At 45.2% G+C, this 125,145-nt stretch overlaps 1 protein-coding gene across 1 annotated transcript; it reads left to right on the forward strand.

Moving 5' to 3' along the window:
- The first annotated feature begins 782 nt into the window (after window positions 1-782).
- On the forward strand, window positions 783-111,748 carry PKN2 (protein kinase N2). Its single transcript, XM_044301530.1, has 23 exons — window positions 783-1,135; window positions 15,990-16,073; window positions 67,745-68,042; window positions 74,890-75,044; window positions 75,781-75,901; window positions 77,039-77,184; window positions 82,350-82,563; window positions 88,202-88,387; window positions 92,621-92,730; window positions 95,072-95,215; window positions 97,063-97,138; window positions 97,230-97,404; window positions 99,187-99,319; window positions 102,531-102,667; window positions 102,751-102,826; window positions 102,909-103,000; window positions 103,722-103,898; window positions 104,286-104,348; window positions 105,824-105,900; window positions 106,233-106,375; window positions 107,221-107,328; window positions 108,389-108,469; window positions 109,826-111,748. Exons 1-23 carry the CDS (start codon window positions 1,091-1,093, stop codon window positions 110,027-110,029), a joined length of 3,045 nt encoding a protein of 1,014 aa, XP_044157465.1. The 5' UTR covers window positions 783-1,090; the 3' UTR covers window positions 110,030-111,748.
- Window positions 111,749-125,145: the final 13,397 nt, after the last annotated feature.

Raw genomic sequence — 125,145 nt, forward strand, 5'->3', positions numbered from 1 at the left:
TTTACAAGGGCTTGTTTTTTGTGGGACAAGTTGTAGTTTTTAATGGCTCCATTTTTGGGGTACACATAACTTTCTGATTAACTTTTATTAACTCTTTCTGGGAGGGAGATGGGGAAAAAAGCAATACTGCCACTGCGTTTTTACATTATAAATTGTATTGCGTTCATTTTTAGGTAGAAATAACATAATATCTTTATTCTCTGGGTCAGTAGGATTACAGTGATACCAAATACATATATTTTTTTTTTTTACGTTTTACAACTTTTGCAATAAAACCACTTTTTTTAAGAATTTTTTTTTTTGCACTGCCGCTTCCCAAGAACCATAACTTTAAAAAAAAATATTCTATGGAGTTGTGGGAGGGCTTGATTTTTGCGGGACGACTTGTATTTTTTATTTTCGAATAAATGTTGCTTTTTGATCGCTTATAAAAAAAATGTCTATATCATCATCAATCATCGGTGTCCAATAGCACCCCGGACCCTCAGATCGTGACCCCTTCTTACGTGTAAACTTTTTTTTAAAGTAACAGAATTCATTCAGATAATCACACACTGTGATATATCCCCGTGCACGATCCTTTCATTCAGTAGAGATCACAGAAACGTGCGCCGAATTGCCTCCCGACAATAAAATGTCGCACAATTGTTTCGACCGGGGCAGAGCAGGAATATCTTCTACCAGGCGCAGTTCCGGGGGGCCGCCGCTAGAGGGAGCCGAGGTAAAGGCGGCACAAGGCATACCCTCCTCGGGTCGTTGTGTACTACCCTGTCCGGAGATCACGTGACGGTCGCAAAACGTCGTCCAGTGCGACAGTGTGACACGCAAACGGCGCGACAGGCGCGGTGTACGGGCGGCGGTAGTCGGAGAAGGGGTCGGAGAGGGCTGCGGGCTGGGGCAGGGTGAGGGCGGAGGAGGCGGTGCTGCCATTCCCTGCTGGTTTCCTGTATCCCCGCTTCCTCTCGGTTTCCCAGCGCTCTCTTCATGTGAGGAGGGGGGGAATAAGGGCGACTTCTTTCCCTCCCCCTGGTTGCGCTCGGAGCCTCCCTCCATTCCCCCAGGTGCTCGGACAAGAGCAGCCGGAACCGCAATGGCGTCCAACCCGGACAGGGCGATCATCCTGACCGACTACCAGGTGAGGGGGGCCCGGGGCTGGGGCGGGATCCGGACGGGGACCTGTTGTGGAGCCTCCGGGAGGGACTGCCAGCCCCTGTCCAGCCCGCTGCCGCCCGGACAGGAGGGGAAACTTTCTTTCTGGTAGTTGTGCTGCACTTGTGAGGGCTCCGTGTCCTGGGACTGCTCTCAATGAATGACAGGCCTGGCAGTGACGGCTCCTCTCTAACTACCAGTCCCCATAGACAGCTCTGATCGCCTCATCACTTACTACTAGTACCCATAGACAGCTCTGGCCGCCTCATCACTTACTACCAGTACCCATAGACAGCTCTGATCGCCTCATCACTTACTACCAGTCCCCATAGACAGCTCTGGTCGCCTCATCACTTACTACCAGTACCCATAGACAGCTCTGGTCGCCTCATCACTTACTACCAGTACCCATAGACAGCTCTGATCGCCTCATCACTTACTACCAGTACCCATAGACAGCTCTGATCGCCTCATCACTTACTACCAGTCCCCATAGACAGCTCTGGTCGCCTCATCACTTACTACCAGTCCCCATAGACAGCTCTGGTCGCCTCATCACTTACTACCAGTCCCCATAGACAGCTCTGGTCGCCTCATCACTTACTACCAGTACCCATAGACAGCTCTGGTCGCCTCATCACTTACTACCAGTACCCATAGACAGCTCTGGTCGCCTCATCACTTACTACTAGTACCCATAGACAGCTCTGGTCGCCTCATCACTTACTACCAGTACCCATAGACAGCTCTGGTCGCCTCATCACTTACTACTAGTACCCATAGACAGCTCTGGTCGCCTCATCACTTACTACCAGTACCCATAGACAGCTCTGATCGCTCCATCACTTACTACTAGTACCCATAGACAGCTCTGGTCGCCTCATCACTTACTACTAGTACCCATAGACAGCTCTGATCGCTGCGATCGCCTCATCCCTTACTACTAGTACCCATAGACAGCTCTGGTCGCCTCATCACTTACTACCAGTCCCCATAGACAGCTCTGGTCGCCTCATCACTTACTACCAGTACCCATAGACAGCTCTGGTCGCCTCATCACTTACTACCAGTACCCATAGACAGCTCTGATCGCCCCATCACTTACTACTAGTACCCATAGACAGCTCTGGTCGCCTCATCACTTACTACTAGTACCCATAGACAGCTCTGGTCGCCTCATCACTTACTACCAGTACCCATAGACAGCTCTGATCGCTCCATCACTTACTACTAGTACCCATAGACAGCTCTGGTCGCCTCATCACTTACTACTAGTACCCATAGACAGCTCTGATCGCCTCATCACTTACTACTAGTACCCATAGACGGCTCTGATCGCCCCATCACTTACTACTAGTACCCATAGACGGCTCTGGCCGCCTCATCACTTACTACCAGTACCCATAGACAGCTCTGATCGCCTCATCACTTACTACTAGTACCCATAGACAGCTCTGGCCGCCTCATCACTTACTACCAGTACCCATAGACAGCTCTGATCGCCTCATCACTTACTACCAGTCCCCATAGACAGCTCTGATCGCCTCATCACTTACTACTAGTACCCATAGACAGCTCTGATCGCCTCATCACTTACTACTAGTACCCATAGACGGCTCTGATCGCCCCATCACTTACTACTAGTACCCATAGACGGCTCTGGCCGCCTCATCACTTACTACCAGTACCCATAGACAGCTCTGATCGCCTCATCACTTACTACTAGTACCCATAGACAGCTCTGATCGCTGCGATCGCCTCATCACTTACTACTAGTACCCATAGACAGCTCTGGTCGCCTCATCACTTACTACCAGTCCCCATAGACAGCTCTGATCGCCTCATCACTTACTACCAGTCCCCATAGACAGCTCTGATCGCCTCATCACTTACTACTAGTACCCATAGACAGCTCTGATCGCCTCATCACTTACTACTAGTCCCCATAGACAGCTCTGATCGCCTCATCACTTACTACCAGTCCCCATAGACAGCTCTGATCGCCTCATCACTTACTACCAGTCCCCATAGACAGCTCTGATCGCCTCATCACTTACTACTAGTACCCATAGACAGCTCTGATCGCTGCGATCGCCTCATCACTTACTACTAGTACCCATAGACAGCTCTGATTGCTGCGATCGCCTCCCCTGTCAGCCCTCATCACCTCTATAAGTCCCCGTAACAGATCTCCACAATCCGATGTAACATACGCAACCTTCCTGCCCTAATTATTGCCAGGATTTTATGGCTATTTGCACGACCCCTTATTGCATTGTATCCGGTTATTTTAATAGGGGGTCGTTATTGGATTTCTGTAGTGGAATCTCATCTCCTTTACATTGATATCACGAACCGCGAACTTAAGGGCTGGTTCACATCACGGTTTGTGCCTCCGATTGACGTATAGGTTACAAAAACGCAGCACGCCACGTTCTTGTATCCTGCACAGTCCGGTAAAAAACTTTTTTTTTTTTTTTTTTTCATACAGTGTTACTCTATGGTGAACGGATGCCATGTATACGTTAAAAACGTGATGTGATGCCACCCTAAGAGGCACGGGGTCCAGGTTTTGGCTGTAATGAATTGCTTCAGTTAATACTGTGGTCGCCCAGGTCTTGTGGTCTAGATTGCGGCTGAACGGGCTTTGATGGTCCAGTACATACGCGGGGCTACGATGGGTTAATAGACTTCTTGATCCATTAATGAGTCCTAATGGAGATAATCTTGGCCTCCCTGGTGCCGGTACAGTCCGGATGCAATCGCTTGAAAGCCTGTAAATCATTAGGTGCAATTTATGGGATGTGTTTAGATTTACCTATTAGAAGTCCGACCTAATCTGGTAATCTAATAATGTACTGAAAGTGCGTCGTCCGTACGGGTCACGGATGATCAGGCGGATATGAAATTGTGCACGTTTTTGGTGTGGTTTTAGCTACTTTTACACTAGCGTTTTTCCCTGATCCATCAGGGCTCAGCAAAAACGCTTCCGTTACTGATAATACTCCCATCTGCATCCATTATGAACGGATCCGGTTGTATTATCTGTAACATTGCCAGGACGGATCCGTCATGAACTCCATTGAAAGTCAATGAGGGACACGTCCGTTTTCTGTTGTGTCAGAGAAAACGGATCCGTCCCTATTGTCTTGCTTCGCATCCCAGAATGGAAAGCAAACTACAACGTGTTGCGGTTTGTTCTCCAGTATGGGAGCGCAACTAAACGGAAGGGAATGCGTTTTGGAGCATTCCGTTCTCTTCAGTTTTGTCCCCATTGACAATGAATGGGGACAAAACTGAAGCATTTTTCTTCAGTTTTTTCAAAAATGAAACGCTAGCCTTAGACCTCTTTCACACGAGCGTGACGGATTAGCTCCGGATGCGTTCAGTGAAACTCGCACCATTTTGCAAGCAAGTTCAGTTTTGTCTGAAATTGCATTCAGTTTTGTCGGCGCGGGTGCAATGCGTTTTGATGCGTTTTTCATGCATGATAAAAAAACTGAAGGTTTACAAACAACATCTCTTAGCAACCATCAGTGAAAAACGCATCGCACCCGCACTTCCGGATGCAATGCGTTTTTCACTGAAGCCCCATTCACTTCTATTGGGCCAGGGCTGCGTGAAAAATGCAGAATATAGAACATGCGTTTTTTTTCATGCAACGCAGAACTGATGCGTGAAAAAAACCTCTCATGTACACAGATCCATTGAAATGAATGGGTCAGGATTCAGTGCGGACGCTATGCGTTCACGTCACGTTTTGCACCCACGCGGAAAACTCTCTGAAAGGGGCCTTAGGCTACAGGTTTACAAACAGAATTTCCACACAGGTCTTTGACATCAAATCGGCACCAAAATCCACGGGTTTTCACATGGATTTGCCCCCAGATCTCACCCTTTGGATCACAGAGAGGGAAATCTGCAGAAACAGGTGACGCGCAGCAGATTTCAAAATCCGTACATAACCCCCCCCCCCCCCCCCCCCCCAAAATGTATATGAGATTTCGGCAAAAAAAATTCCGCTGCTGTAACTGGGATTATGCACATGAACTTTTTTTTTTTTCTCCGCATCCGGTCCACATTTTTTTGCGGGTTGGATGCGGACCCATTCACTTCAGTGTAGATGCGGACAGTGTGCTGTCCGCACATCTGTTCTGTGGCACCTGCAAAAAAGAGCGATCACGTCCTATTCTTGTCCGCGTTACGGAGAAGGATAGGACAGTTCAATTATGGGCTGGACATTCTGTCCCACGGAATGCACGCTACTACGGCCATGTGCACGAGTTCTTATGTTGTGGTTTTTCCACACGAAAATCTATGCTGAAAAAAACCGCACATTAGTCTTCTTTCGACTGCCAGCAGAACTTCTGGCAGGCTGTTCTAGCAGAGAACCAGTGCCAACCCCATGGACTATAATGGGGTCCAGCCACTACACGGCAAACGTGCTGGGATTCGACCGGACAAATAATGCGGTGTGCACTGGTATTTGTCCGGCCGAATCATCCACATATTTGCCAGGTAGCGACCAGATCTCCACCAGACCCCATTATAGTCAATGGAACCGGCGGGCAGTCCGGAAACGTCCAGCAGTCCCAGATCCAGTGAGCTCTGGCCGGCTGTTCTCTGCCAGAACTATGCCGACAGTGTCAAACAGGCCTAATCTGCAACGTGTTAGGCCCCTTTCACACGAGCGAGTTTTCCTCACGGGTGCAATGCGTGACGTGAACGCATAGCACCCGCACTGAATCCTGACCCATTCATTTCAATGGGTCTGTGTACAGGAGCGTTTTTTCACGCATCAGTTCTGCGTTGTGTGAAAATCGCAGCATGTTCTATATTCTGCGTTTTTCACGCAGCCCTGGCCCCATAGAAGTGAATGGGGCTGCGTGAAAAATGCATTGCATCCGCAAGCAAGTGCGGGTGCGATGCGTTTTTCACTGATGGTTGCTAAGAGATGATGTTTGTAAACCTTCAGTTTTTTTATCACGCGCATGAAAAACGCATCAAAACGCATTGCACCCGCGCGGAAAAAACTGAACGCAATCGCAGACAAAACTGACTGAACTTGCTTGCAAAATAGTGCGAGTTTCACTGAACGCACCCGGACCTAATCCGTATCGTTCGTGTGAAAGAGGCCTTACGGTGCCATTAGGGCTCATGCACACGACTGTATGTATTATGCGGTCCGCAAAAAATACAGATTACGTCCGTGTGCATTCCGTAATTTACGGAACAGCTGGCCTCTAATAGAACAGTCCTATCCTTGTCCTTAAGCAGGACAATAGTAAGACATGCTCTATATATTTAAATTTTTTGTGGAACGGACATACGGAAACGGAATGGACACTGAGTAACTTCCATTTCTTTTGTATTTGCGGACCCGTGGAAATGAATGGTTCCGCAAAAAAACGGAATGGACACGTAAGGAAAACACGTTTGTGTGCACGAGTCCTCAGGCTTCCTTCAAACGCAAACTTGTGCTGGCTTTTTTTTTTCTTCCCACTCCGCGTGTTTTTGTAATCGTGGAACGCACAAAATCGCCACTAAGTTAGAAAAAATATATATTCTATAGACCTTCAGCTAATATCAACTGGGATGGGAAAGGTACAAAAAAACTATGGTGGAGATTTATCATCCTGATAACCCTGGGTTTGCCACTTTCCAAAAATGGGGTGTGGTGCGGGTGGGGTGATCAGCCCCGGCAGATTTCCCATTTCCTGCTGTAAAAGCTGGCGCAGCTTTCACTCTAGGCACACGGACTGCTGGAGGATGCCCATCATTCACGACAAGGTGTGCCCCTCTTTATAAATGATCAGCGCAGGGATATCGGGACTGTTGTTGAAAATGCCAGTCTTGATAAATGGGCCCCCACCCCTTCACACGGAGTCTTTTGCTGGCAGAACTTTGGCGTGGATACCATGGTGATACTTCAGGGATGGCCGGAAGCTGTACTGCCGTTTGCACATTCAGGAGTTTAAAGCTGCGACGGTTTCAAGAAGGTGCATGTCCCTTTTTTGGCGCTCTTTCTGTACAGACGCTGCTGAAAACCGCAGCGGAGGTCTATTAAATGGGGCTAAAACTGCGGCATTCAGAGTGAAAAACTGCAGCAATTCCCGCCCTGGAATACGTGGTGCCATTTACCTTTAGCAAAATCTGCTGTTGGAACATTACCTTGGAGGGGGTCCCGGATAACCTCTTTAATCAGCTGTTCGAGGCCATGTGACGTCACCGTAGATCGGTCACATGACCTAGCTGCTGCTTGGCCCCATTCAAGTCAATAGGACTGAGCTGCGATACCAAGCACAACCCAGTGCAGTTTGGTAAGAACCTGGGAGACCGCCGTGCTCACTAGGACTTCCCGAAACAGTGCTGGGACCATGTGATGGGTCATCAATATGATTTACCGGATAACTCCTTTAAGGTCCCCATTCATGAGTTTGGCCATGCTGTTTTTTTATTTTTTAAACACTAAGAAAGACGGTAGAATAACCGCTTGTGTTTCTTGCCGCCTTTTGTGGATTTTATTATAATCTTTTCTTGTTTTGCACACAGTTGGGGACATTTATCAAAGCTTTTAGGTGTGGCGTGATAAAATCGCTAATTATGGCATATTTCCCCAGTAATTTGTAACTTTTTATACTTTTTGCCACTTGTCGCAAAAAGGGGCAGAGTTTCGTGCAGCCCTCCGTTGATTTGCTATAACTTGCTGCACACGACCGTAGGTGTCCCCTTGCCGTAGTGCGGACCGCATTTGCAGTTCCACAATACACAGGCACCGTTTTGTGTGCATTCCGCATCACGGATGGGTCCGCAAATCCAGTGATGCGGAACGGAAGCACGGAACAGAACCTTACGGAGGCACTACGGAGTACTTCCTTGGGGTCTCGGCCCGTACTTCTGTTCTGCAAAAAGATAGAACATGTCCTATCTTTTTGCGGAACGGCAGGATCGCGGACCCATTAAAATGAATGGGTCCGCGATCCGCTGCGGCTGCCCCCAGCACGGCCATGGGGCGCACACATTTGTGTGCAGGAGGGCTAAGGCAGAAGCTGGCATGTTATAGCTCACGTCTACGCCAGCCCCTAGCTGCTATAGATTTGAGTTTCTGGTGCCCACAGATGCGCCTATTTTTTTTTATCAAGAAGTGCATCTCACTGGCACATAGGGCATCAAAACTGGCTGATGTGAACGCCAGTCCTGATACTTCTTCCCGATTGTGTCTTGGCGTTTTCTTCATGGTCTGTTCCCCTATAGAGAAGGCGTTGGCAAAACGCCTAATGACAAACATCCAAGTGCTCCAACCTGCCCCATTTTTGGGAAAGAAACCAAAAAGACTAAAATACGCCACCTAATTAATAAAAATGGCAGTAGGAAAAGAAACGTCTGTTCTGCTCTTAGACCTTTAGCTAATATCTAGAGTTGGCATTTTTACAGCAAAAAATAAAGTCAACTGTAAATGTATCTTTATGGAGATATTGGTCCTTTTTAAAACTATTCGAAGCCTATAAATAAAAATCCAGTTTATTATAGGAAAAAAATGGAGTCTCCGTTTTATTGTGGCTGTATTGATTCCAGTTTTGGACATGACCAATTTACGGTATATCATTTTAAGGCGTTGAGCATGCGACCCTATCTGTTCCATGGTCTCCAAGTTGCTCATCCGTGAAATACGGATAAGTTCTGTGTGCAAGTCCGCATTTGCCACAGTCCCATTTATAGAAATGGCCATGCTTGTAGGACGCGTTCTATAATTTCGAAAGGGACATACGGATGCGGACCCCCTTTTTGTGGATCTATAGAAATGAACGGGTCTGTGTGCAATCCGCAAAAGATTCGCATCTGAAATACGGATTTGTGCATGTAGCCTAAGTCCCGGCACCCTGGATATGGTTTGGCTGTACAGTGTGATCTCAGAGAACACAGATCATACTGTCCATGCATATAGTCCTCAGATGCTGACTGTACCGTATGTTACAGTGTGAGTCGTTCTATTAACCCTTTGGCGCTGCGTGTTGCTCACTCTTTACAGCGGAGGACGCCTTCTATATTTGCTCCTTTACTGGGCTCTGCTAAGCTTCTCGAAGAAGCGGGTGGCGGTGTTCACTTCCTTGTGTGCGCGCAGTTACAGCAGGTGTTTCTATTTCTTAGCTGGGAGATGTCACAAGAAGTAAGTCATGGTTTGTTTTCCTCAGTGTCCTGGTAACGTGGTTCATGGACCTCATAGTCGAGGTGGCCGGACTGCTTTTTAGGTTTTTACATGGTGCCCCCCCCCCCCCCCCCCTGCTGTTTTGTAGGTAATTCCTTGTACGACTCTATTGCTTTAGGAAAATGATAATCTGCTCTGAAAAGGAAGCCAATCGCCAGACCAAATTCCATTAACGGATGAGAGTAAAGCCGGTTGTGCTGCGCGCGCGCCTGTATAGGGACAGATCAGCTTACGTCATTACTACTTGTGCGGTATACACTGGAAATGTGTGTGTGTGTGTGTGTGTGTGTGTGCACGCCTGTGTGTGTATATATAACAGTCAAGCTGCAGCATGCTGGGAGTTGTGGTTTTCGGAACAGATTGCAAACGGCTGCCACCAGCACTAGGTTTAGTGTAAATTTGTTAGGTCCCTTTTACACAAAGGATTGGGACAATTATCGGGTTTTAACAAGCACCAGTCATTCATTCACTGGGTGATTGTATCTTTTCTGTGACATCTAAAATCACATTGCTCTGTGTGAACAGGAATCTGCTGGCCCCAGTGAATCTGTATGATCGCAGTAGCGATCGCTGATTTCCCCCCCCCCCCCCCCCCCCCGCAATCATACGGAGGATATGATTGCTGAATGAGCGAGCAGCGATCATAAACATACTGTTCATTCCCAGTCATTGTCCTGTGCAAAAGCTTATGTCGTCCACTTAGATTTGGACCTTTTTATATGATGCGTGTGGCAACTTAAAGGGGAGGTAGGGTATCCCAGGAAAGGTATTTGTGACTGATCTGCAGTCTTCTGTAGGTGGGAATCGGGTTCTAATGACCGGCACAGGGATCTGCCACCTCCGCCACTGCAGGTGTTCTGAAACTACAACTCCCAGAATGCCCTGTTCTGAAAAACTTCTTGCAACAGTCCATAAAGCCACTGACCAAACACGGACGGCATCCATGTTGTGTCCGGACCCATAGACTATAATGTGCGTGAAGGATCCGTAATCGCAGACACAATAGCGCATGTTTCTGTGATGTCAATGGACACGTGAGCGGTCTGTGGAGACCACGGACGGCACATGTCGTGATTCGTGAGAGGCCTAACTGTAGTTGTAGAATAAGTCCTTTATGGTCTTGTTCATACCTAGTGTATGGGCTGTAAAGGGGTTCCACACAGACCTGTAAGAGAAAGCTTCTGAGGAAGGATCAGCCGTCCAGTCACGTGAAGCTCCTCTTCTGAAAATCCACCTTCTGTTGACGTCCCGTCCTTTGCCAGGTTTCCGGCCTGGGCATTGGACTGGACGTCACATCCGCTTTGGAGGCTATGTTCACATATCTGTTCGCTAATTCCGGCAGAGAACAGACTGCCGGAGTTTACCGTATCTAGCATATAGCCGTATACGGCCGCACAACGCCAGATCCCTATAGACTATTATGGGATCTGTCTGCTTTCTGACATAAATGCCAGCTTTTGACTGGATAGTAAGTCCTGCATTCAAATGTGAGCTTAGCCTAAAGCCTTATGCACGCGGCCATTCCGTGCATTGAGGAACGCAATTTGTGGTCCACAATGCACGGGCAACGTCCGTGCGGCGGCCGGGACAGATCGAGACCCATTCAACTTGAATAGGTCTGTGATCCGTCCGCACCGCAAAAAAATAGAACGCGTTCTATTTTAATTTTTTTTTGAGGGGTGGCAGGCACTGACAGAAACACCACGGAAGTACTTTTAAGTGAATGGGTCCACATCCGTGATGCGGGGAGCACGCGGCCGGTGCCTGCATATGTTTGCAGGCTGCAATATGGCCACGGCTGGCCAACTGCCGTGTGCATGACGCCTAAAACTGTGCCCCATGAAAAGTATTAGGTGTAGCGCCATCCACTGTGGTAAAGGACATGATGTCGGCAGAGGCCGGATTATCGGTAGAGGAGTGAGCAGCCGATCCACGTAACTTCCGCTGAGTAGATTACAAACTTTCTCCTACAGGTGTGTGCTGTGTAACTGAGGTGGCTTTGTGGGACCCGCTGGGTCCCGGAAGACCCCTTATTATGTCCAGATATTACTTGTGACATAGTCTATAAGGCTGAAAAAAGACATCTGTCCGTCCAGTTCAGCCTGTTATCCTGAAAGTTGATCCAGAGGAAGGTAGAAGACAATTTTTTTGTAGGGGAATCAAAATTCCTTGCCGACTCCAATCAGGCAATCAGAATAACTCCCTGGATCAGCGACCCCTCTTTAGTAGCTATAGCCTGTAATATTATTACACTCCAGAAATACATCCAGGCCCCTCTTGAATTCCTTTATTGTACTCACCATCACCACCTCCTCAGGCAGAGAGTTCCATAGTCTCACTGCTCTTACCGTAAAGAATCCTCTTCTTTCCGCCAGACACAGAGCATGTCCCCTCGTCACAGTCCTGGGGATAAATAGATGATGGGAGAGATCTCTGTACTGACCCCTGATATATTTATACACAGTAATTAGATCTCCCCTCAGTCGTCTTTTTTTCTAAAGTGAATAACTATAACTTTGATAATCTTTCTGGGTCCTGTAGTCCATCCATTCCAGTTATTACTTTAGTTGCCCTCCTCTGGACCCTCTCCAGCTCTGCTATGTCTGCATTGTTCACAGGAGCCCAGAACTGTACACAGTCCTCCATGTGTGGTCTGACTAGTGATTTGTAAAGTGGTAGGACTATGTTCTCATCACGGGAATGTTTTTTATGTCAGTGCGGTAAAACTGCGGCCTTAGGTTCCATGGGATTAAATGGTCGTTCCCATCAGGATGATCTTCACTGCCAATGAAAAGCATCACTGTTGCCTACTCTCTTGGACGCCATGCGCTAGACAGCAGTGCCTGTGGTAAATGGGGACATGATAGCGCGCGATGATTGAAGATCGGTGATGATGATTTCCTCTTAGCTCTTCTCGGTACCAGCTGCCCAGTTATCATTACAGTCCCTTAGAAAGTGAAGACTAAGAATTGTGACTGAGCCCTAAGAATGATGGCGCTTCCTTCCAGCTTCTGGTCATCCAGCCTTGAAGTGTGACTGCAGTGTAGACTTTCTTCTGTCTTCCAGGATATTTACATTCTTGGTAGACAGCGCTTCCTGTTTATTGTGGATGTGCTTTATGATTTCCTTACTGTTTGCCTGTCCGTCTTGCTTGGTTCCTTTAGATGCCCGTAGTATTATCTTATTGCATTTCACATATCTTCCATTTGATTATCTTCTATTAAATGCGTGGTTCCATCTCGCACTACATTGTCGCCAATGTCTGATCGGTGGGCGTCTGTCCGGCATTGCAAAATGCAGTGGCTCTGCTTCGCTTGATTTATTTATTTTTCGGCTGACCACATGAATATAATGCAAGACCATATGACAAAGGTGAGGAGATGAACGGATGGTAGAGACTGCCTAGCGATCAGCCAGGATCTCGGTGGTCAGACCTGAAAATCGCTTGTGTGCACGAGCCCTAAGGCTAATTTCACATGGGCGTGCTCGATCTGAGAAACGCGTTTCGTGTGGCTGTACCTCCCGGATTAAACGCTGCTCCTCTGACCCCCAACTCCCAGCATCATCATGACTTGTGATGCTGTGAGTTCTGCCTCGCCATGGGTGTACGGTGCTGACCTAATGCCGTGAGCGTAGCTCAGTAGAGCCGTGGTCAGGCGTAAACTCGCAGCGTCATAAATCATTTGGATGCTGTGAGTTTGGGTTAAATGAGCCTTGTTCAGTCCGGGAAATCCTGCATGTAATAGCAATTCTGGAATGTGTAGTCTTATCTCTGTATTGTGCGGTTCTTATATTATTCCTGCTAGAAGTTTGCAGTGGAGGTCCAGATGGGTGTTAAGAGTTGGTGGGGGGGTCCCTGCTCACTGGTTGGTTAGTGTCAGACTGTGCAGTGAAAAGCCCCAGACTGTTAGTTCATTTATAAACTTCTAGTTGGGATATTAGAGGATCTGTTATAAAAAATAGATGATCTAAAATGATTACATGCAAGTGGTTACTAAAACGGGACACGTCAGACGAGGTGACAGCTTGCGTCTTGAAGTGTTCTATAAATGATACTTGGTTGCGCAGGGGATACATTGTATCGTGTGCATTTCCTGGTCTCCATCCTCTTGAGGTGACAGATGACTCCACAGCTGACTGCACAACATATGTCACCTTGTCATCTGCCCATCCTCCCACCAGGCTGAAAACCTATAGATTGCCAGTTCTTTACCTCCTGAGAAGAGGCCAGGCCGGGACGTGTGTAAAGATGGTCTCAGCACAACATTATTCTGTATTGTGTCATGCGGACATCTGCCTGCGTGCTAGGGACGTAGAGCCATGTCCTTAAAGGGAACCTGTCATCCACTTTAAGTTGCCTGTACTAATGGCAGTATAAAGTAGAGACAGGTGAGTTGATTTCAGCGGTCTGTCATTAAAAAGTAAGTGGTTGCCGAGAACAGACATCACAATCATTGCAGACTGAGCCTGGAAAAGAGTCGTGGCCAACTGAAGAGTCATGGTTATGGATTCCTGCTCTCCTGCCCACCTGCTGATGACTGACCGGCTTCTACCTAGTTTTCTCCCTTTCTCTCTAGGAGAGAACTGCCAATCGGCAGATGGGGGGAGGGCAGGAGATTATGAATAACCAGGACTCTTCTCAGGTAGATTGGACTCTTTTCAAGGCTTGGGCTACAATGATTATGATGCTGGTTCTCCGCAACCACTTACTTTTAGCTCATGAGTGACACACCGCTGACATCAGCATTTCTCTCACTAATTTATGCTGCCCTCAGTGGGATTAGCATAAAGTTGATGACGGGTTCCCTTTAAAGGGAAGAACCACAAGGCATTTGGCGGGACAGTAGTTTAAAAATCACTTGTTACATTTCAGCTTTTCCTCCACCAATTTTAAAGCATGACGAAATCTTAGAAAATTCCTCTTCTGTTAGTCATTGCAGCCAATGACTGTTCTGTGCAGATGACTTGGAGGAAAGTACGAGTATGAGCTGATCCCAGCCTTTTGGCAGATGGTGCTCGCATGTGCGGCAGTTGTACATTTTCCCAAATTTAGCGGGATCTACAAGTATACCGAGCCTCCCACTGGAGTCTTGTGGACGTCCAGCTCCATGAGAATGGTCCGCTTCTACGTCTACAGCGCGACGCATGGACTGGTGATTGGCTTTCTGTATGGAGGCAGTGGGCGCGCCGACTCATTCTGCATTAGACGCAGAAAACAATTACAAAAAGTTATATCCCCCTGCACTCCTGGAGGATGCGCTTAATTTTTGACGAGGCCCACATGTTGGGGGACATTTATCAATAATGGCGTAATTTGCGCCAAAAAATTGCAAATCAAATGTGATTTGTTTCACCTCATATCACATGCCAAGTTTAAATATAAACTTGATTATCCGCTTGTTTCTCACGATTTCCGAGATTTTTATGCCAATGGCACTAAAATGTGACTTTTTTTTTTAAAACTGAAATGCGCCATTTCAGCCAACCCCTGCCAGACTGCACGTGTGACTTTTGAAGCATATTTGCGACTTTTGTATCAGACTCCGGAGGTTTTTGTTGGATGTCAATTTACTGACAGAACCCTGAGTTTAGCTGATTTACATTAGATACAAGTAAACGCATCCTGTTTTAATACTTACCGACCACTTGTTCCCACGACGAGTTGGGTTTTCTCTTCATAAATGCGACTTTGTCAAAAAGTCACATCTTTCTGCCATGCATGCGATTATTATTTTATAACACAAAACACCACCACATAAGCTGGCTTCATTGTCTGCAACAATTTCAGCTATTTCTGCCCATAAGAGGATGATAAATGAGGCGTAATATGCGCCAATTTCATATCCCCGCCAGCTTTGACATTTATAACTATTTTCTGGTGTGATGCATTTATGTTGAAAATTCTGGAGAGGACAGTTGATTTAGTTGGTGCAAATCAAAACACCTTTTTTCTCGTATTGTACGCCATAATTCTGGCGCAACTTACTTGGGCTACTTTCACACTTGTGGCAGAGTGATCCGGCAAGCAGTTCCGTGGCCGGAACTGCCTGCCGGATCTGGCAAAACGTATGCTAACTGATGGCATTTGTAAGACTGATCAGTGTGAAAAAATGCCTGATCAGTCAGAAAAATGCTTTGCAATACCGGATCCGTCTTTCCGGTGTCTAGCATTCCGGTATTTTGAATTAATACTAATACATTCCTATGGGAAAAAATTCCGGATCCGGCATTCAGTGAAGTGTACAGTTTTTTTGGGCTGGAGATGAAACCGTAGCATGCTGCAGTCAAAAAGACTGAACTGAAGACATCCTGATGCATCCTGAACGGATTGCTCTTCATTCAGAATGCATGGGGATAAAACGGATCAGTTCTTTTCTGGTATTGAGCCCCTAGGACTTTTTTTTTTTTTTTTTTTTTTTTTTTACACTACTAGGCGTAATATTAGTGAAGAGGCAGTGCTGGGGGGCTAGGCTATATTTAAAGAGACCACTACTGGGGGCTTTATATGTCTAGAGGCCACTACTGAGGGGGGCATGTACATAGGGCACTACTACTGGGGAGTAAATGGAGATGATTACCAAGTAGGAGCATAAACTGAGGCATTAATACTAAATGGGTGTATTCAATTTTGCAGAAAGAAGTTGTCAACAGACGTGATCTGTGCAAGACTGAGGAAAGAAAGGAAAGAGAGCGACTCCAGTCAGAGGAGACGTCACCTGTAAGTCACTGGGATTATGGACTTTTTAAAGTGCTATTATTGGCAATATTGTATTTTGTTATCCTGACTAACCTCTGCTACATCACCCGTCCTGACATGTGTCCCCACCCTCCTACCCCCCAGTCCGCAGGAAAAATATCTTGCATGAAACCGGTCTCTGGTGCAAAAAAAAGGTTGGGGACCACTGCTTTAGGAGACCCTTTTTTTGGCCTCCTTTTAGATAAGATTTTCCCGGTGTGCATGTCAAACACACTGTGCGTCAGCCTCAGTAAGCAATGAAGGTTCTTCTTGACTGACAGCAAGCAGAGATCTTGACAACCATGAAGAATTGGCAGAGACATGTCCAGTAGAACATTCAGTGTTTTTTGTTTTTGTTTTTTTAACAATGATTTAGAATTGCTAAATCTTGTTAATGACTTGTCTTTGCTAGAACTGGACCCACTCCTTTTAATGAAGGAGAATTGTCATTGACCCGTTTGGGTCTGGTAAGGAAGCTTTCTATAACTACATCCTCATCGGAGTATTACGTTCTCTGGGAGGCTTTGGCTGACGTTTAATTTGGTCTCCGCAGAGCGCACGTTGGCTCGCGTTCGAGGCTCTGCATATGGAAGCTTTCTCCTGCACATTGTAGACTGGCTTGTATCCAGAGGGTACTGTTCACACCACGGTTTCTCAGCCTTTCTCATCTCGGGCCATAAGATGGGTTTGTATGTTCTGCGAGGCCTCCAGTAGAAATGGCAGACCCTCTACACCGACCCTATTCAGGCGGGGGATCTGATTCTGAGTGGTTAGTGCACATATGAGGACGACAGGAGTTGTGATAGGTTTTGATCACCTCTGAACCAAAAAAACTAGACCTCATTTGCTAACGAAGCGTATAAATGTTATTTTATTTTTATATTTTTTATTTCTTTATATAAGGCGCTCCTGATAATGGTAAGAAGACTGATCTAGTAGCAATCACTACCGACCATAAAAAAGTTTTGTTTTTCACTGTTTTATTGCGAGAGCTGTGACATTTTTCGAGCTGTAGTTTTCAATGGTGCGACTTTTGGGAACATATAAGATATTGATTTCATTTTACTCTTAATTATTATTTTATTAACTAACATAAAGGGGTCATTTATCAAAAGGCTTGCAACAATTTTTACCACTCAAATAGTCGCGAGTCCCCTTTTTGACCAGCTGTGTGAGTTGTGCAGGCCGTTGATATTAACGACCTATCCTCTGGATAGGCCATCAATATCTGATTGGCGGGGGTCTGAAACCCAGGCAATCAGCTGTTTGAAGAGGAGGCAGTGCTCCATGCGTGCACAGCTTCCTGTTCATTACACTGCCCGTTGTCTTGGAAGTTTCGGCGGTACAGTACAGTAAAATCCCTGAAAACCCCTTTAAGTTGCATGGTCCATGTTGAAAAGGTTTTTGACAGTTGGGCGGGGGCTGTGCCAATTTACTAACCTGCACTCCTTGAAACAGGCATACAGGTTGGCGAAAAATGACACCAGACCCTGCCTCAGATTGGCCTAATTTATGATGAGGCGCACGTCTAATCCTCCGGCAGCTCAAGGAGGAACAGACTGGTGTGAAAACGGCGGTCCCTGTAAATGTGCCCCAAAGCCTTTTGTAAGGAAAGACCTTCATGTTTTCATAATCCTTTATATAATTTGTTTTACGCTAGCATAATACAGTACACGGTGCTACTTGTATCGCACCTGTCATTACACACTGACGGCCTATTAGATCCTGCCTCTGCTAGGGCCTAATAGGCTTCCATAGATGGTAGACCAGGAGGCCATTCCAGCCACCAGCACCCCATGTTCGCATTAAGCTAAGGTCCCTTATTGCCCGCCTTGATAAGGAATGTGGGTGGTCACCAAGAGGTTAATTATTTAGACAGTCGGTTTACTTTTGCGCTAATTCCAGTTTACATGTGTTAGACCTTTCTGACTGCTGGTAGCTAAAACTCTGGTTCTATTATTCCATGCACGGTCTATGCATGCTACCCCACAGCTGTGGTGCCAGACAGTAGGGAGTAGATGAGAGTGCACCTGCCGGGAGACATGTGCCCCGTAACAAAGGCAAGATCTTGAAAATGCCTCTTCTGGGTCATCCCCATGGACTTCAGTTTTTCGTTCTTCTACTCCTGTCACGGAGCAGAATAATGGAAGTCAGTGCTGGTTACTCCTGAGAAGTTGTGGGATTTATATTGCATGATTTTTTTCCTTGCTGTTGACTGCCTGCGATGGATCGCGTGACCCCACAGAATCGGGAAGTGCAGCAGAACAGCTGCCGTATTGTGGAATCAAAATCTGGAGCCTGTCAATTTATACTGCAGTTTGCGCTGCAGATTTCACCCTTTTCAGTGGAAAGAATGAAACTGCGTCTAATCTGCAGCAAAATCTGCTCTAGCCTAAGGCTAAATTCACACCACCGTATGTGTTTTGCGGTGCGCAAATAAAAAAAGGCTTTTTTTTTTTTTTTTTTTTTTTTTTGCGGATCCATTGGAACAATGCCTTTCCTTGTCCGCAAAACGGACTAGAATAGGACATATTTTATATTTTTTGCAGGGCTACGGAACGGACATGCTGATAGCGCACGGTGTGCTGTCCGCATTTTTTGCGTGCCCACTAAAATTAATGGGTCTGCATCCTATCCGCAAAAAGAACGGACACGGAAGCTAAATACGTTCGTGTGAATGTAGCCTAATGCAACCTCTGGAAACCAGGATTACTCTGAATCGCATGCGTCTTTGCGCTCGGAGCAGGGTGCTGCTACATATACTGTGTGCTGTCTGACATTCGGCAGGATGATGTGCGACCTGTATATGAATGATCCCGTCGAAAATGATAAGATCTCTTCGAGCTCCAGTTTCCATGCAGCTATTTCTGCACCACACAGGAGGGGGAATAGAGCCAGAACGCCAGACATACGTGAAGGAGTCCTAAGCCCCCGTTTAGTATTTTGGAGGACCGTATAGTGGGGGTTATTATTCCCCCAGATGATCTGTTGAACATGGCACAAATCACAGCTGTGAACTTCTGATGGTTCTTCCTGACCAGGAGAAAATTTATGTAAAATAGGCCTTAGGCACATCCCACGTGAAGTTGGTTATTTCGTGTTGCACTTTGTTTAAGTGGATCCCCATCAAAGCTCCCAAACTGCTGCCATAGCGTTTTTAAGGATCGTAACGGGTTTGTGAAGATGTCTCTCTCGATCCTTTACAGCGCTGTGATGGCGGTTTAAAAGGGCTTTTCTCTGGATAGGTCATCAGCATCTGACTGTTGGGGGTCTGACACCCGGGACCCCCACCAATCAGCTGTTTGAGAAGGTGCCGGCGCTTGCAGTAGTGCTGCAGCCTTTCCTAGGTCATGTGACTTCAGATTCATCGGTCACATGGCCTAGGCGCACTTCAGCGCATTGAAGAGAAGGGGGTTTGAGCTGCGATACTAAGCACAGCCGCTATGCAATGTACGGCACGGTGAGCTGAGAAGGGCCGTGGCACTACCGTGAGCGCCGTGCTGTCTCGTACAGCTGATCGGCGGAGGTTTCGGATGTCGGCCCCCCCACCAATCAAATACTTGGAAATCCCCCTGCGTAGGTTCCCTTTAGTTTTCTGTTTAAGCTGCTGTTTCTGGATTCGCTCATGGTGTCTCAGATTTCTGTAGCGCTCCTGCTATGAAATGACTCAGACGTTGACCTCTCGTATAAGCGTTTGACTGTCGTGGACGTAGCCCTCGCTAATGTGTTGCGGAGATGTGTGTTGCACTTTGCTGCGCACAGTCCTAGGTTTTACTCCCTTTAACAGCCGGTGACTTTCACTCCTCCTCTCTGCAGAAGAGGAGCATATGGGTCGGTGTAGGTAGGAGTTAATGGACTGCCAGGGAGGAAGCATGAAACTTGCAGACAAGTCAAGAATTTACTTGGTTACTGGCCTTGCAATTCCCATCTGGCTTTTAGGAATCGGACTGGTGAAATTGCAGCTCTAATTGCTTCAAAGGAAGGAGTCAGCCCTGTCAATATCTGGCTCTTAGCTGCTCACGGGAAGCGAGCGTGTCCTCCGTTCTTCAGTGCACTTCTCCGGGCTGATGCTCCAGGGTCTTGACTGTGCTGCTCTGGTTATTCCCAGGTCTTTCTTCAAGGGCGAATCTAAGTGGAAGGAGCCGCAGAGTTAATAGCTGTAAGATGCCTGAAAATAATTGCGCAGAAACCAATAATTCATAGAGTGCGTTGTGTTAAAATCTTAAGGGGGTTTTCTACTGGCTGATTGGTGGAGGTCCAAGTCACAGCACCCCTGCTAATCTGATATGGATCACCTATCCCAGGGATCATCAACCTCCAGCAATCCATCTGTGGTGAAACTACGACTCCCATTATACACACTTGTCTGGCTGTTCTCCATTCATAGAAGTGAAGGGAGCCTTCTGGGAGTTGCGGTTTCACCACAGAAGGCGTTCCGGAGGTTGCTCACCCCAGACCTACCCAAAGGATATTATTGACTTAGGCCTCACTCGCATCTCTATTAGGAGATCTGGCAGGCTGTTTCGGCAGTTGCCAGATCCCCATTGACTGCCATGAGGTCCAGCGGTGACCCGGCCAATTTCCGGAATAAATGCCGGGTTTCGGGCTCCACAAAAATTGTTGCATGCAGCAGTTTTTTTTTTTTTTTTCATCAGACAGCCGTTTCTCCTAAACTGAGATGTGAACGTAGATTTAGATGTTGGTGTTGTGTTACACCTCTGTTATTCCTCCTGGTAGCGTATGAATAAATTGACTACAGGGAATAACCAATCCCCTTGTCTATAGGTCACTGACTGGATGTTGTCCACAAGACTTCTAGGGGACAATTCTTCAGTAATGAGACAGAAAAGGTTCTCATGGATTCCATGAGAGATGATCCCCTTCCAGAGGCCCAGTTTGGACCCATAGCAGTCTATGGGGAAGACGGGTTCACACCGGGGCTGTTATATTATTTTGATGCTTTCTGTGCAGGACCTATTTCTGAGGCTTCCTCTCTTATGTCTGCCGCTATCTTGTTCCCATGTGTGGTATGTTTCGGAGTGATAACGGCTGGTGGTGGCGGCTCTGCTGCTTTATCAGCTCAGGCTTCTGCACTTTATATTTTGACTCGTGTATTTGACTATTTTATGACCCAGTGACTATATTATTATTATTTTTTAAATACTTGCACAGCCGGTTCTTTTTAGAAAAAATACAGCCCCTTCTTCAGGCTCCATTCAGACGTCCGTAACTGACAGCGGCAATATACGGACCGCACATTGCCGGCACTAATATAATATGCCTATTCTTGTCTGCAATTTTTTATTTTTTATTTTTCCAGGAACGGAATTGCGGACCTGGAAGTGCATAGAAATGAATGAGTCCACAATTCCGTTCTGCAAAATGCGGAACGGAATTGCGGATGTGTGAACGGGGCCTTACCCTAAGTTCACACCTGAGCGTTTTACAGCGCGTTTAAACGCGCTGTAAAACGCTCAACACATGAAAACCAATGCTTCCCTATGGGAATGGTTCTCACCTGGGCGTTTTACAGCGCGTACGATCGCGCTGTAAAACGCCCGACGCATAATCAAGTTCTTGAGCTTCTTTGGGGCGTTTTGACGCGCGTTTGTGGCCATAGGACACTGCAGTCAATCACACAAACGCGCGTTTACTATTACAAAAAACGCGCGTAAAATGCGCGTTTGAGAAACGCTCAGGTGTGAAAGCAGGGTTAAGCTACATTCACAGTAGCGTTCGGAATCCGGTAGCCTGATCTGGCTTAGGAGCAGGCTACTGGAGCTGATCCGATCAGTCATTGCCTGGTATGACTGCATATTGCTGGATCCCTATTGACAGTGATGGGATCCGGTGGTGACCCAGCTGCTTTTCCGGCACAAATGCCTTGTTTCGGCCGAGCAAAAACCACTGCGTGCAATGGACGACTGATCCGGCATTTGTGCAGGATCGGCATGCCACAGATGTGACTCCGGTCTAAAATGGAGCTGGTGTTCACTGACCCTGATAAGAGGCCTAATAACCCATAACCGTGTTGTGACAGTGGTGCGGGCGCTGGACACCGAGCATACCATATTATGGCAGGATTACGTTTCCGGAAAGCCGTTGTACGTACTGCAGGCCTCTCGTTCTGTGGATGGGAAAGGTTTGAAATGAAACTGAACCTAAACCTCTTGTGTCAGCATTATGTGCTCGTCTGTTGTAATGGAAGCTTGCAGGGAAGGTAATGTTTGGCCCAGCGCCCACCGAGGTCATATTTCTGCTCGCTCTGAGCCGTGCACAATGCACCTGCTACATAACGTAACCTGCGAGGTTGCTTGGCTTTTGTCTCTCGTTCTGTAGGCGCTGCTCTGACTCAATGAAAAAAAAAAAGGCGTTCCTGCCTCCTGAGTTGTCACACAGGGGAGGGAGTGGGTCCTCGAAGGCTATATTCACACGCCTATGGCAGATCTGACATGGTGTGTGTGGTTTTTTTAAGAATCCATGGCAGAAATCCTAGTCTTGAGTTTCAAATTTGTGCCTTGCAAGTGGATCCACATGTGTGTTGGGGGCTGTTCACATCGTCTTTCTGCTGTCCGTTCAGTATATACCGTACATTTGAACGCAGTAAACCTTTATTGTAGGGTGTCCTTGATGTAACCCTAAATTGTAATTGCCCAGATGTAGTACAAATGTAGCATATAACATAACGTGCAAAAAAATAAATAAAAATTTTATATATATATATATATATATATATATATATATATATATATATATATATATATATATATATATATATATATATATATATATTGCAGTCTATGGGAGGCTGATGGGGAATGTAAAGCATGTGTTAGGCTACTTTCACACTGGCGTTTTTGAATTCCGTTTGAGATCTGTTTCAGGGATCTCACAGACGGTTCAAAACGGATCAGTTCAGCCCCAATGCATTCTGAATGGATAAGGATCCGTTCAGAATACATCAGTTTGGCTCTGTTCCGCTTCCATTCCGCTCTGGATGCGATCACCAAGTCAATGGGGACGGATCCGTTTTCACAATATGTGCAGTTGAAAACTGATCCGTCCCCCATTGACTTTCAATGTAAGTCAGGACAGATCAGTTTTGACTTATATTATTATTTTTTTATAAAGAATAATGTAAACGGATCCGTTCTGAAGGGATACAAGCATTTGCGTTATAAGTGCGGATCCGCACCTAACGCAGGTGTGAAAGTAGCCTTACTCATATCTGTTTTTTCAACTATTAATGTCTGGGAAATGGGGGGGGAAATGTCAGTCACCAAATCCTATTATGTTATATAAAAAATGGAAAAAAAGTGTCAAAACATATGCGGATATGCTCCAAAAAGGGGCAGGGCTTAACAGAAAGCAGGGTTAAGGCTACTCTCACACTAGCCTCGTGGATTCCGGCAATCTGTATGCAAACTGATACCATTTGTAGACTGATGCGGATCCGTCTCACAAATGTATTGCAAATGTATAGATAGCCCTGTAGTCGGCTGTCTCTTGCGCTGCCATAGAAATTAATGGAGTGGTGTACTGTCCGCATCCGTTGCTCCGTTCCCTGGTCCGCAAAAAAATATAACCTGTCCTATTCTTGTCTGCGCTTTGCGGACAAGAATAGGCAGTTATATCAAAGGCTGTCTGTGCTGTTCCACAAATTGAGGAACACACACGGCCGCCATCCGTGTTTTGCAGGGTAAATGTGCATGAGGCCAAAGGAAAAAAATAAAAACTCTGACTGAAGGATGGCAGCTATTTTTGATATTTAAAGGGGTTCACCACTTTCTGGCTACTTGTGACCAATGTGTGGGTAAGATAACACTATGGCACTTACTGATATAGCCTTTGTTGATATTTATTTTATAAGCCATGTCCCCTTGTTGGGGTAATCTGTGCTGTCCACAAGATGGCCGCTGATGGAGGGTCATGTGACCAGACGCATCACTCAGCCTCCTCTATTCTAACATACTGAACCCGCACTAAACTCCCAACTGTGCAAAAGAAAGGTGTGTTTGAATGGAGGAGTCTGAGTGATGTCTGGTCACATGACCCTCCATCAGCAGCCATTTTATGGACAAGACCTCTGTGTGGACAGCACAAAAGACTTGGTAAAGAAGTGAGCATACCTCATGAAATATAGAAGATGCCACAGAATGTCCCCGTGGCTATATTAGTAAGTGCTGTATAGTCATCTCACAAACACATTGGTCTGACTGGACTTGAAGTGCGATGTCCCGTCGGCATGCGCGTCGCCCCGGTGGTCGCGTGCTGCTCTTGTTGCATCACGTTGAGGCCAATGATTGGTGAAGACGGGAGCCAGACGTTGGTCCTGGAGCAGTTACTTTCACCATCGGACAACCCTTTTAATTCCTCAAAATATCCATTTAGTATACAGTTGCATCCTTATTTTTTGTTACTATTTTTTCTCTTGGACAAAATGTTGAGCGCGCCCTGCCCCCCTCGGTTGTGTGCATGATGTGCGTGTTCTTATTGTGGAAGCCAGTCCACTAAATCCACCTGTGAAGCTGGACTGCATCGTGTTACTATACAGGCTGGCCCTTTTTTATGACAGGATAATCTCCCCGACTTGTGTATTAGGTTTCATCTCTCGCATTGCGGTGTACGTCCATAAAATCTGAGCTCTGACTAACCTCAAAGAAAAGTAGTAGTTTTTGTTGTGGCTGAGCGGCGGGGGTGAAGCAGAGTTTATGTTGTGCTTTGTCTTTTTCCTGGTGTGTAGTACTGTACTGGTGTGATGACTACTGCATTTATATTGGTGACTGGCAGAAGGGCCCGGCTTCGCACGGGTAAATTTCATTTAATGTTTGTGTGTCGTTAAAAGATATCAACAGTATCCCCCATAACGGTGACCTCTACAGCACCCCGCCCCTTTAACAGTGACCTCCACAGCAGCCCATACCCTTAACTTTGACCTTCACAGCAGCCCACCCCTTTAACAGTGAGTGTCACTACACTCCACTCCTTTGACAGTGACCTCCACAGTACCCTGCTGCCCCCTTGACAGTGACCTCCACAGTACCCTGCTGCCCCCTTGACAGTGACCTCCACAGTACCCTGCTGCCCCCTTGACAGTGACCTCCACAGTACCCTGCTGCCCCCTTGACAGTGACCTCCACAGTACCCTGCTGCCCCCTTAACAGTGACCTCCACAGTACCCTGCTGCCCCCTTAACAGTGACCTCCACAGTACCCTGCTGCCCCCTTAACAGTGACCTCCACAGTACCCTGCTGCCTTAACAGTGACCTCCACAGCAGGCATTTTTTCGCGCAGCATTTTGTCTCAGCAATTTTTATAATGGATGGATTTTTCTGCGACTGTCGCGGCATGTCACATGTCGCAGTGCGACACTATAGCCTATCATTATAAAATTGATGTGCGACACATGTAGCAGTGTAGTTGTGCCCTATGTGTTGTGCAGCCCTAGCCTAAAGCTGAAGGGATGTGTATATCAAGTTTCGTTGAAATCGACGGTTGCGTTTTTGAGTGATCGCAGAACATACATACATACATATCTGCAAAACGCAGATACCGGCTGTGTACATCCAGCACTTTCCCCTTCTTCAGGCTCATTACAGATTCCTATTCTTGTCTGCAAAACAGACCAGAATAGGACATTTACCCTTTTTTTTTTTTTTTTTTTTTTTGCGGGGCAACGGAATGGACATACGAATGCGGACAATTATTTTTTTTTATTTGGTTGTGTGCATGAGGCCTTATATTGGGGATCAGCAACCTCCGGCGGTCCAGCTGTCCTGAAACTACAACTCCTTTTGGGTTAAGTCATTTTTTTTCAATTGGTCTTTATTTAAATATATTGAGCTATTCTGTCCCAAAGGGTTAACTCTTTGTCTAGCTGTGTGGATGGTACTTTCATTTTCACTTTGTGCTTGGGCATCTAATAAACCTTATCTTTTAATCATAACCGCTTAGTTCAGGGTACTTTCACACTGGCGTTTTTGTCACCAATACCATGGCCGCGCAGCGGCGGCTCCTGTGTCCCAGATCAGCGGTGGGGGCGGCGGCGGGTCCTGTGTCCCAGCTGATCGGCGTGGGGTTGGAACTTCTGTGCAGCAGCTCCCAAGTCCTGTGCAGTTGCCTAGCACTGGGAGGAGGTTAAAGCCACTTCCTCCCAGTACTCTGGTGCATCCGCCTGGGAAGGATTGCAGCAGGCCAGGTGGGTATGGTGCATGAAATGGAGGAGAAATTCAGTTAATTTCTCTCTTTCATGTTTAAACAGTGAATATAAAATAAGGTGGGGTGGGGGGGGGGGGGGGGGGGGAGAATGGGCATATAATAGTGATTCCCAACCAGTGTGCCTCCAGCTGTTGAAAGCTACACCTCCGTGCATGCTGGGAGTTGTAGTTTTGCAACAGCTGGAGGCACATTGGTTGGGAAACACTGTTATACGCCCATTCATTAATTTAATTAACCCTTGTACAAAGGAAAAGTAAAGCAGTTGTCCATAGCAACCAAATTCCAGCTTTAATTTTTTTTCATTGCCATCAGTAACTGCGCCGCTGTTTCTTTGTACAAGGTTTGATAAATCTGCCCTATGACAAAGTTTAATTGAAATTTGCTGTAAAAACATTACCACACCATAACTGATATCGGTGAGTACTTAAATAAAAGTATCGGTACTCTGTCTTAAAAAAAATGGTATCGGGACATCCCTAGAGAGTATTCCGTTCTGATGCATCAGTTCAGTCCCTGTTACGTTTTTTGGCCGGAGCAAAATACCGCAGCATGCTGCAGTTTTCTCTCAGGCCAAAAATCCTGAATGCCGGATCTGAACCCAAGTGTTCCGGCAAAACAGATCCGGTTTTGCGGTCTGTGCATGTGCAGACCTTTAAAAATGAGAAAAGAATAAATACCGGATCCGTTTTTCCAGATGACAACTAGAAAGACTGATCCGGTATTGCAATGCATTTGTGAGACTGATCCGCATCCGTTTGCGTCCGGAACTGCCTGCCGGAATTCTCTGCCGCAAGTGTCAAAGTACCCGAAGGCCTCTTTCACACGGGCGTCATATTTTTGGCCCGGATAAGAGGCGGGTGCGTTGCGGGAAAATGCGCGAGTGCAAAACATTGTAATGCGTTTTACACTCACGTGAGAAAAATCGCGCATGTTTGGTACCCAAACCTGAACTTCTTCACAGAAGTTCGGGCTTGGGATTGATGTTCTGAAGATTGTATTATTTTTCCCTTATAACATGGTTATAAGGGAAAATAATAGCATTCTGAATACAGAATGCATAGTATAATAGTGCTGGAGGGGTTAACTTTTTTTTTTAACTCACCTTCTCCTTTCGATCGCGTAGTTCCGGGTCTCTTTACTTCTTGAATGATGAGCTGTGGGCTAAGGCTGCGTTCACACCTGAGCGTTTTACAGCGCGTTCCTACGCGCTGTAAAACGCTCAACAAGGAGAAACCAATGATTCCCTATGGGAATGGTTCACACCTGGGCATTTTAAAGCGCGTACGATCGCGCTGTAAAACGCCCGACGCTCAAAAAAGTACATGAGCGACTTTGGGGCGTTTTGACGCGCGTTTGTGGCCATAGGACACTGTAGTCAATCACACAAACGCGCGTCAAACGCGCGTTTACTATTACAAAAAACGCGCATAAAAATGCGCGACAAAAACGCGCGTAAAACGCGCGTTTGCGCAACGCTCAGGTGTGAACCCAGCCTAAAGGACCTGTGGTGACGTCAGATCACATGCTCCAATCACATGGTCCATCACCGTGGTGATGGAGCATGTGATCTGACGTCACCACAGGTCCTTTAGCCCACAGCTCATCATTCAAGAAGTAAAGAGACCGGGAACTACGCGATCAAGAGGAAAAAGTGAGTTAACGCACGATTATACTATGCATTCTGTATTCAGAATGCTATTTTCCCTTATAACCATGTTATAAGGGAAAATAATGCAGTGAATGGACTGTCATCTTGGCAACCATGCGTGAAAATCGCACCGCATCCGCACTTTCTTGCGGATGCTATGTGATTTTCACGCACCTCATTCACTTCTATGGGGCCTACGTCGCGTGAAAATCGCAAAATATAGAGCATGCTGCGATTTTCACTCAACGCACAAGTGATGCGAGAAAATCACCGCTCATGTGCACAGCCCCATAGAAATGAATGGGTCAGGATTCAGTGCGGGTGCAATGCGTTCACCTCACGCATTGCACCCGCACGGAAAACTCGCCCGGGTGAAAGGGGCCTAAGCCTCCTTCTTATCAGTAAGATAAAAATTGAGCTATAATGAGTGTTTCTAAGGTCGGAGATAAGGAGCCATCAGATCCTGCTACTAGATAAACACAAGGCTGCACAAAGACAGTGGTTCAAACTTTTTAATAAAGACCCATTGAAAAAAAGATTTTTAGCTCAAAAAGAGTACAATGCAATTGTATTTTTCAAAAATTGCCCTCAAAGGTGTACATAGCCTTTAAGGAGAAATGGTATCCATTGAATCCAGATGAAGTTCCTGACACTTCCTTTTACTTTCAACAGTTGAGAAGTTTTGATAGCCGCCCTTAGAAGTTCTGAGTGGGATTTCCCTACCACAAAAGAAGGTGGGAGTGTAACTTTTGAACCGGTTTTGTAAACCTCTCTTGTTGGTGTATTGCAGTTTCGTTTTCGCCTTATTGCACACTGAACAAGGTGTCTGTAGTGAGGTTATTTTTACACCTTTTTAAGGCCATTTAAAGCCTCATGCACCCGACCGCTTTTTACATCCATGTGATGTCCGCATTTTTTGCTCACACCTGTATTTTTTTTGTGGATCTGTGTGGCCACAGATGATATTCCTGACCTTATTGTGGACGAGAATAGTCCTTTTTATTGATGAAATTCAGAAAAGATGTAGAATGGACACGAAAGATGTCCATATTTTGCAGGTCTGTGGTTTGCGATAAGGTTTTGTGTGTGAAACTGAAGGGTAAGTTCACACATTGCGTATTTTTATCTGAATCTCAGTTGCAGAATCTGTGCCTTCTAGTGTAAGGCTATTGAGCGGGGTTTAAAAAAAAAAATATATATATTTTCCTCCACAGATTCAAAGCAGGTGTAGGTCCCAGTGGTAGGACCCTCGCTTATAACACAGTGGGGGTATATCCTAGCGATTATACCCCTCTTCTCTGAGATGGGAATACCCCTTTTTATCTTTCTCTACATGATAAATGCCATTTGCAGAAGTGCGATGACCTAGGCAGCCATGTGCGTGTTGGCTTGCCAGTCCTACGTACAATAGAAAAACTATTTCCCATCTCCCTTTGTGTTGCTGTGTAATATTTTCCAGCCTTTGCATGCACTGATCTAATGTGTCATCCCCTCTTCACACCATGATTGAAGACCCTGGAACAATCGAGTACTTACAGTTTGTCTTCACAATAGTCTCTGTTGTAAGATCCAGAAGGATGTCCTGCAGAACGGAGAGCATGCGCTGCGCTGTAAGCAGAAGTGACCTTTTGTCTGGGAGAGTTTAGAAATGTTCATCGCTGTGGAGGCCATGCCTGACTTCAGGTTGTGTCCGGTACTGCTGCTGAGCTCGAATGTAGCTGGTATGCAATATCAGGCCCGGCCTATGAACAGGTGGAAGAAAGAAGCCATGTTTTCTTTAAAGGGGTAGGCCCACGTGGGATATTGATGGCAGGATATGCAATCAATATCAGCTGAGGGTCCCACACCTTTCACCCACTGTGCATGCGCCGCCACTCTCTGTTCACAGCTATGGTAGTTCAGAAAATAGCCAAGTGCTGGCTCAGCTATTTCCAGCAGTCCCATAACAGAGAACGGAGATGTGGCTGCGCTTGCGCGGTACACACACCATTCACCCCTGTGGGACTTCTAAGCATGCCCACTTGGCTTTTTTCAGAACTCCCATAACGTTCAATGGCCACGTCTCCATTAACCACTATGGCACTAACAGAGATGGCTGAGCCAGCGCTTGCTATTGTCTAAACTCCCATAACTGTGAACAGAGGGTGGCCGCGCTTGCGCAGCTGTTCTCCTTCACGCCAGGGCCGCCACTTTGGGTATAAGTGTGGGACTCTCTTCTGGCATTCGCTCCTGGCCTATTGCTAGGATATACCATCAATGTCCCACATGGGCCTACCCATTTTAAAGGGGTTGTCCAGTATTAGAAAATCATTGCTGCCTTCTTCCAGAAACAAGAACCCCTCTGTCCACCAGTTGTCTGGTATTGCAGCTCTGGCCCAGGGGTGATCTTGTTTTTTCGAAGAAAGCCGCAATGTTTTTCTAAGGGCTCATTCAGACAACTGTTTTGCAAAAACTGCAAAACACAGCTACCAGCCGTATGATGGAAATGCCTGCTCGCAATTGCGAACAAGAATAGGACATGTTCTATCTGTTTTGCAGGGACACGTATGGATGCGGACAGCGCATGGCGCTTTTGCAGTCCCTTTGAAATGACTGGATCTGCATCCGTTCCGCAAAATTGCAGAACGGATGCGAACACAAATATACGGTCGTCTGAATGAGCCCTAATCCTGCACAACCCCTTTAAATATTTGGAGGCTTGCACACTGCGGAAGTACCTGTGTGACTGGAGCTGGGGGTATACTTTCTCCCAGGAACACGATCTCCATTTCTCCTAACCAGTCAAACCTGTTTCCATTCATTGTAGTGAATAAGTGAAACTGTACTTTGTCCAACCAAGAACGTAAATCTACAGTGGAGCTCTAGGAAGTCCTAATAAAACTGCACATATAGATCTGGAAAATCGCAAAGGCAGACGGTTTTTTATTTATTATTTCCCAATGGTAATTTAATAGACGGACGCAAATGTGTCATGCTGGATTTGCTGGCGAGTATCATTTTAGGTAAAATGTGTCTAGAGTGCAAGCCTTTTAGCTTAGGCCTTGTTCAGATCATGTAAAAGACCTCACTTAAGCTACAGGCACATGGGTGCCAGCTGTCTTGTAGAAATGCCGCGCAAATGTCCATGCGGATTTCTGAGCATTTTCACACCATAAAAGTTGCGGTTTTGCCTCGGATCTCACCCATTGGATTAAAAAGGGTGAAATCCCCACAAAGAATTGACATGCTGAGGATTTCAAAATCCTCACGGAACGAAACAGCAAAGCGCACATGAGGTTTGTCTAACCTCGTACACTTTGCTGCTACGGTATTACGCTGCGGTTTTTCTGCACGTGAATCGACACTAAAAAAACGCATTTAATCTGCAACATATGCATATCGCCTTAGATTTTATACTGAGAAGTTTCACACAGTAATGAAAGTATACAGTGTGTTTTTATTATTATTATAAGGCCTCATGCACCGTTGCAATTTGCGGAACAGCGCGGACAGCCATTAATATAACTGCCTATTTTTCTCCACAAAACGGACAAGAATAGGACCGGATAGATATATATATATATATATATATATATATATATATATATATATATATATATATATATATAATATAATTTATTTATATATTTTTTTTTTGCGGACCATGGAATGGAGCAACGGATGCGGAAACACTGAGTGCTGTCCGCATCTTTTGCGACACCCCCCCCCCCCCCCCATTGAAGTGAGTGGGTCCGCATCCAAGCCGCAAATACTACGGCTCAGATGTGGACCAAAACGGTCGGGTGCATGAGGCCTAAAGGAAACCTATGGGCAATGTATCCAACTGTACAGAAGGATACGTGTCAGGTATTCACTATACATTAAATTGAACCCATTCTAGCGATGTTAACAGGGCCTAAGATGCATACCTGGTCTAAGTGTAGCAAACGCTCAGTTGTTGTATGTGTAAGGGCTCATGCACACAATCATATGTATTTTGCCGTGTGCAAAACACGGATCCGCAAAAAATACGGATGACGTCAGTGTGCATTCCGTATTTTGCTGAATGGAACAGCTGGCCCCTAAGGCCTCATGCACACGACCGTTGTGTGCATCCGTGGCCGTTGTGCCGTTTTCAGTTTTTTTTCACGGACCCATTGACTTTCAATGGGTCCGTGGAAAAATCAGAAAATGCACCGTTTGGCAGCCGCATCCGTGATCCGTGTTTCCTGGCCGTGAAAAAAATATGACCTGTCCTATTTTTTTCACGGCCAACGGTTCACGGACCCATTCAAGTCAATGGGTCCGTGAAAATTCACGGATGCACACAAGATTGTCGTCCGTGATCCGTGTCCGTTTTTTCCTATCATTTCAATGGCAAACTTGACTTAGATTTATTTTTATATTTTTTTCATGTCCGTGGATCCTCCAAAAATCAAGGAAGACCCACGGACGAAAAAACTGTCACGGACCAACGGAACCCAGTTTTGCGGACCGTGAAAAAATACTGTCGTGTGCATGAGGCCTAATAGAGCAGTCCTATCCTTGTCCGTAATGCAGACAATAATAGGACGTGTTCTATTTTTATTGTGGAACGGGCATACAGGAATGGAATGCACACGGAGTAACTTCCGTTTTTTTTTCTCTCTGACCCATTGAAGTGAATAGGAAAAAAAATGCGTTCGTGTGCATGAGCCCTATGGGTTTCTACCTGCAATCATGTTAAAAATGGAAACACAATAGGTATGTTAGAAAATTAATAAAGTTCTTTTGGATGCACCATCCCGGGGGGCACTGAGGGCTAGGGGTTCATTATATGGGCATGTAATGGCGGTTTGCTGCTTTGCTGGAATACAACTGTGTGTGTGTGTGTGTGTGTGTATGCAGCGTCTGATTCTCGTGAAACCGGATGATGAGGAGAAGGTGACAAAGGTTGAATGCTAGTCGCTTCAGAATTGCTGCTAGAGCTGTCGAGCGATAAGTCTGTCGCCTATGGCGCTGTTCACACGTGGTATTTTGCTGTAGCTTTTGTTGTGTTTCGAAATAATGTCCCGAATTTTTTTTTCTTGCCATTTTGGAAACGATTGCTGCAGATAAAGCGTGAGCACAGGCCTAGCCTCTGAATGGTGGGGACGTCATAGAGGTCTGTGTCCCAGCAGTGATCTGCACTAGTAACATGGTGCCACGTGTGGGTACAGTGTGGCACCTTATGTGTTTTTAAGTCCCTGTTGTATTTGTAAAGCTGCAGCGTATGATCTGTGTGTGCTCAGTAAGACCTCGTACACGTGGTCATCTAAGGGCTCTATGCATCCTGTGTGTTGAACGAGGTGGTAATGCACCTCTCCAATTTTAGATCTGGTTGATCTTTGGGGTCCTCCTGACAATCCCATGACTTCTGCTGTTGCCTTGTATCGTAAGTCCATTGCTTTCTCTAGGGATAAGCATTGCCTAAAGGCGCATGGCAGCGATGTGTCCCCTGCTCTAGTGAGAGACACCTCATTGTGGGGGTGCTATTACTGTCGGCTGACTGGTTGTTTGGTCGATGGACATGACCAAAGTGTGAATAAACCCCAATGGTGTTTTTTTCCATCCCACAAAAAGATAGAACATGTCCTGTACTTGGCTGTAAAGTGCAGACTACGGACCCTTTGAAGTCAATGGGTCGGCAAAAAAAAGTGCAGCTGCAACACGGATGGTATCAGTATTTTACGGATCCGCAATTTGCCCACCACAAAACGCATACAATCGTGTGCATGAGGCCTTTACCAAAATATGAGAAAAACCAAAACGTAATGAAACTAGTCTGTCCTCATAGTATAGATCTGACTGTGCCCCTAGAATAGTTCAGAGGTCAGAATACGGCTCCTCTCCCGGCCGATCTGCTCCCATGAAGAGAAGCTTGGGGTACTTTCACACTAGCGTTATTGTTTTCCGGTATTGAGTTCCGTCATAGGGGCTCAATACCGGGGGGAAAAAAACGCTTCAGTTTTATCCTAATGCATTCTGAATGGGGAGCATTCCGTTCAGTATGTATCAGGATGTCTTCAGTTCAGTCCCTATACGGTATTTTGCAGGAGAAAATACGACATGCTGCGGTATTTTTCTCCGGCCAAAATTCCGGAACACCCATTGAAATGTTTTAATGCCGGATCCAGTACCAAGTGTTCCGGAAAACCGGATCCGGTTTCCCAGTCTGCGCATGTGCAGACCTTTTAAAAATGCGACAAATACCGGATACGTTTTTTCCGGATGACACCGAATGGACGGGTCCGGAATTTCATACCATTTTTGTCAGCCGGATCCATCTACAAATGATATCCGTTTGCATACGGATTTCCGGATCCGGCAGGCAGTTCCAGATCCGGAACTGCCTGCCGGATCCTCACAACGCAAGTGTGAAAGTAGCCTTAGTATGGATGGGCCGTGCTCAGTACTAAATATAGAAGCTGCACCCATCCCAACCAGTTCTTCTCTGCTCAGCCTTGCACGGGCTGCCTGTTGAAATCACGAGAGAGCAAACACAAAAGTGAGCTGGAAAGGCAGATTTGCATTCAGGTCCTAATAGTTCGCTCAAGTGTCACCCAATGTTTGTTTTCTTACGTAAACTTCCCAAAACCTGGGAGACATTCTCATGTTTATCATGACCAAATTCCGCATGTTAGGATATGTTCACGCGTGTTGGACTCGCCATAGACCTAGGTAACCCTACACATGGCCGTATTACACCCAGATTTCCATGCGAAAAAGCCGCAGCATTTATGCTGGAACCCAGCCTTAACCGGATTGCCAGTGCATCTGTGAGCGAAGCCTAATCTGCGTGGGAAAAATCGGTCAGCTTTTCCGTGACGGATCCGCAAGCCTATGAACAGTGTTACGGAAACTTCACTCACATGCTTTGGGTGCGGATTGTTAGCAGATTTGAGTATTTCAATTCAGAATCAACCCTGAAGTCCTCTTCAGATACTGAACCTGTGAATGAGCCCTAACATGCAGATTTTACGTCTCCCATTTTACATGGGGCGTTTGAACCCAGGATGGCATCATTCGGAAATGGTCTGGTCTGGTACTCTCCCCCTGCTGTTTGTGTTTTCCATAGACCTGTTTGTTACATCTGTGGTGGGATATAATATTATAGATGAACAGAGTCTTCCATCCTGCAGTGAATTCTTTTTAATCAGTGCCCGCTGTATTTGCCTAGGACAGGGGTAGGCAACCTCCGACCCTCCAGCTGTTGTGAAACTACAACTCCCAGCACCGCATACTTGCTGTGCTCTTCTCGGAACTCCCACAGAAATGTAGTTTCACAACAGCTTGAGTGGAGGAGATTGCTGACCTCTGGCCTAGGACAATAGGGTTCTTTACCTCGCCCTTCTCCTGTTTAATTGCTACAAAATATACTCTGGAGCTGAAATCACATCCTCAAAATAACCTGCCAGCGTTAGCCAGAATCCAGTAAGCGCTAAGCTATGCCGCGTGCTTGCCATACATCAGCGCTCACCTTGCCCTGTAAATATAGCAAAGCAATGGTCTTGTCATTATTGGTCTAGAACTGGGACTGTGTGTGTATATATAATATATATCGTGGTCCTGCTCACGGGAACGCTGCAGTCTACTGTGGGTCCCATAAGTCTTTAACTTCTGCTATAGCATTCTTGAATGGCTGCCCAGTGTTACGAGTGCTTGTCATGCCCTTTAATGGACACACGGTCTCTGTAATACTGAAGTCTCTAGCTCATCACTTTAGAAGTAGTTTGCAAGCAATTTGTCTGCCGGCTGGTACTGCTTAAATATGACCCTTGCCTAATTCCTTTCCCTCGGTAATAGACCAGTCACAGTCCAGCACAGTCAGCGGTTCTTGTAATGAAAAGCAAACTGTCCAGTAATCCGAATAACATAGAGCAGGTGCACGGGCCGCATACCAGCCTGACCAGGTGGGTGGCACAGCCTAGATGGGCAGGTATACCCTGCCGGTTAGGCTAGCCCTCAGGTTAATGATTTATCCTGCCCCTGTCTTGTGACATTCTGCTCCACAGATCAGTTTCCACCCAAGTTTTTTCACATAAGATGGATGAGATTTGCTAAAATCTTGTTTGCTTTAGCTTTTTTTTATTTTATTTTATTTTATTTTTTTTGCATGAGTTTCAACTTGGATTCGGTGCTGACGACTGCACCAAAACCGCTTCCCACCGCTGCAGTTCATGCATCCGATTTTTTTTTTTTTTATTTTTTTTATTTTCCCTGTGCAGTTTTTCGGACCGCGCCAAGAATGTACATGTTTATGCTTTGCGCAGTTACAGCATGGAGCCCTTGCGGAGCCGGCGCGTGGTTTCACTCCCTTCAATGGAGCTGAACTAGGAGCAGAGTCCGCACCATTCAAAATGAAAACCTATGGCAGAAACCGCAGTGGGCATACCCTGGGGATTTTTACTGCTGTTGAAATCTATCATGTGAACCTACGCAGCTGAATTTTCACGTGGACTTAGGGCTCATGCACCTGAACATAAGGGCTCCGTGCCTGTATTATGGACCGTAAACGGGCGGTCTGCAATATACTGGCGCTTGAATGGGTCAGCAATCTGCAAGATATGACCACACCTATGGGGTACGGATTAGAAGCCCGCTACAGAGCGCTTTCGAATCCGTACCGTAAAAAGATGAACATGTTCTATCTTTGGCCATATCTTGCGGATCGCGGACCCGTTCAAGTCAGTGGGTCCGCACTGCAATGCGGAGAGCACACCACTGGTGCCCGTGCATTGCAGACCACTATTTAGGCACTGAGCCAGTACGGTTGTGTCTATGACCCAAATTCTGCATAAAATTCCACCACAAACCACTGTTGTCCGGCCAAAACCCAGCATTTATGCTGGAAAAGCGGCCAGATCATAGTCAATGGGGATCTGGTGGTACATGGTTGCAACCGGCAATGTCCGATATGGTGAGCTCCAGTAGCCTGATCCTCCGCCAGATGAGGCTAGCAGAATTCAAATGTAACTGTGAAAGGTTCGTTTTCCTTTACGCCAGTTTTGATAAGCGTCGCCGATCTGCAGCCTCTGACTACACATTTTGCATCAGTTTTTTCAGACTGAAAAATCGATGATATAAATGAGGCCTTCAGGACCCCATATGAATTATATTATTGCAGACAATCTAATTGGTATGGAGAGCTTCCGACTGTTGGGCAGAATTCCTTTTGTGCTCCCAGGAGATAAACTGCAAGCAGAGTCTTTCTTCTGTCTTCCTATGGAAAACACCTGCATGCTCAGCCGAACCCAGCGTACATGTGCGTGGAGCAGTCGGGAGAATAAACCTTTAGCTGACAGCTCCTGGTACAGTACTAGACTGGCTTTTTGCTGGAGCCTAGCGATCCTGGCTTCATACTGGTTTTGTCTTGACCCGATCACTATCCCGCTGCTTGTTTTCCGGAGTGGCGTGTCACTTTGATGGGATGCAGTTTACCCGTGGAGCCCTCCATGAGATCTACTGCAGACAACTCGACTAGCTCTGTTTGATGTCCACACACCTGCCATTGAGCGTCTTCCGCTTAAATTACCATCCATTACCTTGGCATTTACGTGGCCTCGATTCAAAACGCAAGCTGCAACATCCGACAGCATCCCATTACAGCGGATTAGCGTGTAAGCTCATTTGTGATTGCCAAGGTGGTCCTGGAAATAAAAAACCTGTTTGTAAAGCGTGCCTCCTGCTTTCAGTAAAGAGCCGCAGCCGGCCGCAGAGCCCTGGATATTACACGTGGCAGCAGGATCCATGCGGAACCTCTGTACAGATCTATTATGGTGTATGGGCATCTGTGCCAACCCTCTTGTTTCAGTAGGAGCTCTAAAACACAGGGTTTTTTCGAGGAAGAGAGCCCCCTCAATCCTCAACGCCTGTGCTTCGGCCTTTCCTTCCATAACGCTTGTGAGGGTGTTGGTTAAAGGCATCTGTCAGCAGTTTTGTCCCTATGACACTGGCTGACCTGTTACATGTGCGCTTGGCAGCTGAAGGAATCTGTGTTGGTCCCATGTTCCTATGTGCCCGCATTACTGAGAAATGTGATGGTTAAGGGTCCATTCACACGTCCGTTGTTTCTTTCCTGATCTGTTCCGTTTTTTGCGGAACAGATCTGGACCAGATCTGGACCCATTCATTTTCAATGGGTCCTGAAAAAAAACGGACAGCACAATGTCAGATTTTTTTTCAGGACCCATTGAAAATGAATGGGTCCAGATCTGGTCCAGATCTGTTCAGCAAAAAACGGAACAGATCAGGAAGGAAACAACGGACGTGTGAATAGACCCTTAATATATGCAAATGAGCCTCTAGGAGCAATGGGGGCGTTGTCATTACACCTAGAGGCTCTGCTCTCTCTGCAATGCCCCTGTTGCTCCTAGAAGCTAACTTGCGTATATGAAGACATTATTTTTTTTTCAGCAATGTGGACACCTATGGAAATAGAACCAACACAGATGTCTACAGCTGCCAAGTGCACAAGTAACAGGTCAGCCAGTGTCATAGGGACAAAACTGCTGACAGATGCCTTCTATTATTATTATGAAGCCTTGTATTGCGTCTGCACATGTTACATTCTGTGCACGGAGCGCTGAGCCCTGAGAAGGAGGGTGCAGGGGAAGCCTACAGGACCTTGAGTGGTCTTGTGAGCGCGCTGGCCGCCTTGGATGTTACCGTGTTTGTAACTATTGTTGCTGAACAGGTCTGGATGCCATGTAGCTGGAGAGCAGCCGAGATAAGTGGGTCGGATATCTCAGGCCTGGAATGTGGGGGGGGGGGGGGGGGGGGGCGCTCGTTGGCCCAGGGGGCGGCCTGTTCACTGTAAGGAAATGGGTGGTACAGTAAACAGCCCCCATCTCCTTGACAACCTGCCTTGTGTGGCAAACTAACATCATTCCTTTCTTTTTTTCTTTTTCTCTTCTACTTTTTGGCCTTGAGTTATTTTAGGGGATGTATCACTGAAGGGAGCTGTAAGCGAGCGAGCGGTCTGGTAAGTTTACGTGTCACCAGGAGAATCCTGACCAATCTGAATGAGATACATCCGGGTGAAAATGGCATGACAACAGGACCGTGATAACTTTTTCTGGAATTTTTTTATTTTACTTTTGTGTATTGTATAATAAGCAATCTTCGGTAGGGTGGCAGAGCGTGGCATGTCATCTGGCACGAAAGCAATGTGACACTGCAATGGATGCACATTGTGCGGATCATCCACGGTTTTTCAGTACCAGCAAAGTGTATAAGATTAGACGAATCTCATGTTCACTTTGTTCAATTTCCGTGCCTGAGAGGAAAAAAATAAAAAAATAAGTTACGGTATGACAGTTTTTTTAGCGGATTTTACCCTTTTCAATGCCAGGGTGAGATCTGCTACAAAACCTCATCAAATGCACACCAAAAACGGCATAAAAACCGTTCCAAGCCTGCAGTAAACAGTGTGGATTTATATGCGTTTTGTGTGCACTTCTGGCAGATTTCTTGTGGATTTTCTGCACCGTGTGCAGTTACCTTGATCGTCCATCTCCTCTACGGATGTGCGATACCCGTCTGCCATCACTGCCTTTTACCTGCAGGGCTTGTTTACTAGTACGTTCACATGTACCGCTTAATGGCGTACGGCTTCTGGCTATGGTATCAGCAGATATGTGAACGTGCAGTAATGTAAAGGTTTTTGGTTCCCCTGTTTGCACAAGATAGAAAGTTCTGCAAGTGTATGTTTAAGGGTACTTTCACAATAGCATTCAGGATGTCTGCAGTTCAGCCTTTCTGACTGTTCAGGACGGAGATAATACCGCAGCATGCTACGGTTTTATCTCCGGCCCCAAAAAACTGAATCTGGCATTTTTTTTTTTTTTCCCCCATAGGAATGTATTAGTGCTGGATCCGACATTCAAAATACCGCAATTCCGGATCCATCCTTCCGGTCTGCGCATGTGCAGACCGGTAAAAGGTAAAAATGTGAAAAAGACTATATAACGGATCAGTTTCTCCGGATGACAAATGGAGGGACGGATCAGTTCTTGCAATGCATTTGTAAGACTGATCCGGATCAGTCTACAAATGCTTTCCGTTTGCATGCAGATTGCACTCTGCCGCAAGTATGAAAGTACCCTGAGGTAGATGGCGAAATGGCGACAGAACAGTGTATGCATCCGTAATACAGTGTCCATACTATACAGCGGAAGACGGGCTTTATATCAGATTCCCGCAGTTTGGTGACAGGAGGTCAGTGCGTTGGCCGGCTGTAAGGAAATGCCATCTTCTACTGCACTGAAGACTGCACCAAATGCCATGTCACGCCAAATGGCTTAAACATGCCGTCAATAAAATGCAGAAACTTTTATTTTTATTTTTATCTACTCATGGAGCCAGCAAGTTTACTTCTCTTGACGGACAAAATTATTAATAGGCTCCTGGGGTTTGTCCAGTCGCATAAAGTGGAGAAACGAAGATTGTGTCCCAAACCTCAAGCTTATGTTTCTTTAGAATTATTCATTTCTGATTCAGTCTTTTTTTTTATTGAAGTTAAGATCATGAACACAGACAGAATACATACAGGGGTCCTTACTTTATTTCACTCAGTTTCTTAAAGGGGTTGTCCACTTTTTTTTTTATATTGGTGACCTATCCTCAGGGTTAAAGCCACAAACGTGCCGAGAAGGGACACGTCCCCTCTTATTGCGGTGTCCGGACAGCCGCTGCTGAAAGCAGATACGATTGTTCGCGGTTTAGCTCCATTCAATGGGGCTTAAACTGTGGGCGAGTCAATGGTATCCAAAGAGGCAAAATCCCTCGTGTGAACATAGACTCAAAAGTAGAAAAATAATATCGTGCCCCGCTCCTCTATTCAACAGTCAGGTCACTAGAACGCTTCTTAAAGGGGTTTCCCGACTCTAAGGGCTCATTTAGACGGCCGTATGAATGAGTCCGCATCCATTTCGCAATTTTGCGCAACGGGTGCGGACCCATTCATTTCAATGGGGCAGCAAAAGATGCGGACAGCACACTGTGTGCGGTCCGCATCCGTGGTTCTATTCCGCGGCCCCACGGAAAAGATAAAACTGTCCTATTCTTGTCCACAATCGCCGTCTGAATGTACGACACCTTACTGATGACCTATCCTTTGGATAGGTAATCAGTATCTGATCAGTGGTGGTCCGACACCCGGGACCCCTGACGTTCAGCTGTTTGAGAAGACACCGGTGGAGCACCGGCCTTCTCACAGCTGTCACTTTAATCGGTCACGTGGCCTAGGAGCAGCTTAGTCCCATTCATGTCGGACCCCCACTGATCAGATACTGATGACCTATCCAAAGGATATGTTATCACTTAGAGTTGGAAAACCCCTTTAAGAAGAGTTCTAGTAATGTGACGCTTGAATAGAGGAGCGAGGCGAGATATTTTCTACTTTTGCCTCTTTGGATACCACGGACTCGCACACGTTTAGCCTCATTGAGTGGAGCTAAACCGCGAACAGACAACCGTATCTGCTTTCAGCAGCGGATGTCCAAGAGGCATCGCGGCTTTAAACTACTGGCAATATAGACTGTCGTGCTGCCTCCTGTTGAATACAATGGGAGGTGGACACCACGTGGTATAAACGGGCAGATTTGTATTTATTTTTTCTTGAAAGGTTAGTAGTCGCTGGCAGTTCTGTGTATCCAGGTGTAACAGTTTAGTCAGAATCGTTTTGGAGGTGGCGCTGCCACTCGGTCTGAGGTGCCAGAAGTGAGCTGGCAGCTGTCCACCGCAGAGGTGAAGTATAATTGTTAAGAGCTTAAAATGATCATGCTTCCGAAAACTGCATGCTGCTGTGACTAATAGGGGTCAGGCCGAGGCTATGTTGGTGCTGGCTTCTGCTGACAGCTTGTGCTTTTTTTGTTTCGGCAGTGATTTACCAGCATTGGTGTGTTTTGTTGCTCATTGACCATAAGGCCTAATTCAGACAGCCAATCCAATATACATCTGAAAAAAAAACGGACATGTAATTCCCATGTGGACATTCGTGTGGTATTTGTCTCATATGAATGAGTAGAATAGGGAATGCGTAGGTCTGTGCTGCACCTGCCATAAGAGCGGCGTGAATCAGTGGCAGCCGGGACCGAAGGAGCCAGAACCCAGCGGCAGGGAGCAGGATAAGTATGTTTCCATCTGCTTGTTTGGCGATGTGGGGAGGGGTCTGGCAAAAAGACCCCTGTAGGTAAACAACCCCTTTTAAGAATGGAGGTCTAGCTTTAGAATGCATTTATGTTGGAGCAAGGTGGCCAACCTTCCAGCATTCCATTTCCGTATGTCCGTATTTCCGTTCCACAAAAAAAATACACTGAGCAAAAATATAAACACAACACTTTTTTTTTTTTTTCTCCCATTTTGCATGAGCTGAACTCAAAGATCTGAAACCTTCTCTACATACACAAAAGACCCATTACTCTCAAATATTGTTCACAAATCGGTTAGTGAGCACTTCTCCTTTGCCGAGATAATCAATGCCACCTCACAGGTGTGGCATATCAAGGTGCAGATTAGACAGCATGAATATTGCACAGGTGTGCCTTAGACTGCCCACAATAAAAGGCCACTCTGAAATGTGCAGTTTGATTGCATGGCACAATGGCACAGATGTTGCAACATTTGAGGGAGCGTGCAATTGGCATGCTGACTGCAGGAATATCTATTAGAGCTGTTTCCCGTGCAATGAATGTTCATTTATTAATTCGTCGTCGTAACCGACTTGAGTGGGCAAATGCTGACATTCAATGGCATCTGGCACGTTGGAGAGGCATTCTGTTTGTGGATGAGTCCTGGTTTTCACAGTTCAGCGCAGATGGCAGACAGCGTGTGTGGGTGAGTGGTTTGCGGACGGCAACGCTGTGGATCGAGTGGCCCATGGTGGTGGTGGGGTTATGGTATGGGCAGGCGTATGTTATGGACAACGAACACGGCTGCATTTTATTGATGGCATTTTGAATGCACAGAGATACCGCAACGAGATCCTGAGGCCCATTGTTGTGCCATTCATCCACGACCATCACCTCATGTTGCAGCATGATAATGCACAGCCCCATATTACAAGGATCTGTACACAATTCCTGGAAGCTAAAAGCATCCCAGTTCTTGGATGGCCAGCATACTCACCGGACAGGTCACCCATTGAGCATGTTTGGGATGCTCTGGATCGGTATATATGACAGCTTGTTCCAGTTCCTGACAATCTGCAAATTCGCACAGCTGTTGAAGAGGAGTGGACCAATATTCCACAGACCACATTCAACAACCAACTGCGTGAGGCAAATAGTGGCCACACCAGGTACTGACTGGTTTTCCCCCAGTAAGGCAAAACTGTGCACATTTCAGAGTGGTCTTTTATTGTGGGCAGTCTAAGGGCCCTTTCACACTTGCGTTGTCCGGATCCGGCGTGTACTCCACTTGCCGGAATTACACGCCGGATCCGGAAAAACGCAAGTGTACTGAAAGCATTTGAAGACGGAGCTGTCTTCAAAATGCGTTCAGTGTTACTATGGCACCCAGGACGCTATTAATGTCCTGGTTGCCATAGTAGGAGCGGGGAGCGGGGGAGCAGTATACTTACAGTCCGTGCGGCTCCCAGGGCGCTCCAGAATGACGTCAGAGCGCCCCGTGCGCATGGATGATGTGTTCCATGTGATCACGTGATCCATGCGCTTGGGGCGCCCTGACGTCACTCTGGAGCACCCGGGGAGCCGCATGGACGGTAAGTATGCTGCTCCCCGCTCCCCACTACACTTTACCATGGCTGCCAGGACTTTAGCGTCCCGGCAGCCATGGTAACCATTGAGAAAAAGCTAAACGTCGGATCCGGCAATGCGCCGAAACGACGTTTAGCTTAAGGCCCGATCCGGATCAATGCCTTACAATGGGCATTAATCCCGGATCCGGCCTTGCGGCAAGTCTTCAGGATTTTTGGCCGGAGCAAAAAGCGCAGCATGCTGCAGTATTTTCTCCGGCCAAAAAGCGTTCCGTTCCGGAACTGAAGACATCCTGATGCATCCTGAACGGATTTCTCTCCATTCAGAATGCATTAGGATAAGACTGATCAGGATTCTTCCGGCATAGAGACCCGACGAGGGAACTCTATGCCGGATCCGGACAATGCAAGTGTGAAAGGGCCCTAAGGCACACCTGTGCAATATTCCTGCTGTCTAATCTTCACTCTGATATGCCACACCTATGAGGTGAGATGGATTATCTCGGCAAAGGAGAAGTGCTCACTAACACAGATTCAGACAGATTTGTGAACAATATTTGAGTAATGGGTCTTTTGTGTATGTAGAGAAGGTTTCAGACCTTTAAGTTCAGCTCATACAAAATGGGAGCAAAACCGAAAGTGTTGCGTTTAATATTTTTGCTCAGTGTAGAACATGTCCTATTGTCCGCATTACGGATAAGGAGAGTACTGTTTTATTTATTATTATTATTATTAGGGGACAGCTGTTCCGTATAAATGCGCAGAATGCACTCAGATGTCGTCCGTATTTGTGGATCTGTTTTTTGCTGACCGCAAAATACATAGTCAAACACAGGGTTTGGGTGAAATCTGTTTAAGACATAATGCACACAATCGTATCCATATTGCGTTACGCTAACCACAGATCCGCAGAGTACAGATGCCTTCCATGTGCAGTCCGCAGTTTTCTATCTCCCATCAATAGAAATGTCTATTCTTGTAGGACCTGTTCTATGATTTGTGGAAATGTTGTACGGATGCGGACAGTACACTGATGATATTCGTGTGCTGCGTCTTTATCCCCCCCCCCCCCCCCCCCCCATTTGTAGACATGTTGAAGTCCTGAAGTCCTTGTCTGCAGTTGCAGAAAATCTGATTTTAGAAATCACTTTATTTAAAAATTGTCTGCATCCACCTGAAATAAAATCATGACGGCTGAGAGGTAGCGGGGGAGTGTCGGAGCTAGATGAGCTTGTGAGCCAGATAAAGCTGCTTCTGCACTGCTTCTGAACATCAGCAGGAGCCGCCTGCTTTTCTGTAATGGTGGATTTAGGCCTATTTCACATCTGCAGTGTAAGATCTGGCAGAGAACAGCCTGCAGATGGGAAACAGGCCTTACACGTGCCGAGGAGCAGCCGATTATCGGGAAGGAAGCGCTCCTTCCGGACAGTCCGATGCTTGTTAAGTGGGGCTGAAGCTCTGCATTTACATGCAGCGGTCACTTCCACAGTATGAAGACGAGCGATTTACAATAGCAGCTGCATGGTTTCTGAGCATAAACCAGCAATTATATACGCCGCACGGTAACCGTAAACCTCCTACAAAAATAAACCCGCGGATATAACCATATAGATCTTTATTGAACAAATATGCAAACATACAAAATGCATAAAACCCAGTAGGGAAATGCAGAGGAGTGTGGATAAAAAGCCCCCAAACCAGTACATATGTCAATTGCATATAGTTACTGCTGCATATATGATACACCAAGATGGAATGAAACAATCACTGTGCTAGATGTGAATCTGTTGATAACTGCATAAATATGCCACAGGCATGTGCAACTGGAGCCTGCGCAGAAACGGGAGACCAATCAGCATCAAGAATGTATAGGGTACCACTGACACCTGGTACTAACACATAGGCAGCGATAACAGCATAAATGCATAACAAATGACCAACCTGGTTGGAGGCACGGCCCAACGTCCGTTTCGCTCACTAGCTTTTTCAAAGGGCACCCAATTGTTTCTGAGCAGCAGACTGAACTTTAGACAGCACAATCTGCTGCCCAGACAATAATTTACTTGCCTCCTCGAACGACCTTTTCACCCGATGCCGGAGCGTTTTGTTAGTTCATCAGGTTATGGGCTGCACCTTTAGACGGGCAGATTGTTGGGAATGAGCGTTCAGAACAACGTTTAACCCCAATAATCTGCCCTACTATTGGGAGGGCCATTTGTGTGATGTATCCCTCCTTATCTGTTCTGTGACCTCCTAAAAACAAACAGTGGGAATGAAGGGAAAGGAGGTCAGAGCAGTACAGTGCTGACAGAAGCGAGAGGCCCCCTGCTCCTGAGTGAAATGCATCTAGCTGTGCAGCTGAAACTGAATAATATGGCTGAAAAAACCCATCAGGGAAGTCCAAACATAACTGTTCCTTTACATGTATGATTGTACAAAGAGCCATAGCAATTATGCAGATTGCACTTGTCATGTGTGGATGTACCCTTAGGCTACCTACACACGTTGCGGATTATGCACTGTTTTTGTGTGCAGGTTCTGGTGTGAAAGAAACGCAGCATAATACAGTACCAGCAAAGTAAGATATTGTAAGATATTTGACAAATTCTGCACCATGTTAATTCCTTCTGCTATTCTTTTGTTGGGATTTCATACTTTTCAATGCAAGGGAAAGATTTGCGGCGTGAGTATGCAGCAGCTCCTGTCCTGACCTCCCAAGACTGACGGGGTCGCATTGACAAAATGCTGTCAGTGTTATCCAATACACTCCAGAACTGTAAGGGTTACATGGCATCATAAATCAATATAATGCTATGCGACCCCATCAGTGCTGGGAGGTCAGGACGGGAGCTGCTGCATACTCTGAAAGAAGCCTTTGGGTGGGTTTTCTTTCTCAGCTGAGATTCAGTCCCATTTATTCTTCTTACCAAAGATTGAATAGAAGGCGAATCTGTTTTTTGTAATAGAAGTGACATTTAGGAGCGCAGGGATCCGGGCCGCACGTCCTCCCGAGTGGGTGTCTTCTCCAGGCTGGCGCTGCGGCTACAGGACTGTGCCGCTCTGCCTCGTGTTTAGCAGAGGAAAACCTTTGCGGGCTTTTCTCCTTGGGAATAATTAGAGAAGTGGTTTCTGCATGATTTTATTTGTGAATAATTTACTGTTCCAGTATTTAGTCGGCGTGCTTCAGAGTTTACACAAAGCAATGTTTTTTTTGTTTTTTTTTAGATGACTATTAAACCTGCAAGGAAAATGATTGTGAATAATAGCCTGGAAACCAGGGAGTTGTGCTTGTTATGTGCATTTTAATTATTTCCCACTGACATCCATTACTGATCTAAATAAATCTGCTAATGGCTCGGAGGTGTTCCTGCCTCGTCCTCCAGCAGCCGTTCCCTTTCATCTGAGGCCAGTGTCCGACCGCCGCTCTCTGCATTCTCATTTATGTATGTTTTATGGGCCAGCTTACATGGAACTTTTTTTTTTTTATTGCATTGGGGGGGGGGGGGCTGCAAATAATGACAATGTAGAACTTGCTACTCTAAGGCCAGGGTCACACATGACCGATTTGAAATCCAAAGCATGTCAATTTATCCAGCCAATTTTTCTTGTGGATTTCACCATTTCCGTCCAATGGCGTGTTTTTGTTTTGCATCTAAAACTGAACAAAAACCACTGTGGGTTTTTCTGCTGGGTTTTCTATCACATGTGCCTGGCCTAAGGATGGCTGCACATGATGTGGGTTATGCTCTGTTTTTCTGCGCGGATTCTGCGCCCTAAGGGGTGCTGAACCCTTAAAGGGCATCTGTCAGCAGATCTGTAGCTATGACACCGGCTGACCTGTTCCATGTGCACTTGGCAGATGAAGGCATCCGTGTTGGTCTCATGTTCATATGTGCCTGAATTACTGAGAAAAATGAGCATCTAAGAGCAACGGGGGCGTTACCGTTACACCTAGAGACTCTGCTCTCTCTGCAACTGCCGCGCCCTCTGGACGTTGGATGACGGGACCAGGTGTGATTACATTTGCACTGTGTGGCCCTGTCTCTCTCAATTGGAAAGGCTGCAACAGTTGCAGAGAGATCTAAGTCTCTAGGTGTAATGGTAACGTATGAACATGGGACCAATACAGATGCCTTCAGCTGCCAAGCGCACATGGAACAGGTCAGCCAGTGTCATAGGTACAAAACTGCTGACAGATGCCCTTTAACTTGGTGAAAGAGTAACCAGGTTTGTCTTGGAGAAATAATTTCTGTTTCTCCTTCGCATTCAGCTATGGGATTGGCAAGAGACATGTTCTTATCTGCTTTCATTTCAAAAGAGCAGCAGACGTGGTTGTGCGTCCAGCAAGCGGCCCCCATACAGAGAAAGGTGGAGGTGCTTAGGGGGCCATTATTTTATTTTTTTTGCATATACTAATGTGAAAGGGAAATGCAGTCCTGAGATCACAGGCTGCAGATTATTAACCTGACCTGCGGTGCAGAGTTTAAATCCGCAGCATGTCCAATTAGGCCTCATTCACATTTCTGTCCGTTCGACGTCCATGTTTTATCGGCATTCCTGTCTCTGCCATAGGTGTGCCATTCAGTGGGGATAATCCGGGCCCTTCTATGTGGGATCTGTTGTGCCCTTTGTTGCAGTGCAGGAACTATCCAGGCCTCTGATACTTTGCATCCAATGCAGAGGAACGTGGTTAGGCTTTTTGGGTGTGGAATCTGCACCAAAATCCTCTTTGAATCCCAGACGTGTGATCGTCACCTTCCGCAGTGTTGTAAGTTGGGTGGGGACGCCTCGACGTGTTTGCTCTTTTCACTTGGTCGGTAGTTCTCTTCCCACTCACTTGGCATCTTTGCTCCAATATTTGCATGAGGCTAATTCGGCCTCCTAATCAGTACCTTGGATATTCGTTCTCAGGACACACGGGCAATCGACAGAAGACGATCGTTGACTGATAGGTTGTTGAACTTGTTTTAGAGGTTTCATTAGATGGTGACCGTGTTATTACGCGTGACACATTCCCCTCGGCCCCTCACTAACTTGCACGTCCATATTGCACTGGTTTGTTTTACTCTCCCATTGAGGCTGTGAACCTTTGGCCAGATTCACACGCAGCAGATCTAGGCTTTCTTCACATGAACGTTTGGTCCCAGAAACCTGCTTGGTGTGACCTGCCACAATTCCCCGACCAAACGCTGCTCCTCGGAAACAAACTCGCAGCGTCTTAAATCATTATGATGATCGTGGGTCTATTGTACTGTACTTAAAGGGAAAGTGACCACGAAGTCCAATAATAGGCGTCACCTCTTGGTCTGTACAGATCATTTTACTGCAGTTACCCGCTTATCTGTCATTCTAATCCTGATTGTAATGATATCACCTCTTGGTATAGATAAGACTGGATCCACCATTCACAGTTGGTGATTGTCACATCTTCTCTAGTCTTTCCTTGTGCAATGACCTCTGCACAGGTCACAGAGCATGCCCAGAAAACTCCCCTCCTGACTATTGTGTCCATGGGGCTGCCGTAAAGCAATTTTCTTAATGCTGTCTAAAGGCTAAGAACAGCAGGTCATGGCCGCCCCCATAATAATCATGTTCAGGAAAAAAAAAAAATTGTGATCAGAAAAGACCTGTGGTTGGGATGAAACTCACAGCATCTAAAAGGGGTTGTCTGAGCTCAGCGCTAAACCCGGACATATCCCCATTTTCACCCATCAGAGCATGAACTGCTCCCATGCTCAAGTCGGGGCGGCTGCCTGGGTGAAATTATGGGTATGTCCGGGTTCCTCTCTGAGCTCGGACAACCCCTTTAAGGCATTATAATGCTGTGAGTTAGTGGGAGCAGTATTTGGTGTGGGAAATGCATAACGTGTTCCCTGGAGAGAACAAGCGCTCATGTGAAATTTGCTTATGTAAACTTCCATTGCAGGTTCCTCACCATTGAGGTTTCTTTTACGTTTGTGTCATTGACTCCATTAGGCTACTTTCACTCACACACACACACACACACACACACACACACACACACACACACACACACACACACTTTCTCGGGGTTGATTTTATACTTTTTCTAAATACAGTGGAATGGAAAAATGAAAACAAAAAAATCCACAGTGTCGTTTTCTGATGACTCAATCGCTTTAGGCCTCATGCCCACGACCGTAGTTTCGGTTGCCATCCAATCGGCATATTTTGCGGATCGGATGCAGACCCATTCATTTCAAGGGTGCTGTCTGCATCCATATGTCCGTTGCGCGGCCCTGCAAAAAAAAAAAACATGAGTAGAGCATGTCCTATTCTTGTCTGTTTTCCGGTAAAGGACATTTCTAACAAAGGGAGGGCGTGTAGATCCGTTTTTTTGCAGAACTGCGATTTGCGGACCGCAAAAACTGATACAGTTGAGGCTCCTTCTAGCGCGGGCGTCCTGTTCTGTCCTTGGTACTCCATGCTGGGAGTCCTCCCAGTGTATATATTGCATCTCTTGAATTGCTGTGCTGTTTGGTTTTCTAGCATTGCTGGTGTTAATGAGGAGAATATGTTTGGCTGCTTGTTTTAAGCACATCAGAAGAGCCTGCATTTGGTTTTTACTTGTTTCTTTCTTTCTTACATAAATTCCTTTTTAAGGGGCAATTGGTAACCGTCAAGCAGTTTTTTTCCCCTAAAGGCAGCGTGCATCGGATTCCCCGGCAGGTCAGCCGCCCACCATAGGGCAATGTGTCTTCTGGTTAGAGTTGGAGACCTTTAGTGATGGGAATCTAAAACCAGCACACTTTAGGCTACTTTCACACTTGCGGCAGAGTGATCCGGTGATGTAACTGCCTGCCGGATCCGGCAAAACGTATGCCAACTGATGGCATTTGTAAGACTGATCAGGATCCTGATCAGTCAGAAAAAAATGCATTGAAATGCCGGATCCGTCTTTCCGGTGTCATCTGGAAAAATGATTTCCGTCTTTTTTTTTTTTTTTTCACTTTTTTTCTTTTTTTTTTTTTTTTCGGTCTGCGCACATTCCGGTATTTTGAATAATACATTCCTATGGAAAAAATGCCAGATCGGGCATTCAGGCAAGTCTTCAGTTATTTTTTTTCTCCGTAGATAAAACCATTGCATGCTGCGGTTATATATTTTTCCAGTCAAAAAAAACTGAACTGAAGACATCCTGAGCGGATTGCTCTCCATTCAGAATGCATTAGGATAAAACTGATCAGTTCTTTTCCGGTATTGGGGCCCCCAGGACGGAACTCTATGCCGGAAAAGAAAAACGCTAGTGTGAAAGTACCCTTACTCCAGCATCTTCCATGTATTAGAAAAAGTGCTGTATGTTTCACAAGAACGCCATGTTTTATAGCAGAAAACTAGACCAATATTCATTACACCGTAGAAGTAATAAAATGGTGCTGTTCCTGGCGGCCTGTATGCTGTGGATGCAGGGACTAGTACAGCATGGCTTACACTGGCCATAGGAGACGGGGTCATTTTACATAAGGGCATCCTCTAAATGCCTATACATAGTTATAGGAAGCCTCTGACTGAAGGGGCCCGTCTCCTTTTCAGAAGGACCACAGCAATCGGTCAAGCTCTCAATGAGTCCTCTTGTGGTTCCACTGTTTTTAACTCTTTGTGGGCATCTTATGAATGGCCTTATTTAAAGAGCATCACAGCAGATTTGTACCTATGACACTGGCTAAGCTATTACATGAAAGAAAGAAAAAAAAATAATAGAGTAGGACAGCACCACTTACTTGAAAGCAATTCACTACTGGCGGCGGTGCTCGTGGCGTCGGGTCCCGGCCTCAGGGACCCCCCAAAAACGTAGACAGACTTTAGAAAGGTCACGGCACTCTCTAACTTCAATCCAAAAAACTGTGTTTTATTATTACACCCAAAAATTCAGCAATGAATTTTTTGGTGTAATAATAAAACACTGTTTTTTGGATTGAAGTTCGATAGTGCCGTGACCTTTCTAAAGTCTGCCTAAGCTATTACATGTGCACTTGGCAGCTGATGGCATCTGTCTTGGTCCCATGTTCATACGTGTCTGCATTGCTGAGAAAAATGAAGTTTTAATATATGCAAATGACCTTCTAGGAGCAACGGGGGCGTTGCCGTTACACCTGGAGGCTTTGGTGTTTCTGAAACTTCTGCACCCTCTGCACTTTGACAGGGCCAGGTAGTGAAAGCATCATCATGCCTGCCTGGTCCTGTCAATCAAAGTAGAGAAGGAACCGCAGTTGCAGACACTGGCGTTTTGACTTTCTGTTTGAGATCCGTCCTGGGCTCTCACCAGCGGTCCAAAATGGATCAGTTTTGCCCTAATGCATTCCGAATGGAAAGGATCCCCTCAGAATGCATCAGTTTTCCTCCGTTCCGTCTCCATTCCGATCTGGAGCCGGACACTAGAACGCTGCCTGCAGCGTTTTGCTGTCCGATTGACAAAACCGATCCGTCCTGGCACACAATGCAAGTCGATGGGGACGGATCCGTTTTCTCTGGCAAAATAGAATACTGATTCGTCTCCCATTGACTTTCATTGGAAACCAAGACGGATCCATCATGAACATGTTACAGATAATACAAATGGATCTGTTCATGACGGATGCATGCCGTTGTATTATTGTAACGGATCCGTTTTTGCCGTTCCATGACGGATCCGCCCAAAACGCGAGTGTGAAAGTAGCCTTAGACCTCCTGCACACGACCGTCCCCCCCCCCTGTTTACTGGCTGTTTTTTGAGTTCCGTATACGGAACCATTCATTTCAATGGTTCCGCAAAAAAAAAAAAAAACGGAATGTACTCCGTATGCATTCCGTTTCTGTATTTCCATTTTTTTCATTCCGTTTAAAGATAGAGCATGTCCTATTATTGCCCGCAAATCACGTTCCGTGGCTCCATTCAAGTCAATGGGTCCGCAAAAAAAACGGAACACATACGGAAATGCATCCGTATGTCTTCTGTTTCCATTCCATTTTTTGTGGAACCATCTATTGAAAATGTTATGCCCAGCCCAATTTTATCTATGTAATTACTGTATATGCCATACGGAAAAATGGAACAGAAACGGAAACACAACGGAAACCAAAAACGGAACAGCGGATCTATAAAAAACGGACCGCAAAACACTGAAAAAGCCATACGGTCGTGTGCAGGAGGCCTTAGGTGTAATGGCAAGGCCCCTTTGCTCCTACAGGCTCATTTGTATGTATTAAAACTTTTATTTTTCTCAGCAATGCAGGCGCATAAGAACATTGGACCAAACACGGATGCCTCAGCAGCAACAGGTCAGCCAGTTTCATAGGTACAAAACTGCTGACAGATGCCCTAAAGCAGTAGGACAGAGGGGTAGATGGGGGAATAAAACAACGGCAGATTGTATTCTGATGACCTCTGTGTGCTGATATGCCACGTGTAGAGAGATTCTCCCTATATCGTGGCGTATGCTGCCACTATTCAGAATCTGACAGGGGTCACAAAGCCCTGTATTCGTATGTTTGAAAGCAGTGGCCTACAGAGGGTACAGTAATGGCCCCATGTAGGTCCCCTGTTGCGGCTCTGTACTACTCGCAGATTGTGTATATATATTCGGAGGGCAGGAGCCTTTATTCCAAGTCTTCCTCAGCACATGGAGTGATTCAGATGGTGCATGTCATGGGGGGTTCCGGAAATCTCTGCACAGGATTCTGCAAATCTACATTCATATACATTTCCGTGGTAAATTAGGGCGTTCAGGCTGATCGCGAGGAATCTATGAATGACCTCTTCTGCTGGCTTTTTAATTGTATATTTTAATCTATTTTATCCCTTCTGGAATTGGATCGCTTTACCTAGCAGTAAATTTCTTCATCCGTATACATATGAAAAGGGCCATATTAATAAGGCAAGCCGGACAGCTGTTGTAAGGAGCTTTAAAAGGAAGCACTTCAGGGGAGAAGTAAAGGAGCAGCTGTCACCGGGTTGTGACAGGTGGCCATGGGGGGCCGCATTGTCTAGAGATAGGCACAAGGTATTGTGTGTGTGTGTATATACAGAATTTTAGAATTTGTATCCAATTATGGTAAAATTATAATAATCCCTGGCAGACACTAGATTTCAGGAGTAATACATATGGTGACAAAAGAAAATGACGCCCCAGGAAGGAGTTGTTGGAATTGAATGAAGCTTTCTTCTGATGTGTGAATGTAATGACCATGTAAGTAAGTGATTGCAATATTAGGGCGAAAGGATACGTTTATCGTGGGAAACTGTACAATGGAAAGGAGGCTGTAGGACCCTGTTGTGCTGCCTCTAGCCTTGACGCCAGATGAGATGGGGTTGGGCATGGAGGCATACCGGTACAGTATCCTGTGGCACATTTGCCCACAGATGATGCAGCGGGGCCTGTAGGTCTGCACACTTCGTAGGTTGACGAAGCTGGCGTCCCAGCTGGTGCCATAAATGCTCGATTGGCAATATATCTGGTGACCGGGCAGCCAAGGAAGTGTCGTGATCTGGCAGAGACAGTTGGAAGCCCTGCCATGTGAGGTATCACGTGGCCGCACGATGTCTTGCACATTATGCTATTGTGTTATTGTCCCTCATATCACTCCTAGCGGTGACCGACTGTCGTATGTGATGGCTCCTCAAATCACTACTCCAGCAGTTGGGGCAGTGTGCCCCTCCACAGCAAAGGCAGGATTGAAGTGCTCCCCACAAGGCCGCCATACTCTAACCCGGCCATCATCTGAGCGCAAACTGAACCTGATCACTAAAGATGATACGGTTCCGGTCCGTAACAGCGCAAGTTTATCGTTCACGACACCAAAGCAAACTAAGGCGGCGGTGGCTGTCTGTCGGTGGCAGGACAAGTAATGGACACCATGACATGAAATTTCCTTCTGCTGATTGCCTGGAAATGGTCCAGGCAGAGACAGAGGTGGGTAGCAAAGGTGCCACCTGTGTCTGGATTGAGGACATCAGAACAGTTGTGCTTGTTGGTGAATCAGACTATCCTCTCTTCTGGTGGTCTGTCTGGGCTGCCCGCAGACTGTTTGCTGTGTGTTTGTGCCCTCATGTAAACACAGCTCCCAACACCTCCTAAGGCTCCACACCACCATATTTTTGGTCCGCATCTGATCCGAAGTCAACAGTCTCTCATCCAGAAGTACACTACCCAAAAGTAGCCTCTGCAAGCCTGTATATAGGCCAGCAGGGGAAGCACTTACATGCTGAGTTTTGCAGAATTCCAACCCTTTTTTTTTTTTTTTTTTTTTTTTTTTTTACTAGCTGATCAACGGTCCACTGCTCACACCTCCATCGAGCATCACCCTAGTAAGAAGTCTCCCCCCACTACAAGGTTGACGGAGCTGTGTACTTTCAGTGCCGACTTCTGTTGATGGAGCTACACCTGAGTAGCTGATCAGAGGGGGTGTATGGTATTGGACCCCCGCGGATCAGCTAGTGATGGCTTATGCTAAGGGAAGGCAATCACTCAATCAAAAGGATGGACCATCCCCTTTAAAGGGGTTTTCCAATCTCAGACAATGGGGGCATATCGCTAGGATATGCCCCCCATTGTCTGAAAGGTGCGGGTCCAACCGCTGGCACCCACACCTACACTGAGAACGGAGCCAGGAAATGAACTGAGGTCTGCGCCTTAGAAATGAATGGGAGCATGGGCCGCGCGTGCGCGGTGCACTCCCATTCACTTCTATGGGAGCAGCGATTGGTGGTGGACGGACCCCAGGAAATCCGGGGTCCTCCAGCCACAGCACTCCCCGCTTTGTTGTAGTTGTAGCTGCGGGTCCCAGCGGTATGCCTCCATTGTCTGAAATGGGAATACCTCTTTAAAATTCCCCAAAATCCCACACTTGTCTATAAATGCAGATTGACTTTACAGTAAACTTTTTTTTTTTTAGTTATTTTTTTTCTTCCTCCATATGTAAGCTGACTTGTGTGGATCATTCGGCGTTATTCCCCGGTCGCTGGCCTTGGTGCATGCCGTTCCCCCAGCAGCGGTGCGGCACCGGGTCAGAGCTGCTCAGACAAACGTTGGACGTTCCTCATAATTAGCACTTTGTTCTGGGGTTTGATATTGGCCGTAGATGTCGAACAAATAGCTGGCAGCAGGAATCCCAGCCGCACCAGACTGACATTAGTCTGCTCCGCTCAAGCCAGAATCCCAGGATTTAAACGAAATCTGAATCACAGCCCATGTCTTTAGACATGAAAGCTATTCCAGTAACTGCAATCCAGAACGCTTTGGTTACTAACATTTCTGAATGTAAATTCTGCTTTTTTAACCTGCCTCCTACCAGAGCGCCGATTACTCAGCTGGGAAATATGCGCATTCTCATTTCACGCCACTGGCCCGTTGTCTGTGCGGGAGACTCATAGCTGTGTTCTTTTATTCTACACGTCTAGTAGGGGGTAGTCTATCATCCTGCTGTAGAGCTCCATGGGGTTGGCTATATGTGTGCATTTATAATGCCGTATAAAATGCTCTGATGACTAAGCAGGGCCCTGGTCATACATAAAATGGTCGTTTAGTTTTAGTCCACTGTTATAATAAGCCCCATTTGATGGCTCACCTGACAGATCTTTTGTATTCCCCATGAAATTGCAACTCTGGCGCTATGTATTGTGCTGTTCCTCAGTTATTTGTCCTGGAAATGTATGAATGGATTGGTAACTGAGTTACCATGCCCCTGTCAATACGATAGGTCCCTACACAGTGCGACTGTACTGATTGGATTCTGTCCGGAATAATAGAGGAAAAAAATGCTTCAGTATGTTTATTTAGTATTTTTTTTATTAAATATGTTTGGAGCTAAAAACCTTTTTATAATAGTGCAATTTTTTTTTAACAAAAACCTATTTGACTTCTGCAGCATTTGTTTCACTGTACATAGCAGCTGCAGAATACTGCTCTGTGATAAATCTGCCCGAGGACTCCATTGTCTCCAGCCCCCCCACTACCTTCTTTTAAGCTGATTTATGACCACTTCCAAGTTTAGCTTTATCCTGAGCATAAGTTTTCTTTTCACTGGACTGACCGTGCTCCGAAACCGCACACAGTTTTGTGGTTGCCACAGTTTTTTTTTTTTTTTTTTTTTTTTTTTTAATAGATTTTTGTCCGCAAGGCTTGTACAGGTAAAGCTCATGAAAACAGCGGGATCTAGGAGTAAAACTGTGTATAGTTTTGCTGTTCCGTAGCCCCGCAGTCCACATCAGCAGTATGTCCGTTCCGTAGCCCTGCAAAAAAAAAATAGAACGTCCTATACTTGTCTGTTTTCAGCATTGTTACAATGGATCCGCAAAACAAAAAAAAAAACGGATGTTATCCCTTATTCTTTTTTTTTGCGGCCCGCGAAACACATACGGTCGTGTACATGTAGCCTAAATCAGTTTAGAAGATCATTCAAGAGGTCCGAGAAGGACTGGAGAACGTGATGTCAGCCAGTCTGATTTACAGGAGAACAGCCTTCTGCTGCTGCTGCGTACTGTGAAGCCTAGAAACCGCAGAGGCCAAAATGAGGCAACATTTTTAATAGTCGCCTACCATGAAAATGTATTTTTAATTTTTTTTCAGGCCTATGACTGACTGTATCCGTTTTATGGTCTGCAAACCACGGATCTTGTCCACCAAGGCATTGTCCACATTTCTGTTTAACTGATGTGTGCTGACATTTCCAGAGACGGCTCACGTGCCCATTGATTTAAATGTGTCTGTTCGGTCAGTAAAATAATTACGGAGACATGCACTACTTTGATCCGTCAAAAATCACGGGCACAATGCGGTTGGCATCCGTTAACTGAAGACTAATGGGAGGTTCTATGGAAATAAATTTTCAGCTGAGCAACGTCAGTGAATTACAGATGACATACAGATGGTAAAAACGGACTCACGGATGACATGTACGTTTTTTGTTTTTTTTTTCACGGAAATGTGGACGAGGCCTAAGTGTCCATAAACACATGATTTCATTTGTGGAAAAAGCTGCTGTGGATTTGCAAATGAATCCATGATAGAAATCCGTGGCTGACCCTTTAATTCTCAACACTGATTTGCAGGTTTGCGATGCTGCAAATCTGCACACGAATTATCCATGTCTGACTAACCTGCCGTGGATACTGCGCCGAATCTGCAACCTATTCATCTCAAACTAACACCGGCGCAGATTTCCCATCAAACCCACGGGGAGTGGATTCCACGCTGAAATCTGCATGATGATGCTGGTGTGTGAACATAACCTAATATTGCTTGGAGAGCTCATTGCGATCCGACTACTTGTCGGCCCAGGGTCGTGTATGTATATGTGTGTGTGTGTATGTGTATGTATATGTGTGGTATGTATAGGTGTGTGTATGTATATTGTGTGTGTGTGTATGTATATTGTGTGTGTGTATGTATATGTGTGTTTGTGTATGTATATGTGTGTATATGTGTGTGTGGTGTACGTATATGTGTTGTGTGTGTGTGTGTGTGTGTGTATGTATATGTGTGTGTGTGTATGTGTATGTGTGTGTGTGTGTATGTATGTATGTATATGTGTGTGTGTGTGTGTGTGTATGTATATGTGTGTGTATCTATATATAAATAAATATTTCATACACGTCGTAGGCACTTTGTACAGTTGATCTTGAGTTTCCAGAGGCAAGTGAGGAGAGGATCCAGTAAAGGCCTATGGGGCTGCTTCCCATGATACAAACACCTTCCTGATTGGTTTCCTTAAAGATTAGACAGGAACAGGCAAGGAAATGATGTAGCCCTGAGGAGACACCTTCTAATTAATCTCACATCCTTCACATTACTCTGCTTACGTGGATGAGTCTCAGACGCCAGGGATAAGGAGCCTTTGTTTTTGAGATGTTGAGCCTTTGCAAGCTCCTTGTCATCCAGAGCAGTTTATATCGTCTTCAGCTATGTGATGATCAGAATCAGAGGGGGCCCGGCTCTTGGCTGCAGCAGCCGGGGATGGGTCTCAGTATCTGAGCCCCCACCAATCAAAACCTCTGACATGTCAAAAGTTTGGTGAGCGGCGGGCTGCATGCATCAGGTTGGAGGCTTCCTGGACGGCTCTGCATGCTTCTCCTGTGTACTGTGCCCGGGCTGACTAATGCCGGGATATGGTGTGCTGCCCATTTTACGGACAGCAGCCGTTTCTGAAGAGACTTGTCTTGCATTACGTCTGTTTGGTGAGGTGTCCTATAAAGTCTGTGACCCACGTGTTCCTCATGCCTGACGGCAGGTTATCTTTCAGACCAGGCACGTCCGTGTCCTATAAACTTAGGGAGTCATTTACTAAGACCATCATTGTTTTGATGGTGTTTTTAGTACCTTTTACGCCGGTTTTGCTGCTGGAAGACGCTCCCTGATTTATGACGAGGCGTGCGCCTCGTCATTAATTAGGCACGTCTTTGGTAGTCTTTGTGCCATAGGTTTTTGGCAGCTTTTACACCCCTTTCTTGGTGTAACATTAGTAAATTGGCCGGGGTGCTGGCACATCCCTGCTGCTCCCTCAACACTCCTTTGTGTCAAACACGGCGTAAAAAACTCCCACAAATATTGTCACATGGGTGTTTAAAAAGTCACAAAAACAGGCTTGTGTGACAGTTTTATGCCAAAGAGATGGTTGTTACTGCTGCATCACCATTATTCATAAAGCAATCTTTAGTTTCTTCACTTACCACAGTGTTTCTTGAGTTTCCCCCTTAGTTACGGCTGTTTTCAATCCTACATTATGAGGACCTTCTCAAGATGGCTCCTCTGCCAGTTCTCTGAGGCCATAACTGCTTTCCCTCACTTCCCATACACACTTGCTGTAGCCAGCAGCTTCCTGCCAGCCAATCAGATTGGATTACTGAGACACGCCTCCTCGCTCTGAAGCCTAATGCAGGCATGCAGTGTGGAGGACCGCCCCTCTGTCTTCCTTTCTTCTTAGGCTACTTTCACACTAGCGTTCGGGTCCGCTCGTGAGCTCCGTTTGAACGGAGCTCACGAGCGGACCCGAACGCCTCCGTCCAGCCCTGATGCAGTCTGAATGGATGCGGATCCGCTCAGACTGCATCAGTCTGGCGGCGTTCAGCCTCCGCTCCGCTCGCCTCCGCACGGACAGGCGGACAGCTGAACGCTGCTTGCAGCGTTCGGGTGTCCGCCTGGCCGTGCGGAGGCGTGCGGATCCGTTCAGACTTACAATGTAAGTCAATGGGAACGGATCCGCTTGAAGATGTCACCATATGGCTCAATCTTCAAGCGGATCCGTCCCCCATTGACTTTACATTGAAAGTCTGAACGGATCCGCGCAGGCTACTTGCGCACTTGCGAATTTTTTTAAAGTTATTAATGCAGACGGATCCGTACTGAACGGAGCCTCCGTCTGCATTAATATGATCGGATCCGTTCAGAACGGATCCGATCAAGCGCAAGTGTGAAAGTAGCCTTAGCCGGAGACAGATGACCCATAGCAACTGTCTTTTAAGGGAGCAGCGGATAGGGACAGGAGACATTAATAGTTATTATAAGGTAATTACAGATCTTTTGACACTCATTGACAGACTAACTCAGGTATACATCCCTCCCTAGCTCTAATAACCTAGCAAATCAAATAAAAAAATATGACAGTTACCCTTAAAGGGGTTGTCTCATCAAGGACAATGGGGGCATATCACTAGGATATGCCCCCATTGTTTTATAGGTGCGTGTCCCACCACAGGGACCCGCATCTATATCGAGATTGGAGCCCCACAAGTCAAGGAGGGCGCACTGTGCATGCGCAGCCGCCCTCTATTCATTTTCTATGGGGCTCGGCAATTTCCGTCGGCCCCATAGAAATGAATGGGAGCGGGGGCTGCGCATGAGCGGTACGCTCCCATTCACTTCTTCTATGGGGAGTCTGCTTGGTGGTGGCCGGACCGGAGTCCTCCAGCCACCACCGTTCTCGATATAGGTGCGGGCCCCAGCGGTGGGACCCGTACCTATAAGACAATGGGGACATATCTTAGCGATATGCCGCCGTTGTCTCACTTCAGGAAATTGCATTTATCATGTAGAGAAAGTTAATACAAGGCACTTACTAGTGTATTGTGATTCTCCATATTTCCTCCTTTGCTGGATTAATTCATTTTTCCATCACATTATACACCGCTCCTATCCACGGGTTATGACCACCCTGCAATCCAGCAGTGGTGGTCGTGCTTGTACACTGTAGGAAAAAGCCCTAGCCTCTCTGGTGGCTGTGACTGTGGAGGGGTGCTCTTAGGCACACATGTGCAGCATCTCCCAACCTGGCCACCTCGTATTTGCCATACGCAATATGGAAAATCACAATATAGACGCCTGTACAGGCAGTTTTACTCCCTTAAAAAAACGTCTGATGCGTATGAATACGCACGATGATTTCACTGCCATTCATGAGCGCACCGAGCGCTGTGACCGGCACAGACATCCAATCGCAAAGCTCCTCACAGAACAGAGCTTTGTTATTAGAGAGGAGGCTGCTGATTTGTCAGTATCATGTTAATAGTATCAAGGGTCTATAAAAACAGGTACCCTACTTTTATAGACCCTTGAGACTTAGGGCTCTTTCACACTTGCGTTCTTTTCTTCCGTCGTCGGGGCTCTGTGCCGGAAGAATCCTGATCAGTTTTATCCTAATGCATTCTGAATGGAGTGAAATCCGGAACGTTTTTTTGGCCGGAGAAAATACCGCAGCATGCTGCGCTTTTTGCTCCAGCCAAAAATCCTGAAGACTTGCCGCAAGGCCGGATCCGGAATTAATGCCCATTGAAAGGCATTAATCCGGATCCGGCCTTAAGCTAAACGTCGTTTCGGCGCATTGCCGGATCCGGCGTTTAGCTTTTTCTGAATGGTTACCATGGCTGCCGGGACTCTAAAGTCCTGGCAGCCATGGTAAAGTGTAGTGGGGAGCGGGGGAGCAGTATACTTACCGTCCGTGCGGCTCCCGGGGCGCTCCATAGTGACGTCAGGGCGCCCCACGCGCATGGGGCGCTCTGACGTCATTCTGGAGCGCCCCGGGAGCCGCACGGACTGTAAGCATACTGCTCCCCCGCTCCCCACTACTACTATGTCCTGGCTGCCATAGTAACACTGAACGCATTTTGAAGATGGATCCGTCTTCAAATGCCTGCAGTTCACTTGCGTTTTTCCGGATCCGGCGTGTAATTCCGGCAAGTGGAGAAAGTGGACAACGCAAGTGTGAAAGAGCCCTAACACTACTATCAACATAAGGTCGCCTAGAGAAACAGCAGGTTTTTAAAATTATTTTTTTCCTTTTGGTGTTTAGGTATCAGAGCAATCAGAAAGTTATGATTTAACATAAGGGTCAGAAGCAGGGTTTTCTTTAGCCTCTTGGCTATTAGTTTCTCTATGTACCAAGGACCAGAGGTCTATTTTCCTGTATGGCGCATCACAGAGAAGACGATGGGGTACATTATACTGTGCAACAGTCCGCTATATTGTGTATAAGACTGTCCTATAAATGCATTCGTCCCAGGCGGCTACTGCCCCCTGCCACAGCCGCCAGGCCGCTACTGCCCCCTGCCACAGCCGCCAGGCCACTACTGCCCCCTGCCACAGCCGCCAGGCCGCTACTGCCCCCTGCCACAGCCGCCAGGCCGCTACTGCCCCCTGCCACAGCCGCCAGGCCGCTACTGCCCCCTGCCACAGCCGCCAGGCCGCTACTGCCCCCTGCCACAGCCGCCAGGCCGCTACTGCCCCCTGCCACAGCCGCCAGGCCGCTACTGCCCCCTGCCACAGCCGCCAGGCCGCTACTGCCCCCTGCCACAGCCGCCAGGCCGCTACTGCCCCCTGCCACAGCCGCCAGGCCGCTACTGCCCCCTGCCACAGCCGCCAGGCCGCTACTGCCCCCTGCCACAGCCGCCAGGCCGCTACTGCCCCCTGCCACAGCCGCCAGGCCGCTACTGCCCCCTGCCACAGCCGCCAGGCCGCTACTGCCCCCTGCCACAGCCGCCAGGCCGCTACTGCCCCCTGCCACAGCCGCCAGGCCGCTACTGCCCCCTGCCACAGCCGCCAGGCCGCTACTGCCCCCTGCCACAGCCGCCAGGCCGCTACTGCCCCCTGCCACAGCCGCCAGGCCGCTACTGCCCCCTGCCACAGCCGCCAGGCCGCTACTGCCCCCTGCCACAGCCGCCAGGCCGCTACTGCCCCCTTTGGCACAGATTTGGTGCTTTAAAGAAAGGTAGGGATTCAATATTCTGAGAGAGAGAAATTTTAAATGGTCACAATTCTGCATGGAAGACGTTATAGGGAAGACTGGTAATGGTTTCCACTGCCCCCTGCCACAGCCGCCACTGCCCCCTGCCACAGCCGCCAGGCCGCTACTGCCCCCTGCCACAGCCGCCAGCCCGCTACTGCCCCCTTTGGCACAGATTTGGTGCTTTAAAGAAAGGTAGGGATTCAATCTTCTGAGAGAGAGAAATTTTAAATGGTCACAATTCTGCATGGAAGACGTTATAGGGAAGACTGGTAATGGTTTCCACTGCCCCCTGCCACAGCCGCCACTGCCCCCTGCCACTGCCCCCTGCCACAGCCGCCACTGCCCCCTGCCACAGCCGCCACTGCCCCCTGCCACAGCCGCATTGAGTTTTGCACAGTCTACTGCTCCGATCCCTACATGACAGATTTGGTGCTTTAAAGAAAGGTAGGGATTCAATCTTCTGAGAGATAGAAATTTTAAATGGTCACAATTTGCTAATTCTGCATGGAAGACGTTATAGGGAAGACTGGTAATGGTTTCCCTGCATGAATACCAACCCCTTAATGTTATATAAGCCTACGTAGTATATATATGAATAACTACAATTTTCCGTACTTCTCCTCGGCTAAAAATACTTCTCAAAAATGGTCCGAGGAGTATTTTTACTCTGGTGCTTTCAAATGCCATTTGCTGAGGTGAGAGATCCCCTTTAAGTCCCCGAAGGCTGTGTTCACATTAAGGCTTACTGTTTTGTCTGTATATGTAGCAGGCTGCTTTTAAAGGGGACCCTTCACCACTCCTGACATGTTTGCTTTAGTAAGTAATCTTTTGCCGTTCATCTATTATTCCTACTAGTAGTTTATGAATACGTTGACAACAGCGTGTCAGCAGTTCAGCGCATTTCCAGCCTATGCTAGACCGTATCGGAACGTGTAAGGACAGACCCCTATGACGAGGGAAATTGTATTCATAAATTTCTAGGAGGAATAATAGAGGAAAGTCACCCTGCAGCGTACTAAGAAAAGTTGCCCCATAATTATTTCATGGGAGTACAAGCATTTGCTGTAGCAGACATGTTGGGTGAGGTGACAGATCATTGGTAGGTGTTAAACCATAAAAACAAAATATATATATATGCTAAGGGTGCGGCCATACTGGGGCACAGTTTTGGCTGTGGATCAATTAATGATGAAGATTTTCCTTTGAATCTCATCCACTTTGCTGTAAAATGCTGCAGCGTATCTGTCCTGTATAGAGACGACCTAAAGGGATACCCCGTCCATCGGGCTCTATAGGACCCATCCAGTGCTTGTGCTGCACCCTGTGCTCAATGATGGAGACTTTCAGTATGCCCAGAAATCTGACCTGGCTGTGTTTCAGCAGTGGGTTAGACGTGGTATACCTGCCAGCAGTGGAACGCCGCAGCATCATCTCTGTACATCACCCTGTCCCTGATCGTTGTGTGCACTCTATAAAGGGGCATTCCTACTGCACTGCCATAAATGTCCGCTAGATGGGACCCCCAGCAATCGCACTATTTCCCAAAGTGGATTGCTAAAAAAAAAACGGTGGCAGTCCTTGCGCCTGGTGTAAAAACCGATATGCCAGGGGCTGGCATAGCTTTTCTCTAACATTTGCGCCTGTTTCCAGCCCTGGCATAGCCCACGACACACCCAACTGGCGGACACGGCGTAAAAACAGCTGTGTGACTACGTATTGTCGCATGGCCGGTTAAAAAAGGGGACGTGCGACTCTTTAATGCTTTAAATAGTGGCAAGTCGGTGAGTACATGTGCCCCACGGACTCTTCTATAGCAGGCAGTGGCAGGAGGCTCGGCAGCGGGCGGATTGTTCCCAGACGTGACTATTATTAGACGTTCTGTACATAAACCACTGGATCAGCCCCTATGGACTAGGTAATGGCAAAGGAATGTCTCCAATATAGCAACCTGCCTTCTGCATCTCTGCAATCTGACCGTTTTCTGCCTGGTACCAACCGACATGACATTGCCTGATATCGATGGCCTATCCTCTGTATCGGACCCCCGGAGATCATAGTAGTGACCGGCACCCTTAGCCTAGGCCAGGGATCAGCAACCTCCAGCTGTTCTGAAACTACAACCCCCAGAGTGCTCCATTCACTTCTGTGGGAGTTAGAAGCACAACAAAGCATGTTTGCGTGCTGGGAGGGCCAAAGGTTGCTGATCCCTGGGCTAGGGCTACATGGCGTCATTTTGCGCAACCTTTTTTAATATAATGATGGTCAATAGTGTCGCACTGCGACACGACAGTCCCATAAAATCCATCCAAGTTGGATTTTTTTTTTTTTGCGACGGTCACTGTCATGGGGTGACGTCATAGTCTATCATTACAAAAAAAATGTCGCAGTGTAGTTCCCGTTTTGTCACGTGACGCACGTTTCTGTGTATCCCTATCCTTACTGATTTTCTGTTTGCATTCTGGTCAAAGCTGTGGCCTCCTCGCAGCTCGCCAAGCACAGCGCCATACAATGTATAGTGGCTGTGCTTGATACTGCAGCCCAGGCCCATTCACTTGAATAGGGCTGAGCTGGGCCTAGGCCTGTGATGGCTAACCTCCGGCACTCCAGCTGGTGGTAAAACTACAACTCCCAAGATGCACACTTGCTTGGCTGTTCTCAGAACTCCACAGAAATGAATGGAGCATGCTGGGAGTCGTAGTTAAACCACAGCTGGAGTGCCAGAGGTTAGCCGTCACTGGTCTAGGCCATGGGACTGATGAACGTGACGTCCCTGGCCTAAGACGAGGCCGTTGGGCTCACTGAGTACAATGGCCACTTCAAACAGCTTATTGTCAAGGGTGGCAGGTGTCGGACCCCCATCGATCCTATACTGATGGCTTATCCTGGGGAAAGGTCATCTGTATTAAACACCTGGACATCCCCTTTAATATAGCCAGCAGACCGCACACTCGTATGCAATGCAAGGTTCATTCTTTGTTCCAAGACCGGACAATCCAACACTTGGTAGTTAACAGTTGTGATCATGCCCCTCATCAGACCGCCCGGTGTCCTCTACAGGTTGCAGGTGCTGAAGATATTATTGCCGCTTCCGTTTAGATGCGCCATTATATTGTAGTCGGCAGTTTGATGTTTCTGAGCCTGGAAGGTCCCACACCAAGCCTGCAGTAGATGTAGAAGACGTCCTCTGTGTGTTCTGCAGGCTTCCTTCTAAGCATCTTATATTTTTGGCTGCAGGCATCGGTGTTAGGAGCCGCCCCTCTACGACTACAGGTGGTTTCCTTCATGCATTTACGGTATGTTAGAGAGCATGAAATGTGACGCCCGGGATACCAGATCCTCGGCTATTAAATATTAATGGACGGTTTCGTCAAGTGTTCACAGCAGAAACTGGCCTGAAGTGAATGTTGAATAGAGGAGGCCGTTCTTCTGAACGAATTTTAATCCGATTGTGGCTGGAGTCACCCCGATACATATTCAGGGTATGAGCTCATTGGATTACAGCACCGTGTACCGTGAGAGCGCGTTTTCAGTGCTGAGAAGGTACGCCCGTGGTGATCTTCTGTGTGTGTGTGTATATGTATGTCATATGTCACTATACCAAAATTTTGATTCGATTTTAATACCATAAAAAAGTATTGCGATATTCGATACCACACAAAAAAATGCCAAAAAAGCAGCGTACATTACGCATTTTTATGGAATGTCTGGCCCATAATGGAACAGTCCTATCCTGTTTTTTGGGGGAATTGCGTGTGTTTTTATTTTATTTTTTCCCTCTTACAGCTTTCACCGCATAGGAGATATATATTTTTAAATATTTTAATAGTCCGGACTTTTTCGGGAGTAGCGATACATAATGTGTTGCAAAACACTCCCTTCCAGTTATGAACAGTGGCCATGGTTAGCCTGCCGAGTTGATTTATAAACTGCAACTTTTTAAAAAGTCGCTAAATTTGTTGCAAACTTCAATTAAAGAAACATCGTAGAAAGTGGAGTTAATATCTAAAGAGAAGTGTTACGAATGCTCCCTATGTATCAAATATTGTGCAAAATTTGATAAATGTGGCACAAATTACATCGGCTTTAAATTGTCACTGAGCTTAAAAAATACTTTCAATATGTCATAGCGACTGATCAGAGGTTTTAAACGGTGAGGGTCTGAATGCTGAGACCCCCACTGATCGTTAGAGCGAGGAGAGAGAAGCACTCGCATAGAGCGCTCTCTGTTCTCGCTGCTGGAGTCTATGGGCCCGTCTCAATTCCGTGTCCTATATGAGCGCATCTCTAATCATTCTAGCGATCGGGGGGGGGGGGGGTCTCTGCGCTCAGGCTCCCACCGATCAAAACCTTTGTCTCTCTCTGACATATCAAAAAGTTCTGTGACGCTTTAAATATCCACCTCCTGATAAATTGCCTTCTATGTATTTTAATGGCTCCTGAAATAGAAAAAGTAGTCGTCATTTCCTTTCTATAAAAGAAAAATGAATGAAACAATAAAACTGATCCATCAAACAGACGGCGACTAATGGATCCGTTTTACTGATACCAACTTTATGACTCCATCAAAAGAATCAATAAAAAAAAAAAATTTACATGCATGAAGCACCATTTCTGTGTTGTGTGGTGGTTACCGGGCATCTGAATCAATGAAGTTTTGACTGAATATTTGTGGTGGATCCCGAGGAGGACCTCCTGGATGCTGGAAATGACCGAGACCATTTGCGTTGCGTCAGGTTATGTTCACGTTGTGTACAGGAAATCTAGCCTAGAATCCTAGATGAAGCCGATGTACTAACCTGTGCCCTTTCCTCCTGTTTTTAAGGATTATCCCTCTGACACGGTTTTATTCTTATTTTATAGGACACCAGAACCCTCATGGCTCCCGAACCCATGGGTATTAATCAGAAACTAGATTTTTCCGATCCTCTCACACAGCCAAATTTGGATGAAATAAAAGACCAGATCAAGCGTGAAATTAGAAAAGAACTTAAAATTAAAGAAGGAGCCGAAAACCTGCGCAAGGTTACGACGGACAAAAAGAATTTGGCATATGTGGATAATATATTAAAAAAATCCAACAAAAAACTAGAAGAGCTCCATAACAGCCTGCAAGAAATAAATGCACACATCGTGGTGCGGGAAGCTGAGGATCTGCCAGGTATGTCCGCCATACAGTCGTCAACTGCTGATAATGACTTTAATGGGGTCATGACTGTCGGAGATCAGCAGCAGTTGTTAGGTCCCTTTTATGTGGGACCTGGACGGTTGTACAAACGCTCATTGCCAGTAATTGCCTGGTGTTAAGGTCCCATCGGTCACTCAACAAATGAGTGAATTGCTGTTAGCCCTGCGATTGCACCTGTCATGCGGCACGTAGCCCTGGGGGGGGGATTTATCGGGGTAATATTTGATGTCTGTTTTGCTTGAGTTTGAGTTATTGGATTTTGCTCCAAATTTATCAAATGTTGCACATTGTTTGTTATATTTGACACATCCATGAACCTAACACTTTTTTTTTTTTTTTTAAACTGATCTATCCTCTGGATAGATCATCTGATCAGTGGGGGTCTGACACCCGGGACCCCTGCCGATCAGCTGTTTGAGAAGGCAGCGGCGCTGGCAGTAGTGCTGTGGCCTTCTCACTGTTTACCGCGGGCCCCACTATTCAAGTGAACAGAGCTTAGCCCCGCCCAGGCCATTGATACTCTTTAAACAGATAACCACATCCACTTTCCCACCTACTTAAAAAAAACCTAAGTAAATTATATAAAAACGCAAAAAGGTGGCTAAACTTATGCAGCTAAGGGCTCATGCACACGACAGTATGTATTTTGCAGTGCGCAAAAATATGGATGACGTCCGTGTGCATTCCGTATTTTGTGGAATAGCTGGCCCCTGAAAAGAACAGTCCTATCCTTGTTCGTAATGCGGAAAAAAAATGGGACACTTTCTATGTTTTTGCAGAACGGATATATGAACACGGAATGCACACGGAGTAACTTCTGTTGGTTTTGCGGACCCATTGGAATAAATGGTTCCGCAAAAGAAACGAAACGGACACGGAGAGAAAGTACATTTGTGTGCATAAGCCCAGAAAGCCTTTTTTTTTTTTTTTTTTTATGCAATTTTGGAATGAACGCCTTGATATCTCCTCCCCCAGTGATTGTTTATCCCCCATACGGAGGAGATGATTGCTGTATGAAAATGTAGCTGAAAGAGCAGGCAATTATCGGGGTTGACTGGTTCATTGCCCTGAGGGTCGGCCCTTGTACGTACACCCTTGAGGCAGTTGCACAGGCACGAACCATTCATTCCCTAGATTTGCCTGATCTTTGGCCTGAGGTAGAGCTGCATTTACATGCCGCACTCATCCCTTCTGCATGGGAGATGAACTACAGCTACTGCAGTCTCCCGTCCCCACGAGGTGCTGCCCACGGACATCTGATGACTAAAAGATGCAGTCACCTGATGAACGAGGGATCGGCGGCGCCAGTGCTAACTCTCAGCCCCGATAATTTCCCCCGTCGTAGGCCCGCATAAAAGGGTCTTGTTCATCCTCCAAAACTACCAGTTACGATTGCTCAGTAACGAGCAACCAGTGCTGATAATTGGCCGGGGTGAACGAGCCTTTATGCTAAAGATACTTTTGTGGACATTTTGATCGGCCTTGAATGAAGCACCATCTGTACAAATGAGTCATTTGCGGTTTACGACGTGACTGTCCTTCATTTTAAGAGGAAATCAATGAGTGGATGCTTGGCTTTCTCTCCTGGGATTTCAGGATGAGACTGAACATGTTTTTTTTTTTCAGTTTTTTATTTCTGTTTATTGTGTTCTTTTATTAGTAATGCAGATTATTAGCGGCCTATTATGAAACAAGGATTAGGAGAACCTGTCGGCATGAAATGCAGTGCAATCTGCTGCCGGTGGCATGTTATAGAGCCGGAGGAGATGAGCAGATTGATATATAGTTTTAATATTTAAAGGGAACCTAAACCTTTTACTGAAATCACGGTTGGTGCACCTGTGCTTCTCAGGTCCGTGTGCGGAGCATGGATCCTATGTAGTTTCTGTGAATCCGTACTCCACATGCTGGAAAAGCTGAGCCGATGGAAGCTGTAGTGCTCCGAACAGCGCTGCTGGACCGTCCATGCTTTCAGCAAAGGTTTATGTCCCCTTTAAGCCTCTGCACTTTCTCTGCTTAGGTGTCGGGCAGTCCCATCATTCACTGACTGCTTACTCCGCTTGCCGAAGCATACAGAGAATGGCAGTGACGGAGTAGTACCGGCGCCCACATCACTCCTAAGCACAGAAATGTAAACGCACAAATTTTACTGATTTGGGGGGTACGATCTCTCCTTGGAGAGAGCGCCTTAATTGGCGTGAGAAGGCTTCTAGGTCATACATGCTCCTCATGAATTCTGGGAAGAAAGGAGTTCATTTGCATCCCTCCTAACAAGCTCGGCCTCAAATGTCACCAGATGTAAGGCAGCTATCCTAGAAGTCAATGTTTGACCCTTTTAAATAGGCCTTTAAACATGACTCGGCTATTAAATAAGACAGCATCTCATCTGCAGACAGCTGTTTTAGGCTGATTGCCCCTCATCGGTACATAGGACAGAGTACTGGCTTAAAGGGTTTCTGTCACCAGATTTAACCCTATTAAGCTAGCTGACATTGGCGATGTGCATGTTCCTGCTCCTAGAGGCTCTGTTCTCCCACCTTTTGTTGCCTCCCTCCAAGTCCTAATTGACAGGGCCAGGCAGCGCTTGCATCCGTCTGCCACCCCTGTGTTTTGGTGACATCTCGCGCCGTTCAGCATTAAGCGCAGGTGCGGTGAGAGAAAGATGCTCACAGTCTGCCAGCTTTCTCACCGCGCCTGCACCGAATACTGAACGGACTTGGAGGGAGGCGACAAAGGTGGGAAAACGGAGCCTCTAGGAGCAGGGGGACAACGCCCCCTCCCCACCCCGCATATTATAAAAGTTAGATTCCTGACGTAATGGGGGCATAGATAAAAGTAGGAATAGGCTAGTTAGGTTTAGCTGACATTAGCACATCGCTAATGTCAGCTAGCTTAATAGGGTTAATTCTGCTGACCCAATCCCTTTAAAATGGGTCGAACATTGGCTTATAGGATAGCTGCCTTATATCTGGTGGCATTAGAGGCCGAGCTTGTTAAGAGCTCATTTAGATCCATTTCTTCCAAGGTTTACTGAATCTTTTCCCATAAAACTATATATATCAATCCGCTCGGCTCCTCCTGCTCTATAAGTGGTGCTTTCAGATTGCATTGCATTTTTAGGTGACAGGTCCCCTTTGAAGTACACATCTACATATGACTGAGGCTCTAGAGACTCAAACTGATGTAAAGTAGAAATGACTTCATTACCCGTAGCAACCTATCGGAATCCACATTTTATATATATATATTTTTTCTGCTCCTTTAGGAAATGAAAGGTGGAATCTGATTGGTTGCTATAGGCAACTAAATCAGGTTTACTTTACACCAGTTTGATAAATGACCCCCATTGTATATAGAGATTTCCAAGTTTGAAGATTTCTTTTACGTATGAATGTTTTTCTTTGTGTGCTGTGGATTTTCTTTCCCTGATGCCGGCCGTGTATCTGTATGGATGAATATACGTAAACGATAATCTCTGTGTAATCCAGCATAAATCTTCATACACTCGAATTAAAATAAACCGAGAAAAGGTAGCTTCTTCCCACAAGAGTCCGAGCTGGGCATTGGATGATTTGGATTACACGGCCTTGTGTTTTTTTTTTTTTTTTTTTAAGTAGTTCACAAGGTTTGTTACATTCGTGCTTTTTTTTTTTTTTGCACGTAGGTTTTTAAGATTCAGTCCCATCCAAGTTTTTTTTACAGCATCTCTGCCTAATTTCGTTGAAAGGCCATCTGTCAGCAGTTTTGTACCTATGACACTGTCTGACCTGTTACATGTGCACTTGGCAGCTGAAGACATCTGTGCTGGTCCCATGTTCATATGTGTCCACATTGCTGAGAAAAACTATGTTTTAATATATGCAAATGACCCTCTAGGAGCAACGGGGGCGTTACCGTTACACCTAGAGGCTCTGCTCTCTCTGCAACTGCCGCTCCCTCTCCGCTTTAATTTTAGCAGAAGTCAGGGCCAGGCGTCATCACGTTTTAAACTGCCTGGATCTGTGGGTTAAAGTGTAGATGGCGCAACAGTTCCAGAGAGCAGAGCCTCGGTGTAACTGCAACGCCCCCGTTGCTCCTAGAGGCTCATTTACATACATTTTTCTCAGAAGTGCAACATGGGACCAACACCGATGCCTTCAGCTGCCAAGCGCACATGTAACAGGTCAGGCTACTTTCACACTCGCGTTTGGTGCAGGTCCGTCATTGAGCTGCACAGACGGATCCGTTCAGGTTATACAACCGTCTGCATCTGTACAGAACGGATCCGCTTGTATTATCTGTAACATAGCCAAGACCGATCCGTCTTGAACACCATTGAAAGTCGATGGGAGACTGATCTGTTTTCTATTGTCAGATCCGTCCCCAGTGACTTACATTGTGTGTCAGAACAGATCCTTTTGGCTCAGTTTCGCCAGACGGACACCAAAGCGGAATGGAGACTGATCGGAGGCAAACTGATGCATTCTGAGCGAATCCTTTTCCATTCAGAATGCATTAGGGCAAAACTGATCCCTTTTGGACCGCTTGTGAGAGCCCTGAACGGATCTCGGAAACAGAAAGCCAAAACGCCAGTGTGAAAGTAGCCTCAGCCAGTTTCAAAGGTACAAATCTGCTGACAGATGCCCTTCAAATCCTGAAATTTGGGTCTGACTAAACCCCTTCTTATGACTCCAACCTGGAATTTTGAGCCGTAGGATTCTAACTACTGAAGAACTACTTTAGCGGCCCCTATGCCATGTAGGGGACCAGTGTGTGGACTATACAGATGCTGTATGAGGCCTCCATTGGCTTAGTTTAAAGAAGCAAATGACTTGAACTTTCAGAAATTGGCACCAGTGCTTGGCTGTTTTTAGGGAGCCTGTTCTGGAGATGTGTGGGACCAACATCTGGGACCTGCTCTTATCCGACATCAGTCAGTTATTGGAAACAGTCCAAACTAGGGCTGCGACTATCGACCTATTTTTGTAATCGAGTACTCTAATAACAAAAAAACTAAGTAAGAGTTTTTTTTTTTTAAAGAAAAATAAGAAAAACTCATCCGCCCCCTCAGTGCCACCAGCTTGGGTGACACCCCCCCGCGCCCCCCCCCCCCTTCCTTACTAGCTATTTCTCCAGCGCCAGTGAAATAAAATACTTACCTCTCCTGTAGGGGCGCCACTCCACGGCTCCTTCATCTTCTCCGCGCGCTGCACGTCCTGACGTCACACACAGTCAGGTCAGAGTGCACCCTTATGTGACAGGAGGACAGTGCAGCGCGGGTGACGACGAAGCGGTGACTAATAGCAAGCGCTTCACTCCCAGTCTGTGGTCACATGATTGATTGATTGATTTATTTTTTTGTGTGTCAATCGAGTTATCGTTTCAGCCCTAGTCCAAACATTCCCGATAAATCCCAGATCGTTGTCAGAGGTGTGATATCTGGACTTACTTGCAGCAACTAGTAGTGAGTGAAACCGGTTCGAACTACTGTATCCGAACCTGATTAGTTTGAAAACTTCATTAACAATATAGCCGCCGTACTACCGTAAAATGAATGGGCTGCGCGGAGGCCTTTGCGATCTTGCTGCAAATATCAGGACACTTGCTTTGTCTCGCGTCTATGATGTGACACTTTGGTTATGTGCATAAATGACCGTGTCAAAAGCTGAACTGTGCTTCGATAATGCGTTCAGCTTCGGATTTTTGACTGTCCTTTATGCACATAACCGAAGTGTCACATCATAGACGCCAGACGAAGCAAGTGTCCTGATATTTGCAGCAAGATCGCAGACTATACATTTAGCGGAAGTTTGGAGGCTATATTGTAAATTAAGTTTTCAAACTGCTGTATCCGAAACCCATTTCGCTCAACACTAGCAGCAACCACTTCCTCTATATGGAGACAAATGATCACGACCGCGATCATTCCTCCTTGTGAAGATTCAGTGTTTGCTGGTGGCACATACCTGTTAAGGCTACTTTCACATCAGCGCTATTTTCCTATCCGGTATTGAGGTCCGTCAATGGGGACAAAACTGAACTGAACGGAGTGCACCAGAATGCGTTCAGTTTGGGTACGTTCCCATGCCGGACAGAAAAAATGCAGCAAGACTGATCCGACATGAAACACAATGTAAGTCAATGGTGCCGGATCCGTTTTTCTCAGACGCACAAGAAAACTGACCCGGCACCCATTGACTTACAATGATTTTAGTGCCGGATCCATCATGGCTATTTTAGAGATGCCACAACCGGATCCGTTCATAACGGATGCAGCCGCTTGTATCATCACGACAGAAGCTTTTTTTGCTGATCCATGACTGATCCAGCAAGAACACAGATGTGACAGTAGCCGCCTTCCACAGGACGATGTGCTGTCAGCGATGATTGTGTGTGCAGGAAAGATATGATCACTCCGATGAATGAGCGTTTATACTTCCCTGATTCATTGCTCCGATCCTCCGCCCATGTAAAAGGACCTTGAAGAGGCATTTTGACCTGACCTTACCCGTCTAGCAAGGTGAAGCTTTCCATGCTTGTGCAGCTTTCTTTTGGTTGCCCGGGGCACTTTCTGGTGTCTTGTATGGCTTAGAAGCCGTCCTTTCGGAGTCCAGCTCCTGTTTGTACTGCAAATCTTAACCGCTCATTGAGCATATTTACTTTCTACTTAGCTGTCTTTCTTTTTTATTTATATATATTTTTTTCCTTCTTTTGTTCCATGAGCTTGACACTTTTATTAACCTCTTCCGCTGGAAAACGAGTGACGTAAAATCCGTAATGTATGGGACCAGATCCTGTAAATGGAAAGTTTTATAATCATTGATACGTTTGACACTTGCAGATTGTCCCAAAACACCAGACACTCCAAAAAGCGACTCCGGCTCATCTGCAAGCAACGGAAGGCTGAGGGCTTTGCAGAAGCAGTTAGACATTGAGCTGAAAGTGAAGCAGGGAGCCGAAAATATGATTCAGACATACTCAAATGGGCCCTCAAAAGTAAGTCAAGATGTGATTGGGTGTATGATACCGAAAGTATAGGAAATATTTCATGTCAGTTTGGCAGCCAGTGGTTCAGTGATGTACACCTACAATAGGTCCCCGTCCCCCCCACCTCCTTACTGCCCAGCTTCCTGAAATTCCAGATACTTATATTATGGTCATGGAATATGGGTCACAGAAGAAGCAGCTGTCAGCAACTGTGTCATTAGTCTTTTAGGCGGACGCCGCGGGAGTGCTGCTATCTCTCACCATCGGCTCATGCCAGACCACATTCCTGTTAAAATGATAGCGATACAGATGGAACGTCATCGATGATCTGGGCATTGTGGAAGGATGGCTCTAGAGGTGTACATGCTCATGTTCCTTGTCACGAGGCATCGTATTTATCTGGAATGTGGTACCTGGTACATTGTAGGAAGGATGTTCTCTGATGTGAACACAATTTTTAATTAAAGGGAGTCCATGTGCAGTTTTGCTGATGCAAAACTGCTGACAGACATGGGCTGGGACTGGAGGTAATGCATGCCGCCTCTTCTTGCTTTTTAGTCAAGGGATTGCTGCAAAATGAACTGAGTGCCGCAGCGCTGCTCCTGTGGAGGCACTGGGGGCCGGGCTGCAGCGCTTCAGACTCAGAGACTATCGCTGTCTCTAGACGAAGGAAAGGTGATTTTTGCCTGTGATCGTTGTGTAAAATACTTCCGTAGTTCATTATCAAATGTCCTTCTCTCTGCAGGACAGAAAGATGCTTGGCACTGCCCAGCAAATGCTTCAAGACAGCAAAACAAAGATTGAAGTCATACGCATGCAGATCCTTCAAGCCATGCAGCAGACCAATGAAACCTCCTTTGACACTGGTAAAGCTTTAGAAAACTGTACATACTAGATGTTTGGCTGTCTAGTCGAGAGCAGTGTCTCTTCTGCAGTAATGGAGGTTTCTGTCCTCACACTGGAGAAATTATCAGTCATTAATGAATTAAATGATGAAAGTTTGCATGGGTTGATTACTCATGAGTAGTGTTGACCGAACTTAAAACACAAGTTTGCTCAACACTGCTCTTGAGTATCGGTGGCATTTTGCTGCGCGTGATTGGTGTTCGTTCTATTGCGGAGACCCACCATCATATCACAAGAACAAAGGGACAGAGTCAGGCTGGGCAAAACTGACACAGGGATTTAAAGCCGTTTTGGCATATCCCCAACGTGGCCACAACTGTGGAGGGAATCATACTTTCCTGATCCCAGCTGCTGGGCTTGGCAGCTCTGACGCTACTGCAGATATCTGTTCTCCACACATCATGATCCGGTTTGATGTCACTCGGTTGCTGCAGCGGTGACATATCTCCCATGCATCACACGACACATTGAGAGCGCATCTCCGCTGCAGTGGCCGTATGACCCACGTTAAACCGGATGTTGACGCGGGGAGAATAAGGATCTGCAGAGGCAGTGGGAGAGCAATGGAGCCAGAACACAGAGATTGGGATCAGAAATGTATGATCTCCCTCCACAGGTCCGACCACGCTAGGTGTTCTGCCCAAACTGCCTTCAGGGTGAACAACCTCATAAAAAAAATAATAATACCAAAGGGTTCCTGTGTGATCCTCTGCTCCCTTAGGACTTGCACTCAGCTTAACGTTTGAGGACTTGAGACACCTGTATGGAAATTCTTCCATAGGGGTGTTAGGTCATATTTGCTACCAACCTCTTGCAGTAACCGTGGTGTGGTTAACGTGGCTTGACAGCACATATCATACCAAAAGGGTTCACACGGAAGAACGGCCTAAATACCAAGGCATTCAAACTACAAAACCGCAGCAAAAGTCCGAGGGTCAACCTTTGGATTACTGCTCCGAATTCTGCAGATGATGCACAAGGAATTTATCCGACATGTATTTTCTGGGACGTAAACATACCCTAAATCTTCTCCTTTTGATTAATTTGAGCATAGGGCCATTTCTTATTTATCTAATGCTGTTTTTCAATGCTTTCAGCAAAACCTGTGATTAGTCCTCTTGAGCTCCGAATGGAAGAATTGCGGCATCATTTTAGGATAGAGTTTGCAGTGGCAGAAGGCGCTAAAAACGTTATGAAGCTGCTAGGATCTGGGAAGGTTACAGACAGGAAGGCCCTCACTGAAGTAAGTTCTGCGTCTTTGTGGAGGACATGGTAAGACGGTACAAGCTTGCAGCAGTCTTGATTTTTCCTGATATTGTTACACGCTCAGCACTGCGGCTTAGTCATGGTTAATACACAGTACGTCAGGATTTGACAGCTCAGGCACAGTTGGGTTTGGCGTTTTTCTTGGGTGGAGTAGTGTTTGATTTTTCAAGTTTATTTTAGGTGAGGTCCCTCCCACCGCTTGCAGACAGCTATATGATAAAGCACCTTTACTTTATAAGCAGCTTATGTGATCCTTTTAATGAAAATCATGTAGTGTGACACATGCATTTTTTATTTTTTTATTTTTTGTGAGCGATTTATATGTCTTTTGTTTGGCAATTATCCCGTGAGTAAATGTTACTGTGAATACCAGCATTAGATCCGGAGCACAATGTCCAGGAGCCCCAGGTAAGGTTTACACCCACCGCTGCGAATGCCGAGACCTTTTGTCAAATAAAAATAGTTCTAGGAATGTCTTTGAGCGCGTTTTGTGCACAGTGTCACCTGTAAAAGCCGCACACAGGTGGGCTTCTTTATTTTTCTTTCTGAGGGGGGTTATCTAGACTTTTCTGCAGTTTCACAAATTCTGCTCTTGGTCTAAATCTGTTGCAGTGTTCCACCTGCAGACTATCTTCAAAATCATCGCTCATATGAACGCTTGTTAGCGATGATCTGGCAGTGTAATACCGCCGCCAATTATTGGAGTCTTTCAACATGTTTAAAAATCCGCATTTGTCGGCGGAAGATCATGCCATGTAATCACAATCTGCTGCCGGCAAGTCGGTATGGGGACGAGCGATGCCATTAGTGATAGATAGCATTAGTCTGCATGTAATAGCAGTGGTCTCCCCCGCTAGCGAGCAGGTGATTGCCGGGAAGGAACACATCCATCCCAACAATCGCCTGCAGACTATGCCGGGAATCGGCTGGGCAAAAAAACGATGTGTGCAACTTTACGGCCAAGACTCAGCATATATTTGCCAGCTAGCGGCCGAATCTCTGCCCGGCCCCCATTATAGTCGAGGGGTATGGCTGGAAGGCGGTATTATCCAGCATTACCGGATCCGGAGTTCCCTGCCAAAAGTGTAAAACTATCCTGAGCAATTCACCAGTTTCACATACAGTTGCACTTCTAAATGCGTAGATAAGATAATGCATTGAAACTGCAATGCAAATTCCCAGTGTGAACCAGGGCAACATTTTTTATAAAATCCGCACCAAAAACTGCAAGTAACACATGCGGTTTTTGGTGCAGAAATCCACCCCCAAAAAAGTGTGGGTTTTCTGCACCTGTGGGCAGGTAGCTAAAAGGGTGGTTTCTATTATCAACATATATCCCCTAACCACGGTATAGTTGATCCCTGGGAGTCCATTCCAACCAGTCACAAGAACAGGGGTAGTCCTCCAAGTATCTTCTGTGATTGGAGTGGTGAGCGTTCATGCGTGACCACCGCTCCGTCCACTGCTAAGGGACTGCCTGCGATGGCAATGCCTTGTACTTTGCATCCCATAGAAGTGAATGGAGTGGTGGACATGCATGCACATTAGAGCCCCATTCACCCAGAGGCCCAGTTTTTGTGGTTTCAGGTTAGAAAAACATTACTCTTCCATTTACCTACAGCGATGAGAGCGGCGCAGTTTCTGGAAGCAAGGGGCCATATTTCTCCCACAATGTCCTTCAATGTTCTTATTGCTTATCCTACCACTAGAAATATCATCGTAATAATGACCATAGGTTTGCTTTTCAAGCTGCCCCAATATCGCTGGACATTGTGGATGTGTATAGAACACTGATGAATGTGGCATCCATGGGCATGTGGAGGACTAACGTCCTTTTACGTCTGTAGAGGGTATTGCTGCTTTTCTCTATGGACTGCAGAATGCCCCCAGCCACCAGTTGTAGTCAGTACTATGGATGTATATTTAGCTGGCTCCATATGGGGATGTAGAGATTAGAAACTGGTTAATGCAATTATGATAAAAAAAAAAAAGATATTTAGGACCTCATCAGGCTAGGTCATCAGTATCAGATTAGCAGGGGTGCAAAACCCGGGACCCCCGCCCATCAGCTGTTAGAAGTGGCCTTGAGCACTGCATCCTCTTCCTTGGCCAGTGACATCACTGTACATCGGCCACGTGGCCTAGTTGCAGCTCAGCCCTATTCACGTTAATGGGGCTGAGCTGCAATACCAAGCACTGCCACTATAAGATGTACGGCGCTGTCCTTGGAAAGCTGTCGGGAGAGACTGCATGGCTCACCATAGGTCCGGAGAGCACAGCTGATCCCTGTAACAGCTGGACCCCTGATGTGATAATGATGACCTATCCCGAGGATAAGTCCTCCTTTATCTTTTCCAGGATAATTCCTTTAAAGTCATCCCACGGGCAAAATGTTTGGTAAGGCTACTTTCACACTTGCCGCAGCGTTATCCAGCAAGCAGTTCCGTCGCGGGAACTGCCTGCCGGATCAGGCAATCTGATCTGTACTTCCTGATCCTGGTGTAACGTGCAGTCAATGCCAGGGAAGGCCCACTCAGCCGATCATTGGGTTAGATTGGACTCCACTGCAGCCAGTCATTGGCTGAGCCGCCTTTCCTGTCATTTCCTGCATGTTCAGACAGGACCAGGAAGGGAGAGGTCAGTGGAGGATCAGCATGCTAAAAGGATGCATAAGGCCTTATGTACATGACAGTGAATAATGGCCGTGTGATGGCCGTTTAAGGGTACTTTCACACTAGCGTTTTTCTTTTCCGCCACTGAGTTCTGTCCTAGAGGCTCTATACTGGAAAAGAACTGATCCGTTTTATCCCCATGCATTCTGAATGGAGAGTAATCCGTTTAGGATGCATCAGGATGTCTTCAGTTCAGTCTTTTTGACTGATTGGGACAAAGATAAAACCGCAGCATTCTACAGTTTTATCTCCGGCCCAAAAAAAACTGAACCCTTGCCTGAATGCAAGGGTTAGTTGGGAATGTATTCGTGCCGGATCCGGTATTCAAAATACCGGAATGCCGGATCCACATGCGCAGACCGAAAAAATCTAAAAAATAAATAAATGCCGGATGCGTTTTTGCGGATGACACTGGAAAGACGGATCCAGCATTTCAATGCATTTGTAAGACGGATCAGGCATTTTTCAGACTGATCAGGATCCTGATCAGTCTTACAAATGCCATCAGTTGGCATACGTTTTGCCGGATCTGGCAAGTGTGAAAGTAGCCTAAGTAACGTCCGTCACACGGCCATTTTTAGCACCAATAAAAGTCTATGGGGCTATTCACATGGCCGTTTTTTTTAATGGCCAGTGAATAGCATCCGTCCAAAAATAGGACATGTCCTATTTTTGGCAGTTTCCACGGCCAGACGGACCCCATTTAAATCAATGGGACCGTTTTTAACGGCCGATTGACTGGAGTGCAGCCGTCCTGTTCAGTGAAGAGAGAGACTGCTGCAGCGTGAGCAAGTTATTTTTTTTGTTTGTTTTTATTTATTTTTGTAAAATCAACAAAAAAACAGCGGTGGGCCATTATGGGGGCATTATTTAAACCATGGGGGAGATTATTTAACGGACATGAAAAATGGATGCAAAACAGACATTAAAAACGGACGCATGGCCAGAAAATAGATGCACGCACTGATGTAAAATGGCCATAAAAAACTGACAGTGTGTCCGTTTTTAACAGACGGGTTTTTTTTTTTTCACGGTCGTGTGCATGTAGCCGAACAGTTTGTTTAGATGCTTAAACATTTTTCTAGGTGTTAGACTTTTTTTTTTTTCTTTGTCATTTTGGATCCTGCAGTGTACATTCCAAAAATTTCCGTTTCTAAGAGCATTCGCTGTGTAATGCTGCAGTGCTTGCCAGAGCGCATTACTTCTCAGCGGAATAGCCCTGAAGGAAGCATTATGTAATTACTTGGGGAAATGTAGACGACATACATTAGGATTAAGATTCCTCAGCATTTCTTCAAGTCGTGCACATAAAAGCTGCAAGTTATGTCCTTCTAGTAAAAGTACTATTTATAGTAGTATCATTACCTTATAATGTGCAGTCCGCTGGGGGTTGTCTCTCCTACTGCATTGCTGATCTGCGAGTCATCAGGCGCTGTGCACCTTGCTATTCATCAGCTCCACGGGAGTGGTGACTTGTTTCTGTAGAAAGATCAGTCCAGATTTGTATGCCTCATGACTATGAATATGAAACCTAGCTGTACGGACACCGATGTCGTCCTACTCCTGTTCAACTTTACTCACATGAAGCATCATTTTGTGTGTGTGTCCCTTTGCCCCATCATAGTCACCTTTAAAGGGGTTATCCCACGATTAATGTAAAAAAATTAAAATCAGACATCATATAGGACATGACAGTCTCTTACTAACAAAGCTAGTACCAGCCCTGTACCTCACATGGATCCAGAGATCTCCCCATGTATAATTCCAATTGCTTTGCTGCATTTATATCTAGCTGGCAGCTCAGGGGACAAAGCTAAGGGTATGTGTCCTTTCTGCTGCAGCTATCCCTATCACAGCTCAGGGTATGTGTCCTTTCTGCTGCAGCTTTCTCCCTTTCACAGCTAAGGAGGTAGTCTAAGAATTTATCTGAGCATGTGCGTCCACCTGAGCAAGTTGGACAGAGAAATAAGAAAATGAACAAACAGCAGGTGGCGCTATACAGATACATTTTATTGACTAGCTCAGGGACTATACAATTTTTTTTTTATTACATGCAATTACAAAAGTATTCAGATCCAGGTGCTGGTTTGAAAACTGCTGAATGTTTTGTTTTTCGTGGGACAACCCCTTTAAGTTTGGAGCCACCATGGTGATCAACTAATTGCTTCAGATCCAGCGCCAAGACCCACCCCTTCCCCTCAAGCAAATAACTGGGGGAAGCCACAGCCAGCCAGACATTCACCCTGCAGAGAACATCTAGTTTAGTAGCATACGTCCGCCAGAACAATGGATGATTGATTATTTATAGTATTGTTTGCTTCAAAGATCTCGCAGAAGGTCTTTCAGGCCAATAGGTTCTAGGTCTTACTGACTTGAGAGGCTTGAACTGTCAGATGTCTTGGTTACATATATAATCTATATATATTTGCTCCATAAATGTTAATTCTAATGGGCTTTCTATGGTTTTCAGGCTCAGTCAAGATTTAATGAGTCTAGTCAGAAGCTGGACCTCCTGAAATATTCTCTAGAACAAAGGCTCAGTGAGCTCCCAAAAAATCACCCGAAAAGCAGTATCATCATAGAAGAGCTCTCAATGATTGCATCTCCAACGCTAAGCCCACGACAAAGTATGATCTCTACACAAAACAAGTACAGCACACTATCCAAGCCAGCCGCTCTAACAGGTAAACCTAAAAATCCTCATGGGTGGGAACGTATAACCTGCATAAGGGTACATTCACACGACCGTATTATTTTTTTTCCACATTTTGCGGAATAGAAGCGGACCCATTAATTCCTGTGGGTGAATAAAATGTGCGGACAAGATTCAGTATGTTGTCCGCATTTCTATTCCGCAAAAATATGAAGCATGTCCTACTATTGTCCATACAGATCGGTCCGCAGCACCATTCAAGTCAATGGATCTGTTTTTTGCGGATCCGTTTCCGTATGTTTGAAGGCCTTAGTAATTGTTTTTTTTTTTTACGGAAGACATAGGGAAGTAATTTTGTCTGCAAAATGCGGACACATTGTTCCGTTATTTGCGGACCGCAAATCGGAAAGGATTACACACATCGTGTGAATGTACCCTAACAAGGAGGAGATCTTCTAATGTGGCAATTATAGATTTTTCATTTTCATATTTTCAGACTGCTATGCATTTTTTTTTGGCAGAGGCAATTGGTTTTTGCCTAGGTGTAATGCAGCCTCCTGCCCCTAAGTGGTTCTTGTGATGCTTGGCATTTCTGAAATGAGCGGCTCAGAAACTAATTGGACCTCTGCTTTGTAGGGGCTGTCCACTTCTAATTTGGAATTCACTAATTGGGTGTATGAAAATGTTTTTTATATATATATATATATATAGAGGATCCTCACTACTTTGGCCAAAAGCGGAAGAGGCTATAAAGAGGCTCTGGAGGATCTGGTCTTTATTAAGCTGGCCATACACATTAGATGCATCTACACCTGCTGATTTTTCTAATATGTATGGGACTCTCCCTTCGTGGCAGATGTTGGGGACGATAAGGATTGAGCAACTGCCCAATCTCCTTGTTCTCTGGGAAATAAACTGCTTCTTCCACCTCTTCCTACTGAGGATACATGCATGCTCACCCGGCCTTACACAGACCAGTGTGAAAAAGACAAAAGTATATACAAATAAAGATATATATATATATATATTAGGGGTGTGCACCCTAGGTATATAAGGTGACGGGCGCCAAGAAAGTGGATTTAGAGGCCTGTTTGGAAGGAGGGTGATGAGGACAATAAACGGAAGGCAGCCAAATGGTCAAGGTATCGCCTATGCTAACCTACAGAAACACAAAAGACATTAAGACCTAAAAATGCTCAATAAGGGCACCCTAGAGAACAAGAGACCCCAAAAAGACTCATTCACTGGCGCCACTCCAAAGTTCTCAAATCCCTGATAAAAGGGGGGTGAAGAAAATAGGGGCTGTGTCCACAGTGGTAGTAGACAGGAGGATAGTCAGAAGTTTGACTGTCTTTACAGTGGCTTATCGCCACTTCTGACTATCCTCCTGTCTACTACCACTGTGGACACAGCTCCTATTTTCTTCACCCCCCTTTTATCAAGGATTTGAGGACTTTGGAGTGGTGCCAGTGAATGAGTCTTTTTGGGATCTCTTGTTCTCTAGGGTGCCCTTATTGAGCCTCTATTGAGCATTTTTAGGCCTTAATGTATTTTGTCTTACACAGACCAACCATTGATGTTGTGTAATGCTTTATTTCTCCTGTGGTGGCACTGTAGGGAAATTGAACACGTATTGGCAAGGTTAACTCACAGATTACAGCTGATTGCTTGGAGTCAAAGCACGAGGACACTTTTGACCAGCTTATTGTCAAGGTATCCTTCTCACAAGTGGGGAATGTCCAAAGCCGTGAACCCACTTGATTTATTTTATTTTTTTAACTGCTCTGCTAAAACGAAAGTTTTCTTTGGTTACTATAGACTACAAGGTCAACTTCTGCCTAATATGTTTCTTTATTCAGATTAGGGACCTGTTTTTGAGGTCTTTATCTTCAGTCTTACAGCCCAAGAAGACATGACAAGTTTGTTTTTCTGTCTTTTCCAGAGATTTGTCACCACTTATTGCTGATAATCCAAATCACAGCAGTAGTTATGTAATAAATGCCCTAGGTTGGTGGGCTGAAGAGCACCGCCATGAGCTGCAGACAGAAGTACATTATCTACTCACACTTGGTTTATTTTTATTTATTTTTTGCTTGAAAAGTAGTTTTTCTGTGGCTACGTTGTGGCCACATTAGTCATAATTGCCAAAATTGCAGTTGGTAAATTTGGGGCATGTAAGCTCCTCCTGAGAAACGCCACAAACCCCCCTGGGGCTCCCCAATTATGGGTTGGACTACTGAGCCCACCTATTCAGGGACAACCTGAAATTGTTGGGACCGTCTTTCAGTTTCAGTCCTGGTAACGTCAGGACTGTTGGCACCTATGACATTGGTGCTTTTGTCACTGGGGTCCAGATATTTGTTGTGAAGCAGCCACCTTGCTGCATGTCACTGTGTTGCCCTCTAAAAGCTGAACATCTCCAAACAAATGCAAAAATTATAGCTTGACCTCAATTAGAGTTCTCCTGTATAATGAATCCCCCCCCCCTTAAATTCCATCTTTGTTTTAACTGTTATTTTTGTTCAACAAGCACGTTTTCCATAGTTTTTTCTAACCCATCTGAGAAATATTCTGTACTTGTGCGCAGAGTGATCCTCGCTGCTCATCTTCCTTTTGAGACCTTCATGCAGTTTCTCCAGCAGAGTGTGTACACTGTGGGTTGTACATTTACAGACTATGTAGGTTAATTGGCTTCTGATTGGCATCTGACTAAATTAATCCTGCTGCATGGATTCATGTCCTAGCGGGGGGGCTTAGGTTGCAGCTGCGAGCACCATATACAGTCCTGATCTAAAGTTTAAGACCACTTGAAAAATGGCAAAAATATATATTTAGCCTGGCTGGATCTTAATAAGGTTCCAAGTAGAGCTTCAACAAGAAGATATGGGAGTGAGACAAAACATATTTTTGAGCATTTCAATTTAATGAAAACAATGAATAAACTGAAACAGGCTGTTTTTCCGCTGATCACCTCCCAAAAAAAACTAACCCCCCCCCCCCCCCCAAAAAAAAAAAAAAAAAAAAAAATGAAATCCAACTTCCAAACATGAACTCAGTAATGAGTAGCTCCGCCGTTATTTTTGTTTATCACTTCCAAAATTTGTTTCGGCATGCTTGATGCAAGCGTTTCCATGAGGTGAGTGGGAACATTTCTCCAAGTGGTGAAGACGGCCGCACGAAGGCCATCTACTGTCTGGAACTGTTGTCCATTTTTGTACTCTTCCCTTGCCATCCATCCCCAAAGGTTCTCAATTGGATTTAGATCAGGGGAACACACAGGATGGGCCAAAAGAGTGATATTATTCTCCTGAAAGAAGTCTCTTGTCCTGCGGGCATTGTGTACTGTAGCGTTGTCCTGTTGAAAAACCCAGTCGTTACCACACAGACGAGGGCCCTCAGTCATGAGGAATGCTCTCTGCAACATCTGGACATAGCCAGCGGCCGTTTGACGCCCCTGCACTTCCTGAAGCTCCATTGTTCCACTGAAGGAAAAAGCACCCCAGACCATTATGGCGTCCCCTCCACTGTGGCGCGTAGAAAACATCTCAGGTGGGATCTGCTTGTCATGCCAGTAACGTTGGAAACCATCAAGGTTACATTTTTTTCTCATCGGAGAATAAACGAGTCCAAACTAGCAGTTCTGTGGAGACTAGGTCTTTGAAGACTTTTTTGTTTGTTTTTTGAAGCCCTTCAGTCTCAGATGCCGTCTGATGGTTATTGGGCTGCAGTCAGCACCAGTAAGGGCCTTAATTTGGGTCGAGGATCGGCCAGTGTCTTGATGGACAGCCAATTGGATCCTCCGGCTCAGTGCTGATGAAGATGTTTTTGGGTCTTCTACTTGACCTTTTTTTGTTCCATAACCCTCAGGATCATTTAAGAAATTCCAAATGACTGTCTTACTGCGTCCCACCTCAGCAGCGATGGCGCGCTGTGAGAGACCCTGCTTATGCAGTTCAACAACCCGACCACGTTCAAAATGGGAGAGTTTTTTTGCCTTTGCCATCACAACGTGTGACTACCTGACAGAAAATGACAATGAATCCACATCTTTGCACAGATTTGGCCTTTTAAAGGCATGTGGTCCTAAACTTTGGATCAGCTGAAAAACAGCCTGAAACGTTTAATCGTTATTTTCAATTTATTGAATGTTCAAAAAATGTTTTGTCTCACTCCCATGTCTTCTTGTTGCATGTTGAAGCTCTACTTGGAACCTTGTTAAGCTCCAACAATGTAAAATAAGATTTTTTGCCATTTTTCAAGTGGTCTTAAACTTTTGATCAGGACTGTATGTAAATGATGCAGACTATTTGCTGTATGAAAGGGAGTCTGTCACCACTATATGACCATATACAGCACTTACATGGCGCTGTAGCACACCTATACATGATTCTAATGGTACCTTTTGTTATTTTCTTTAGACATCCAGAAGCAGGAAAAACTAAGTTTATTTCTCGCAAGTGCCCAGGGGCGGTGTTCCGTGTGTAGGTGCCCAGGCTGCCCTGCCTTTTTAACAGTTACTCCTCCCCACAGCCTCTGACTTTGCCCGCCCTCCTATTCCCTTGTATCATTGCTAGATCCGGCCGAGATCCCGCGCCTGCGCACTGCTTCGCCGGGGCATGCACACTGCAATGCCCATTTTGGGTACGGCATCAATTCAACTAGTGCGCATGCGCCAGCCGGCGAAGCAGTGCGCAGGCGCTGGATCTCGGCCAGACCTAGGGATGATGCAAAGGAAGAGGCTAGGGGAGGAGTAATGGTTAAAAAGGCAGAGCAGCCTGGGCACCTACACACGGAGCGCCGCCCCTGGGTACTTGCGAGTGCTTATTTGCATATGAAATGTCGTTTTTTTCCTGCTTCTGGATGTCTAAAGAAATAACAAAGGTACCATTAGAATCATGTGTAGGTGTGCTACAGCGCCAGGTAAGTGCTGTATATGATCATATAGTGGTGACAGACTTCCTTTAACATGTCAAATGTAACAAGTCTATGTCTTGCTAAAAGTTTTATATACAGTAATTAAAGGGGTTTTCTGAGATTTTGATACAGATCAGTATCTGATCAGTGGGGACCCCTGCATATCCACTGTATGAGAAGGCATTGGCGCTCGGCCTTCTCACACCTTATAAAGTACAGCGGCGTATGTTGTATATCGGCTGTGTTTGGTATCACGCTCAGCCCTAGTCGTTTGCCTTCTCAAACGGCAAATAGTCGGAGGTCCCTGGAGTCGGGAGATATTGATAACCTACCCAGAGAATAGGTAGTCAGTATAAACGTCTCAGAATACCCTTTTAAGCAACCTGCCAACGTGCCACTTACCAGTCAATTATGGCAGAAAACTGAACACACCAAGAGGGCGTCTGTATTCTTTTTCTTTAGACTATGTACATTTTATATGTTGTATTTAGCTCTTATGTGCCCATAATTGGCAAATGGGGGGATGCACTTTAGTGCCGAACATAGATCCTGTAGGTCTGATTTCCCAAACATTCTCGGACCAGTTTCATAGGAAGGCGATTGCTGGTATGTTTCATCATTTATCGATGGGGGTTCCAGGTATTGTATCCCCACCAATCTGATTTTGGGTAACCTGTCTTCCATTTGTAGAAACCAGAAAACCCTCTTATGAGAGTGTGTAGGCATCATTTCTTCTCATTGTTTGTATTCCTCAGGTACCCTGGAAGTCCGGCTCATGGGCTGCCAGGACATTCTTGAGAATGTCCCTGGTAGGTCGAAAGCAGCTACCGCAACCCTTCCAGGGTGGAGTCCAAGCGAGGCAAGATCCTCCTTCATGAGCAGGACAAGTAAAACTAAAAGTGTCAGCGGTCGGAATCTCCTGAAGACAGATGACTTTTCCAGTTCAGTAACTTTCTGTTTGTTATTGTCTCCTTCCATTTACATGATCTTGGCAAACTAATGTCTCATGATCACTGCGTTTATGGAAAAAGAGTTTCTAGCTGTCGGCCTTCAAGTTTCCATCATCTTTAATAGGATATAACCTTGAAGTGTGTTTGGAGAAATTGGCCGGTTTTACCTTTCCGTACTGACCTATAGCTTTTATAGCACTGTTACACCATCTTGTTATAGTCATAAAAGTTATTTGCATGTGGCGGTAAATGGTACGAGAACAACCATTACGTTTATTGTCGTTCTTATGCTTGAACCTTCTTGCTCCAATATTCATAAATCAGCTTCTAAAAGAACTTTAAATATACATTTAGTATAAGGTAAACTAATTTGTACACAACAAATAATTATGAAATTGTCTCATCCAGTGACCTCTTTAGATTGATGTTGGCTTGATGATCAGTGGTCATCACTGGGGGAAGCTGTGGAAAGATATAGGTGGTCATTTATTAAGACCGGCGTTTTAGACACTGGTCTTAATCCATGAGCTGGCGGTGTATCCACCGAAGTTATGTAGGGGCGCCAGCCTCTATATAGCTTTGGCGCATCCACGACCAGTCTAAATCTACATTAGCTTCCTTACTGGCGTAGATTTTGAACATTTTCTACGCCTAAAACTGGCATAGAAATATGATAAATGAGATGGGCCTGGTGGCCCATCCATGCTACTGCCCCTTTTTTAGAACTGGCTTGAGCAGGGGAAAAACAGGGGGAAAAAAATCAATCTGCAACAGATATACTCCAGAAAAATGGCGTATATCATTTAGTAAATAACCCTCATAGTTTTTAGTAATACATCCTGGCCAATACATGCATGAGCTACTTCAACCAAAGCTGCTCTTAGTTTGCAGTACTTTTCTTTGGGGGATCCTGAGTGGGGAACCTCGTTATACAATGTCCATAGGCCGTGGTGTGGGAAGGGGATGTCTTCATGACACAACACCTTGAATTCTCCTAAGAGAAACAATTTTGGAAATTTACTAATCAGGATAGCCATAATTCTTACAAAATTTGCTAAAAAAAAAAACATACATGCCTTTCACCACATTTAAATGTTTTAGATAATGTTCCGCCTTGTCTGACAATGGGATGTGGCTTAAGATGTGATAATGTGTGCCAAGAATGCACCAAAATCCTTGCAAAAAATTATGGAGCCCAGTAAGCTAATAGGTGGTATAAAGTTAGACTACATAGTCTAAAGATGCACCAAATATATCATCCGTCTCTCTAATAAATCTCGGGCATCTTTTAGACTGTGTAGTGTACATTTATGGAGTCTGAACCTTAGTCTGTATTACTGCCCCATTGACTGTCTTTGCACCCCTGCTCCTATAGACACACGTGATATGACGTGCCACTGAGCTAAGCAATGTTGCAGACTATAAGATGCGTTCCTATGAATAGGAAGCCAGGCTTTGCTCTGCTTCCATCCAGAGACCTATGGCCATGGCCGATCTTCAGAGGGAAACTGGGATAAGACATATTGAAATTCAAAGTTCACCATCTCACAGCAGATATTGGGGACTGTTGTATGGACACCATGCAGAGTAATCTAATGTACAGGCGAAACTCGAAAAATTAGAATATCGTGCAAAGTTCATTTATTTCAGTAATGCAACTTAAAGGGAATCTGTCACCTATTTTGAGCCTATAATACTGTTAACATGGCAATGTGCAATAAAGGACCTTCATTCCTGCGTGGGTCTTCTTACTTTTATTCAACTTTTCATTCAGATGAAAAAGCGATCTTTTGAATATGCAAATGAAGTCTCAAGGTGCCCAGAGGGGCGTTATTACTCTGCTCTAGTGCCCAGTAACGCCCCCTGCAGTGCCCAGCCCGCCTTTCTTCCAAGCCCAGCCGGCCTCCTAAGAAATAAATGTACTCCCACATCGTTGCCGAACTGCGCCGCTCCCTCCACTACGTCATTTAATTTATTCACTGCACCGTCCTCGCTTCCTCCTCTCTTTGCCTCCGCAGTATCGCTGACTGCTTGCGCCTGTACGATACTCCTGCTCCTGAGGGCAACCGCCTCAATAGTGTCACTGGGCATGCGCCGAGCCCAGTGACCTAATCAGAGCGCTGTTGCCTCAGGAGCCGGTGTATCGTACAGGCGGGGTTTCGGAGGCCAAGAGATGAGGAAGCAAGGACGGTGCAGTGAATAAATAAAATAACGCAGTGGAGGGGGCGGCACAGTTCGGCAAGGATGTAGGAGGACATTTATTTCTTAGGAGGCGTGCTGGGCACTGCAGGGGGGCGTTACTGGGCACTAGAGGAGAGGAATAACGCCCCTCTGGGCACCTTGAGGCTTAATTAGCATATCAGAAAGATCGCTTTTTCATCTAAATGGAAAGTTGAATAAAAGTAAGAAGACCCACGCTGGAATGAAGGTCCTTTATTGCACGTTGCTATGTTAACAGTATTATAGGATCAAAATAGGTGACAGATTCCCTTTAAAAGGTGAAACTAACATATGAGAGACTCATTACATGCAAAGCGAGATATTTCAAGCCTTTATTTGTTATAATTTGGATGATTATGGCTTACATCTTATGAAATCCCAAAGTCACAATCTCAGGTCCCCTTTGCTTGGGGGGTATGGATTACCGTATTTTTCGCCGTATAAGACGCACCTAGGTTTTTGGGGAGGAAAATAAGAAAACAAATATTTTTAACCAAAAGGTGTGCTGTGGGTTTGGTGGGTTTGGAACTAGGTGGTCTGAGGATGGCACTATTACTGGGGATCTGTGGATGACATGACACTGTTATGGGGGGATCTGTGGATGACTGACACTGTTATGGGGGGATCTGTGGATGACTGACACTGTTATGGGGGGATCTGTGGATGACGGACACTGTTATGGGGGGATCTGTGGCTTGCACTGTTATACATGTGTCATCCACAGACCCTCCCAGCCCATAACTGTGCCATCCACAGATCCCCCGCCGCTGCAGTATACTAATATAATATGTCTTATTCAATTAATAGTTATTAAATATGCCTCTTTATTCCTAATAGTACCTTAAATCCTAAGCGCTTCAGTACAATGCCGGCAGGCCGGTCAGCCGGCGCGGAGCGTCACGTCACTCACTGACGTCACTTGCCTGCGCCGCCTGCTTCAGTCATAAAGTAGGCGGCGCAGGCACGTGACATCAGGGAGTTACGCTGCCGCCCGCCCGGCCTGCATTGTACGGATGCGCTTAGAATTTAAGGTACTATTAGGCATAAAGGGGCATATTTAATAACCCTTAATTGAATATGACATATTTTATTAGTACACCGGAGCGGTGGGGCGGGCCTTTAGTACAGTGACTGCACCGCCCTGCCGCTATTGCCGGCCCCAGCTCCTCCTCCCAGTCCCTCCCCGAGTCCCTGCTCGCTTTACATCACTGCCAGCGATGTAAAACTGACTGCATTCGCCGTATAAGACGCAGGGGCATTTTCCCCCCATTTTGGGGGAAGAAAAAGTGCGTCTTATACGGCGAAAAATACGGTAATTAGCTGACTAGAGTGCGACACTTTGAACCTAGAATATTGAACCTTTTCACAATATTCTAATTTTAAGTTAATGAAACTCCTTTTGAATTTGCATTACTGAAATAAATGAACGTTTGCACGATATTCAAATTTTTCGAGTTTCGCCTGTATATGGCTAGCCTAAACCAATTGCCATCTAGATGAACAGAGGGGACAGTTTCTTTCCAAGCTTGGTTCCATTAATGACACGCAGTGTGTTTAAAGTTTTCTAAAGCAGAACCCCACATATGGTTTACCTGTTTTCCTCATCCCCCATCCATGTAGTGCCGTCAGACCACCTATAACTCCTATGCTATTGTTCACCATCATTACACCACATAATGTCAGATGTATGGAGTGTCCCCCTCCCCCGGTCAGTAAATATCTATGTACAGCTTGGCAAGATACATCTTATAATTTAATTGGACTCCTTACATAGACGTGGGGTTTAAAGACAATCCATACTTGGCATGCCCTACAGTTAGCAAGGACGTCTGGTCCATTTGAAAGCAATTGGTCTGTTCATACATTCGGCTCTTTACAAAAGAAAACTAAATCTCTAATCTTTTCTTAAGCAGATATTTTGTTGTGGTGGGTTTAACAGTGGAGCTTTTTGTTTCCCGCAATCCTCTTAGCCTTTTAAGCTGAGTTGGTGTAATTTCTTTACAGATGAGGTCTGTGCTGTGCTGAAGCTGGACAATACCGTGGTTGGTCAGACCTACTGGAAACCTATTTCTAACCAGTCATGGGACCAGAAGTTTACACTAGAGCTGGACAGAGTATGTATAGTACTGAGGACTCCCATCTGCAAGGGGGGCAAATAAGATCGTGTGCATCAGTTACATAAATGTGTATTCGAATTTAAAGGCTGTGTCACCAAAAATGTTATCTCCCAGTTAGGCCCCATGCACACTGACTTTTTTTTTTTTTTTTGCGGTCCGCAAAAACTGTTTCTGTCGTTCCGTGATCCGTGTCTGTTTTTTTTCTTCCGTGGGTCTGATTTTTGGAGGATCCACGGAGATGAAAAATGAAAAAAAAAAATCTAAGTCAAGTTTGCCTTTAAAATGATAGGAAAAAACGGACACGGATCACGGACGCGGATGACAGTCTTGTGTGCATCCGTGATTTTTCACGGACCCATTGACTTGAATGGGTCCGTGAACCGTTGGCCGGGAAAAAAATAGGACAGGTCATATTTTTTTCACAGACTGGAAACACTGATCACGGACGCGGATGCCAAACGGTGCATTATCCGATTTTTCCACGGACACATTGAAAGTCAATGGGTCCGCGGAAAAAAAACGGAACAACGGCCGCGGATGCACACAACGGTCGTGTGCATGAGGCCTTAAAATCATATGATAGCAAATCACTTTTTTTGTTTTACATTTTCTATTTTCTGATTCTAGATTTTTTTTTTTTCTAAGCATTATTATAGGGGCAGCCAGCTTGCCTGAGCTGTTCTTAACAAAGTGTGCCCAATAAGCTAGCAGTCCAGTGCACGAGAATGTAACACGATAGGGCTATGTTCTTCTGCCCCCTCCATATGGCTTGATGCTCTCGCTTAAAGAATGATTTCATTTTTTTGTGTTTTTTTTTTTTTTTTTTTTTTTGCTGAATTATAAAGCATTCAGCAAGATCATCTTATGTATATTGTTCAATACGACCTCCTTTCATTTCCTGCTAACGTAGTGTAGGTCACCAGGAATAGGAGATGGATGGAAGTATTACTTAACCAGCAGGGTCAGATTACAGATGGAGTTTGTGTGCAGAATGTAACCATGGCGAACCATGTATCTGCATAGGTGCTTAAAGGACACTTGTCAGCAGATTTGTACCTATGGCTGACCGGTTACATGTGCGCTAGGCAGCTGAAGGCATCAGTGTTGGCCCCATGTTCATATGTGCCCTCATTGCTGAGAAAAATTATGTTTTAATATATGCAAATAAGCCTCTGAGAGCAACGGGGACATTTTCATTACACCTAGAGGCTCTGCTCTCTCTGCCACACCCTCTGCACTTTGACAGGACCAGGGCTGCCTGGCCCTGTTAATCAAAGTTTACGCCAGCCAGGAAGTGACATAGGCTTCAGGTATAATTTTTCGGTGTAAATTAGAATAAAAGCCCAGTGCCACTGACACCCCATCCACTTTTTTTGTAAAGTGCCAAACACACTGGAAACCAAACCACTGCAAACCAAAAAAAATAGAAAATGGCCTTGTGTCACAACTGGTGACTTTTTTTTTTATGCCAGAAAACTGGTGTAGGTGGTTAACTATATTAAAAGCATTTCTTTTCCATATTATTATTATTAATAATAATTATTATTATTATAATATTTTTTTTGTCCTACGTACAACTAGTTTGCAGTCTAGCCCCCCACTGCAATTTGTTCTCCATTTTGAGTGATTTGGCTGTGAAGCCAGCCGTCGACAATAAAACCTTCAGAAGCTAAACACCCCTCAGGATATGCACCTTAGTAGGTTTAGGTTTGCAGTCTACAATTACAAAATAGTGTATTATTACACAGAGGTATATCTAGTTTGATCCAAATTGGGAATTTTAAGGTGCCTGTAATTTGCAAGCTAATAATGTCCTGTGATCACAGCAGCCTCTGCGTTGCCTTCACAGTGACAGGGGAAGAAATTGTATCTGTAATATGAGCTAGAGGTTCATGTAAAGTTCTTCCCCAGTTTTAACATTTCCTGCATTTCCTAATCTTGATCCATTTCTTTACTCAAATCTGTTGCCTGTGTAGATGACTGAAACTAAAATCAACAAGATCACAGAAGCAGCGGTTCAATCAGAGTGTTCGTAGTGGAGTTTGAGTCGTCTTCTATGTAAAAAGAAGACTATATAAAAGAAGTTATGGTCCGTAGTAGTGAAATTCATAATGGAAATTCTTAGATAACCCAAACCTTGTAGGCCGAACTTAAAAACACAAGTTCGCTCAACTCTAAACTTGAGCTGCAGATTTGGTTGCATGACACATGTAATGCAAGGGATTTCCACTGAATAAAATGAAATTAATTTTACTAATCTTCTTAATAAGTTTCTCAACCTGGCAGAACATGCTATACTGTAGCACATCTCCATTACCTTTATCCTTTTTTCTTTCAGTCCAGAGAACTTGAGATTTCAGTATTTTGGAAAGATTGGAGATCCCTGTGTGCAGTAAAGTTTCTGAGGTTAGAAGATTTCCTGGACAATCAACGACATGGCATGTGTCTTTACCTGGAGCCACAGGGCACACTCTTTGCGGAGGTGAGTGCATGGCAGACAAGTACTAGTAGCTAATTTCCCCCCTGAGCAACTCGTGAGTTTTCCTCATTGCTTGAAGCTTTCCTTAAAAGAGGTGACTCTTTTAAGGAAAGCCATGTGAATATGCCGCAGTACTGAAATACAGTTTATTAAACCGTAGGGCACTATACTTGCAGAGAACACGAGATATTTTCCCCAGAAAGGGTTAAAAAATAAATCCCCTGCTGCCTTTCCTAGCTGCTCCAGTCCCTGCTGCTCTCCACTTCCTGGTCCCGGCTGGAATATCGGCACAACCAATCATTGGCTGAGGTGGGTTACATCTATGGCCAGTGGTTGGCTCAGTAGGCATTCCAAGCCTGTTCCTACTGGTGTTAAGCCGCGACCAGGAAGTGGGGCGCAGGGGCGGCTGGAGCTGCATGGGAGTAGCGGCAGTGGTATAGAAAACAAAAGATTGGAGCAGCGCCTCATGCGTATTATGGGCAGGAGAAAAGTGCAGGTATTTAGGTTGGTGATGCGCTTATCTTTAGTTGTTAGTGGTGTACTGTATTATCACCGCACAGTGAGAGGGTGTTCGGGACCGAAGCCCTGGTTCACAGCCAGCCCTGCTGCAGGAGAGATAAGCCAGGACCTCAAATGAACTGATTTGTATCAAAAAGGAACTACGAATCAGAGCCATCACCTGTGGCCTTGAAAGAAGCATTGAGTAAAAGGTACCATTGTTTTTACTCCCTGCTTCTCTCAATTCTGCCGGGGTCATCCAGACTGGTAAAGCGCGCAGCAGCTATACCCCATGCATTCCCCGGCATACAGGCTGTTGTGACCTTTGCCTAACAGCATCAGGTAAGCGGCTGTCCCTGCTTAGGGGGAACCCATTGTTTATGGTCCCACACATTCTGCTCTCCCTCATCTAGTTCTACCAGTGGACTTGAAGGCAGATATATATAAAAGTTATAAATGTCAAAGGTGAACGCCCTCTTCATCAGACACAATAACATAGTGATATGTTCCCCTCCAAACTCATTGATTTAAATGATTTCTAACTTGTATATACCTGCCTTTAAGAGCATTGGTGACGGCGCCTGATCCAGCGCTGGTTCTTTTTCTATACAAATCTGTTCTGCAGCAGCAGCAGGGTATTGGTGAGTAATGCTTATTAGTTAATATTATTTTTAACCCTTTGGCCCCTTTTGTAAAACCTTTTGTCTCACAAGAAAACCACCTTAAGAGGTGTTTCTCATAAATAACTTTTAAGATGTAGAGATTACTGTATAGTGATGTGTCTCCATATGTCAGACCCGTACAACTAGCGTGATTAATGTCACAAGTCAAAGGGATTATCCCTTGAAATGCATTTTAACATCCATCCATCCACCATGTATGATCACAGCAGGGACCTGCAGATTCACAATAGCAGATTTGCGGCAGATTTGCTGCAGAAATTTCTCTGTGCCCCTTTCTCCTGAAAGGTGCTGCAGACAAACCCCAGTCACAACAGACTTTCAGCCACAAAACATTCTACCATGTGTGAACATAGCCTAATGCGGTCCTGTGTCCCGGTGGTGCTGGGACTTCTTTGAATGCCGCTCTTTTCCTTGGACTGACAAACAGCTGAGCACTATGGAGCAGTTACTGATGGCAGTTAAAAAAAAAAAAAAAAAAAAAATTCAGTTAGATTGTGACCATTAGATGGACAACAAGGTCACCTTTCCTACTTGACCTTGGCATAATGTGTCTTTGAAGTCCTATGCAGTTTTCAGACGCTGGAGTCTTTACTGCCGCAGTGCATTTTGTGTGTCTTCAGATCCCATCACTGTAAGTGTATCTAATTTATTTTGGCTTTTATTTTCCAGGTGACCTTTTTCAATCCAGTTATTGAGAGAAGACCAAAACTTCAAAGGCAGAAGAAGATCTTTTCCAAACAACAAGGTCAAATGGGATTTGCATTTCAAGGAAATTGTAAGATTTGTTCCCTGCCCCATTTGCCCACAAATTAATTGTTAAATGGTTTTGCTTGCAGGCAAGACATTCCTCAGAGCTCCTCAGATGAACATCAACATTGCCACTTGGGGGCGACTAATGCGAAGAGCAATCCCCACAGTTAATCACTCTGGCACATATAGCCCCCAGATGTCCATTCCTGCTTCTGTTCCAGTTGTGGACACACGGAATGTAGAATTATCTCCAGCAGTTGGGTAAGTAGTAGTAGACCCCCCCCCCCCCCAACATTATTTAATTCATGGCCTATCCTGAAGATATGATATGGATTATACAGTAAAGATTTTTTGTTGACGCTAATGCTTTTGACACCCTTGACTGTCCCCCAAACCAACAAAACCACACATGTAATATAAATACATTTTTATATTTTATTATATTAATAAGACATACAATACACATAATAAAAAAAAATCCGTTTTTGATAGCAGTGCAGATTAGCGCTGTGAAAGATACTGCCCCCACTGGACCACAGGCCTGCATTCATTCATCAATCACACTTTAATATGTACATGATAATACCTCTAATGAATACTTCATCAACAGGTGGGAATATACTCCTCACTGCTGTATGTGCTACACCTTCTGTGAAGGAAATCCCTGTTATCCTCCAAATCCCCAAACACATTACATCCATGTGCTTTAGCATCAATAAGGGGAATAGAGATCTAATCTAACAGGGATACAGATATAATCCATCTAAACTTGTACACAAACTCTTATAACAACAATTTAGGAAGCACCCTTGATTGCGTAAAGGCCCCATTACACTGCTCGATGGAGCTGACTATTGTTGCCGATCCCCTTCCACAGTATGGGGCGGAGCAATCGCTAATGCCACCGCTCGCCCCCGTACAGAATCATTGCTTGCTGGCAGCAGAGGCGGTTTAGACAGCATGATTTAGGTGACCACACCAACAATCTATTACCTGCCGAACTAGCGTCTTCCTTGTTCATCGGGTAATCGGTGGCGCCTTTTACATCGGCAGATAATCGCTAACTAGCATTCGCGCTCTTTAGCCATAAACTGGCCAAGTATCAGTGTGGGGCAGTGTAAAGAGGCTTTTAATGCAGCTTTTTAACAAGGGGATCACAGGGTCAGGCTGCAGTCTATGGGTGCCTCTCCTCCATAGCTGCACTCTGATACGGGGGGTAGCAAAGAGATCGGGTTATCAGGAAGGCAATGACATCAGCTCTGAGCAGACAGCAGCAGTCGGCACAGCCAGCTGTGTGAAGCTGTACAGCATCAAATGGTAGAACGTACTTGGTGAAGATGATTTAGAAAGTTGCTTGATTTTTGCATTTAACGGTAAATGAGCAACAACAAAACAGCATTTTCTTTCAACCTGTTCAAAACCGTACCATTTACCTCCTTTCCTGATCAGGTGCATTTTCTGTTAAGTTATGTAAATCATTTTTGCACCTTTTATGGTGTTTGAGGCTTTTGATTTTAATGTAATCTTTAACATTTAACATTTCATTTTTCTTTTTATTGCTGATTTGGTAGACCCAGCAATGGGGGGGGGGGGGGGGGGGGGAATACAGCCCCCAGAGAGGTTGCTGTTCATAGCGGTACATACTCTGTGCAAGGCTGATATGGGTCTGCTAGAACCCAGCAGCTCGTAGAGACACCTGACCTGCAATCACATGAACATTCGGACCAGCATTGCCGCTTCCTGATCTCTATACACAGCCCTCAGCCATCAAACCATGGAGAAGGCAGAGATGGTAAAACGCCGTCCCTTCTCCATGGGGAGCCCTGTTGTCACTGACTGCAGACTCTCCGCTCCTGCGGTTGCACAAATACTGTGCAGCTGCGGTTACTTTAAGGTCGTTTAGAAACGTGTGCCAACCACCCATGCGTATGAATAGTTGACGGGCAGTCAGCAAACGGTTACATTATTCTTAATGATCTGCCATGCGTGTTATATGAAAGCATGACTTATGACTGACCTGTTACATTTCATGTATTGTTTCAGTGAGTCTCCTATAGGCAAGTTAAACTTTGAAATAGAACCGGAACCACCTACTGCTCCACCTCGGGCATCTTCATTAGACCTGGATTTGTATCCATCCCCATCAGAAATTAAGACACCAGTCATACCAGCTCAGGTAAAGATGTGCGATGCAGTGTGAACAGTGTGCTTGAAACATTCTTGATAAGAGAAGCAAGGAAACTTAGCAGATCTAAGGGCATTTTTATATGGTTGATGAGCAGGAACCAAAAAGACTTGTTTCCTATCATTGCCCCAAGTAAACGTGCCAGCAATCATTTAGAGAAATTAGCTTGTTTGTGGGGTGATCAGCACAGGTGATGTGCTGCCGACTACGCAAACTAGGACGGGGGAAGAGCATTTGTAGTAATGAACGTTCATCCTCAAATCATTCTGCATCGGCCCATGTAAAAACTAGTGCCAATTGACTTGATTATCCTTAATATCCCCACCTTGTTTAATGGGTGTATCTGAGAATTTACAGTCAGGTCCATAAATATTGGGACATCGACACAGTTCTAAAGTTTTTGGCTCTATACACCACCACAATGAATTTGAAATGAAACGAACAAGATGTGCTTTAACTGCAGACTGTCAGCTTTAATTTGAGGGTCTTTACATCCAAATCGGATGAACGGAGTAGGAATTACAACAGTGAAGCAAGCCATCATTAGGCTGAAAAACAAAACAACCCATCAGAGAGATAGCAAAAACATTAGGCCTGGCCAAAACAACTGTTTGGAACATCCTTAAAAAGAAGGAATGCACCGGTGAGCTCACCAACACCAAAAGACCCGGAAGACCACGGAAAACAACTGTGGTGGATGACCGAAGAATTCTTTCCCTAGTGAAGAAAACGCCCTTCACAACAGTTGGCCAGATGAAGAACACTCTCCAGGAGGTAGGTGTATGTGTGTAAAAGTCAACAATCAAGAGAAGACTTCACCAGAGTGAATACAGAGGGTTCACCACAAGATGTTAACCATTGGTGAGCCTCAAAAACAGGAAGGACAGATTAGAGTTTGCCAAACGACATCTAAAAAAGCCTTCACATTTCTGGAACAACATCCTATGGACAGATGAGACCAAGATCAACTTGTACCAGAGTGATGGGAAGAGAAGAGTATGGAGAAGGAAAGCAACTGCTCATGATCCTAAGCATACCACCTCATCAGTGAAGCATAGTGGTGGTAGTGTCATGGCGTGGGCATGTATGGCTGCCAATGGAACTGGTTCTCTTGTATTTAGTGATGATGTGACTGCTGACAAAAGCAGCAGGATGAATTCTGAAGTGTTTCGGGCAATATTTTCTGAAGCATTTGGCTGAATATGAGCAGATTTCATTGGACGGTGCTTCACAGTGCAGATGGACAATGACCTAAAGAGTTTTTTTTTAAGGGATAGAGGTGGAATGTTATGCAATGGCCAAGTCAATCACCTGATCTGAATCTGATTGAGCATGCATTTCACTTGCTGAAGACAAAACTAAAGGGAAAATGCCCCAAGAACAAGCAGGAACTGAAGACAGTTGCAGTAGAGGCCTGACAGAGCATCACCAGGGATGAAACCCAGCGTCTGGTGATGTCTATGCGTTCCAGACTTCAGGCTGTAATTGACTGCAAAGGATTTGCTACCAAGTATTAAAAAGTGAAAGTTTGATTTATGATAAATATTCTGTCCCGTAACAAGTGGGAGGCACAGATGCAAACTGTTGTAATTCCTACAGCCCGAATGTTCGTGAACTTTTTTTTTAAATTATCTATATCGGATACATCCATTGCTATTACTAACAAGTGGCAGTCAAAAGGACATGCATAAAACGGTTACTGTTATGGACATAGACCAATAGAGGCTGGATTTTAGTGTGGAAGCATTGTTGCAATAATCGCTTGTTGTAAGAGATACAAGATTTTTATCACAAATATAATATTTTGAATACACAAGGGCTGGTTTATATGCCTATTGTCGCGAATATTTTATTCTGAATATACAGGGATTGTTTTCAATGCTTTTATTTTTCTGTTTTGGTACCGATTTAATCTAGGCATGTACACAATTTTATTAGGCATTTACTGTTATAGTGGGATTGCTTTTAATAATTCACTTTATTTCAAGTACAAAGTTTTTGTTGTGAACCCAGAAAGAGTGCCAATCATATTTGTACTGTATTAAACTGTGTGGGTGGGTGAGCCATACTGATTTGAGCCCCTGCATCCATTCACTCCAATTCCTACACCATTCACCTGATTTGGATGTAAATACCCTCAAATTAAAGCTGACAGTCTGCAGGTAAAGCACATCTTGTTCGTTTCATTTCAAATCCATTGTGGTGGTGTCTAGAGCCAAAAATGTTAGAATTGTGTTGATGTCCCGATATTTATGGACCTGGCTGTATGTTGGCGACCTATCTTCTGGATAGGTCATCAATATCAGATCAGAGGGGGTCCGACACCAGGGACCTCCACCAATCAGCTGTTAGAAGAGGCCAGGGCTCTCTTCGTAGGCCTGTGATGTCACGAATGGTATAACTGGGAATATTTGTGTCCTCCAGGGGATAAGATTGTTGGGGTTATTTTAAGTTGACTGCTATGAAACCTGAATTTTTTTTAAGCTTGAGTCAGATGTGTGAATTAAATAGTTTTCAGTTCTCTTGCCATACTCTATTAAATACTTATAACCTCAATAAAGTAAAAATCCTAGGGCGCCTTTTTCTTCGGTCTTTGTGTTGGGCATTCCTCAGTTATTCTTCCTGGAAACGTATGAAAAAAAAAAAAAAAGGTAACAGTCTTTTTTTTACCAATCTGTAAGCCCTGTCCCTGCACCTGTTGAATCATGTCACAGCGTTTAGTGACTTGTTCCGATGAAAAGTAGGAATGGTAACGCTTAGTTGTCAATTTATTTCTATGTTTCCAGGAATAATGACATTAACGGCACAATGCAGAGCTCCAAACAACGTCATGTCGCACTGCATTTGCTGTCTGTTTTGTAGGTAAACTTTGGGAGGATTTCCTAACACATACCTCCAGTAGATGTCTCCGACATTTGCTACTATGTCTTAGAGGCATGTTGGTGGTAATAAGTCAGAGCAACTGGACTTTTCTTTTTCGCGCTCTCACATATTGTATGCGAGAAATCCAGTTGGATGAAACGATCGAAAATCTTCAAGGAAAAAATAAATATAAAAGTCCAGTTGCTCTTATTACAGACATTTCACACTTTTTATTATTGGCCTGTCCTAGAGACAGCAGTTTTGAATTCCCTTTTCTTAATTTCCGGACGCAGTCATGATTTTCAGTATTATTTTAAAAATGTATTTTATTTCCGTACAGGACACGGGACCCAATTGCGAATTTGCAAATAACAGAAACAGTGTAGCTTCAAAATCCTCAACAGACTTGACAAACGAAGGGCCGATGACGGTGTCTGACGTGGATTATAGTGCAATGCAAGAAACGGAGGACAGGCGGTAAGGTCGCCTGCTTTGTTCCCGGTGTCTTTAGTATCGTGCGCCCTTCCTCTCGTCTGAGTTTCTTCATCCTGTTTCTGCAGGGGGCAGCAGCGGTTTCAGTTCAGCCTCCAGGACTTCCGGTGTTGTGCGGTCTTGGGCAGAGGGCATTTTGGAAAAGTACGTTTACTTGAGCATCCTTCTATTCATACAGTCCTCAAATTACTTGTAATGTAGTTACAGCTTTTTTTTCACATTTTAGGTGCTGCTGGCAGAGTACAAAAACACTAATGAAATGTTTGCTATCAAAGCCTTAAAGAAAGGAGACATTGTATCCCGCGATGAAGTGGACAGGTATTTAAACGTACACGACACACATCACTGTATATTGCTGTTGTACGAGACCATTACAGTTCTGAGTGATAGACTGCAGGATAGCAGAAGGTAGACATACTGCCCTCTTGTGGACATCCATGTTTCCAGTGTTTGCTCCCTACAAGCGCTTATAAAGTGAAAAATGCTATTTTAATGGATTTCAATTGGATATAAAATAATTGTTTAGTGGTAATTGACAGGGTAACAAGAGAATTAGATGATTGATGTGAAAGTTTGGGCTTGCCTGGTCTTTAAGAAGCCAGTAAGGGGGAAATGTATGTAGATGCAGTGTATAATTTTTCCATGGTATCTTCTCCCTCCTGAATGTCTCACATTTCTTATTTGAAGTATCTTAAAGGTAACCTGTCACCGGGATTTTGTGTATAGAGCTGAGGACATGGGTTACTAGATGGCCGCTAGCACAGCCGCAATACCCAGTCCCCATAGCTCTGTGTGCTTTTATTGTGTGAAAAAAAAACTTTTTGATAAAAGCACACAGAGCTATGGGGACTGGGTATTGCGGATGTGCTAGCGGCCATCTAGAAGCCCATGTCCTCAGCTCTATACACAAAATCCCGGTGACAGGTTCCCTTTAAATATCCTTGTGGTTTCTTGTGCACAGTGCATTATAGGTGCCCGACTCCCTTCTAGCTCCCACCACGTGCCTTCATATTTTTTGCTTTTCCTCCTGTCCTTTTAGCCTTATGTGTGAGAAGCGCATCTTTGAAACTGTGAATAGCGTGCGGCACCCGTTCTTGGTGAATCTCTTTGCCTGCTTCCAAACAAAAGATCACGTCTGTTTTGTGATGGAGTATGCAGCTGGGGGAGACCTAATGATGCACATCCACACTGATGTCTTCTTGGAGCCTAGAGCTGTGTAAGTCGTCTTCATCAATGCCCAGCACTTGCCTATAATGTGTAGCCCAACATAATAGTATTGTATGTAGAGAGATCATAAAGCTCTGCTGGATTCTAGCAGTCACCAGTATAAGGGTATGCCGCGCTTTGGGCACCATACGACAAGTCATGTATGACCATTTGTCCATATTACTGCTGCAATTCTTGGCCTGACCATGGGTCTGACGACCCACACTAACCACAGTCGGGTAAGGGTTTCTGGCTGTAGAAGGGATACTGAAATATGGCTGCTCTGGGGCAGTCTTAATTGATTACTCTGTTCTTGATTTTTGGAGGCAAGACCGTTATTTAGCAGATATTATTAATTTTATGTTTCTAATATCTTGCTTTATCATCTCAATAACAGGTTTTATGCAGCGTGCGTGGTTCTCGGCCTTCAGTATTTACATGAACACAAGATAGTTTACCGGTAAGTTACCGAGTGGATGATAAATGGCGGCGATAGGATATATCTGTATAAAAACGGAACTATAAAGCACAAACAGATTTATAATGAAGGAAATTAGTAAAAAAAATTAAAAAAAATATGTAACTAAGTGGGTCCTTGGGTCTTATGAGCATGGTCATATTATGGCTCCCTACAACCTGAGATTTATGAAACTGATATGTTGGCCGTAGACGTCTTCTGTGGGGCCATTTAATACCTCCATGTGCCTCAGATTTTCATTTGTCATCATATTATGGGGGTATTCTCCCTTATGAAGTTTGCTTCTTGGGGAGAAAATGTTATATTGCAGTGTCACATTGACTCCCATGTACTGTCTATGCATGAGGCCTAATGTTATGAAAAATGGAGTGGGCGTTATAAATCCTCATCTGCTGAGGGTTTGATCTATAGTTGTATTGTATTAGATGAGTAATATTTCATTTGAATAGACTTTATATGATGAGCTGTGGAGTCGGTAAGCCACACTCCGACTCCTGTATTTTATCACAATCCGACCCCGCCATAAATAGCCAATAATGTAGCACTAACAAATTTCCAGTAACATCGGGCTTTTTCTCACCATTGTGTAAGTAATCGCCATAATTATTAAAAATACAATTTCAGAAATTTTCTAAATTGCTGTAAGTAAATGTCATTCTCTACTCCTTTAATAACTGGAAACCACTGTTATCAAATTAATCGTAAGAAATCTGTGAATTTGTCCTCAGAAGAGGTTGGACTATCTATAAATTTATGTCCTGGAAATGCAGAGAATCATCTGAGCGTTTAAATGGGAATAAAAGCAACGTGTAAAAGCGCTGCCATAAAAGGGTAGTCAGGGAATAAAATGGATTTATTGTCAAATTTTGAAACTTTTCTACATTTAGATGAAAATAAATTAACTTCAAAACGTTAGATTTTTTTTTAAGGTGGAGTCGGAGTCAGTACACTTTTTTTTTTACCGACTCCACCCAAGACCAGCTTTGTCTCCAACTCCACGGCCCTGCTGTAGAGCATTGAAGGGGGAGTTTGTCCTAGGAGCCAACAACTTGTGGGCAAGTAAAGCAAAAAGAAAACCTCACCAGTCCATGGTCCTGCCATTCTCATGCAACTGCCCTGTTGGACTCACTGGACCAGAAGGGCATAGGAGTGGTGGGTATAAGAGTCTATCCTATGACTGCTGAGGCCAGCGATTGGGCAGAGCTGTCACAGGACCCAGCCGTCTGGCTGGAAATGATGCTCGTGGCGCAGGACCACAGGGTCAAGGGTTACCAACACTGGTGTTGTCGGCTCCTAGGTCGGACAAAGGGTTTGTCCCTTCAGATACTAAGTGGTTGTCTCTGATTTCATAGATTATCAATGTTAGTACTTTGTTTCCTGTCAAGTTACCCATTTAAGGTGGTTATTTGCCTTTTTTTTTTCTTCACACTTCAAAATGATTTTTCTTGCCGCTATAGAGATTTGAAGTTGGACAACTTATTACTGGATACAGAAGGATTCGTGAAAATTGCTGACTTTGGTCTTTGCAAAGAAGGTAACACTCAGTGTATAATGTTAAAAAACAAAAAAAAGGGACATCTGAGATCAGCGTATTTCCAGGGAGACCTGCCTACCAATAAGTTAAAATGTAATGTTTAGATTGTAAGCTTTGCAGACAAGTTTCCTATTTTTTTTTTATAGTTGTTAGCCGGTAAAGTCAGTACGGTATATGCTTTATGTCTGTTTTTTTTTTTGTCTTATTCCTTCCCCTGGTTGTAAAGTAATTCAGAATGTATTCTTGTTAATAATAGCACTCTCGTGCAATGGCGTAGACGCCTTTAATATTGCTCAGAGCTAAGCCGGTTTTGTGTCTTCTCTTACTTTAAGGAATGGGATTTGGGGATAGAACAAGCACTTTTTGTGGAACACCGGAGTTCCTGGCGCCAGAAGTCCTCACAGAAACATCATACACCAGAGCGGTGGACTGGTGGGGGCTTGGAGTCCTTATCTATGAGATGCTTGTTGGGGAGGTAGGTGGTATACTGTGGTACGAGTACCTCATTTGGTGAAAGACATCATACATAAAGTCCCGTCCTAAACGTAACACTCTTCCAAGGACTATGAAAGTTCTGAATTTCCTTTTAATATGGCGTTAATGGATCCAACTCTTTAAATTTGTGTTTGGCAACTCATAATTAAAGTAAAGCCATTTTACTACTAGTAGTGAATAGTCACAAAGACATCTGTATTGCGTCTTTGAAGGCAATTTTTCGAAGACTCCCTTGGGATCAGAGACTCCCAGCCGCCTGCTCTGTTGGGGAATGACAACACTGATTTAAGTGAAACGGACCAGCTTATTAGGGGTTGGATGCTTAGTAACTAAATTTCAGTAATGCCATACCTTAGTGTGGAACGGTATAAGAACCAGCTGAGTGGTCAACCTTAGCCTGTCTGGAGTTGCCGACCCCCTCCTTGGGGCAAACCCGGAGGCCATTTAGCATGATCTTATGCCATTACAACTAGTGCAGTGATCTCCAACCTGTGACTGTCCAGCTGTTTCAGAACTACAAAACCCATCATGCCCTGACGGCCTGCAACTATCAGTAAACAGTAGTGGCGATTGTGCTGGAGCCACACTGTTATTCTGAGGATTAGTGGAGGTGCCTGCAGTCCATAACCCCACCAATCGGGTAACGATGGTGTATCCTAATAATATGCTGCCATAAGTGCAGTAGAGAAACTGGTAGACCCAGAAATAGCCAAACGAGACCCATAATATTGATTGCAGATATAGGAACTAGCTGTGTATGATTTTTGTATTACTGTGTGTAAGGTTATGTTTCATGATCTAGTGCTTTCGCTGTCTTGTATTTAGTCCCCCTTTCCCGGCGATGATGAAGAGGAAGTATTTGACAGTATAGTTAATGATGAAGTCCGATATCCGCGGTTCTTGTCTACAGAAGCCATTTCTATTATGAGAAGAGTAAGTAGCTAACCAGTTATGGTATTTTGGGGTAAAATATTCTACTGGGGAATGCCACAGTTCTTGCAAATCCTGCATGCACTGGCGCACCAACTGATGACTTGTCGTTCTGCGGATGTGGTGTTGCTGAAAATCAGTTCCTATTAATTCTGGCTTTGGCATCTGCAATAGGCTGTACGACCAGAATAAAATATAAAGATCACAGTTTGCCTCAAACACTGGTGAAGCTCCCCTCCTCATCAGTTGAGGGGGTCCACTGCTCATGTGATTGGCTGCTGACGTAAGATCTTATGATATGTTCTTAAGACCATGTCATCTATATCTGTGGTTTTCCAAGGTCAGTGAGTCTGTAGATGGCCATACACATTAGTCTAAAGAGGATTTTGATAAAAATGATTGTTTGTTGGATGACATTTAACAATAAATGATTATTTTAACTGTCCAATGACAGACCGTCGTCTGAAAAGAAGTCGGCCATGTTTGAGATTTTCATCCAATGGTTTGTTGATATTCCGTGCTCGGAAAGTTTTTGTAGAGTGAAAGATCTTTCTCTGAAAGAAGGTTCCTATCCCTAGGACAGTCCTCATTATCGCATTGGCAAGGGTTTAAGTCCCATCACCCCCTGCTGATCAGCTGTAGGGAGGCGCTGCACTTTCCAAGCAACGCATTGTACGTTTTATAGTGACTGTCCTTGGTATTGCAGCTCAGCCTCATTGACTTGAATGGGGCTGAGCTGTAACTAGGCCATGTGACCGATGTACGGTGACTGGACATGGCCTAGGAAGAGGCCACAGTGCTCATGGAACGCCTGACAGCTGATTGCTGGGGGTCCCGGGAGTTGGGCCCCCACCAATATAATATCGATGACCTATGCAGAGGATAGGTCATGAATAATATTCCCAGACAACCACTTTATTCATACACGGAAAAAAAACTTTTTAGGGTGAACTTATTTTTGGTCGGAGGTAACATTACTTGTGAACTTTTTCTTGGCGTAAAAGTCTTGATAAATGCCCCCCTTTGTTTTTACATTTAAAAAAAAAAACTATTTTTCTTCCAGCTATTGAGGAGAAATCCTGAACGCAGGCTGGGAGCAAGTGAAAAGGATGCAGAAGATGTGAAGAAGCACGCGTTCTTTAGGGTAAGTGAATCTTTTATTTTTTATACTGCTTGGTGTACAGTCTCTTTGTACACAGGAGGTATATGGTGCAGGTGGAGCACCGCGTAACATCATGGGTTAGCCATCTTGGTTTCAGCCTTGCTTATAAGTCCTTGTTTAGATCTTTTCTTACTGCTTTTGAGTGCTATCATGATCAAAACCTTGGACTTGTGAATTTAGTATGGGTCAGTTGGACTAAGCCCACCTGGTGACGTGCACCCCCTTGGCCTCATGTTGGGCTGCTGCTACTCCTAATAGCACCATTGGTTTCCTTGTCTTAAAGAGGTTCTCTGGGCTTTTAATATTGACGACCTTTCCTCAGGATAGAACATCCCAGTGCGCAGGTGCGCGCTGCCATGACTAGAAACACAAGGAAAAAAGACAATGGAACAGCACACCGAATAAAGTACAATAATGCCATAGTAATAGAAAATATTCTGGTGTTAATGCTACTCTTATTTTGTAAAATTTAGATTCTTGGCAAATACACTTTGTACAAAATTATTTGGGCCCGTCTGCCACACTTCTAGGCGATCTCTGTAAGACGGGAACCTAACACTAAATGCTACCTGTTGTGCCATAACGACCACCATAAAATTCAGGGGTTTTACAGGCTTTTAGTATTGATGACCTGTCCTCAGGATAGGTCATCAATATCAGATCGGCGGGGTCCAACACCCGGCACCCCTGCCACCCAGCTGTATGAAGGGAGGGCGCGTGCAGTGTACATGTGTCGTCTCCCTTCTTTCTTCCTATTCGCCATAGACATAGCAGCAGTGAGCAGGAAAGGAGACTGCACATGCACACTGTGCGCCCCTTCGCTTCATACACCTGAGGGTGCTGGGTGTTGGACCCCGCCGATCTGATATTGATGATTAATATTGATGACCTATCCTCAGGATAAAAGCCTGGAGATCCCCTTTTAAGGTTGATTTACACACCCAGATAATCAGGCAGAATATCGGGAACAATCTGCCTGTTGTAAAGGTGCTGCAGATTACCTGATGAATGAGCAAATTGCTCGTTCACCGGGTGAAATGATGATCATTGCAGGCACCTAAATTATCGTTTCTGGCTGTATGATGATGAGTGATATCGGTAGTGATCCATCGTCCTCATACTGTGGAGGTGATCATGCAACGCTTCACCTCCTCTTAACAAGCAGCGGACTGTCGGGAAGGAGCGCTTTCTTCAGGACAGTCTGCTTTACCGCTGTGTGTAAATGTACCTTTAGAATGACCGGTTCCTCTGCGGATTTGCTTCTTCATGTGCCGCTTTGCCGTAGTAAGTAGAAACCCTGCCGTTATGTCAATGTTAACGCTCTCTTCTGTTTTGCAGCATATAGACTGGCAGGCCTTGTTGGCAAAGAAAGTGAAGCCCCCTTTTGTACCCACAATCAAAGGGCGGGAAGACGTGAGCAATTTTGATGATGAATTTACCTCAGAAGCCCCCATTTTAACCCCTCCCCGGGAGCCAAGGTTACTGACGGAGGGAGAGCAGGAAGCTTTCAGAGATTTTGACTATATTGCAGATTGGTGTTGAGAGGGAGGACACTGTGAAACTGGAGAGAACTGGCTGACAAGATGACTGCAGAAAAGCAGAAACTGTCTTCACCGCTTTGTGCCATCTTCAGTTCCCCGATTTATTTTATTTTTTAAAACACATGAAGATTCTTTTAAAGTAACTTTTCATTTTATATATATATATATGTATGTATGAACTCTGTAGAAGAGCGGCCACTTCCAAACATATGCCCGTATTATTTTTATAATTGAGCACTGGAACGCAACTTTACAACTGGCCCACTGAACGCAAGGATTCGGGGCTGGTAGTCTGTTCTCCATGTTGACTTTCTACCCGCGGATACCGGAATCGTGGTTTAGAAACTATGCTTTACTGATCCTCGCCGCGAACTGATGTTGAGGAGCGTGTGACCCTAGCTAAGACGGCTCATGCGTTTTTCTTTTTTTTTTTTTCAGATAAACAGAACACTGTTAAATTTGTACCTATTTTTATTTTCTATTGCTTTCTAATCAGAAGAACCGTCTGTATGATTAGGAGTGTTGGTAATAGAGAACACTAAAGCTCTCGATGCCGGAGCTCTTTCAAAGCACGTGCAGTAAAGTCAATCAATAATGTGAGCTCAATGGGAGGAACGTCTCAGTCCGGACTATTGGTCAGTTCAGTTCCGAGGACGGAAATCGCTTTGGTGTTTGCTCAAAATAAGGGCCTTTTCCTATTTATATCCAATGCACCGCTGTCTGAAGCTGGTGCGTCTTCTACAACAGGGAATCTGGGTGAAACACGGTGCAATACGTAAATGTCTGCTATGAAGGTCTTCAGTTTTTTAAGATCAGCTAAAGCATCCTGTCCTAAAGCTGTCGGCCTTTTAATACTATCATAATCCTTCTGGTGCCTTCATGAGTCACGGCTGTTGATTCCATAGCCAGGTCTGTTATATGCTCTGCATTGCACCCATCACTACTCATCTGGCTGGGCCTCCTAGTTAACTCCATAAATCTTGTGTGTCGTCTTTGTCATCCTTTGCTTTTAACAAGGGATATCTTGTCCAGTAACACGTATTCCACCGTCTTGATTTAGTATTGCCTTAACTTTCTGAGACAACTGCGAGCTTCCAGCTGAGAATCACACTAAGCATACCAAAGTCACTTGCCAAATACTTTGCATTGCAACTTTTCCATCTTAGATGCCACGTAGCTCAATGATGGCGTTCTGGCTCCTGTGCCAATGACTTCATTCGTTGAGAGAGGCAAGGGACTCACGAGGGAAGTTGCAAGCAATTGTCTCTCTCTGGGACTGGAGTGTTTGTACTGACATTGCATTGCACCCAGTCAGGCCGGGTTCACATCACCGTTTAGTTGTCCGTTCCTCTGATCCGTCAGAAGAACAGAAAAAATATATGGATCCTTTAATTTTAAGGCGTTGTCCCATCATAGACAATCCGGGCATATCCCCCATTGTCTCATAGGTTCTGGGACCCGCACCTACGGGGAGAATGGTGGCTGGAGGACTCCAGGTTCAGGCCACTGCCAATAGCCATCCCCACACTGCGCTTGCGCAGCCACCGCTCCCATTAATTTCTATGTGGCTGAGGGAAATAGTCAAGCCAGGGCTTGGCTTTTTTCGGCAGCTTCATAGAAATGAATGGAGGGCGGCTGCGCAGTGCACCCTCAACCACTTTTCCCTCCACCTATCAGACAATTGGGGCATATCCTTGCCATAGTCTATGATGGGACAGCCCCTTTAATCATCCGTTATGCACATTTGCCATACGTTTGAGCTATTTCCATCTGAGATCTGTTATTTTAGACAGAAAATGTTTTACACAAAGTATTTTTTATTCCATCTAAAATAACGGATCGCAGACGGAAATGGCTAGATGCAAAATGTGCATAACCGAGCCTAATGGATGCTTCAAATCCAGGATCTGTTTGTGTTTTACTTTTCTGACGGATCAGAAGAATGGAACATGTTGACAGTGAGTGAACCAGGCCTCAGCTGGAGACGAGTGAATATTCTATGGCAGTCATATTCCCCCTCTCGAAGGCAGTGGAAGATAAACTCCTTTAACACATACCTGCTTCCAGTTTCTTATAGATGGGAAATATGGCTCTGTAATGGGAAATTCACTGAAGCAAAATTTTGGATCATCTCTGTCCAGGAGGATTCTATGGTTGGATAGCCAGGTCCGGAGTCGGTAGCCCTGTCAAAGTGATAGTTGCTTTGAACTTACCTCTGCAGATGAACAGTCGTAGTTTTATAATGGGTCACGCATGCTTGCTTTAAAAAAGAAAAAAGTGCTGCACTAGATGCCTTATGAAGTAACACTGTGTGGAGTGCTAGAACTCATGGCAACCAGCTCCCTGCACGTTAGGCTGGCCATACGTATATCGGGCGAACAGCTATCTCGCCGACTCCACCATGCACATATATCCTTGGCTCCGCCGGGCAAGCATGGGTTCTCAGTGGAGTAAGCTGCTGCCAGACACCTCCTAAAGGCATCTTATCTGCCCGTGAACAAAAGGATCGGGCATGTTGAAATCCAACAGCCCGATCCGTCCCTTCCCCTGACATCCGACTTCAGGGGAGAATCGGAACTCCTCATACACATTAGGTCGTTGGCCAGTGCAGCCAGCCATACATCTTAATATATATTGGCCAGCTTTAGTCGTCAGTGTATGGTCTGATTCCCCAGGAAATTCAGATTTTGTGTACATATCTCTGACCTCAGACCGCACAGACTGTGGTAGATGGAAGCATGTATAGAATACATCTGAGGTGAATGGATTTCTTCCTGGTTGGCGCTAAATTATAGTGCTCAGAAAACTTTATATATATAAACTTTACACAGATATTCCCCTTAGTTCCCATCTCTTATTCTCCTTATGGGATTTTTGTATCTGCTCTAAACAACAGTGTTCCTTAAAGAAACCATAAATGTGTTTTCTAGACCACCTCTGACACTCAAGTGCTCCGAGAGGGGCCTTTGCTGCAGCCATGCTCTTCTAAGGCATGCCCTCCATATGTATTTATGCGACTTGGAATATTTCTCTAACGTGGGCACCTTGAACTGACCACATGAACGACAGACGAGAACTTCACCTTTGATAAAACATGCGGGCCACTGGATTTCTGAACCTTGTGCATCTGAGGTTAAATGCAATATGGTGTAACAGAATGTATAAATATTTTTTATAATGTATATTTTATAATCCTATTGTAACACTAATTGTAGCTGTACCTCAAAGTCCGAAGAGTTAAAAAATATATATATTTTTTCTGCCTTTTTCCTGACTGATGGGCTCTGCTTATGGATTTGCAGGCCCTTCCGGCAGTAAAAAGATTCATGTTGTGTATTTCTGTTCATTTTGAGATCAAATACTAGTAAATACATTGTTTATGGCCAAGATCCTTGCTCGTATTTCCGTATGTATCTGGACTGTTCAAATAGTAGACACGAAACGCAGTAAGGCTCCATTCACACGTCCGTGGAATGGGTCCGCATCCGTTCCGCAATATCTGGAACGGGTGCGGACCTATTCATTCTCAATGGGGCAGGAATGAATGCGGAGAGCAGACAGTGTGCTCTCCGCATCCGCATTTCCGGAGCACGACCCCAATCTTCCGGTCCGCAGCTCCGGAAAAAAAATAGAACATGTCCTATTCTTGTCCGTAATTGCAGACAAGAATAGGCAGTTCTTTGGGGGGTGCCGGCTGGGTGTATTGCGGATCCGCAATACACTACGGACATGTGAATGGACCCTAAGTACTTCACACCGACCAGACTCATTATCACATGAGACAACCTAAAAGATTTTCATGCAACAAAGTAATGTCATTTCTGTGCGTCTTAGGGTACCTGTCACCAGGGCAGGCTCCAGTTAGACCAGGGCACAGCTGAACTAGTGGGCACAATTATACCACTAAATAAATCTCTTCTAATGTTTGCCAGGGGTGAAACAACTCTTTAGAAACTGGTGCTATTGCTAAGTTCAGAGGTTTTTTTTGGAGAAGGTTTTGAGGTAGATTTTCCTGCAGGTTTTTCACCCTGAGGCTACTTTCCCACTTGCGTTGTTGTCTTCCGGTATTGGGATCTGGCAGAGGATCTCTATAGCGGGGGAAAAAATATTTCCGTTTAGTCTTCAATCATGCATCCGTTCAGGATGTCTTCAGTTCTGGTAGCATTCCGTTTTTGTGTCCGGTTATAAAAAACGGAGCCTAAAAAACCAGATCAGACTTTTAATGTATTTAGTGATGGATCCGTTTTTTTCCGTTCTGATTTCACACAACCGCATCCTAACAGAACAGATGCATCCTGATGTGCAAAATCAAAACGGATCCTTTTAACTTCAGTATTGAGCTCCTCTGCCGGATCTCAATACCGGAATGAACAATGCAAGTGTGAAAGTAGCCTAAGGCCTCATGCACACGAACGGAAGAAACGGAAGTTACTCCGTGTGCATTCCGTTTCCGTATTTCTGCTCCACAAAAAAATAGAACATGTCCTATTATTGTCCGCATTACGGACAAGGATAGTACTGTTCTATTAGGGGACATCTGTTCCATAAAATGTGGACTGCACACGGACATCATCCGTGTTTTTTGAGGACCGCAAAATACATACGGTCGTGTGCATGAGGCTTAAGGCAGAAGCGGATCCATCAGGAAGTAGAAGTCCTAACTTTATATTTTCGATTCCTTTCAAATCCACTTCTGGCTTTGGCTGAAAAACCTGCAGGAAAATCTGCCTTAAAACCTGTCCTCAGAGAACTCATCGAAGGAGGACGAGCTGTATTCCAAATTCCTGTGTCACATCTATATGTCATTATTTCTCCAATGCATCTTCAAGGAAGTAACTGGTATTTGTCTATAGCTCCTGTGCAGATCTAGGTTTCTCCACGGTAAGACTACAAACAAACCCGTGTATGGTGACATGTCTGCAGCCATACCCATCTCTCCCCCTACATTATATTTACCTATAGAATGTTACCTTGAAGTAGAGGACGGGTGGAAAAGAGTATTATTGCAAGATTGACTACAAAGGGTTTGTTTGCAGTCTGTTACCATGGAGATGTGTGAATAGAAGATTTAGGCACAAAATTAAGTAGATTTTTAATCGAGACATTTTGCTAAGTGGCTTTATTTTTCTTTCTGGATGAATTGGAGTAACACAAAAAAAAAAAACTGAAGATGGGCTTGGCTTTTTAAGGGTGAATTCATATGTTGGCAGATTTATTGCAGACATTTCTGCGACTACTCCATTCACCTGAAAGGAGCTTGCAGAAAACCACGTGTATACCGCCCAAACAATCCCGTTTAGATGTAGATCTGCAATAAGGGTACCTGCACACAAGTTGCGGGTTTAGAAACAGAATATTCGCACAGACTTGCATTTTTTTTTTTGCAGAGATCTCACCCTTTGCATTGCAAGGGCTGAAATCCCCACTAAAAATTGCATGAACAATTGACGTTGCAGATTTTTTAATCCACAGGGCAGGTCAGTTTCTGCACAGGAAAACAATCCAGTTCTCTAATCTCATTCCCTTTGCTTGTACTGTATTACGCTATGGTTTTTCCACATGAAAATCGATGCAGAAACTGTGTGTAATCCACAACATGTGTAGGTGCCTAAATGTGCCGTGTGCGACTTCATCCGAAGGCTAATTTCAGAGGAGCGTGTCCTGTGCGGAAATCGTGTGGGAGCTTGATTTTTCCCTTTGTGGACAGTGCTCGTTTAGCAGGAGCGCACAGCATTAGGCTACATGCACACGACCGTATGTGTTTTGTGGTCCGCAAAAATAACAGATGACAAATTCCGTATGGCATCAGTTTTTTTTTTTTTTTGTTGTTTTTTGCTGATCCATTGTAATAATGCCTATTCTTGTCCGCAAACTAGAAAAAAAATAGGACATGCACAATTTTTTTTGCAGGGCAACAGAACGGACGTACTGATGCGGACAGCACAGTGTGCTGTCTGCGTATTTGCAGACCAATTGAAATTAAAGGGTCCGCATCCTATCCGCAAAAAAACGGAACAGAAGCAAACAACGTTCGTGTGCATGTAGCCTTAAGCCTCATGCACATGACTGTAGTTATGGTCTGCACCCGAGCTGCACTCATTCACTTCAACAGGGCTGCAAAAGATGCGGACAGCACTCCGTGTGCTGTCCACATCCATTGCTCCGTTCCGAGGCCCCGCAAAAAAAAATATAGCCTGTCCTATTCTTGTCCATTTTGCGGACAAGAATAGGCATGTCTACAATGGGCCGCCTGTTCTGTTCTGCAGATTGCGGCAGGCACACGGACGGCTTCCGTTTTTTGCGGATCTGCGGTTTGCAGACCGCAAAAAACGGCACGGTCATGTGCATGAGGCCTTATACTGATTTATAATGCTGTGTGTCTCTACATGATCTTACTTCTCATGCACATGACTATATTTTTCAGCATTTTGGGCAGGTCACATGCGGACCCTTTCACTTTAGTGGGGCCGCAAAAGATGCGGACAGCATGCCATGTGTTGTCTGCATCCGTATTTCCATTCCGCAGCCCCACAAAAAAAAAAAAAATATATATATATATATATATATATATATATATATATATATATATATATATATATATATATATATAGAACGTGTCTTATACTTGTCTGCTTTACAGACAAGGATAGGACCATTCTATAGAGGGCAGCGCGTTCTGTTTTGAAAAACCACAAAAACTGTAACGGCGTGTGCGCAAGTCCTTATACTGTCAGTGTGTGATTTCGGGACGCACTCGTCTGAAAGAGGCCTAAAGGTAGATATGTTGTGCCTTCTAGTTCAGAGTGCTAATGTAATGATGCCTGGCCTGATGACACATGACACATGACAATCTGCTATAAAACTGTCTATAAATCGTGAAGCCCTTCAGGCCTCCATGAGGTGACATGATGGGCTGCCCATTCATTAGCAATGGCTGCCACCTGTACAGCTTCATCTGGCGTGAGCCCTGCATGATGGGTAACCTCATAAAATGCAGGGAGCAGCCGCCACCTGATGACAAGGGGTGTTTGTTATGTTTGCTTAGGGAATACGAGCAGGCATCTTGTACTGTGTTAAATAATGTTTATTTTAGATCTTTTGCTTTTGAGGTGCATTTTTTTTTTTTCTATTTGATTGTTTTATGTAGTCGGACAGCAGCGAGCAAACCAGGCGTTTAAAGTATCATAACTGACAGATTATCAAGCTAAACCACATCATGTACAGAACTGCTAGTTTAATGGAATCACTAGACCTTATAAGCCAGGGTATGTCACAGACGTAAGCTGAAGAGAAGCACTAATTTTAGAATGTTGTTTTTTTTTTTTTGTTTTTTTTACAAATTTCAACTATTTTTAGGCAAATTTATGATTTTAAACTCTAGATTGTAAATATATTTTGCTATAGCTGTAAGTGGCTGCTAAAGCACTTTGTAAGGATATTAGAGTATTTTTAGGATGGTACACTATGCATTGATATTACATGTGCCTTTAAGAAATGTCATTCAACAACGGAGTGTTTTTGCAGTCATTAAGTCATATGAATGCACAAATTAAAACGTTTCAAATAGATCTGTGATGTACGTGTCCTTTCCTGTTTTGTAGGTTTATATTTGCGTATATATCTTCTCACAGGACCTCGTCTAACTGCTGACATTTCGACTTTAGAATACATGTTGGCTCTATATCCTGCACCTCAATATAGTGATCATCTTTTCAGCACACTCATATCCAAATTGAAAACGGTTGAAAAGTACCATGGGAGAGTCTTGGGCCCCTTTCAGACGAGCGAGTTCCACTCTCCTGACTTCCAGTACTGCCAGGGTCACACAGCATCATATTGATTTATGATGCTATGTGACCCTTGGGCCTCTTGCACATGAACGTGTGGTGCTCGTGCTGCGGACCGCAAATTGCGGTCTGCAATGCACATGCAACGACTGTGGGTCAGCCGCATGTGGATCGCAACACCATTCACTTGAATGGGGTCCGCGATCCATCCGTTCCATCAGGACAAGTTCTATCTTTTTGCGGAACGGAACCCCTCGAAAGCACTTCCGTTCCGTACTGCATCTCTGGATATGCGGGCTGCAATACAGTCATGGGGGACACACGGTCGTGTGCAAGAGGCCTTAGGCCTCATGCTTAACTGCTTCACTGATACGGACCCATTCACTTGAATTGGTCCACAATCCGGAAGGTAACATAGTTTATAAGGCCGAAAAAAGACACCTGTCCATCCAGTTCGGCCCGTTATCCTGCAAATTGATCCAGAGGAAGGCAAAAAAAAAAAACAACTGAGAAGCCAATCAGAATAACTCCCTGGATCACCGACCCCTCTAGTAGCTATAGCCTGTAATATTATTACACTCCAGAAATACATCCAGGCCCCTCCTGAACTCTTTTATTGTACTGACCATCACCACCTCCTCAGGCAGAGAGCTCCATAGTCTCACTGCTCTTACCGTAAAGAATCCTCTTCTTTCCGTCAGACACAGAGGATGTCCCCTCGTCACAGTCCTGGGGATAAATAGATGATGGGAGAGATCTCTGTACTGACCCCTGATATATTTATACATAGTAATTAGATCTCCCCTCAGGCATCTTTTTTTTTCTAAAGTGAATAACCCTAATTTTGATAATCTTTCTAGTCCTCTGACTAGTGATTTGTAAAGTTCTCATCGCCTATGCTTTATTTTTTTTTGTGTGGTGCGGATGGATCACAGACCCATTCAAGTTGAATGGGTCTGGATCCGTAGCCACAGCCGCCACGGATAGTGCCCATGCATTGGGGACCGCAAATTGCATGGAACGGCTGTGTGCAAGCGGCCTTACAGTTCTGGAATGTATTGGATAACACTGACAGCATTATGGCAGTGTTATCCAATACATTACCGAACTCTTAGGCCGCTTTCACACAAACGATATGGATTAGGTCCAGATGTGTTCAGTGAAACTCGCACCATTTTGCAAGCAAGTTCAGTCAGTTTTGTCTGTGATTGCATTCAGTTTTTTCAGTGCGGGTGCGATGCGGTTTTCACTCGCGTGATAAAAAAACTGAAGGTTGACAAACAACATCTCTTATAAACCATCTGTGAAAAACGCTTTGCTCTTGCTTATGGCTGCAGTGTTTTTCACTGAAGACTCATTCACTGATGCGTGAAAAAAACCGCTCGTGTACACAGACCCATTGAAATGAATGGGCCAGGATTCAGTGCGGGTGCTATGGGTTCATGTCGTGCATTTCACCCACACGGAATACTCGCTCGTGTGAAAGGGGCCTAAGGGTTACATGGCATCATAAATCAGTATAATGCTATGCGACCCATCAGTGTTGTGTTGGGAAGTCAGGACAGATCATCACTCGCGCTTTGAGTCCGGAGCATGGAGCTTGCTCATCTGAAAAGAGGGGGGGGGGGGGGGGAGCATCAGAAAACGACTATTTAAAAAGTATTTGTAACTTTTCATTTTCCTTGTCAATATCTATATTTAAAAGGATTTTCCAAGATTTCTTTTTTACTGATGACCTATCCTCTGATTAGGTCATCAGTATGTGATCAGTGGGGGTCTTGCACAGGACCCCACTGGTCAGCTGTTTTTAGAAGGCAGCTGCTCCTAGGCCACAGCGCTCACAGGTCAGAAACTGAGGCCCTATCCTCTGGATAGGTCATCAGTAAAAAAAAAAACTCAGAAAACCCCTTTGAACAAAAATAAATAAATCCTGCAGGATTAATTGGTCTGTACAGATCACGTTACCCCTCCGATGCCCAGTCAAATGTATCAGAGATGGCTTTTTCCAGAAGTGCTGTACCCCCCATGGCCCACACAGCTCCCTGGTGCCGAGATTAAGGAAACCGTTCTCCGTGGTATTCTTGCGTTTGCTGATGCTCCCTGGCTTAACACAGCGATGATCCTACGGAGTGAATCCGAGAGTTTGACAGTCTTCCCCACTGACTTATTTTGACGGCGCGGCTTAGTCCTCTGTGCCAACTGCACTTGTTCAACTTGCAAGTTGAACAAGTGTTTAGCTGACAGTTTGCAGAGTAGCCGCCATGTTTCTTTGAACAGTTTTTTGTTTAACTGCATCTTACACCTCTTTGCAGATAGAGTAGCTTTGTGCCACTTAACAGGAACCAGAAACTGGCCACCCTCTAAAGGAGGCATGCTCAACCTGCAGCAAAACTACAACGCCCATCATTCCCTGACAGCCGACAGCTATCATCCTACAGATGGGAGTTGTAGTTTTACAACAGCTGGAGGGCCACAGGTTGAGCATGCCTGCTCTAAAGTATATTTAAGACAACTATATGGCAGTTACTGATATATCCTTTTGAGGCTTTGTTTGCACAGAGGTCCTGTCCTTACAATGGCTGCTGATGGAGGGTTATGTGACCAGACAAATCACTGTCTCCATTCAGTTACACTGCACCTGCCATCTGTGCTTGCACCGCTGAGTGTTTTATACAGGTAGTGTATTTAAATGGGATGCTTAGGTTAAATGCACATGATTAGGATTGTGTGCGGAAAATCTGCACCATACATTGTATTCTATGAGAATTTGAAATTCTCATGCAGATTTTTTTTTTCCACATGGATTTTGACCTACAGTGTGGATTTTAAAATCCTCAGCATGTCATTCATTTTTCCTGTCTGAATTTTTTCCATTCACTTCAATGAGGACAGTAAAATCCACACCAATTGATCGCACTGATTTCCCTGCGAATACCGGCAGATTTCAGTGCGGATTGTCCACACACAAATCCCGAACATGTGCATTTACCCTTAGGGTGCCTTCACACACAGCAGATTTTGCGACTGAAAATAAGTTCCATTTATCCAAATAGAGGCCCCATTCAGGTGAATGGAACTGATTTTCAGTCACACAATGTGCCACGTGTGAGGGTACCCTTACTGATGCATCTGGTCACATGAGCCTCCACCAGCAGCCATCTTCTAGACAGGAACGCTGCCCAATAAAGGGGCATGGCTTATGACATATTGCAAAAGGATATAGCGGTATGTGCCATCTTATATAACACATTGGTTAATGGCAGCCAGAAAGTGGGCAACACCTTTAATTCCATGCATTTCATTATCTAGTTGCAGTTTGCTACCACAACTATGGCATGCCAACACATTGCAGAGATTTAACTGCAAAACCATGTGCCCATGCTCCAGAAAGAGACCAACCTGCCACTTCACCAGTGTGCGTCACGCAAGCCCTGTGAACTGCAGCTTAGCAAAATCATATGAAACAGGGATGCCCAACCTGTGGCCCTCCAGCTGTTGCAAAACTAAAAAACTCACAGCATGTCCAGTGTACAGCTATCAGCAGGGGATGATGGGAGTTGTAGTTTTGCAACAGCTGGAGGGCCGCAGGTTGAGCATACCCGATTTTAAAGATGTAATGCAAAAAGTCTCCATGAAGCCCCAATGGTGAGTACTTTACACAGAACGCCAATTCAGTGTGCCTTCCAGGTGGAAATGTAACAGCTGGCCCTGTAACACAGATAAATGTGGCCCCTTAGCACATATTTGTGTGCTGTTCTGAATGGGCACCATGCCATCACAAATTCTGTTGTGCCCTAGCAGTTGTCAGCATACGGTTCAGCTCTGTGACAATGCCAGGAGTTGTTTGTTTTTTCCGCAATATAACCATGTATCCAGATTGTGTGTTAAAGACCTGTCACTTGACCAACATACTTTTTGCTTCTATACCTCTGAGAAGAATGGCAGCCCCACATGCACTGCCACCGCTGGACCCTATTCATCAAAGCTGCAATTCCTATTAAATTCATTATAAATCATTTTTGGTAAGTGCCCCTTAGTGGCAGAATTTGATCACTTCATTGATGGCTCGTGAAGGGAAGAGCCTGACCATTCAATCAAATATAAACCCAATCCCACCCACGTTACATTGGGATTTTAAAGATGACAAGTGCAGTGGGCACCATAGCTGCCCGTTTTAAACAGCAGGCACCCGAGATAATGTATGCGATCAACGATAAGGTTGCACAGGTTTAACCCCTCAAATGTGACCACGCTCCCAGACGTGTACTGGCACCCCCTAGCAAGCATTGGGGGAGCTGGATGTAGTGTGCAGCAGCCTTGGTTCTCCATATTAGTTCCTGTCTGTCTTAGGGATCCATAGGAACTTAAAGGGTCAGTTAGAGCGCCTTGCAAAAGTATTCAAACCCCCTTCTCAAACAGCTGATCGGCAGGGGTCGCAGGTGTCAGACCCCCACCAATCAGATGCTGACGATCTATCCAGTGGATAGATCAGTTTAAAAAAACACTGCAACACCCCTTTAAAGATTGCTGTTCACAAGCACAAACCATCCAACTTGAAGGAGCTGGAGCAGTTCTGCAAGGAGGAATGGGGCAAAAATCCCAGTGGTAAGATGTGACAAGCTCATAGAGACTTATCCAAAGTGACCTGGAGCTGTGATTGCTGCAAAAGGTGGCTCTACAAAGTATTGACCGGGGGGGTGGGGGTGAATAGTTATGCACATTGACTTTTTCTGTTATTTTGTACTATTTGTTGTTTGCTTCACAATAAAACAAAAAATTAAAAATCTTCAAAGTTGTGGGAATGTTCTGTAAATTAAATGATGCAAATCCTCAAACAATCCATAGTAATTCCAGGATGTTAGGCACCAAAATACAAAAGTCAAGAGGGGGTGAATACTTTTGCAAGGCACTGTATGATCAGAGATACGACTGTAGCAGGCGCATATCTGATGCAGATTGCAGCGCAAAAGGCAATTCGCACCGCAGTCTATGACTTCTCCCCACTCATGCCAGGCCTAAAAAAGCAGGCGTCGCCAGGAGGCCCGTCTCCATTATTTTCTAAATCTGTTTTAGGAACTTTGCTTACATTTAGACCAGCACTGGATACGCTGAAGTTATACACAACTTCCACGGATCCAGTGCAGGGGCGTTTTAGACACCGGTCTTATGTGACCCCCTTAGTGTAATTCTCAGACTAATACTGATGCATTTGGAGTCTGAGAAAAGCAATCTAAGGATTGCTGGTTATAGTTCCCTAGAGGAAATATTGAAAAGTGAAAAATAAAATATTTAAAAAAAGAATTCAAATCACTCCTTTCCCCAAAATTTAATACAAACAATAAAATAAAAAAAATAACATTATGGGCATCACTATGTTAGAAAAAGCCCATACTATTAAAATATAAATACTTATCCCATACAGCAAGCAGCAGAACGAGGAAAAGAAATTTAAATAAAGTCAACTTGCAGTTTTTTTCAAAAAAAAAAAAAAAAAAAAAAAGAAGTGATCAAAGTCATACACACTCCAGAGTATCAATGAAAGCACAGATCGCCCCCACACCGTTCCATACGTAAAGGGGTAAGAATAGTGAGGCAAAGAAAAGTATTTTTCCAGTTTTATTTTTATTTTTTTCAGTATTAAAAAACACAAGATATAAAATGTGGTATTTTTTTTATAGTTTCACCACATTTGAAATTGCTTTCCCACCACATTTTATGCAACCGTAAATAGTGCCGCTAGTAAGTACTACTTGTTCTGGAAAAAAAAAAAAAAAAAAAAAAGGGTAAGGCTTTGGGAAGGCTGGTAGTAAAAAAATTAAAAATTGAAAAAAAACACCCAGTCATTAAGGGGTTAATGTCCTATAAGAATGTATGTAAACAATATAAAGGGCATGGATTGATTCAAGAGGTTAGTCGGGGCCACAGCACAATTGAAATCTGTTGTAGTTGCACAGCAGCTGGAGTGCCGAAGGTTGCCGATCCCTGGGCTAGGGACTTATGGCCGTCTCATAGGCACCAACAATCCGGTAATAGCCGTTTTAGTAAAAACGGGCAGAATTCTATGAAGAGATTCTGAGGCATGCATTATGGTGCTCCCGTTATTCCTTTTGGAAATTTATGAACAAATATGGCGTGTCTGACATATCAAACTCAATTCCCTAAAACTCATTTTTATAATATACTTTATTTTACTGCCAAAATAGGCACTTGCAGTTCAGGGTGTCTATAATGTATGCAGTGTACAGATTGCACAGGAATAGGCACTGCGGCAAGCTCAATACTGGCAGCAGCACACATGCCTGTACCCGCTTGGTTAAAGCCTGGCATAGCACATCTGTACAGCTAGGTATTACCTGCCAGTAATGAAGCCAGCTGCAGAACTGTGGAATCTGCACGCCCATACACCACACGTCAGCTGCGTATGACCGTACAGATTCCACGCTACAGACACTCTGAACGTTGGGTGCCCCATTTGGCAGTAACAGTAAAATCAAAGTACCCTACTTTGTTTTGTAAGACACACTTAAATTGTCAGTGCGTCTTATGAAGCGAATACTAGTGGGCGCTTCCATTGTGGAAGTGCTCGCTAGTATGCAGGAGTCGCAGGGAGCGAAGCACTGTCTACACTGTCCTGACAGAGTACAGCGTCAGGACATGTGCGCACGCTATGACCTGATGCTGCGTGCAGTCCGAGGACACTGCAGCGCAGGTCCAGAGAAGATCAGGGAGTGAAGAATGCAGCAGAGACGGCCGAACCTGGAGAGCAGTGAGGGACGAGGAAAGGTAACGGAATTTGTTTTCTCTCTGATGGGCACTGATCTGAATTCTGTTCTTAGGTCCGATTATTTTTTTCTTATTATTTTCCTCCTCTTAAACCAGGGTGCGTCTTATCAGGTGCATTTTATAAAGCGAAAAATAAATTACTACAACAGTTTAAGGGCATTCAGAATAGTTTCAAATAAAGTTACATTTTGAGTTAATTACCTGTTAAAGATCGTGGTGAAAAGCTAACCATGAGGCAGCAAGTTAGAACCCGTCATGTTGAACAAGGTATCAGAGCTGAAGGCAGCAGTTTATAGAGCAGGAGCAGCTGAGCAGATATATAGGTTTATGGGAAAATATTCAGTTAAGGCTACTTTCACACTAGCGTTCGATCGGATCCGTTCTGAACGGATCCGCTCATATTAATGCAGACGGTGGCTCCGTTCAGAACGGATCCGTCTGCATTAGAACTTAGAAACATTTTCTAAGTGTGAAAGTAGCCTGAGCGGATCCGTTCAGACTTTACATTGAAAGTCAATGGGGGACGGATCCACTTGAAGATTGAGCC

This window comes from Bufo gargarizans, chromosome 7 (assembly GCF_014858855.1).
Source record: "Bufo gargarizans isolate SCDJY-AF-19 chromosome 7, ASM1485885v1, whole genome shotgun sequence".
Classification (NCBI taxonomy): Eukaryota; Metazoa; Chordata; class Amphibia; order Anura; family Bufonidae; genus Bufo; species Bufo gargarizans.

Coding starts and splice junctions, on each gene's coding strand:
- PKN2 (XM_044301530.1), top strand. CDS start 1,091: ATGGCGTCCAACCCGGACAGGGCGATCATCCTGACCGACTACCAG. Junction 102,827..102,908: donor GCAGAGGGCATTTTGGAAAA/GTACGTTTACTT, acceptor TTCACATTTTAG/GTGCTGCTGGCAGAGTACAA. Junction 104,349..105,823: donor GAACACAAGATAGTTTACCG/GTAAGTTACCGA, acceptor TTGCCGCTATAG/AGATTTGAAGTTGGACAACT.